The 142,899-nt window shown below is 44.4% G+C and overlaps 4 protein-coding genes and 1 long non-coding RNA gene across 22 annotated transcripts in view; 2 read left to right on the top strand and 3 right to left on the bottom strand.

Moving 5' to 3' along the window:
* The window catches only part of PFKFB3 (6-phosphofructo-2-kinase/fructose-2,6-biphosphatase 3), a 37,160-nt gene extending 224 nt beyond the window's left edge, over positions 1 to 36,936 (bottom strand). Inside the window, exons 1-19 of one of the 12 annotated variants that reach the window (XM_072334707.1) lie at positions 36,775 to 36,876; positions 28,611 to 28,774; positions 19,847 to 19,964; positions 14,936 to 15,061; positions 14,569 to 14,665; positions 14,308 to 14,374; positions 13,927 to 14,001; positions 13,572 to 13,628; positions 12,239 to 12,363; positions 11,218 to 11,425; positions 10,414 to 10,560; positions 9,972 to 10,076; positions 8,955 to 9,084; positions 8,693 to 8,755; positions 8,467 to 8,531; positions 6,883 to 7,053; positions 5,427 to 5,449; positions 3,584 to 3,634; positions 1 to 2,666 (exon numbers count right to left, since the gene is read on the bottom strand). The exon at positions 1 to 2,666 is cut by the window's left edge and continues 224 nt beyond it. In XM_072334707.1, coding sequence (XP_072190808.1) covers positions 2,660 to 2,666; positions 3,584 to 3,634; positions 5,427 to 5,449; positions 6,883 to 7,053; positions 8,467 to 8,531; positions 8,693 to 8,755; positions 8,955 to 9,084; positions 9,972 to 10,076; positions 10,414 to 10,560; positions 11,218 to 11,425; positions 12,239 to 12,363; positions 13,572 to 13,628; positions 13,927 to 14,001; positions 14,308 to 14,374; positions 14,569 to 14,665; positions 14,936 to 15,061; positions 19,847 to 19,925 — 1,596 coding nt within the window. In that variant the 5' untranslated portion in view covers positions 19,926 to 19,964; positions 28,611 to 28,774; positions 36,775 to 36,876 and the 3' untranslated portion in view covers positions 1 to 2,659. Of the gene's footprint in view, positions 2,667 to 3,583; positions 3,635 to 5,426; positions 5,450 to 6,882; positions 7,054 to 8,466; positions 8,532 to 8,692; positions 8,756 to 8,954; positions 9,085 to 9,971; positions 10,077 to 10,413; positions 10,561 to 11,217; positions 11,426 to 12,238; positions 12,364 to 13,571; positions 13,629 to 13,926; positions 14,002 to 14,307; positions 14,375 to 14,568; positions 14,666 to 14,935; positions 15,062 to 19,477; positions 19,623 to 19,846; positions 20,266 to 28,610; positions 28,775 to 36,774 lie in introns of those variants that run through there. The other 11 variants (XM_072334692.1, XM_072334733.1, XM_072334743.1 and 8 more) reach the window with 11 other exon arrangements.
* Positions 36,937 to 46,398: 9,462 nt separating this feature from the next.
* RBM17 (RNA binding motif protein 17) lies at positions 46,399 to 60,705 on the bottom strand. Of its 5 annotated transcripts, none has more exons than XM_072361439.1 (12): positions 60,647 to 60,705; positions 59,233 to 59,373; positions 57,860 to 57,976; positions 57,201 to 57,367; positions 56,075 to 56,172; positions 55,322 to 55,378; positions 53,183 to 53,324; positions 51,498 to 51,649; positions 50,541 to 50,614; positions 50,049 to 50,147; positions 49,486 to 49,558; positions 46,399 to 49,345 (listed from the first exon to the last, which is right to left on the bottom strand). In XM_072361439.1, the coding sequence occupies exons 2-12, from the start codon at positions 59,353 to 59,355 to the stop codon at positions 49,242 to 49,244; spliced, it is 1,206 nt and encodes a 401-aa protein (XP_072217540.1). In that variant the 5' UTR covers positions 59,356 to 59,373; positions 60,647 to 60,705; the 3' UTR covers positions 46,399 to 49,241. The 5 variants fall into 5 exon arrangements, with proteins under 5 accessions (XP_072217540.1, XP_072217542.1, XP_072217538.1 ...); XM_072361441.1 differs by having other exon boundaries at positions 47,854 to 49,345; positions 60,558 to 60,695; XM_072361437.1 differs by having other exon boundaries at positions 47,861 to 49,345; positions 50,541 to 50,617.
* Positions 60,706 to 66,942: 6,237 nt separating this feature from the next.
* On the top strand, positions 66,943 to 71,652 carry LOC140248135 (uncharacterized). Its single transcript, XR_011902808.1, has 2 exons — positions 66,943 to 67,025; positions 71,592 to 71,652. It is a non-coding gene; the product is annotated as an uncharacterized lncRNA (long non-coding RNA).
* Positions 71,653 to 77,323: 5,671 nt separating this feature from the next.
* On the top strand, positions 77,324 to 94,100 carry IL15RA (interleukin 15 receptor subunit alpha). The gene is made up of 5 exons (XM_072357035.1): positions 77,324 to 77,567; positions 88,842 to 89,027; positions 89,246 to 89,353; positions 89,942 to 90,178; positions 91,650 to 94,100. The coding sequence occupies exons 1-5, from the start codon at positions 77,507 to 77,509 to the stop codon at positions 91,691 to 91,693; spliced, it is 636 nt and encodes a 211-aa protein (XP_072213136.1). The 5' UTR covers positions 77,324 to 77,506; the 3' UTR covers positions 91,694 to 94,100.
* Positions 94,101 to 96,272: 2,172 nt separating this feature from the next.
* LOC140253459 (endonuclease domain-containing 1 protein-like) lies at positions 96,273 to 142,051 on the bottom strand. 3 transcript variants are annotated; one of them, XM_072339064.1, is made up of 5 exons: positions 141,997 to 142,051; positions 108,112 to 108,319; positions 102,629 to 102,681; positions 98,460 to 98,770; positions 96,273 to 97,781 (listed from the first exon to the last, which is right to left on the bottom strand). In XM_072339064.1, exons 2-5 carry the CDS (start codon positions 108,183 to 108,185, stop codon positions 97,236 to 97,238), a joined length of 984 nt encoding a protein of 327 aa, XP_072195165.1. In that variant the 5' UTR covers positions 108,186 to 108,319; positions 141,997 to 142,051; the 3' UTR covers positions 96,273 to 97,235. The 3 variants fall into 3 exon arrangements, with proteins under 3 accessions (XP_072195165.1, XP_072195170.1, XP_072195175.1); XM_072339069.1 differs by lacking the exons at positions 108,112 to 108,319; positions 141,997 to 142,051 and adding an exon at positions 102,777 to 102,883; XM_072339074.1 differs by lacking the exons at positions 102,629 to 102,681; positions 108,112 to 108,319; positions 141,997 to 142,051 and adding an exon at positions 101,148 to 101,279.
* Between the last annotated feature and the right edge of the window lie 848 nt (positions 142,052 to 142,899).

The following is a 142,899-nucleotide window of genomic DNA, read 5'->3' as shown; positions in this document are numbered from 1 at the left end:
TATTAAAAAAAAAAAAAAAAAATCATAAAAAAAAATAAATTCAAGTATCACAAAAAAAATATACAGGAAGAAATAAAGGAAAAGGGGAAAAAAAAAAAGACTGGTGTGGTTCAACAAATCCATCTTTGCACCTTCCCTCCCTTTGCAGCTGCGGCATCATTGCCTGGGCTTGCCAAAACATAACGGGAAGCATGATGGGATGGGATGGAGATGACATCCTGCCACCCACTCCCAGCATGAGGACCTCTTTGCTACTCATGGGCCAACTTCCCCCTCTTGAAGAAGGGGGGGAAAAAGATAAAAATAAAAGCCGACCAACTTCAAAATTTCATCTTCTTATAGGACCAAGTCTTCTATTTCCAGAAGCTTAAGGTTTGGGTTTATTTCTTGCTTGCAGACTTGTATATATTTGTACGTATGTACGCATCGACACGCACTCAAACACACACCGAACATCTTGTTTACAGGATTGATCACAGGCAGCCAGACATCATGTTTGCGTGTGCCGGCTTATCTTTGGGTAGCAGGAGGAGACAGATCAGCTCCCCAGGAAACGGGCTGAGAAGGCAGCCAAGTCACCTTCCCCCAGCATCTCTCCTTCTCAAAGGCAGAGAAACCAAAAGGGCTGATATGTCAACCGCACGCGCACGAGCCTGCGTTAATACAATTATTGCAAATTCAAGAAGAAAAAAAAAAAGGGGGGGGGGGGGGGGGGGGAAATAAGTGTTTTTTGTTTCATCTGTACAATATACACATATGGACACGCTCATACAGGGCACCACCGGGATGGTTGGATAGAGACCACTGTAGTCCCTGAGCCTTCCCTGCTGTCGGTACTGCTCCGAGCCTATGCAATGTGGTTTTTGTTGCATGGGACTGAAGCACTAGGCACTGTGGTTCACCTTTTCTCATAGGACAAAGGGACCAACCCTCCCCACCCACCCCCCCATCCCCAAAGAAGCCAAAATAAAATAGCAATTAAAAAAAAGCACACAAGAAAAACTCACAACAACAGGGAAAGAAAACAACACTTTCCCCACAAACCTCTCCACTCCCATCTGCAGGGACGTTGCTTCCTACCCCAGGGGAGGGGAGAAGGCCATAGAAAGGATTAAAAGCAAAGGGCTGCCCATCTCCAACCCTCCACTGTTGGTGGAGGACCCTGATGACTTGGCCTCCTACCTACAGTTCAGCTGTGGAAAGAGGGTTGGGGGGAAATGGGAATAGGGAGATGCTGAACACACAAAAGAGGGGGTTGGGGGGGGGGGGGGGGGGGGAAAAACCACAGAGTTTTGCACAATGCAGTAGTGGTTAATTGCCACAGTCAACTGCTGGCTCACAGCCTGCATTAAAAGGCTCTCATCTCCAACCTTCATAAATTGGCCAACAGAGCCCAAGCCAGGACTGTGTCCATTGCCCCCTGCACACGCGCACACACACCCCTTGGAAGCCATAACAACTGCTTTCATGCAGTCCCAGCTTCCTAGCACGCACAAGAAGTAATTAAAAAAAACACTGCCTGTATTCAAGCTTCCCCTGTTAAAGAGGCACAGGTTAAAAAAAAAACAACAAAAACCAAAAGAAATATAGTCATGCTCCTGCCACAAATAAAGTGCAAAAACCAAGCGGTTTCTAAGTATAGACATATACCCACACGCACACACACACCTGTGTGCATGTATATATATATTAAAGAAAAAGAACAGCAACAAAAAAATTCTCTTCTTAAGACCTTTTTGTCAATACCTGTCCTGCATCCTGGCCAGGACACCTGCGTGTCTGCAAAATACACCCAGTGCAGCTGCCCACCGATGGCCTGAAGTGATGTGGGGACCCAACCGCCCCATCTCCTCTTTCCTCCAACACAGAGCATCCACAGGATGCCAACATCAGTGTGGTTCCCCTTGATATTACAAGCAGCTTATAGCCAGCTTCACAGCAGCAGACTGATATTCTCTGCAACCTACCCCCTGCTTTGAGATGCATCTATTAACATGAGGGTTTTATTATTATTATTATTATTGGCTAAAAACAGCCGTTTTCATGTGTTTCAATGAGCTGGGCTGTGCACATGGCAGGCTGTAGCTGGCACAGGACTGCAGCACAGCACATAAAGGGCTTTCTTGCAAAAAAAAAAAATAGTAATACTTATAAAATAATAATAATAACAGGAAAAAAAATATCCAAATTCCCCCTCTGTTCCCTCCCTCCCTTCTTGTCCCCATTACTGCTAACCCCGCACCATTCACATATATACACACACTCCACCCAAAGATGGATGGGTACCATTAGTCTATACAAAAAGAGCTCAAAACCGCTTAGAGAAGGAAAAATTAGAACTTGGAAACTCCTGTGCGCTACAAGCGCTTCCCAGCTTCCTACACACTAGCAGGACACCGGAGAGGAGAGTAATGCTGCAGCCTGAAGACCTGGGAGCTCGTCTCCCTCCTCTCCATCGCTCTCCCACTTCTCTCCCCCCTCCAGCAGAGCAGTTTGCAGATGAACAGGCGTGGGTAGAAACAGCCGAGGGTCGACCTCGCCACAAACGGAGGAGACCTGTTTTACAAGCAAGCTTCAGAAATGACGATGGGATGGGAGCTGGTGTCGCTGGTGGCCTCGCGACAGCACTAAGGGACTCACGACGGCTTCTGCGAGTTGTTCATGTTCTGCAATGAGAGGGGAAGGAACACGGTTGGAGTCATGCTTGGAGTATCTTTGCACAGTGAGAAAGGGGGGGGGGGGGCACAACACTATGACAAGGGTCACCACTAAGAAAGCGTCTATCTACTACAGAGGGAGAAGACATCATCCACTCAAGGAGAGAGACATGTTGACTTGCTGCCTGAATCCTTCCCTTGAGCATCACCCATCCAAAGGATGGGAATCTGGCAGGCCTGAAAACCAAGCTGCTCTTTGTCCATGCAATACAAGGAGACAGGACACCATAAGAGCCCAACTAAGCATCTCTCTTGCTTGCCTCAAAGGTGGACAGTGTCCCCACATCTGCTGAGTGGAAGTCACTGTTTGCCCATCCTCAACACTGCCCTGCTGCAGAACCACCTCCAGCCAGGGCAGTGATGGCCTGGAGGATCTGGCATGGAAACCAACCACCCTCAGTGGTGCTGCTGAAGCCAACGTTCACCTTTATCATTTCAAGGGTTTTAGAATGGCTTCAAGCACAGCCCTGGTGCCACCACAGTGTCAAGAGACATCTGCTAATGCACAGCGAGCAGCAAGGACAACAAATCCAGGGACAACCAGCTGAACACCAGCAGGAACAGCTCCCACAAGTGATGACTATAGGAGATCATCAGAGAAACCCAAGGAGAGATGACCACAACAAGGACATTTCTCACATCACAAAACTACACAAAAAAAGGCTGGGGGGGAGGGAGGAAGGAGAGTAGAAGGGACTAAGAAACAGCTAGGAAGGCTTTTCAACCTATTTTAATCTTTTACAACCTAAACTGGTCTTTTACAAGCACCAGGAGCCATGGCCATGCTACAAGACAGCACCGTTCTGCAGTAGCTAAAGAGACAGGACAAGGGTTAGGAAAAGCCACGTGCACCCACAGCTATTTACCTTGGAAATATTAGTAAAGAGAAAACTTTGAGAAAGTGACAAACAGGTCGTCTTTAAGCATGAAAAAGTGAAAGGGGAGAAGAAGGGAGGGGAGAGGAGAAGCTTTTCAGTCGGGTTGTTGTTACAAAGTGCACTTTGGATCACAAACCAAGCAAAAAAGGAAACCACATCAGTTCATCCTGCAAACCAAAACCAGTCCAGGAGCACACAGCTATATCCCTGGGCTCTCCAGGTATCCTTTGGATGGGATCAAGCCCCCACTGGGATGGTTGACTTAGCAATACTGCTGCTGCCAAACACCTCCAGCAGTGCAAACAGAGGAGGGAACCTCCACCTCCCCTGACCCCATATGGGTTGTAGTGGGAGACAGTGAGGATGCACAAACAAGGTGACAGAAGTGACAGAGGTGAAGGTCCCTCACAAACCAAATGCTTAGTGACATCATTTTGGCTCCCTCAAAAGCAAATCCTAATTCCCATAGTACTAGGTGGCAACAGACTTCCAGAACTGGAGAAACCTTAGCTTGCTGCATCCAGCCTACACCTGGGATGGGAAGCCACCAGCACCTGCTCCAAGAGCTCTTAGTGTAGTGCAACCTGATGTAGACCTCTAAAATTTAACATAAGAGAGGGGTTTTTATTTTGGTGTCCCAGCCAGCACGCAATACTTCCTATTGTAACGTAGTTGTGAAGAAGCTGGATGGAGGGATGTACAAAAAGAAAGTCACTCTCTAAGCAACCAGACCAGGAACTTCATCAAGGCAAGAAAATGAGCATAGGCGTGCATGCCATGGCAGGCAGCTCAACACTCACGCAGGAGCATCAGCAAGCTCTTCCCAAGCACACCCATCAGCAAAGCCAAAGTCTGACTTTTCTACCACCCATTTTTGGGGAGAATGGGAATAAATATGAAGTCCCTCAGCTGTTACACAGAAGCAAAGCCAATTTATAGCAGCTCTTCCCATCTTGATATCACAGAATGAACCAGGACAAGGATGGAGGTGGGCTGATTGCTCTATAAAGGACAGAGACATGTAGGCACTATGCCAGTGGAACTCCCAAATCTCCCTAGTTTTTTGAGAAGACATTTGAGTACTCCTTGTCTAATGACTGATACTCTCTTTACTCAGTGAGGTAACATGAAACAAGTCCAAACAGCTTCAATTTATCCAGAACCATATTGTCCCTATTATACAGTAATTTAACAGCACTGTCAAAACCTCAGTCAATTCTAAGTAATGCATTAAAGGCTCAAGGCATCTTGCCTACTAGAGCTATGTCAAGACATCCTTGTTTCTGATCTGCCTAAGAAAAATGGGCAGGTTAGTCCCAAAATTAACATTTGCAGAACAAATGCAGTAATGCATTTCAGCTTCCATACAGGCAATAAAACCCTGCTAGAAGCTGAGGTCAGAATCTTATCTGGAAATCATCAGTGGCATCACTCAGGCGTAACTCGAGCCCCCGTGACAGGCAGACCACCTGGGTCCATCACCTATGAAGTGCTACCATGGAAAATGTCAAGGAAAACCCAAGGGTATCTTATCTCCAACTACTCAGTGAGAAAGCAGAACTTCAGACAGCATCCTGAAGTAGAAATCTGCTGTTTCCCAGCAGAATTTGGGCACTTAATCAAGATAGGGTACTTAAGGGTTGGACAAAGCAACATTCATAGCCTCCTCTTTGTAATTCTTAAGACGCACCCAATTCCCACCCCAACACACAAATATTCAGTCCAAGAAAACCATGCCCCAGCAAGGTTTCACAGCAACAAAACAACCAGTGGGACAGTGAGAAACAAGGGAAGAGGGAAGGAAAAGAATAAGACCCAAGAAGGTACTTACAGGCATGCCTTTCCTAGTAAAGGCTGTAGAGAGACAGAGAGAAGGGAAAGAGAGGTGTCAGTAATGCTGCGCAAGACAGGGCAGGGGACATAAGATATCAGCAAGGGGCACCTGGACACCAAACACTTCCAGACCCTAAAGCCAGGACAGGGTTTGTTGTTAGACTTGAGCAGCTCAAAGCAAAGCCCCAAAAGCCAAGACACTGAGCAACTGACCTGCTCAGTGCTGTATGGGGTGGAAAGGTTCATGCAAAGCCATGAAGCAGTGCAGTTAGAGGGAAGCCAGGGGGCACATCACACTAATCCTGGGATTACGGATTGGGGACAACACAGACAAGGCAAAGAAGGAGCAGACAAGACAACAAGACCCAACAAGCAGCACAATATGAGGCTCATGTACCATATACGGCTGCTTCTCTGGTTCCACCCAAGCTCCTTCACTAAGGGATGGGGTCTCCATCTTTTCACAAGCAGGTTAAAGAAGAGATAACATACAAGCAATATAGCATGAGAGGATCAGGTTGGATATTAGGAAACCCTTCTTCTCAGAAAGAATGGTGAGGTATTGGAACAGCCTGCCCAGGGAAGTGGTATAGTCACCATCCCTGGAGGCTTCCAAGAAAAGGGCAGATGTTGTATTGAGTAACATGTATAGAGCAGTCACAGGAACAGGTTCATGGTTGGACTAGCTGATCTTAGTGGTCTTTCCAACTTTAATGATTCTATGAATCCTTGGGTTTTCACCCGGGGCTGCAGAAGGCAACTGATGTACAGGGCATGAGTGAACACCAAAATTGGCTTCTACTCAGTTTTGGTTCATTTTGTTTATTCCTCTGGGAATAGAGAACTGCAGGCAGAAATGGGTCCTGACAGTCATTTTCTAAGTGGAAGCCCAAGAACATGTGTGTTATCGCAATGCCCAGATCTACAGTGGAACAAATGCCTTGGGGGAGGGAAGGGTGAGGTAGGCATGAGCCCTTTGGTTTTGCCTGCTTAGCCAACTGGCTCTCACATGGACATGGTTGTGGAGACTCTGCACTAGATGATGCTGGCTTGACGAGGGGTTAGACCAGCTGGACCCAAAGGTCCTTTCTAACCCAAACCACAGTTCTGTGACACAGCAATGTCAGATGGGGGACACCAAGGCAAATTCCTAGATCAACTGCTTGATTAAACCCACAGCTTTCGGGCTGACCAAAGGACTTAACAGCCACCTATTACTGGCTGCTCCCAAACACCAACCCAACATGGATAGGGGGACACAGCACCCATGGGAGAAGCGCAGACAGAGCATCTCAGAGCCAGCAGCAGCACAAGATGCGACAAGTGCAAGCCGTTCTCAGCTTCAGGAGCGACAGCAGGAAGACAACAAACAAACAACAAAGAATGACAACCAAAAATAAAAATAAATTAAAAAAAAAATTAAAAATAAATTAAAATTAAAGAGTTCAACTAACTTGTCCCGGCAGCTGCGTGGGCACTTCCTGAGGAACACAGCCTGGCAGGGTGGAAGAAACAGCCACATGCTCCTCAAAGCTGTTGATGCGAGGCTTTTTGATGGGCTCTGGGCTTGCTAGAGGGGTAACGCTATTACGTCTCATGAGCGGGTTAGGTCCCTTCTTTGCTTCCTGAATTAGAGTGAGACAAAGAAAAAAAAAAAATGTAAATAAAAAGAAATAAAATAAAAATGAAAAGGGAAGAAGGCGACAGTTATAAAAGGGGAAAAAAAAAAAAAAAGCAAGTTGTTTCTTTCCTTAAAGCAGCCTCCTCTTTTTCCCCCACAATTGCTTTCCATGTGCAAAAGGATAAGTTGGATGCAATGAAATGCTCTGGACACCAAAAAGAGAAACTGATGCAAAATGTTGGAGAACTTAAATATGATTTGCCAAGAAAGGTAGGAAAAAATAAATAAAGAAAGAAAGCCCTGAGCTCAGAAACAAGATGGCTTTTGTCCACACCTGAGCCTTCAATCATGAAAGTAAAACGTGCATTACTACAAAGTATAGCAGTAACCAACAGCAACCACTTGGCACAAGCACCCAAGAGAGGTGCCCATTGCTCTGCTCCTCAAAGCTGGTCCCTCTGATTGCGAGAGCAAGAAGAGGAACGACAAGTGAGCTCGAGTAGATAAGAAAGGATGGGGAAGTGGGACAGAGCAGCCAGCGAGGGTCAGCACAGCACCAAGCTTCAACTCAAGGCATGTGGGATGGAGGGCAGCACCTTTGTAGCTGAGCAGAGGAACCCAAGCGCTTTGCACATGCCTCGCTCCATCCTAACTGAGCCCCATAGCCAATCCTGGCAACGGTGACGCAAGGGCATCAACGACCCTGATGTTATGGGAAAGTGACCAGCTTTTCCTATGCATTGAGGTCAAGGAGCAAAGAAAATATGTAGTCCAAAAGGAGATGGATGAGACCATCCAAATCCCAGACAGGACCCACCACAAGCTGGAAAGGTTGGAATGCAGGGCTTTCCTTAAGTGACCATCCAGCCCCACCACCAAGCTGGCATCCCCTTGCTCTGATGTCTCCTACTTTTGGCCTCTGAACTCCTGGTGGAGCACACAGACCTGACTTTATGGAGTTTCTCCCCTAGTAATCCACCACCCTACATAACAGCGCTCTAATAGACTCATAGACACAAAGGCACACTAGGAAAAACTACACAGGCGGGTGCTGGCCAAGCCACCAAGCATGGATTCTGCCAGCCAGCTGGGAAACCTGGGAGAAGTCACCTTCTCCATCCACAGCTGTATTTCCCTGTTGGGAAAATGGATGACCACAAAGGCAAAAGTCAGAGACCGACTGACTTTTCCCTGGGTCAGCTTTAAACTAGGTAGCAGGCACATGCATGAGGGTTTCCCAAGGGAAAAGAACTCTATCAGCCACATCTACGCAGAGCAAGAGCCCAACTGATGCACCCAGTCCTCCAATGGCACTTTGAGCACTAGGTTGAGCAATCTTCCCAGGCATCCTCCCTGATACCATAGGGCAAAGGAAGGGAACACCCAAAGGATGTCTCAGAGGGAAAAATACACTTACCTCTGGCCGCTCCCTGTGAGTGTTAACAGCTTCAATATTCAGGGAGATGGATTCCACGCGGCAGCCTGCAGAAGGAAGCACAGAGACAGAGGCTGTCAGCAAACCAAGGGAAGGTGTTACAAGGTGCTCCATCCCCAGACCTCTGTCTGTGTCCCAGAAGCTTGGATTTGTGAGGAGCTGCAAGTTGAACACCTCAGCACATTGATTAAGTAGCATTCCCACTTACCATAAGCCACTGGGGTCAACTTCAATACCGTGTGAAGAGGACATTTCAGGTAGGGCATTTCATCTGCAGAGAAAGCAAAGCAAGATTAACCCCACCCTTCTCTAAAAACTGGTTCAGACATCTTCCTCAGCACCTAAACCGATCCCATACCAAAGAGATGCCATACTCCAGGCCCTGCACAAACACAAGCACATCTCACCTCCTACACGTTGCATCCCTCCTCCAACAGGATCCACCTCCTGCCCAGGCACAGAGAGCTCACCTGCACTCTTGTCCAGGAAATAAGCAAGGAGACAACGCATGACAGCCTGGTGACAGATCACAAGGACATTTTCTTGTCTCTCCAGCTCCATGATGACTGGCTCCAGACGCTGCACCAGGTCTTGGTAGGACTGAAACAGAAGAGCAGGGAGATGAGCATAGAGTCAGGAAGTCAAGGACCTCAAAAGAAACAATTATCATTGTCTTGGTCTAAGTATTTGATTTCATACCTCTGATTGAACTAAACCAACTAAATTACTGATAAAGATGAGTAAATTTGACAGTGCTTCAACTTGGCTACTCTATAACATAGCTACTGATCAGAGGAAGGAAAAAAAACCATTTATGCTTCAATCACAGCCCTGAAGAGTTTACTGAGGTAACCTACAACTGCACAGAGGCTTTCAGATTACTGCCTCCGTTGTCTCAGAACTTGCTTTTCTGCGAGTTTTTAAGCTCTGAAGTATGAATCACCCTGAATACCTCTCAGGTTTTGATAAGTTTCAAGATCAACCATTTCATATTGAACCATGACAGATATCCAGAAGGAACCCAGGCACCTAGAGTCAACGTCAATCACTCACAGATACTCTCCTTTAGACCTGCTTCTATTAGACTGAAGATTTATTGTTCCCAAGTGTCTATGGACATGATCTTTAATTTGGGACTAAAAAGGTCAGTTCACAACCAAAATTACCATCCAGAACTGATGTAGATTCCCAATTCCATATGTCACACCTTGAAAACAGATAGTGTTCCTCAAGTCAGGGACAAACAGAGATATCAACAGCAACTCACAGCAAATGATGCAAAGAGCAGAGGATGAAATCACTACTTTAAAAATGAAACAAAGGGAAAAACCTGGGCAGCACAAGGCTGAGTGAACCTAATGGAAAGGATGGAGTAGGAAAAAATGGGAACACTTGCTTTTCTTCTACTCTCCTACTTTGGGTGTAGAGAAGAACCATGAAAACAAGGCCATATTCAAGTAACAGACACATCTCCAAAGGTCTCCTACCTCTCCAGAAGGATAGCGGTAGTAATATTTATCCTGATCACGTAAAGCAAATTCCTCTGGATGCTGGTCCCTGATTTCTTCATAAGTCATTTCTTCACACACACCCTAAGAGAAGAGGATAACCATGAGGTTACTGGCCATGCTATACGGAATTGGCCCACCTAACCCACACACCCTTCTCCAAGGCAACTGTCTTTAATGTGCTGAAGGATTGGATATAGAACAGTTTCATGATAAAGTCACCTTAATCTACTTATTCAAGCCAACATCTTGAACATTTTGTTTAAGGTAGAAGTAAAATCACAAGCCAGATTTGGAGTGCCAGAGCAGGAAAAGTATACAATTCCCCATAGAAGGGAAAACTCCCTACAGGAGATGAGACTTAGGCAAGACTGAAAAAAAGCCAGCACGATCATCTCCTCCTGCATTCAAAGCTACTTACAGCATCTATTTCATTGAGGGCCTTCCACTGCTCATAGGGCAGCTGGAGCGCTTCTGCTGTTTGGATTGTTCTCTTAAGTTGGCTGGTCCAGACTTTGAGGTCCTTCAGGTTCTGCTCCTCAACAAACTTGTTCAGTGCCAGTGCAAACTGTAGGACAGAGAAGAGGTTGAGTCCTGACCCAAGTGGGATCCCATTCAGCTTCCCAATGAGTTTTCCTCCCTGCTTCCTAGTAAACATTCCCTTCTCCAGATCCTTTCTGTCTTCCATGGCAGATGTACTGGCCTTCTGTTCTAAGGTGGAGTCCCAAAAAGCTATAAAGGAGTATGGGAACAAAGAATGGAAGAGGAGAAAGCTGCAACCTAATGTAATCAAGGAACAGCAGCAGCATCCAAGAAGCCGTGCCACAACCTGGACTCTCCTATGATGTGAAATATCCCAGAGCATCCTTAACCAACGCTCTGTTTATTTGTCAGAGAGCTAACTGATGTTTCATGTAGTCCTCGACAAATCACACCTCAAGTGAGCAGGTCCATTTGAACTTCAAAATGTTAATGGAAAACTAAAATAGATATTAGCCCTCCATGAACCAGCTCTCTTGACCAGTCCTTGAAGAATCAATTACTGAGCAAACTGAGCTCTTAACTATTATCTAAGAGAGTTTTTTGAGGCCATGCTTAAGCCAAAATTTGACAAGCCCTATAGATGGATCTTCAGATCATCCCAGCTGGCACTGATTAAACATTCAGCCCAATAGATGGCATCTCCTACAGCTAAATCCCAGAGAAATATTTCTCTCCTCCTTACCTTCTTGCCCCTGTTGGAGAGGCCTGAGTCACCTCCAATCTTCCCCTTGAGGTTGAACTCGCTCTCACCGTGCCGACAAAGATAAATGGTGCGGGGCTGAACATGGATGTTCATTAAGTAGTAAACAATCCTGCTTTGGATGTGATCCTGAACCCTGTTGACCAGGAACCGCCGGCCAACATCGATGACTTTGATGAGAGAAAGCTCCCTAGGGAAAACACAGCAAGGATGAGGAGTGAGGTGGGTGTCAGTGGGGGAAAGTAGAAAGGAAAACCATCACTCCACAAAACGGCCTTGTGAGGTATCTCAGTCAATATAATCACTCAGCTAAAAGGATTTCCTGCAGGCTATTTTCAACAGGAAGTTGGTAGGTTGCAGCAATTCATGGAGAGCTAAGTAACATGAGTGTAATTAGCTTCCCTCCTTGCAGCAATAAAGAGGATTAAGCCTAGCAAGAAGCACATCCCACCCCAGGACAGCACTGAGCTGGACAAGGATTATCCACACAGAGCACATGGATGTGTCTGTGAGCAGTGGAAAGGCTGAGAGGTGAAACATTACTGACTGGTTACCCACGTGGCTATACAGGACAGCAAAGGTTAAGCAAGCCTTAGTTGCATGCCCTGGGTTAACCTTGAGCTTGCCTAAACAACCCCTTCTTTTCACTGGCACCATGACAAAAGCATCCCAGAAACACTCCAGCCCACCCACCCATCCCTTTGTTTTCTATGTATTTATGCCTAAACTAGATAATCTACAAGGTCTCTTCCAGTACAAGACATCTGTGTTCCTATGAACGTGGTCAAAACCAGTACACGCTCTTTAACACAAGGCTAGAGAAGACAGCATTACACTTTAAAGGAACAAGCATGATTTACAGCAAGCCTTGACCACACACTATGCAAGCACAGTCACGTGTTTGAACACCAAGTGAAATACAGCTCCATACTTCATTACTCCGCTCCCAGGAAACAAAAGACATTCAAAGACAGGCTCTTTGTAAGTCAGGAAAGTTTCTTACCGGTCATAGTCATCAGGGTCAAGAGGCTGGTAGCTGGCTTGGTAACAATTGATTCTTTTCATGAAGTCCTCCATGGCATCGGTAGAATTACAGTCCCGGTAATCAGGACTGGAGAGTTTTACTTCCTACAACAGGGGAGAGAACACACCGAAAAGAGATGTTAGGAAGGTTCCCAAGGAGGTAGAGAAGGCTGCTACCCCACCTGGGGTAACAGGCAGAGTAGGGCTCATATAGTCAGAGCATGCTAATCTCAAAATCCTGTCATGACCAACCGCTGTCTGGCCGAGCCATTAAACATCCATCAATTATAACATAGGAGTGAACAAGACCAAAAGTTAAAGACAAGGAAAACAGATTTGCTATAAACCATTGTGTTACTACACACTAGAATACACTAGATGTAGACTAGAAGGACACATAGGGACTAAGTTCTGTCTAACTTGCTTTAATACAATGTCTTTCCTGCTTTAATACAAAGTCTTTCCTTGGCTTTGAGCAGAAGTATTACACATCAGTAACCCCCCAACCAATCCTGACACCAATGGGATAACATCATAGGGCAGCAGCTCCCAGCAGGAACAAATGCCCCTAGACTGGTGCCTATTGTGAAGCCAGTCTAGGGAATGGGGCAAAGGCCCATGAAAAAAACCCTGATAGACTCTGGATATCCTGTGACACATTCCCAGACACCGTAAAACAACTTACAAAAGGTAGGCTGGAGATAAGGCTGAAACATAGCCCAAGGGGGGGAAAGGACACTTCCATTGAAGTTAATCATGCCCAGGTAGGCCAATTAGCATCTACTCACCCTAGCCAAGCCTAACAGGCAAAAGCTCATTTCTGCTGATGAGAAATCAAAGATCTAGCAGCTCCCAAAAGAGCAGATAAGTAATGTTTTATGTCACTCCCCCACTCAAGCTGCCAGCTAGTGGCAGGAAGCCTCTGAGCAGATCTGCTTTTCCCCTCAAAACAGACCTTAATAGATACTGTGAAACTGGATGTGGCTGAAGTCACCAAATTTAACTGGAATTTAAACCACACCCACCAAACAATCTGATGGGATTTAAGCCCTCAACCACACCTACCGCTTCGAAAGGGTGTTTGGGGTCACTAAAGTATCCTGAATACTTTATACACCTCTCCTTGATACCATTAGACATCAACAGAATGCAAGGGCTCCTTTCTCATCCCAGGACAAATATATTATAAAAAGACAAAACTCCTAATATCCTCAGCTGAGCCTGGAAAGATGCCTTTTGAAAAGAAACCAATTGGACACAGGTGAAAAATCCTACAACAGGAGAAAACAAAAGCAAGTGGCTTTCACTCTTACCATGACATTGGTGGCAACAACATTGGGATCGTTGCAGACAGATTCAATGAAGAACACCTGCAAAGCACAGCAAAACTCAGCTGAAAGCCAGCAGTAATGTTTAGATCACTCAGCCAGCTCTTGCTCAACCCAGCCTTCCCCCCTGCTTCACCCAAGAAGCATTTCCTCCACCTCACTTCTATCCTTTCAATCCCCAGTACTTAGAACCAGGAAAGGCCTCCCATTCCAGCAGCAAAATCCCCCCCTTAAAACAGAGCATCATGAGGATAGCCCAGCAGTGATAAACTACACATTATTAATAACATATAACATTATGTGGTCTATGCAAGGTGGGCAGCAGCAGGACAGTACCAACCTTGAACCCATTTTCTTTGGCAAAATTTAGGATCATCCCTCTCCTCTCCCGCGTGGTATTTGTGGCATCAAAAACCTGTAAAGCAAAGACTTTGGTTAGCCCCAGGGATGCCTGGTTTCTCACTGAGCCCTTCAAACTACATCCAAGGTGGAACTGTGGCTATATCATAAAAGCTGAGCTCACACTAAGCCACGTACTTTTCTCTCTCATTAAGGGCATTTTATAACATCCTATCCCCATCTGCCTCATTTTTGGGAGCGTTTAGGAACTTTCTCCCAGTTTCTGAGCATATAGCCCCTCTTCCTGCAGGTAACATTGCTCTGAGCTGCACAGGGCTCAGCACTTTCATTAGTGCCAAGAACCACAGAGAGCATCTCTTACCGCAATCTGGCCAGCCTCCTCCGTCAGGTACAGCTTGACATCCCTCAGGGCAGCCAGAGCACACTGCCTGCAAAAGAGACCAGGATGCATTGGTGATCTTGACCTACCAAGCCCCAACAGCTTCAATTTGTGCCTCGACATCAGGGAAATCTCAAGATCCAGCCCAGTCCTTCTGTCCATCACACCACAGCAATAGAGTAACCCCCCTGTATGCTTCACAACCCATTTGGGACACCAATGGTAGATGGGGTGCATACTCACCTCCTGACTTTCATAGCCTCTTCATTGTCGGGGCGAAAGAAGTCATAGGAGCTGTAATGCTTCACTGCCTCACGGCGATATTCCCCCACATTGAAAACTGCAGGAGAAAGGTAAAAATCATAAAAAAACTGGAGAAAACATCAGCTCAAATCAGCATGCAGCCCCCAGGAATAACACTTTTTAGCAACAGACTGAGAAAAGACATCTTTAGAGTAAAAGGCTCCGGATCATCTCTTTGTTTCAAAGGGATGGGAAAAATGGGGCATCTCCCATCCCATGTAGGACAACGTCCCACCAGCAATAGGACTGAGGTCCTGTAGCACTTTCTGAGGACTGAAGCTGGTCCTTTCCCCTGTAAACACCTCACCTTTCGTTGGGACGCCGATCCAGTTGAGATAACGAGTCAGCTTCTTGGAGATGTAAGTCTTTCCCCGGGCCGGGAGGCCAACCATCACTATCACAGTAGGGGAATTGGCAAGCTGCGGCCCACAGGCTATGAGAAAGAAGAGAAAGCAAAACACAAGCAGCTTTTAATCCATCAGCTCATCTTCCTTGTTGTTAAGCCTGCCTCCTCCAGGTCCTTTCGAAGTTACAGAAAGCCCAAAGTCTCTACACCATCTCCCCTGCATCCTCCACCCATGAGCCTCAATGACCAAAACCTCAAGCAGGGAAATCCACCGACTCAGTTTCAGAATGGAATCTGCTGAATGAGGACATCAGAGCCATCCACCAAATGCTCCAGCTCTGTGAATCACATGTGAGATGACTGCCCCAGTTAAGCCACGATGACCCAAATTCAGACCCAGCAGGATAAAGGATAAAGCAGGATACATATTGATGGCTGTAGAGGTGCAGCTGCCTTCCCAAAGCATCTTGCAGGATCCTCTGTTTCCCCATCAAGGGGAATATAACCCCTCATCAGCATGTAAAAGCAGATACATGGGAATTATTCATCTCCTAGACCTAAGCTGGTTATTTTGTTTGTTATAAAGTGGGTCCTGTATCAAAAAGGTGGAAGTAAACCCAGAGTGATGACTGGAAAGTTGAAGACTACTCCAATTCAATAGAACTGCATGACCAAAATGCAGGCAGAATGATGACAAAAGTAGCCATTTTCTCCATAAATCCTTTAGAAAGTAAATGCTGGGGCAATGGATTGGTTTGTAGGAAAGCACACATGGCAGCATCCCTCTGCCCTCCCACATCACGAACGTTCACATGGCTTCTACACATCAAGAGGCCAAGGCAGCAAGCCAAGCACTTTACAGGCAGGAAGGGAAGATCTTAACGATGCCTAATGGAATTTGGATTAGGCAGGCACCTTTCATACCACTCAGCATCACGTGCTGAGCCCTCCCGGCAAGGAGCAAGCCCCTCCAACGGGATTTCTCATCCAACCCTTCAATCCTGGAAACCTCATGGGAAAGGAATGCGGGGAGTGAATGGCTGATGGCAGAGCCATAAAAATGTGCCTTAATTATGGGCTGTGAGCTGAGGCTGCTCGCCTCGCTATGGGGCAGGTGGGATCCTGGGAGGCAGCACAATTGGTGGCTGAAAGAGGATGGAGGTAGTGGGGAGGGATTGGTCTCAGGGATAGGCACATAAACCAAGAGGTATGCACAGAGTATGCGAAGTACGTGGCATTTCCCTCCCAACAAACAAACAATCAAAAAAAATCCTACAGCCAAATTAAAGCCACACGTTAAAAAAAAAATGCCAGAACTGCTGCAAAGAGCCACTCAGCATCTGCATGGCTGTCTCAATAAAGCAGAAAGGAGATGAGAAAACTATCAAAAGGTTTCTCCCTTCCCCCCCAACCCCCTTTAAGTATTCTGCTTTCCTCAGGACAGTGCACTGGGTTCCTTTGTGCATCCTGTCCCCTTGGGTGCCATATTTCAAAAGCCCAGGGCAGATCAGGGCAGCTCACAATGACCTCAGTAGCAGGCACTGACTTTGCACACTGGGGTACCCAGGGGGCTGCCAGACATCCAATGGAAAAGGGCTTTTGCTCTCTGAGTGTGAAGTCCAGATAGAGAAAACATGTCTCACGTGCTCTAATAACTTGAGAGGGAAAAGAATTACACCTGAATTGATCCGCTCCTCCTTTCTCTATCTGCTAGCAGACACAAGATATCAAAGACTGGGGCCAGGAGGGTCTGAGCAATTAAAATAATGGTGCATAACGACGGACAGGGACAATGCTGGGTACTGTTCATGCCCCCTTCAGCTCCAAACAAGTAGAACAGAGGTGGTCCCAAAGCTCCTGCCCCCATGCAGGGGGCAACAAAACCAAAGGGAACAGCTGGAGGAATCTCTCCCCAGATCAGTCTGCTGGCAAATGGAAGACCCAGGTTCCCCCATAATAATGTGGAAAAAGCATCCGGTTAGGAACCTAGAGACATTTCCCAGAGCTCCAGGTCAGTGGTGGGCTCATCACATGCACCTACTTATCAGAAACCTGAGCCCAAATTCAGCAATATCACAAAAGCCAGCCCTGAGCTCTAGGAAACCTTGCAGCAGGGATGAAACAGAACCCGTGTTTTTGCTCCCAGTGCTTCACAAAGACCCAATTCATCATTCCTTTTCACCACACTGGAAAGCTATCACAGGGTTTTCAATGCATATTCATTACTTATTATGGACAGCGGTTCAGGTAAGTCAAGGTCAGGGATGACTTCCAAAAGGCTCCAGCAGTGTATTTCATTGAATGGCTTTGGTCAGAAGGCACCTTAAAGCCCATCCAGTTCCAACCCTACTGCCATGGGCTGTTGTCACTCATCAGATCAGGCTGCCCAGGGCCCCATCCAACCTGGCATTAAGAACCTTCATGGATGGGGCACACACAGCTTCTTTGATCAACCCATCACAGCACCTCACCATCCTCTGAGTAAATAATTCCTTCTGAACATCTAAGCTAAATTTCCCCTTATCCTGTCACCATTAACTTGTGCTCCTTCTCCTGCTTACAACTTTCCTTCTAGTACTGGAAGGTCACAATGAGGTCTCCCCAGGACCTTCTCCAAGCTCAACAAACCCAACTGCTATGAGAAAATATCACAGGACCTCGTATCTGGGAGCTGCTGAGAGCTCCCTGGAGCGCAGAAGGAAAAAGAATAGAGACAAAAAAGGAAACTTTTCTTCTATAAATGGTTGAATAAAAAAGAGCCACCTCCCAAATCCATGTGCTTTTTACTGCCTCTTTGTATGTAGGCAGCACTCCCACGTGCCTCTCCCTCCTAAAAACCCACTCCGCATCTTCCACTCCATTCTCAGATTCCCTTTTTCCAGCTTTTGGTTTCCCCCCCCCCCCTCTTCCATTCTGCTGACACCTCCAAGGGACACATTCCTACACCACGCATCACCCCAAGGAGCCCACAGAACCCACATCCATGCGATCTCTGCATCCCACGTGTGTGCAGCGATGCTATGGAGTCCGGACCCTCTGCCTTCTCTCTCCCCTACATCCCCCTGCCCGGCCCCTTCCCAGCCCCTACGTGTGCGACGTGCAGCCGGACCCCCATTGAATGGATCGCCGTCAGAGGGCCGGATGAAGGCATCGCCGCATCCATTCGAGCTGCCATGAGGACGGGAACAATCGGGCCAATTATTCCACGCTCAGAGCATCCACTCGGCGCTTCCCCGTTGATGCTCTGCGAGTTCCTCCTGCTTTCAAACCCCCCCACCCCTCCCACCGCGACCTCAACAGCCTCACATCGGAGTCTTTTTGTCTCCGGTTCTTTGTTGCAGCCGAGGAATGGATTCTGCCTACGGGAAACCGCTTAGTTTCCGAAAGCCCAGTGGGGTTCTTTCCATAGATTGTAACAAACGATGCCCAAATGTGTCTCGTTCCTCCCTCCCAAAGAAACATTAGAAGCCAAGTTAATAACGAGCCGCTTTAATACATGACAACGCTAAGAAAACTGCCCTGTCAGAAGCCAGCAAGAAAAAGAAAGCCAAACCAGCTTAGGAATTTCTTTCAGAGGTGTCAGCCCTAGAGAAAAAAATCACATCGCCGCACTCCAGCTGCAAAGTATTACACCGTTTCCCCCCCCCCCCCCCCCCCCATCAGTCCCACTAAAAGCAAAGCCCTGCGGCCATCCAGATGTTGCAGAGCTCCCTCGGAGCTGCTCCCACAGACGTGCACGGGGCACAGCATCCCCTCAAGGCACAGCCACGGGGCAACCGCTCCGTGCAAATGAATGCCGCTCTGAATCTGTTGCTTTGTTTTCCTTCAAACGGGCCAACTTTCCAAACCGAGCGAAAATGCAAAACGGCTCGGATGAAAACCTCGAGAAAAACCATCGGAAACACTGATTCACCCCAAGCGCTTCCATCCTCTTCCAGGGCTGCAAAGTGCCACCTCTCTTCTCTCCCTCCCCCCTCGCGGCCCTATGGATTCCCACAGCCGCCCACTGGGGAATCCTACGGAGCTGCCCTAGCGGCCAGCTGTCAATTGAGGGAGAGCGAAGAGCCGTGCTGCCATCCGTGCCACACAGGCACCCACGCGATCGTTTTTATTCATAACCATAAAACATTCTATTTTATTCTAAGCACGGCGTTCACTTTTGAACAGCCACATTCATTCCGAGCTTTGGCGCAGGGCTCGGAAATGCCATTTTTGCCCCTCACCCCCCCAAAATCACTTTAAAAGATTAACCTCCTCTAACCCTCCTATCTGACCCTTAGCACAACAAGGGGACGAACAATCCTCCTTTTCCTAAACCCGCTGCTCTAACCTCCCTCCTACAAGCTCTGAATTCATTGCTAAATGCTCCGAGTTGATCACCAGGTACACAAGCAAAGAAAAAAAACCCCAAACCTCACACATGGTGCATAAATGCCGTCGGATTTAAACAGGGTGCCCATCTTAGCGACCTGCCCCGTAGCCTTATAATCCCATCGGTATTACCGGGCGGAGGAAGAAGGGAATGAGGCCACGCGTATCCAGAGGAGCCGCATCCCAAAGAGCTGCGCCTTCCTCCGACCGCCGGGGCTGGAAATGAGTCACGGACCGGCGGAGAGAGGAGGCGGGGACACATCGACACCGCACGGGTAACGTACAGCACATCGCACGCCGCGTTACATAGCAGAGATGATAGAGACGCTACCGCATATCGCACGCTGTATGTGAATACAAAGGGAACGTGCCGACATCGCAAAGGCTCGACCCAGCAGGCAGCATCGCGCAGGAGGGATGCGGGGCTGCTCCCATCCCATCGCTGCGATGCTACGACCATCCCCCAAGCATTTCTCCCTCTATCCCCGTGCCGGTACTCACAGCGGCGGGGTAACGCCGGGCGGTTGTCATTGGGCAGCCAGATCTTCTGGATGCGGCTCTGCGTCAGCTCCATGGGCATGGTTAAAACAAAGGTCTTTTTGCGCTGCTCTGCGGCCACCTTGGGGCGTTTGTACGGGATGGAAAGGGAGAAAAAAAAATAAACAAATAAATAAAAAAGCGAGAGGGGGGAAAAAAAAGGTAAAATAAAAGCGATTCGCTGCTTGGAGGGTGAAAGGATGGAGGTGCGGGCACCGCGTGCACAGGAGGAGGAGGACGAAGCGCTGACCTTAATAGCGAAACGGAAAATAACTATAATAAATTAAAAAGATGAGCTTTTCTCTTTCCGCTTTAAAAGCCAAACCCCTCCAGCCTGTAGCAAGAATGGGGTCGGAAGGAACACAGAGCAGCAGCTCTTCTCTTCTCCCCTCCTCGCACTGAAGCCGGCCCGGCTTCGGCGCCGCCTATTTGTAGCCCGAGAAGGGGGGGGGGGGGAAGGGGGAGGAGGGGGAGACACACCGGCAGCGGCTCCACGCCCCCGGGGGCGGTTCTTGAAGGGGGGGGGGGGGGAAGCGGAGCTGCGCTGCTGCGGAGGGCGGAGCGGAGCTGCCGCCTGGTGAGCGTCGGCCGCACTGCAGCGCGGACAAAGGCGGTGCCGATGGGATCTCCCTCCCCCCCCACAGCCACCCCGGCAGGCTTTGTTCGGAGTTGGGTGGGGTGCAGGTGGTTGGGAAGGGATGGGAGCGAAGAGTGAAGGTGGGGGTGTCGGAATAATAGAGTGGAAGCGGGACGTTGGAGAGAGAGCGAAGGAAAGATGTGGATGGGGAAGGCAACAGCTGAGACGGAGCGGCAATAAGGCAAAGTGTGTGGGGGGGAAGGAAGCAGGGGAAAATGCGATGAAGCAGAAGCGAAATGCAAGTGAATAAAGGAGGGATAAAGTGCAAATAAAAGGCAGGAATTGAACTGAAAAGCAGAAATAAAATGCAACGGGATAAAACTGGACTCTAAAAAAGGCGAAAGCAAAGAAAAAACGCAGAAAACGGGGGGGGGGGGGGGAGCAGAAAGTTGCACAAAAAAGGGAAGAAAAAATGCAAAAAAAATGAAAAAAAATTGGAAAAAAATATGAAGAAAAATGATATAGGAAAAATGGAAAAGAAATAAAGCAGAATTAAATTGGGGGGGGAGGGGGGGAGCAGGAATTGAATGTGTAAAGCAGAAGTAAAATGCAAACTGAAGGAGGAAAATGCAAATGAAGTCAAGAAAATGACGGGAATGAAGCAGAGATAAAATGCAAATGAAGCAGGAAGAAAAAGTATGAAGAATAATATTTTTTTTTTTAAAAAGCCCTAAAATAAGAAATGAGAATTAAAACGTGAAAATGAGCAAAGCTAAAAAGAAAAGGGGGAGGAGACTGAAGCAGAAATTGAATGAATATATATATATATAATAATAAAGTGAAATATATATCTATAATAAAGTGAAAATAACGCGAAGAAAACGGGTTGCGAATAACTTGAGGCGCAACGGTGGGATGGGACGCGCATCCTACGCCGGGGGGGGAAGTTGGGAAGGGGAGGTGGGGGGGGGGTTGAGGGAGCCGCACGTCGCTCACGTCGCACATGGCTGAGCCGGGCAGGGCCGCCTCCTCCCCCCGCGGGGATCCCCGCGCCGCTCCGCCTCTTCCCTGCCTCGTTCCGCGCAGCGCAGCCGGTCCCGGATTGCAAGAGAACGATGCGCTGTACGCCCTGCGCTGCGCACGGTTGTTGTCTACCCAACGCATCGCCGCGTCCTTATAGACGAGCGTTACCCATCTGCTGTGTTACCGCGGGTTGACCTGTCCGCCTTATCAAGGAGCATAGTATGAAGTTGCATGGACAACATGAATAAATGCTTTAATGCCCCCCCCCCTCCATTAAATGTGTTGTGTCACCCCCAAAAAGTATCTTTGGGGGGATATGTAGCCCCCGTGCAATGAGGGGGACCTAAGAGGGGTCCTGGGTGGCCAATATATAAGTCCTATTTCATGGCTAGAAATGCTACACTTCTGCTTGTATAGGTATTAACAGTGCAAATATTGGATGGAGATTGAAATGCCAAGAAGTAGCATCTGGAGTTCTATCCTGTTCTTTATATACTCAAGCTGCCCAAGGAGGCTGTGGATGTCCCATCCCTGGAGGCATTCAAGGCCAGGCTGGATGTGGCTCTGGGCAGCCTGGCTGGTGACCGTGCACACAGAAGGGGGATGGAACTGGATGATCATTGTGATCCTTTTGGACCCAGGTCATTCTATGATTCTATTTTATATATTATATATATATTCCTCTCTATATAATGCTCTATGTTATTCTACACACATTCAATATTCTCATATTTTCATGCCCTCTGTATATTCACCTCTATATAATCCCCTGTATTATTCTATATATACCAGATATTGTGCTATTTCCCTCCTCTCTCTATATATATAATCCTCTATATATTGTATTTGATATTATTACGTTTTCCTCCCCTAGAAGCAAAGCTGGTGTATATTTTCGTAACAAACCCAGAAGGAATATATTTTTAGCTGCCTCCCTATATGGAACTGAGATGGATGGGGCAAAACAACACACAGGGTGCCTCCCCCTGCTATGTAGGGTAAGTATATTTGTGGGCAAAAAGAGAGGGGGGAGGGAAGCTGCTGTGAGAGAACTGGAGAGGATGCTGAGATTTGGGATGTGGGAAGGTATGAGGGTAGGGATGGGGGGGGGGGGGAGGTTGGGGGATGGCTTTTCACAGCTGGTCCTAAAATCACCACCCTGGGAACATGGAGAGGAGTGGGAAGAGAGCAAACCTCCGCCTAAGCAGAAATCACCGTCGCTTCAAATTAGATCCACCTTGTAATTCTTGGCTAAAGATGGCTGGATAACTGGAGCGGAAAGCCAGACCATCCTTAAACTCCTAAATAAGTGGCCTGGTTTTCAAAGGCATGAGCAGGCAGCTGCTGCCAGGGAGGTCAGCTGGAAGGAGCATCATTACTATTTATAAATGCAAGCTGATTTGTAAGGGTGGGGCAGCACGAGGTGTAAAAAGGGAATGACTTGAGATCTGCAGGTGTTGGATGGGCTGCAATGACCTTGAGGGTCTACAGGCATTGGGGGCAGAGGAAGGAGTGTGAAATCTCAATTCTGGGAGAGCAGAACCTATGGTGATGATAGGTTGTTAACATTTCCCTGCTGATCATCCCAATGTGATGTGACCCAAAATCAAAACCTCGAGTCCCCCCCATTCCTTTAGGGATGGCAACCAGCCACCCTGGCACTGCATCCATGCCATCAAAATGCAAGGAACGGCAGCCCCAACTCTGACTAAGCTGTGATTCATCACCCTTTCCCTTTCTTTTTCTTTTATTTTCTTTTTTTTTCTCCTTTAATGGAAGCTTGAAAGGAAAGCGTGAGAGCTATTCATGCCTACACTCAGTGCAGCACATCTCCTTGTGATGTGGCATCGAGGCAGCGGGGTGCAGTTTGTGTGATGCTCAGGGGGTCCGGGAAGACAGATGGAATCCTATAATCATTAAGGCTGGAAAACGCCACTAAGATCATCTCATCCAACCATCGGTTGGAATTAACATCAGATGGAGATACCCGTGAAGTTACAAGTCCCAATATCCAACCTGATCCTATGATTCTATGACTCTGCACGGTTAATATTTGGAGGCGGTGGGTCAGAGTTTGGTTGCTGTCATCTCAAGGATGCAGCTCTGTGTGAGCTGGGCAGCAATTCCCAGCGAGGCCTTGGTTTACCAATCTGTGATTTGGGCACAGTTCTCTCTGGTTGCAAAATTCAACCAGCAGCTGCCCCAAACCTTGCTATTGCCTTAAAGACACCACGTTGCAACAGAGAAAATTACTCATCTGGGATAGCGGAGGGGCATTTATAACCAAGAGCTGTAAACAGACTCTTTTGCTTCCAAAAACTGGCAGCAGGACCTTGGAGGAGCCAAGGAAATTGTGCTTGCAATGTATTGAGGGAGGTGGGGACTTTCACAAAGTGTCCCCCACTTGCTGCTGGCAGTGCTTTTTGGGGGGAACCCTGCAAGCATTTGCAAAAGGCGTGCAGAGTGGAAGGGTTTGCATTGGAACATTGCATGCTTGGGGCTGAGCTCCGGTCTCCCAGCCATATGCAAACACCCAATGAACCCATTCCCCTATCCAGGGACAGGCTGTCCGGGTTTTAACCTATTGCACTCTGCAATTGGACTTGGTGTGCTAAGAGAACATCATCCTTCCCCAACAGTAAGCAATCTCCAAGCAATGAAATACGCTCTGGGCTGCTCAGCGTACATCCGCTGCTGCAAGCAGTGGCTTTTCTTAAAATAGCTGCAAGCAGAGAAGGGAAAATAATTCAGATGGGTTCAGGCTTGAGGAACAAGTGCTGATATGGAGTGGGGGAAATCCCCATAGAGAAACAAGCATTGCCCAACCCCGGTGTACCAACACCAGCTCAGCGCTGTGCTGGGAGCTGCTCTTACCTTGGAGCTGCAAAAAGTAGAATCACAGAATCATAGAATGGACTGGGTTAGAAGGAACCTTAAGGATTATGAAGCTTCAGTACCTCAGCTGCAGGCAGGGCTGCCAGCCTCCACATTTAATAGCAGACCAGGTTGCCCTGTGCCCCATCCAACCTGGCCTTGAACACCACCAGGGATGGGGCATCCACAACTTCTCTGGGCAGGCTGTGCCAGCACCTCACCACTCTCATAGTAAAGAACTTCCCCTGAATATCCAACCTAAATCTTCCCCTTCGACTTAAAACCATTTAAAACGAAATACAGCTTTTAGCAATGTCCTGCTCTGAGCTCTCTGCGTGCAGTTGCCATTGCACTGGGTAGGATGCAGAAACTATTTCAGGATGGTAAATTCTGCCTGAAGACAACAACTTCCAAAGTCTTGGAAGGCTTTTCTTTGTTTTGTTTTTCAGCCAAAAGGATGAGGGTTCAAACCTCGTTAGCACCTGGTTTACAGCAGAGGGCTTTGCAAAGGGAGGACAGCAGTGCTGTGGGTGGGGTGCTGGTGATAACTGGGTGAGTTAAAGGCAGATAGTTTGGGAAACGGGAGTTGCAAACACGTTGTCTGACCATGATGAATGGTGAAGGAAGGATGAGAACCTGGTTTAAACCCAGTTCTCCAAGCTAGGAGCAAAACCCTTCTGACAGGGAGTGACCGGTCCCTGGGAAGTCCCATAGGGCCAGATGAAGGTGTAAGATGGACAGCAAAGGAGCCTTCCACCCTGATGATCATGTTCAAAACCTCACAAGTGACATTTCCTTCCTGGGCCCATCTTGCCTAAACCAAAGAATCAGATACAACTGCATCTCTTCTTTCAAGCTACTATAATGTTTTCCCATGGAAAGCACCAGGAGGAGGTTCCTATGGCTCACCTTAATCGAGGTGAGAAAAATTACAGTCTGAACCTCTCCTGGAATTCTCAAGAAAGAAAACTAAGTTCAACATAACATTCTGAACCTGCAGTGTCTACCAAAGCAGGAACATTTCTCAATGCTGCCTGAAAGTCTGCTCAGAAATGGATCCAAGGGGTTTGAGCAACGTCCTGTGAAAGTTCCTGACCTCACCAGGCAAGAACAAAACAGATCTCACCCCATAAACTGCTCAATCAGACAGATAGCTGACTTCCCTGGGCTGCAGAGACAGACATGGGGCTTTCAAATGGTTAGAGGGCAATTGCATGGCAAGCAGTTGGGATATTCCAATCTTGGGAATCTGATATCGTTACTTCTTGGCATGAAATCTGTCTGTAGAACTTCAGGCTTGGTCCCAGCAGAATAGGTCAAAGGGTGCAGACACACCAGAGCCAAACTCCAGGTGGTGGCATTGCCACTGACTCCACAATATTCACATTAGCCTGGCACTGGGCTCTACCTCCTCTTCCCAGATACTTCCAGTTATATCAAACCAACATCTCCTAGTTTGTCCCGGTGCTTTTCCCAATGGGAAATCCCTCATTGAAGCCCTGGGGTTGATTTAGTGCGTGATGCCAGAAGGAGGTATGACTGACTTCAGGTGACCCAGTCCCTTACCAGGATGCTACAGTCCCCTCAGACAAAGCATCCTGCACAGAATCCTGCTAGTTGGCAAGAAAAGTGTTTACAGGATTACTGTATCCCAGGTGAGCCAGATCAGACAGCACCTGCCCTGCTGCCAGCATAACCCTGCCATATGCTACCACAATGTCTTCTCCAGGCCCATCAGCAGAAATGGGGTCATACCACATCCACACCTAATCCCAGGTGATACAGCAAGTCAAAGATCCAGCCATAACCCCACTTTTTTGGGGCAGGTTGTGTTAATTAGGAGCTTAATCATCAGCCCAGTAGTGCATGAGGGATGCAGCCCTCCAGTTGCATAGGGAACACCCTACGGAGCAGCCCATTCAACCCATTTAAAGTGCAAGATGGTCACCCTCCGGAAATCACAGCCTCTCATTATCCCGTGGATTCTGCTATCGAGTTATTTCCTAACGTCTTATTTGCACCTGCCTTTCATTAAGGGCCTGGATTGTTATCTCATCATTGCAGATTATTAAATCCAACAATGGCAAAAGCTGCGGCCTTTCATTCTGGAACTGACTCACCTTGTGATGTAAGAGGGACAAGCTCAGCATCGCCATGGCAACCACTGGGCTTCTCAAAGAGTACTGATGTCATGAAGCCAGATGCTGGGGGGACCGTGTGGAATCTCTCAAAGAAGTGGGAGAAACTACAACACAGTCACAGGACTGCAAACATTAATAGTTAGCCCCAGGGTAGCTGGGGTTAGGGAGAAAGCAGAGAGGAGGGAAATTGAGTGGCCGGCATTCCTGAAGCTTGAGGAGCTACTTGTAGGTGCAGATTAATCGCAGTCTGGGTAAAAGGATATTCTTTTAATCTCTGCCATCAACCCCTGCTGATATCAGTATGGGTCCCAGTGTCAGTTCTGTTATCAGTAGGTGATAAAACACCATTCTACTGATATAGGTTGGTTTGTTTACTACCAGGTAACATCCCAGGAGGATCTGCTCCCTTTGGAGCATGGCTTCTGCCCACTGGCACATCCACAGATTGCGCATTTGGAAAGGATTTATGTATTTATTTATGGGTGGCTGCAAGAATCTCGGTACATTTCTACCTCCCATGGAGAGAAAGAGACACTCCAAGAGCAATTCACTTGCCCTGCTGTGGATATTGGTTGTAAATCAGGCCAAGCTGTGTCCTAAGGGGTGTCTGCAGCCTGTGAGCATAGAGGTAGAGACATTAGTGCTGTCTACTGCCAAAGCTATCATATGCAAAACTCGGTGGGCTCCAGAATGAGGTGATCCAAAACACAATTCCTCATTCCTCAAGGCACAATTCAGTCAGGGAGTCAGGAAGAAGCTCTGATGAGGAGTTGTATTTCGAAACTGCGTACGTGCTGGTGATCTTTCCACGCCCTTGTGAGCACATCTGCCATATCGACAACTCACTTGTCCCCGCTTCCTTGCAGAGCTGGAGTGATACAGGTGATTGTTGCCCAACAGCATCCCACACATCTCAGCTCCAAAAGCCGTGTTTGGGACCAACACCACTGCTTGGGTTGAGCTGTTCCTTGGGTCAGCCTCCCTAAAGGTTCACTTCTCCATTTGACTACTCTATTGACCATGAGTTGTTCCCACTAAAATATGATGGAAAAGGGTGGAAAATGCATTCTCATTATAACTGCTTCAATGTTTCTGGTCACATTACCCATCAGGAAAGCAGAGCAAAACTCCTTGCCATAAGGAGGCTGCAATTCTGCCCTCCTCCTCCTCAAAACACAAACAAGAGACTATAGGAGATGTGCGTTTATCTCACACGTTCATCCACACCGTGTCAGTGGGCTCAGAACGTCTCTGTTGGAGTCTTCAGAGACAGGAAGGTCAGAGCAAGGGTTTCACATTTCCCATCCCGGCTGTTTACTCAGTGTTCAGGCGGCATTAAAACAACTGCTAGAGCACAGCCTGAGTCAACACAAGCTCCGACAGCCGCCCAGGGATGCTCTCCTGCCAACTTCCCAATAAAGAAAGTGAGCGGTGCTCAGGCTGAAGGCACAACCTTCCTTTGCTTCCTGTCATGCTTTTGTCGCCTGGGCTTGCATAATCCAGGGCACCAAAGTGATGGGCTCTTGTGGATGCCCTGTGTGTTGAACAGACCTTTGGGTTGCACAGACTCTTGGGTCAGACAGACTTTTGGGTCAGACAGACTCTTGGGTTGCCCAGTCCATGCACTGAATCAGTGGGAACCCCAGTTTCCTGCACCCATTGCAATGCTGACACTCACAGAGCCCAGACCATTTCCCAAAGCTGCCAACTATGCAAGATAAAGTTTGTCACCACTGAGGACCCCACTGGTGTGAGATGAAGGCAGACCAAAAGACCTGAAAGCCCACCTTCATGCAACCCACCAAACCCAGACGAGCATAGCTCCCTTGGTTGCAGAACACATGCTGGGTCACATGCGATAGCCTTCTGATGCTACTTAAAAATCTGGTCCTTTTGCATTCAGACAGGCTCAAGTCATCGATGAAGAGGGGTGACTAAGTCCTGGCACTGGCGCACACCAACCACATCCCACATTGCTTTGTTTTGTCTTGTTTGCTGCTAGCCACCATGGCCACGGCACCAACCCAACCCCAAGGCTGCAATCCACAGCCCAAACCAGAAAAGGTAATCACAGGTTCTCCAAAATTCAGCACTCAGACAGTAAAATCCCTACCTAGAAAAGGCCAGTTTCCACCCACGTGTCCTCAACCAGGAAGTTACGAAAACTGCTGTCATTGCAACAACAACTTGTTGAGCATTTTTTTAGTGTTTTATAAAATCACGTTCAGATTCATCATGCTGATGGGTTTGACTTGGGTTGGTTTCCGAGCAGCTCCACTGCACCCAAAAATTAGCAAAAAAAAAGAAAAAAAAAAAGAAACACAGCAGCAATTAGAGGCAATTTCATGCTTAATAGAACCAAAGACTTTGCAGACCGTGATCCCCTGTGCACGTGTTATTCCCAGTTGCTGAGGTGGAAACCTATTGCCTGCTTTTGGCAAAGAAACCTCAACGAAACAAACAAACAAATCACTGCTGACAGGTGACTCTTCCACCTCGACTCATCCTTCTCAGGGCACGGTTCTACAACACAGGGATTTCAGTGGCAAAGCTGCTTCGGAGTTCCTCTTCCCACCCCAAAGCCTTGTCATTAGCTGTCAACTGCACCCAGCATTTCAGTTGGGAAATTGACAGAGACTGAAAATAACTAACAGCTTTTTTGTTTGTCTGTTTTTCTCTTTTATATTAGGAAAAAGAATTATTCTCAGAAGGAGTGGTGATGCATTGGCACAGGCTGCCCAGGGAGGTGGTGGAGTCACTGTCCATGGAGGTGTTCAAGGAAAGGGATGATGTGGCACTGAGGGACGTTGTTAATGGCCACGGTGGGGATGGGTCAGCAGTTGGACTGGATGACCTCAGTGGGTTTTTTCCAACCTGGGTGATTCTATGATCCCTCAGTACTGGGGCTCCCTTGGGCTGTCAAAGCCCAAGTCTCAGCCCCAGCCACATCCTGCTGCTCCCATTAGAAATCCTTCATTAATTAGAGGGTTTTCTAAGAAAACCTTAAAACCAACAACTCAGATCTCCGCCATGGGCAGGTTAGGCTCTCCTGTTGGCATCAGGATTGGACACTCCTCTGGCTCATACCTTGTAAAGGGACAAGTTTCTCCTAGATAAATACACATCAATGACTTAGGATCTTTTATTCTCCACTCACAAAGCAGTGCCCATTTGTACTTCAAGGGGCAGAATAATTCAGTTTCCTGGGGCTGCTTGCAAACAAACACCCTGCACTGCAGTTTCTCCCTGTTGTTTACTAAGCCATCCTCAAGCCTTCCTAGAATTCCCTCCTTGGCAGAGGAAACCCAAGCACCAGCAAGCAGTTGCTGTTCATGCTCCCTTCGCGTGCTGGCAGCTGGAGGGACTCGAGGTTGGGAAGCAGAATTTCCTCCCAGAGCACACGCGAGCGGGGCGTGCACAACCCATGCAGCTCTGCAGGCTCACGCGTGCTTGGGAGTGTAGCACTGGGCTGTCCTCTGCATGGCAGTGAGCTCTGCCTGGCCAAAAAAAGAACGTGTAAACAAGTTTACCCTTCTGCCCTGCTGAAGTGCTCTCCCCAGGTCAGTTTGGGTAAGCCAGCTGCTAAGTGGAGTGCTCTGGGTTTTGGCTCAGGGAGGGGAATCAATCATTTCGGCTATAAGGGGTTTTGTGTGTCAGCTGGTTAACTTGAGCCCTGCTGTGACCCTGCCCAAAATCCTGGTGCTGAGGGCAGTGCCTCCTTTTTCATTGCCTATTCTCTGTCCCCAAAAGAGCTCCATTCCTAACCCAGCTCGTTTTGCAAGGAGAAGTCTGTCCATCTCACACTCTACACTCAAGATTTCAAATAATCTGGGTCTAGATGAACAAAACTCTCCCTGAAATCCAGCCCCAAACTCTTCAGGTGGAGTTTTAACCCCTTGCTGCTATCCGAAAAGGTAAAAGCTCTGTGTCACGCTGCTGTAAGGCACAGAGCAGCAATGCACACCAGGATGTCCCTGCCCTGTGACAGGGGACACAGTGCCACATGCTCCAGCAGGGACAGGCTTGATGCAAAGAGCGCTGGATCTGTAGATAAGATAAGGTAAGATAAGATAAAGGATTTGGACTGCTGCCACACTGCTGTTGGAAAGGAGCTGGCAGCGTGACTGCAAGCACTGCTAGGTGCATGTGATGCTGAGCAGCCAGTATTGCATGCACCTCTTAAAATTCACTGCAGATGTGCCAGGTTTCAGAGGGGGATTTCTTACCAGCTCAGTTGCCCTGTGTTTAACAATCACAGTTTCCCTTTGAAGAAGCAGCATCTTAAAGGGAAAAGGGCTAGGAATTGTGGCTGAGAACCAAGCAGCTCATTGCGTGAATGCACACACCAGGTTGCATCCGTGTGTGGCAGTGCTCTGATCGGGATGGGATGCAGCCAGACCCATGCACAGCATTAACCCTGGAGCTGAGCCACCAGCAGAATCCCCCATTGTTGTCCCATCAATCCCCCTGACGAAGCCCCACGTCACTGTGGGGCTGGGGACAGGCTGTTCGGGTACAGTAGCACTGCTGTGGGCACACACACGGTACAGTGCGCAGGACTTGCCATCTCATGGTATCAAATTGCTGTCTCTGCAAGAAATAGCACAGGCTCATAGCAGCCCTGTGCCTCTGCTCAGGTCTCCAAAGAGCAGATAAAGCCACAGCCACTAGCACATTGCTGCACCCTCCCACGCCTCACTTTCCCCTGCCACACGTCATATATGTGGTCACCCTCAGATGAGGATTGACATGCTGGGGAAAAAGGGAAAGAAAAAATAATCTCAGCAGCCAAATATGAATCAATAGAATGATTTCCTTGAGGTAAAAAATAAATATATAAAATCATGAAAAAATCCAAGAGAAAAAATACTGATGGGAAGGTGGCAGAGTGTCACCATGCCTGGAGGTGTTCAAGAAAAGGGCAGATGTGGCACTGATGGGACATGGTTAGTGGGTATGGTGGGGATGGGTTGATGGTTGGCCTGGGTGATCTCAGAGGTCTTTTCCAACCTTAGTGATTCTATGATTCACTTTCTGCTTTTGGGAAGAGGTTGAATCAGGAAGAACAACACCAAGGAGATGTTTCCTAACTTGGATTTGTGGGAGAGCACGAAGAGAATGGGTTTGTGCTCTGGGAAGGAGACATCTTAGAGGGAGAAGCATGGGAAGAGCTTCCAGATTGAAAACAAAAAAGAAGTGTTATAAGAAAATGTATCCATTCCCAATAGAGAGGAAGATTAAAGGTAGGTATATGAGAAGTTGCCCAGCTATAGAGGAAAATATGGGGAAAGGTTATCATGGGAGAACAAGGAGTTGGTTGGAGCTTGATGATCCATGAGGTCCCTTCCAACTCAAGCCATTCTATGATTCCATGAGTCCCCCAGGAGGAAAGTATAAGAGAAACTGAAAATTGCTCACCCGGGGACCATCCTTGATTGCCTTTTTTCAGCCTTCCTGCTGCTAAAATCTGTCCGTGTTTTAAAAAAAGCCTGTAGCCCTACAGAGACCAAAGGCAGCTCTCGTGTGCGTGTGTGCACGCACGCAGCAGGCAAGCAGCGATCACGCCTTGCTTGCTGGCTGCTGGTTTTGAAATCCTCCCACGTTCCTCTGCTAAAAGCCCGTGGTCATCTGATTTTATGCGAACACCTCCAGAGCTTTGCCTTCGTAAGAAGGGATCTCAGCAGGTTCCTGCCACGGGCGAAGATACGGGGATGAAACTGTGAGGCGGCTGCCGTGACAGCATGGAGAAGATGTGAAGGAGGTGGAGGGCAGGTAATCAGAAAGCCTTCAAAGGTTGGTTGTTTTTTATGGCAAGATAGATTTTTTTTTCATAATGAGGGTGTGTTAGAATGGAGTTGGGCATATCCAGGTAGGTTTTTTCTACCTTGGGTGACCACTGAGATTGGTCTTCTCTAGGTAGATTGGTCTTCTCTAGGTAGATTGGGCTTCTCATGCTGGTGGCACAGGTGAAAAGCACTTAGGTTGTATTAACACCTGTTCATCGTGTAAATTAAGAACAATTTCTTCTCAGAAAGAGTGATCAAGCAATGGAGCGGGCTGCACAGGGAGGTGGTGGAGTCATTGTCCTTGGGGGTGTTCAGTAAGAGCATAGACATGGCACTGAGGGACATGGTTAGTGGGCATGGTGGGGATGGGCTGATAGTTGGAAGAGATTATTGTAGAAGTATTTTCCAACCTTAATAATTCTATGATTCTAAATATGGCACAGGACATTCTTCTGTCCCTGCAGGAGGAAGGCAGGAGAGCAAGAGGAGAGTTCTTCCACCAGCTCCAAGTGGCTTGGTGGCTGCCTGGTCCTGGGAAGGCAGGCTGCAGACATGCCTGTGTGCTCCCAGGCCAGGAAACTAAAGGATGCTATCAGGAGCTGCATCTTAACCTGGTTTCAGTTCCCAGACTTGGGAAGTCTGAGAGGCTGTAAAAACCCATCTCTCCCCATCAGTTGGTTTCTGTGAGCTGGGTCTCCAAAAGCACCCATAACAATACATAGCCTGTTGTAAGCCTCCGATTTTGAGCAATTTCAAGTGGGTTTTGCTGCATGTCTTGCCCTGGTGGTGCTTACTGCACAGCCCCACAAAAGCTGCGCCAGCACCAGTAGGAACACAACCACTGGGCACGGTGCATCCTTCAACCCATTAAAAGCTCTTAACAAATGCTAGGAAAAGCTATAGAAAATGTAACGTCACAGTGGAGAGGTGATGCTCATCGAGTGCTTTCTTGGAGAGCAGGGATATATTAGAATGGGTGTTATTTGTGGATGGACACCTGCGCATTTGAGTTGTTTGCTCATGTTTTGCCCAAGGGGCTGAAGTGAAACTAAGAGCCACAAGGAGCACGCTCTGTTGAGAAGCACAGGCCATGGGGAAAGAGGGACACGAGGGTGTTTCCAGTCTTCCAGGAAAGGTGAATGATGAAAACAAGGTGACACTTTAATTAAAGCATGAGCCAGTGAGTCAGGAGAGCTGGAGAAAGCTCAGCCACACATTTCCTCCCTGCCCTTTGAGCAGATGGCTTTGAGCAGACCCACATGGTTGCAGACACCAGGACAGACCCCACAGTGACACCCAGACCCCACCCAAGCAGCTCCTGACAACTGCTCTGCTTCTCTTCAGCTGTGTCACTAGGAGATGTAATTCATCTGTGCCCATAAATTCCCCTTTGACATGAAGTGCTCAACACATGCACAGCACTGCCAGGAAAGCACAGAAGCAAGGAGTAATGGATGACGTGACCAGCAAGCACAGCATTTGCAAGCCAGAGTGATGAAAGGTGACAAAGTTAGCTGTGTAAGTACCAAATATCTGTAGAAAAGCACATCTCCAACCTTTGCTGTAATCACTCTGGAGGAGTAGACAGGTCTGTGGCAGGGTGTGTTATAATGTGAATAGATGCATACAGGAGCTGTGATTTCATAGAATCATAATCATAGAATGGCTTGGTTTGGAAGGGACCTTAAAACCCATCCAGTTCCAACCCCACTGCACAGGGCTGGCTGCCACCCTCTAGATCGAGTTGCCCAGGGCCATATCCAATGTGGTGTTGAATGCCATCAGGGATGGGACATCCACAACATCTCTGGGCACCTATACCCATTGTGCTGTGTGCAAGGATGCCCTCCATATTGCTTTCAGACTAAGGAGAGATGTTTAATTCAACTCGTGTGCACAGACCACAAGGCACTGCTTCCCTTCCCATCGCCAGCACAGCAGGGCTGAAGTTTCAGACAGATCCCTCAGGAACTCCTGTGTGTCCCTCCTTTCTCTCCCCCCATTTTAGTTGAGACATCCCAATACTCCCATCAGCAGAACTGCAGCATGGCCAGCATTTGTGGAGGTAAGAAATGAGATTTTCTCCAGTGCTCCCAGTCGATGTGATAGTGTCTAAGAAATCAACCCCTTCTCTGAGCCCATTGCTTCTAACTGTCCTTGAGCATCCCTGCTAGAAATACCTTTCTTTATCATCTGAAACTGTCAAATGCCTTGAGGTTAGTTGAATGGCAACTGTAGTGCAGGCATGAACCACAGATCCTGAGGTGATGCCACCTGCTGCAGTGCCTGGAGAGAAAGGAAGCAGAACAGAGCCTACATGTGCAAGATTCATCATAGAAAATGAAGGGAAACCCAGGAAAGCGATGCCAAAACTGTAAGACTGAGAAGCCAACAGAACCAGGAAGAAATCTGCATTTTACTCCCAGGATACCCTGTTTCCACATGAAAAGATGGCTCGAGACCTCCAACATGAAAGCCCCAGTCTCCACATGCCTCAGGCTACTTGGGGTTTGCAGAACCTCCTCTGTGTGGCTCTCAGTTGCCCTGAGCAAGCTCTAAGGTAAGGTGCTGCTCCCAGAAGGCTCCCAAAGGCTCAGCCTTCTTGCCAAGCTGGCTGGAGGCCCCATTTTCCATTGGGAGGGTTAGCTTTACATCCTGACTCCAACTCCTCTGGGGCCACCACCTTCAGCTTTTCTAGTCTCAGCATGAAGGGTTTCTTGCTGTGGGGCCCTCTGGAATGACTCATGAGCAAAACCCATCTGCACTGCCCTCTGAGCTGTGTTGGACCTTCCCAAGGTCTTTTTAGAGGAGATGCAAGTTGATGAGGAAGCTGCTGGCAGCTGCTCTGGCATTTCAAGGTTGACCTCTAGAGGTTTCTAAAGGAGCTGTGACTGGGATAGCAACCAAGAGTTGCAGAGCTGAATTCTCCATAGCAAGGTGACAAGGACATGCAGGGTAGTTGTGCCACAACATGGCACCATGGCCACACTTTGCTCCCTGTCCTCACCAACCAGGATTTTGCATTTTCAAAGCCTGATGCATTCTTCTCTCCTCCCACTCCCTGCCACCCGCTATCTCTCCTTCTGCTCTAAATGAATCCGTTTATTGCCTAAAATTAAACCAAGACCTGCAGCCTGCTGTGCTGTCAGGATGCGAGGGTGTGAACCACATCACTTCTCATTAAGCCTTAAATGGCAACATCAATCTCTGTGCCTGAGATCGTGGGCGCTGTGAACATGACTACGGGAAAACTGCCTCACACCCCAAACATCCTCCCCACAGCTGGGAGAGGTGAGAAAACCCAATCCAGCCACCCCTTCACAGTCCATCCCTGCTGCTCTTTCACACCACACCAGCCTCAGCGTGCAGCATCCCTGCAGTGATACCTTGTGCCCCTTCCCCAGCTGCACACCAGCAAGGAGATACTGCTCTGCTTCAGCAAAGATGGGTTAGAGGCTGAGCAGCATCCTCTCCTTATGTCCTTCCATGCCTTAACTTACCCCTGCCTTTTTATCTAGGCTTTTCCTCACCTAGTTTCTCCACTCAATAGAGCTCCTGGGACAAGAAGCCACCATGAGCATCCCTCCCATGCCAACATCACTATACCCTGATGTGACTCATGATGATAAGGAGGAGGTGATGTGAAGGCCTCCATTTTTCAGCAGCTCAGGGGAAGATGGAAAGCTCATCCACCCACCTGCAGGGCAGCAAGCAAGTACTATCAGAGCTGAGAATCATTAAGGTTGGAACAGACCACTGAGACCCTCCGGCCCAACCATCAGTCCATCACTATCATTCCCACTAAGTCATATCCCTCAATGCCACACCTGCCCTTTTCTTTAACACCTCCAGGGACGATGACTCCATCACCTCCCTGGAGAGCCTGTTCCTGTTCCTCACCACTGTTCATGGGAAGAAATTTTTCCTAATATGCAGCCTGAGCTGGGTCCTCTTTGCCCCATGCTGCCAAGCTGGGTGACAGCATGAATGCTCTCCGTGTAACGGAGTTACATGGGAAGGAGAGATTGTGGGGGATGAGAGAGCATGAAAAAGGGCTGTGAGGTGGAATACCCCACTCAGAAGCCTTTTTCCTCCCGGGATTCAGGCAGCACAGTTCCTCCAGCTGAGCATCTCCCAAGGACAGACACAAATGCATGCAGGTCGCCAGTTGTCAGCCTGCGTCACCCCAAAACCCTCTCCAGCACCCCATACACTGGCACAGAAAGCTCCTGCTAGCCTATCCTCCTTCCTTCTTACACCACCCAGAGCAGATTTACACCAAAAAGCAGAGAGAAACTAAAAACCCACAGCCAAGGGCTCACATTTCTGCAGCCCCCCCACCCCAGCATCATCGCGTCTCTGTGTCCTGGACACACAGCCAAGCTTGGTGCTTGCACCCCTATAGAAGGGTTTGTGGGACACCTCAGTCCCCTCCCCAACACCCCCAAGCCCATCTGGGAGTGTTGCCCACCCCAAAGCCTCGGTCTCTACCTTTGCGGAACGGCATGGATGGGCGGGATGCAGGGCTGCGCTATCGGTGGCAACGTCCAGCTCCGTGTCTTAATTTTATCTTCCTCCTTCCTCTCTTTTTTCTTTCTCTTCAGGAGGAAATGGGCATATTTGGGCAAAGCCTGGCAGAAACCGACGTCATTTGGAGGCAGGCGTTGCTGAAAGGAGGAAGTTCTTTGGGTTTTGCAGCTCTTAACCCCTTGCATCCCAGAGACAGCAGGGCTGCTGAGCTGAAAGCAACAGAGCATCAATCTCGTCTTTGTTTTGCAGTGCTATGGGGCCAAACTGAGAAAAACACTGCTTCTCCCAACACCAGGAACCCTGGCATTCTATTTAGCATCCTCTGGCCACCCTTGTACAAACAAGTTGATCTGAGGCTCACTCATGGTGCTCCCCAGAGCTCAGTACTGGGGCCAGCCCTGTTTAATACTTTTATTGATGATGAGGAGATAAGAGTTCATCTTCAGTAAGATGGCAGATTACACCAGGTTGAGAGGGAGTGTCAATCTGCCTGAGGGTAGGAAGGCCCTACAGAGAGATCTGCATAGGCTGGACTGATGGGCTGAGACTAATGGGATGCACTCCAACAAGACCAAGTGCTGACTCCTGAACTTTGGTCGTAGCCATCCCATGCATTGCTACAGGCTTGGGGTAGAGTATCTAGAAAGCTCTGTGGAGGAAAAGGATTTGGAGGTGCTGGATGATGCTCCACTAACATGAGCCAGCAGTGTGCCCAAGTGGCCCAGCAGGCCAATGGTAACCTGGCTTGTATCAGAAATACAGGAGTAGGGAAGTGATCAGCCTTCTGTATTTGGCACCAGTGAGGCTGCACCTCAAGTACTGTGCTCAGCTTTGGGCCCCTCAGTACAAGAAAGACATCAAGACCCTGGAACTTATCTAGAGAAAGGCAACAAGGCTGGTGAAGAGTCTAGAGCACAGTCGTATGGGATTGTTTATTCTGGAGAAGAAGAGGCTCAGGGGAGACCTTATCTCTCTCTAGTACTCCATGAAAGGAGGTTGCAGCAACAAGGGTTTTTCTTAGAGGGTCCTTCTTGACTCCATGCATCCCAACACCCGTGTGCAGCAGGGATTCCCCAGCTGTGCCCAAGGCCGGGATGCCATGACAGCAACCCGTCTTCTGTGGGATTCTCTAGCAGAAGTAGTCATTTTTTTACAGTAAAAGTTCTTTTTTCCCCACTCCATTTGTTGGATTTATTTCCTCTGTTTACCATGTAGCAGCTCTGCTGATCCATCCCTAGCAGGACTAGGAGCTTGACTCAACGTCAGTGCCGTACTCTGTATAATCAGTATAAACAGTATAATCAGGTTTAGACCCAGTGATTGGACATTACGGTCATCAAAATCCATGTTTGGATGCTTACGTTCAGACCTTTTGTCCATAATATCCTGCTCATGCTTGCATAGTCTGTAAAGTGCATAAATCCTCAGTTGTTTTTGTTCTGCAACCTTGATCTTTCTTGGTTGCTCCAAAAACATCTCAGTAGGAACATCTCAAAGGTGATCAGGATCTATATTAGAGGATGGTGGTTAAGGTTGCTGGGAGGACCTTGCTTCCATCAGTTAGGCAAAGAGGCTTTACTCCATCCCCTTTGCAGTTGGAGTGGTGCAAAGGCTTAAATATCCCAAGCACAAAAGGGGTGGCAAATAAGTAAAACACCTGGTTGATAACTGGGATTTGCTCCAGTTGCTCTCTGTGTCGGGCCAGAAAGTTCCTGAACAGAACCATATCTCCATGTGTCTATTCTGCTTTTCCATGTTTTCCTCGTAGGCGATCTCTAGAAAGCAAATTGCGAGCTCCAGCCAAGGCCATCACAGGAATCGAAGCATCTTCTTGCCTCATTCTCTGTATTACATCCTACTGTTTTTCGCCCACAGAAAGCACCTCGGGCATCTCTACGTGGTGCCAAACAGTTTAAATAAACAGGAAAGTCTCCAAACATAGTCTGGGGATTTGTGGTATGCTAGGATTTTCATCCCACAGCCAGTATTCAACAGAAGAATGGCAAAATGTTGAGAATATTAAAAAAATAAATAAATATCTGGAAGCTGATGTCAAGATGGGATTTAGATGGAATCAAAACAACATATGGTTTGGGTTGGGGAAGCAAGGATGGCTCTTCTCTTGGTGGAGCGCAAACACCAGACTGCACGGGCAGAGAAAGCAGCTTGGCATCACTCAGGCTTTTAGGAACAGGTTGGGCAAACATGCTGGGAGTGGTCCTAGCCAACACTGATCCTGCCTCAGGGCTGAGGGATGGTGTAGATGGATTCTCAAGATCTTCCCAAGGCTTCCATGCTGGGAGAGGCACCAACAGCAGCGGTGTTTGCCAGCACCTTTCCCAGCCATGGCCTGTAGGAAGCTGTCTCCAAAGTAAACAAAAGCATGATTTAATGGCTATTGAAATGTTGGGGGAGTTGGTTAGTTGAAATTAATCCAGTGTCTTTCACCTTTATACCAGGTTTTAAGCCCACGTTTGGCTGAGATGCTGACTGCAGCCAGGTAGGCAGTGTTTGCACAGCCCAGACTCCTGACAAACTCCAGCTAAAAACCAAAACTGATCATTTTCATCAATATCTGCACATTTCAAGGGGCATGGGAGATGGGGTGCTCTGCCATGCTAAGATGCTCAACATTTCTGCACATACCTAAGGGAAGTGGAGACATATTAACCTATACATGGAGAAATTGATATTTCCATCAGTGATTGCCCAGCCAGGAAATCACTATTGAATTGACCTGCCTTTCCCATCAGCAGCATGGCAAGATGATACACAGGAACTGTCTGCAAGCCAGAGATGTCAGTGCTGTTCTTGGGCTGGAGCCATGCAGTCTTTTCATGCTGAGAATCAGACACAAGGATCCACTTTGCAAAGAGGCTTGTGCACTACGAACAAAAAATGATGTGAGCAGCTCATTTAAAATATTTATATCATCTCAAACTACTTGTGTGGCAGAAGCCCAAGAAAGACAAGGGTGCTCATAATAGCTGGCACTGAATGCATGGTGGGTCATGCTTACATGATCAGTCAGGCTTGCATAATTCTATTTCATCCTTTTGTAAGATGCTGGATTCCATGGACACAGGCTCTTAGCCCCTGGCCTCAGCCCCTGGATTACACCATGACTGAAGGTGTTGCTGCCCCAGACCTTATCCCCCTGCTCAGCTGTTCTTCTGCTGTTGTTCTCCTAAGCCAGTCTTTCTTAGCTCCCAAAATTGCACATCAGTGACCAGCCACTGGCCAACCTGTGTGTTGTTTATAGCCCCGAGTCTTCGGTTTTCAGTCCGCATCCTCACTTCTTCCAAGGCTATTCCCAATCATCCTGTGCTCCAGGTAGCAGAGACACCTGATTCCAAGCTCTGTTTTGCAGCTGCTGATAACAAGTTTGATGCTTCAGCCTTGAAAATTTAGCAGAAGGGAAAGTTGCAGAGAGGCCTATGGCTTCTTACTATGTCAACGGCAGTAACAATAGTGTTTGTGCTGGGAGAGCAGACAGCACACAACCAGGCTGTCAGAGTTTAAGGTGCAGCACAGGTTAGAAACAAGCAGCTCTTGGAGACTCTCCAGTCAGGCTCCACATGCACTGCAACCTGACCTAGACAGATTATTTTTGCTAGCCTGGTATTAGAGCTGGCATCCTCATATCACAAAGATTAGGTGCTCTATAAAGGTGTCATGAGAAGATTGGATTAGAGAGATGCGGGTCAAAGACTTAGGTAAAGGTGCTCTTGGTCCCTTGCACAGCTCTGGGCCCCAGTCTCATGTTCTGACTGCAGTAATCGGCTTTTGGGTTTGAGAAAGAAAGGCCCAAGAGTGCTGTAAGGAACTGGACAGCATTTCCCATGAGTGATCTGCATGCAGTAATTACTGCAACTGTACCACCCGCTGCCAGATACATACCTTAGCGGCTTTCTTGCAGATGCCTGCTCAAGCAGGTTCCTAGATGTGATTGTGCTCTTTCGATGCAAACCCAGCCTCTCTTCTCCAGGGATATTTCCATTGATTTCCATGGCTTTGAACTGCTGCAACACTCCTCCCCAGCACGGAGAGAAACACCTACATCCTTCTTCTGATGCATCCAGACTGACAACTAATCAATTCCTTCTCACCAAGTCCCCCTGAGAGGTGAATCCAGGCTTTACGTTTTTTCTTTCTGATTGATGTATGCATTGGTTTTATCAACGCCAATGTCACGATGTTCATAATACAAAAAGCCTCAGCCTTCTTGTGTTTTTATTTAATATTTCTTGAGCTTTGCCTAAAAAAAAAATGCTGGAGGAAAAACAAAGAACATCAGGCTATGTCCACAGATAAAGCAACTTGTTGGATAGAAATAAGACTAAGCCAGAACACTTTGGCAGAGCAAAGTGAGGGAGCAAATACATGAGCAGCACCGTGATAGATGGCCATATTTTCAGGACTTACTTTTTTTTTCTCTTTCTCAATCCTTAATTCCTGACTTCCTCTGAAGAGCTGAGACGTTGCAGGTGAATGTGATGCTCTGGGGACTTCATTTGCAAAAGCAGCCGCGTTGTGCTATATATGGTATGACGTGCAGAGCTTTAACTGGTGCATTGTATGGAGCTGGGCTGCATGCTCCTCTTTACGTTTATGTTTGAAGCAAATACCTGAATCCTGGCTTGAGTGCATTTCATTTCCATAAAGTTTCTTCCCTATCAAGCTCTTTATATGCCTCGCACATGCACAAAGAAGGAAGAAGAGTCACTGGGAACAGTTCCAACTCATATCCTCTCCCAGTGATGACAGTGAACCTCTGCAACTGCATAACCCCACTGTTCTCCTGAAGTGCCTCCAACAGCTCAAAATCCATCCATTTTCCCCTTCCCATCCTTGCAAGAGGAGCAGGTGCTGCTGGAGGAGCATGGGCTTGTTTTGCTAGAGTATCATTTGAGTTTTGGTTCACAGTTGCTATACAAGTTTTACAAGTTTGAAGCAGCAAAGTCCAAAAACACTACCCAGCTTTCTGCCCGCAGCAAGAGGTGGAGAGATCTGTGAAGAGCTGAAGACCTTTGCCTTGGCAGGACCACATGGATTCCTGAGCTGTCTCGGATGGAAGCAGGAGATCACGTCTTAGAGACTGAAAAACAAGAAAAGGGCTGTGAGGTGATGCTTAAAAACTGCTTTGGGAAAAACATGTTCTTCCTACAGGAGGAATGAGAGGTAGAAGAGAAACAAGAAAAGGGTCGGTTGTCTTCCTGTGAGATACCTTGTTTTCTTTATAGCTCAGGTTCTCTTGTGCTTTATCAGCTAGTAAAGCATGTATTGCTTAAAGCATCCTTGTAAAACCTCTGGCACCTGCTTTATCTGGTTTATGTTGTGAACAAAATTTAGTACTGGAGATGCTACTCTTGCTAGAAGATATAGGGGAATACCAGCCTTCATGCCTGCCAAAGAGGGGTTCTGCACAGGGAGCACAGCTGAAGGGGAGCACAGCTTCTGTCCCCCACCTATTGAGCTTAGGTTGCATTAATGCTGCATGGTGACCAGCAGCAGATGTATGGCTGAACTCTTGCATTCCTAAACTAACACAATAGGAACAAGGAACCAAGCTTTGTGCTTTGGGATTAACCTACTTTCTGTTACTTAAAAAGAAACACCATACACATTTGTGTGGTACAGAAACTGGAGAAAGCAGATGTGAGAGGAGAAATCTGCACAAGTGTGCGTGCTATCCCTTCTCCAATTAACTGCTTTGTTTCCTTTGGGTCTCATCTGCTCTGATCTTCCTCAGTGTCCATTTCCCACCCCATGTCTGGCATACAGATGGGCTTTGTCATATTCCTCTCTCCTGAGGAACACAGGAGTGGACATGGTAGGTCTGTACAACCTTTTCCAGCAGTTAAAAGCCCTGCAGACTTGAATCTGTTTTCTCCTCCTTACCACTAATTTGGTGCACTGCAACTCGAGTAACACTAAACTTGTAGCAATAAATAGCATGTAAAATCACTCTGGATATTGAAGGCATATAGCACATATACCTGCTGGCTTGTAGAAAGAGAAAGGCAATCATACCAACACAAGCAGTCATTATAAGAATGTTTCAGAGTTCACAGGTCCTTTGGTGAGGAGGAGAAAGAAGCAGCTGCCCATTTGTTGCTCCTGACACATACTGATGAGTAAGCATGGAGCTGCACAGGAGTTAAGGCTTCTGTGCTCTGGAGCTGGCTGACATTATAAACAAATCAGCCAATTCTTGCAAACTTGAACAATTCTATCATCCTCTAGGATGCATAAAACATCACTGCAGTCCTCTAAGGTAAAGTTTCATTTTCAAACTCACTGTGCAAATGGATAACAGGGAGATATGAGACCTCCCTTGAGATTCACCTCCTCTCTCACAGACCAGTTATTCACAGCACCTCAAAACATCCACATATATATCTCATTCATTACCGTAAGCACCAGTGCTGTCTCCTTTGTCAGCCCAGTTATTCCTCCAGAGCACCACAGCAAGCCAATGTTTAGAAAAAGAAAGGGTATCACGTTTCCTTCTAGGAGCTGCCTGCCCATCTTCAGCTGGGCTGTGCACAAGTCCTGTAACAACCAATGATCAGATGTTAGTGGTGCTGTGCAAACAATATGCTGCAGAGACCGTCTTTGTGGATTGCTTTTTGTTGTTGTTCCATCTACAAGGGTCAGTCTGATCTTCTTATGTGTTGTGTCTCCTTTCTACTTACAGTAACATGCTGGGGAGGTGGGGAAAGGTGAGGTGGGGAAGAGATCAGATCATCACCTCTTTGTTCTGAGGTCCATATGTTGAGCTAGAACTGAAATCTCAGTCTTTAGGAAAGTATATAAAGCTGGCTTTATATACTTTATATACTTTTACTTTATATAAAGACATAAAGCTGGCTGCCAGAGTGACCAGAGTAGTGCAAACAATATTTCCATTCACAGAGGGCAGGCCTTGAAGCAGTGACAAAATAATGACCACTCACATAACCCAAACTGGTTGGGATGTGACTGTTCTTTAGCTTCCATGCATCTAGAATGAAGTCTTCACAGAATGGCCTGGGTTGAAAAGGACCACAATGATCACCCATTTTCAACATCCCTGCTATGTGTAGGGTTGCCAACCACCAGACCAGGCTGCCCAGAGCCACATCCAGCCTGGCCTTGAATGCCTGCAGGGATGGGGCATCCACAACCTCCTTGGGCAACATGTTCCAGTGTGTCACCACCCTCCAAGAGAAAAACATCTGAGGGTGAAAAGTCATTTAATGGAAGCCTTGCCTGTAGGACAAATACAATTCTGAAGCTCAGAGGGTCTCCTCCTACATGCAAATGCACGTTAAAAAATGTAGACAGACGAACAGGAGAGTTTTCAAAGCAGCAGTTCCTGAGAGACTGTATATTCTCATTTCTCTGCTGGCAGCAAATTAACAAACTGAGTGCAGTGCTAATGCAATCAAATCTCTATTCCTCTTCTAAGGACAAGTGTCTCATCAATTAAAGGTATGAATTCACCCAGAGCCCAGTCATTACCACACAGTACTGCAGTTATTGGAACAGAGAGTGCTTGTAATCAACACGATTGGTTCTCTGCAACCGTAAGCAGCTCTTGATTTATTAGGGAAAGAAGCAAGGTTACAGTCAGGAAAACGTTATCAACACTTGGTACATCTGTTAGCAGCCCTCAGCTCTATGGATGCTCTTATTCTTTTCCAAAATTCTTCAGAGAATTTTCATTTATATTTTAAGATTCTGGAGCAGCAAATTCTAGAAAAAAATCACGAGCATCTGAGCAACAAGAAAATCATTAACAGCATTCAGCATGAGGTCACCAAGGGAAAGGACGCTTGACCAACTTAATTAACGTGTATGGTGAAGTGGAATGGTAAACAAAGGGAGAGCAGTGGATAATTGTCTACCAAGACTTCAGGAAGGCCTTTGAAATCATCTTCCCTATGATTCTCAGTGTGTTGTTGATGCCAAAAAGGTGGAGGAATGTGACCAGCAGGTGGTCACATATGGTTTACTCAGCACTGGTGAAGAACCTGGAGTACTGGGTCCGGTTCTGGACTCCACAGTATAGTCCAGGATGGACATAATGGAGAGTATCCAATAAAGGACAATGAAGATGAAATAGCTCTCTCCTTTGAGAAAAGGCTGAAACAGCTCTCAGCCTAGAGAACAGAAGGCTCAGGGGGAATCTCATCACTGCCTAAAACTATTTGAAGGGAATGTTGTAGAATGGGGATAAGCTCTTGTCAGTGGTGCCCAGCTCTAAGACAAGGAGCAGTGAGCACAAATCAGAGCACAAGAGATTTCTCTGAACATCAGGAAGTACATTCTATGCTCTATGGGTGACAGAGCACTGGCCTGGGCTGTCCAGAGTGGTCGTATTCCCCCCCCCTGCAGACCTTTGAAAGCTGCTTGGATATGGTCTTAGGCACCCTGCTCTGGGTGTCCCTATTTAAACAGAGGCTGGACCAGATGGACATTGATAGTCCAATAACACTGATTTCTGATGAGATCCAGAAGACAAATACAAGCACTTCCTGGATGTTGGTGCTGTATGACTTTTCACTAGCAGCTCTAGCTGGCCATGCCTGTTTGTTGGTACTTCTCAAACTGGGAAAAAGAAAACAAACAAACAAACAAATAATAATTAGAAGTTATTTTGAGTGCTATATTCTTACTGCTGCATCTGCTGGCAGAAGTGGAAGAGGCCATAATAATTTTCTTTCGCCTTCTAAAAAGATGTAATTTGCAACATGAGGTAAACTGCAACGTACCTGTGCATGGATCAGCATAGCATACAAGCAGAATCACCTGTAGAATTAACAACTTCAAGCTGATTCAGCAGGGCCTGGAATTTCAGCCTCTTGTTCCTGTGGTTGACATTCCTGTTGCTGCTGCACGGCTCATCTCAAATTTTCTTCTCTATAAAATCAACGACTGTTTACTATTTTACTACATCACAGTTCTGCCTCACAGAAAAGAGCATCAGAAGTACAAAGCGTGTTATTTTGATGAATGCTGGGCAATTAAGGAAAAAGGTCATTATAAAGTCTAAGTTTAAGGCTAGGAGCACTTACCATTTTCTGCCTTTAAATAAAAAGCAACTCCTCCTGAAGGAATTTGGGTTTTAGTTGCATAGTTGCAAATATAGGGCTATAGGGTATAATCTCACCTCTGCAACCAACCTTTTGCATGACCTTGGGCAAGACACATTTTAGCTGCCTCCTTCCTTCTTTGCACGGCTGTTTAGATAACATTTTGAGGCAACAACTCTCATCCTTCATATAATATTAGCACGTCGGGCTTACATTTGACAACAGTAATTTAAAACTTCACATTCCCTTTGAGCGCAAGGCTCATCAGATTTCTTCAGTCTGACACTAAGTGGGCAAGTGATGAACTGACAGATGAAATTCAGCATAAGCTAAATACAGAACAGCGCACGTAAGAAAATACAGTCATAACCGATGTTCATAATGATGGGCTCTGAAATAGCTGTTACCGCTCAGAAAGGAAACCTGGAGGTTATAAAAACTAAAAACTACAAAGGCATCAAAGTCAGTGCTTCCCTGCTTTTAAAATAGCAATCAGGCAAAATGTAACAGGCCGTCATTCTATTTGTTTTCTGTAATCATGGTTTTTTAAGGCATCACACAGAATGAAACAAAAATGTTATTGCTCTAGACAACAGTTGTGAAGTTACATTTACAATATACCTTACAGAAGAAAAAGTCAGCGCACAGCTTCAAGTACAGAAAGACAAAGAAATGAGTGCAAGTAAAAGTTCATAGGCGTAACAGAACTCCAAATTAAGTGCTGTGCTGCTTTTGGAAAAGGTGCTGACAAATTATGGAAGGAAAAAAGGATGCATAAGCAGAAAGAGCTGAAAGTGTTAAATGAAATGGAATTTGAGAACCTGAAAATCAATAACAACAGCTTCCAGAGGAGTTAGGAAGTAGAGAATTCACTAACTACATTTTTAAAGGCCATGCAAGTCATATCTGACAAAGCCTGAGCCAACACATCAACGCAGATAAAGTGGAAGAATATGCATTTGTAAAAAAGAGAATGCTTTTCTGCTAACTACCTGACTTATATCAAGTTACCTGTAAGGCCTTAGACTAAGGACCATGGTCAGTATGTCTGACCCTTTTCAGGTTTCCACTTGGGCTCTGTGTTTGTGTTTCCTGTAGCAGCACCTAGAGGCCAACAGCTCACAAACCATGCTCCAACATCACTAAACTCTGCTGCACCCAGCAAAATTACTACCTATAATGAACGAAGCTTGAAATGCAACTAAGACAACGTATATCTGCTCACACCACAGAAGGAGGTGAGCTGTCTTAGTGACCCCATGGTACAGATAAATAAATATTTATTTATGCATCTCCCCTATGCGGATCACTAAACCAACAAGCTGCTTTCTCTGTATTTACAGAGATAAGTGCAAGGCCTTAGTCTTAAACACTGACAATGATCTTCATAACTGAATGGCATAGAGCTCGCCAGTAAAGCAATTATCAGCAAACAGAAGACTTTGAACGCATTAAACTGGAAGCTCAGAAGTTGGTGCGACAGATTAAAAAGGCAGAAAAGCCAGTTAGAAGAAAAAGTCTGTAAACTCAGGAAGTGCTAACAGCTACTCATTCAGAACAGCGGTATTTGCTGAAATAAAAGCCTATTTTCCTGTTTCAAGTTATGTTCACATCACAATAAATGGATTACCAGCATGTAACTTTCTGCAGCATGACATTCAAATTGTTTAACTCCTGTAAGCAAATATATGCTAACGGCTATTAGGCTAATTTCTTTATTTTACTACATAGTAGAAAGAGCTTTAAAGTATATTGCTCAAGGTCAAACAGAAAACTAACAGCAGAGCTAATAGAATCTGAATTCTGTTATGGCCCCGAGACCTGTGGTTTTAGCATTAGTCAGGTTGGTTCTTCACCTTTGCTGCATTGAGGATCTTCTAATGGTGGATTACAGCCACTGCCAACACCTTGGAGGGAAGGCCTTGTGTAACAGAAGAGGACAGTAAGGAAGCTGACACACGGTAGGTAAAATACAAGTTGTTATTTTTTAAAAAAAAAATTGTTTTCTCTTTTACAGGCAAATGTTTGTACAGGGGTTGTTGGAACACAAGCAGACAAGATAAGCAAGAAACAAGACGAAGGGTCTGTCGTATGGATCTGCAGCCAAAACTTAATAAAAAGGCAAGAACTGGAGATACTCACAGCATTGATCAACTACAGATCTACATCCCCTCCCCCAAATACATGTGTATAACAGGAAAAAAGACATCCAGCATCAGCTTCTGAACAGCTAAAATGCCCTCAAAGCTCCCTTCCATTTTAATACCCACACAGCTTCAGTGGGAATTGTAAATGCAATGGAGCACACAGCCACCATCACTGCACAGCCTTCCCTTGCCACCTTTGTCACATACTGCTCCCAAACAAAAGGTGAACACGAAACCAGGAGCAGAATGCTACATACTATTTTACACCAGACTGCAAAGAGCTGCAGTGTTTAGAAGTTTAGTTTGTCATTTCTTCATACTTTTCTATGAACATCTTCTTCCACTCCATTCTTCTTAGGCATGAATCAATTAGAAGTTAGTTACCTACATTAGAAGAATTGAGAACATGATAGGTGGCCAGATGAAAGAATGAATTTCTCTCAGTTATATAAACAGCATTTCATTAAGTACCTGCAATCAGTTAAGGTTGGCTTTCTAGCAAAGACTGCCTGACAGTGTAGAGCATCTGCTAACAGTCCACTCATTCTGATTCAAATGCCTAAGCCTTTTTTATTTCCTTTCTCTTTCAATTTCCCTCTATTTAAATGTGTTTTCTTTGGACTTGGGAAGAAACAAAAACTCACTCCCTGTTACTTTAGTCTCCATTCTGGCATAGAAAATATTGTGCTAAAGTCAGGAAAGAACAAACTAGCTGCCAACTGTCCAACGACCCCAAATCACTCTGGTGTGCAGAGATGGAGGACTGACCAGCAAGAGTAATATCAGGAAAGAGAAGCATAATAGCACACAGTCCTTTTCCAAAGCTTCCCACTTACAGTGGATGCTGCACAGGAAAACTGTGAAGAAGCACCAGAACAAGGAAAACAGGAATACAGACAAAAGCATTTCCTCAGCAGTGGGTTTGCAAAATAATTGAAGTCAAGGGATGAAAAGTTCAAAACACCAAGGATTCCCAGAGCAATAAGCAGAATTGTGCAATTCAAAAACACAACAGACGTGAATCTTAATTTCAAAGGGCTTTATATTACAAAAAAATGAAGTCACAACGAATGCGAAAAATCCATTCAATGAGGCTTGTTTCCAGTCTGCTAGGAAAGCTACTTTCTCTTCTTTTTTTTCCCAGCCTACTGCTGAAAACATGATTGCCAAAACAGTGACACCTCGAGCTAGATTTTTAAAATCAAACTTGCTCTGCCAGATCCAGTACTCTGAACTTGTCCAGGTTGTAGAAACAAGCCTTCACCACTCGGCCGCCAAAGTATCTTCCATTTAGATCCACAACAGCTAGAATTGCAACAACAAAAAAAAAGAGGTCAGCAAGCAGCAATTCAGCAACTAAAAATCTGAGTCCAATGAGCGAGACTGTTTTAATCTCTTTGAAGAGGTGAACTCTGAAATTCATATGACACAGTTTAATAACCTACCTTTAATTGCAGACTCAACCCGTTCAAACTCCAAAAATATTCTTACAGCTTCATCATCAGGGGCACCAGGAATCTGAAAGAAAACCCAAAAACAAAACAAATGAAACCCCAACAGATCTGATTAGAACAGTAACAAAACCATTGCACTGCACTTCTTCACAAAAGCAGAATGTAAAATTAAGCCAATGTAATTCAATTCTTCAGTTGCCAAAGGGAGGTTGAAGACTGCCGAACTTGAGTCCTGTTTCTCTATGGAAACCTTTTGAATCAGCTCGGGTGAAAAGTTTCAGTAATCGAAACTTAGAAGCATCTCAAAGTGAAAGATTAATTTAGCAGGAGGAACTAGAAAAAGTTCCAAAACACTCCACAATTTTGCTATTTCTGACATTCAGAGCTCACACTTCACAAATATTGGAAACATTGGAATCACAACACAACAAAGGACCCTTTGATATCCTCTAATCTATGCTGCTCCTTCACAGCAGTAGTGTGCCAGTCATGAAAGACAAATGGCCAGTTCAACTTTTGGAGTAACCAGAACAAGAGAAAAGATTCTGTCTTACCTCAAAGATGACACATTTCCCAACCTTGCCATATTTTTCACATTCTTCCTTAGTTTCAACTTCCAGATCTTCATCCACCTCACCAGCACCCACCATATTCTGAAAGTTTAAACAATAAATGTAAGTCATTGGATGCAGCCTGAATAGACAATTATGTAGATAAATCACGGATGCATGCGACTGTGACTATGAATAACTTAAGCTATTGTTTACCAGGTCAAGAACCATTTGGTCACATTCCAGAGCCCAGACAGTTCCCTAATACTAAGACACTGTGACACGGTCCCTGTATAATCTAAACCAAAGTTGATATACAGTCACAAATTGTATGTTTTCCTGTGATACATTTTCTCCACAACACACAGAGCATCATGTAGGTGCAGTTCAGAATTGTCCAAACTGTACAGTCACTGTAACAGGAATGCAGGTTTTAGCAATTGAATCAGTTGTGCGTGCTGGAAACACCAAGACACAGCTTCAATCACAACTTACCCTTAGTAGGACCACTTTAGTTGGGCATTTCAGTATCTCAGTCAGTGGATTAGAATCTGCCTTCTTGGTTGCATCTGCTAGGAAGAGAAAAAAAGTTAATCATGGAATCATTTTAGACTAATGCTCATATGAAGGCTTTAATCAGAATCTTACTGTTAGCAAACAGTGAAATAAAAACCATTAAGCATAGTTTTGTACTGGTGAGGAAGAGTACTTCAGATCCTGTAGCTACTTGGAAGGTCAATATGCAAAAGAATCACTGCTTCAAAGATCATAGACAATGTCCTATTTCCTTGAGGGAAATCATTTGTGAGTTTAAAACTGCATCAGATCCACTAAGAATTAAAAAACAGATCTCCTGATTTCCAACACTTGTGTTCAGATTTGTGGTGTTCTAGTAAGTGGAGATGTTGTTTCTAGATCAAACAACAGCAGGGAAATGAGGGCATTATCTAACACACATGATAGGGGAAAAAAGCCAGCAGGAGTGCAGCAGGATCACTCACTGAAGTGAATGTACGAATGTACAGATAGAAGGTTTCTAGAACACCCCTAGGGTCAGTGACTCCACCACCTCCCTGGGCAGTCCATTCCAGTGCCTGACCACCCTTTCTGAGAAGTAATACTTCCTAATGTCCACCCCGAATCTCCCCTGCCGTAGCTTGAAACCATTCCCTCTGGTCCTATCACTAAGGACACGAAAAAGAGGCCAACCCCTCTACACTAAAGAAGAACAGCTTCACAGGGAGGATGAGTTAAAATAATTAATAGAAGACCACTTCAATAAAATGTTGTGAAGGTAAGTTCCCACAAGAAGGAGCACAAGGCATTGTTCCAACTAAGTAGTATTTTCTGCTAGAACCAAGGGCTAACAGAAATCCAGGAGGTCACACTGACCACAAACTGTTATTTCCCACAATCATTTTTCACAAAGTTATTGGTGCAGGACAAGATTACCTTTCTCTGTAGCATCACCAACAATGATCTTGCCACCCCTCTTGCTTGTTTTCTCTACAGAGAGTGCTGTGCTCAGCCCCTGTTCATGCTTTCCCAGCCCCTGGCCCTCTCTGAAACCATACTTCTGCATGATTTTATGAGCTACTGTCCCTCTGCAAAAAGAACAAAACCATGAGTTAGTAAAGGTTTCTTATAATAACATCATCATTGCATTTCTCCAGAGTGTGCAAGTACTCAAAAGTTGTTCACACTTTTCCAAACACATTCAAAGTTCTAGTAGCAGAGCAAGTCACACATCATGCAAAGTCCATTTAGTCCAGTTTCTAACCTTTTGTCAGTGGCTGGCATCAAAAGACTGAGAGAAAAGGCAGGTGTGGAACCATCTGCTTCCCCCATTAGATCACATTAAACTACCTACTGCTTTGAAGTCTGCATAGATCCAAAGAATGTGGTTTTGTTAGCGCTTCCTATGACAAACCTGGATATTCTCAGTATTAATTAACACAGCTCTTCTTTCTGGATTTTCAAGAGCTTACTAATGTAATAATTCTCTAATCTACTAAAAGTACCATCTTTGTTGGCATTTCTTTGGAGCACATAGCTGGATAGACCAAGGCATAAAAGAAATGTCATGGTACAGTAATTTACACCACAGTAAATAATGTACACTAAGTCACTTCCATTCTACCAAGAGGCATTTAAGATAACACAGAAAACACTGGATCAGTGACTACATGACACATACAAAGGCCTGACTTTGTAATGCTTGAAATCTGAAACACTAAGCCACAGAATAAACAGTAGTCAATTGTATAAGCAAAATATAACAGCAACTCCTTCAATGAAGTGAAGGTCCCAGCGTAGTGCTAAATAGAGGAGGTAGCAACACATAAATGGGTTCACCAGTACTACTTCAGTTGCACGGGTCTTTTTGTTTTGTTTTTTTACATTGCCCAGAAAAATGATGTTTCTACTGAAAAACTGATTGAAAAACTGTCTCCAAAAATAAATGTAGTGTAACAGTGTAATAAACTATGCTTTTATGGTTGTGTTTGTCCTGCATGCAGTTAGGATCATATCGAGTCTGCACTTCTGCAACACCTTGTATGACTGAAAAGAGAGCACACAGCTAACCATTACACCTTTCAAATGAGGTCTCGGGGCTATTTTTAACCATACATTTGACTTCATTTTGCCACCCACTGTAGAAACACAAGCATCACACACAACACAAACCCCAAGCAGAAAAGTAAACGGACAGATTTGCAACCACAGCTGTTCCCACACTCATGCAAATATGCTTTGAATTTCTGAAGAAACAAACTGGAGTTGAAATAGGCACATAACAGAATTAGGACAAAGCTGGAAAAGAAACCTAGTGGAACTAACAAGCCACCTCTGCTTTCCTGCAGACTACATTAGCTTGGACTGTACAACCCATAAACACTTCATGCTGGAATGTGGCTTCAGAACTTGTCTTAAAAACACAGACACCTCAAATGCATTTCTCTCATTCAAATAAATCCACTGCTTTTTCTGTATCCTGTCAGTTATGTCTACACGCACTCAGACTAACCATATACATACAATGTGTTATTTACTTCTACTGACAACTATTTTAACTTTTCATTCCTGTCACCTTCTAATGCTTTTTTCCACCATATGTGAATATGTCAAACATTTACCCCATGTTAGCAAGGAATGAGTTGCTAGGTCCTGTGGGGGAACGAGGTCTGTCTGGCTCATCGTACACTGGAGGAGGAATGGCTGCCTTGGAAGATGGTGCCCGAGGTCTTGACTCATCTTCATATGGGAATGATGCTACAGCTGAAGAAAAAGAGACATTTGCTTTGTCACTAAAATATGTTGCATGTTAGGAATGCCAGCATGCGATGCTTTCAGTCTCAGCTCATTTAGAGAAAGATCCCTATCTGCAAGTTGTACCTTATCTGCTTTACACAAAAACATCTTTCACATAAATCCAGACAAACGTTTCCTATGCACGCAGAGCTTTAACATCCCCTTATCTTCTTCCTCTTGCCACAGGATTTAAACTTAAAGAGTTATTCTGGATTTTCGTCATAGAACAAATGATGAGTTTATATGTATATATCATACATGTGTAAGTCTGTAACATATCCATTAACTTCTTACTTATCAAACTGAGAAAAACATTAAGCAGCCATGTGCACTACAGTGCGCCTATCCAGACAGAGGACAAACAAACTTAACGCTCCATTCATCAGGAACACAATTATGACATTATATCAATACACACATCTTAGGCCTAAAGGACTGTAAAGAAAGCACACAGAGGAGAAATCAGTGTTCCAAAAAGAATCAGCACAACCCAAAATATTTATACAGATCCCTCTGATAAGAGACACAGCACAGGGAAGAGATACGTATCATACAGATTACATTAGATTACTATCTTCTACTGAGAAGTCAAATTGAAAAATATAAAATAAAATGAAAAAAAAACCTACAACATAAGCCTACAGTGCACTGAAGAAAATATGCACAACACACTCTTGAATGTATTTATGGCCTTTTAAACTGAATTTGTTTTGAATTACCTTATTGTGAACTACTGTTTATATCTTTCCCCCTATGTCATATGTGAAGTTTAAGAACAGTGAGGAAAAAGAAAACACTATTTCAAATCAGAGCACCTTGAGTTGGAAAGGACCCACATTGAATCCACCCCCTGGCTCCACTCAGGACCACCCAAAATCTAAACCCATGTCTGAGGGCATTGTCCAAATGCCTCTTGAACTTTGGCAGCTCAGTGCCACCCTCTGGTATGGAGCTTTCCCTAACAGCCCCTGCCCCTCCTGACATGGCTCCATGCTGTTTCCTCTGGCCCTGTAGCTGTCACAGACAGCAGAGCTCAGAGCTTCCCCTCCGCTCCCTGTGCAGAGCTGTGGGCTACCATGAGATGGACTGAACTGCTGCACTTCTGCTACAGTGCTATTTTCTGAGGTTTTTCCAGTCTAGCTTTGGGTATCAAGTAACAAGCAGCACAAAGATTTCTTTGTATGCTCATCTCACAGAGCTCTCCCCTCAGGATATTTCTAACATTTCCAGCCTATATTTATTTTTCCCTGACTCTACTCAATTGCTCCTAATTATTTACTCAAAACATTTTCTGTTGCTAATGTTTACACACTTCAAATGCTTTCACTATTATATCATTCACTTACACCGCCAAACTTCCATTATTTTATTTTAATCTTCTTTCAAATAAAATCTGGCAGGTCCTTTATGTGCACTATTATCTTTAAGGGCATAAAACAATGAGCAGCACATCGTGTCATTTATAAACTTGACCAGATATACAAAGAGAACCCTTAGCATTCTGTTCTTACAGCACGATTCTGCCACCTAGTGGAATACTGCGATATTCAACCCAAACTCATTGAGGACAACCCTTTCATTGTGGACAACCTCATTCATAAGGCACCTCTGAAAGCAAAGGGCAATGGGAGAATTCTCTCTTCATACCACTGATGTTTTTCATCCTCCTGTCTTCAACATCACTTTTTTTACACCACAAATGAGTAACCAGGCACGGTTACAACAGAGCAGCCTGCTAAACCACTTCTCCAGCTATACAGAAAGAATCCTTTATAACAGAGACAGGAAACAGTAATATTATAGGTTCCCCACAGCCTCCCTGCAGTCAACAAACAACTAGAACAGGTCACCAGACAAGAAAGAACCACATGGAAAGAACAACAGGATGACTTCACTAAATAGAAAGCTGAGTGAGAATTAAGCAATATTACTGCTCTCAGAGAACAGGATTTTGGTGTACTTACGTTCTTTGTCCTTCTCAACCAGAGAAGTGGGTGGTGCAATTGCAGCTCCTCCCATACCTGTGAGTAAAACGGAAGAGAACATGTTTGTGTGATTAGGTTCTGCTGCTTGGAATAGCTGCACTGAGGTTTAACACAGCTGCTGGCTCCAAAAGCAGCAGCAAGAGTGAACGATCCGCATGAAAAGCTTACCAAAGAAGTTCATATTGCAATCATGCACCACATGTTGTTTCTAGAGTCAACATATTGCATAGAATTGCAAAGTTAAAGGCTACAAGGGAATCAAACCTTCAGTTCTAAAACAGTTCAATTAAGCCAATACTCCGCTCAAGCTTAACTACATAATAAGAGTACAGTACAAAGCCCCCTCCCCATTTTAATACGCAGCATTTTAAGGTAGTCACCAAATTGGTAAAGCACCAATAGTGAAAGCTCAATGGTGACTCTCATGGCTTCATTTTATCCCATGCTTCCCTTTTCTCCTGGAATCCACACCAGGTGTAAAGTTAAAATAGGTATTGACAAACCAGTGGAAAGGCACAAATAATCAAGATGACAGCTTCCACCACAGGAAAAAACACTGTATTAAAATAGCTACAATGTAATAAAACAACAGGTTTATTCTAGTGGCTCCAATGTTAACAGTATGCTTCCCAACTGAAGAAAAAGAGAAACACAAAATACATCAAACCAGGACTGTGACCACATCATCCTTGTCCCTTGTTTCTTCCTCCTACTAATAAATAGCTCCCTTACTTCTTTTTCTTCTCTCTCTTTCATAATCTTCATCTTCATCAGAATCCGGATCCGGTCTTCTTGAAAACCCACTGGCTTCATGCCTGTCCTTACGTCTTCTAGGAGACACAGCAAGTCAGGATAAGAAACAATCCAAGTCAACTCTGCTTTAACTCATGACACTACCTTTGCCATACGAATTATGTGGCATTTGGACAATTGAATTAGCAATTTATCATGTGCTTTCTATGAAAATGTAAGTAAACACCCTTACTTTTAGTGTTGTTTTTGTTGTTGTTGTTGTTTGTTTTTATCCTATTTTTAACAGGAAATGAATTCAAAACAAGATCATTTTCCATTTGCAAATCAATCAAGGATAAAGTATGGAAATGAGGAAGCCTATGAATAAATCTAGCCCAAACTGATGACACTGAAAGAAAGACTACAATGGAAGAGGTGCTGGATGCAAGCAACAGGATGGCAGTAGAGCTGTTAATGAATCATCCTGCATTGTAGAGATTCCCTTTCAAATTCCCCACCAAAGGCTATCTGAAGCAGCGATTATCAGTTTTAAAAGGAAAAAGTCTTCATGCTTAAACAGTGTAACTCCACAGACTTCATGATCTGTACTACAGTGAAACTGCTTATCAGTTTCACTTAGAATAACCAAATGTAATCTTGTTGCCTGGCTAATGTTTTACCAGCTATTTCAATAGGAAGTTGAATCTGCATTCAAAACCTTTAATAAGATTAAAGGGATTTCTTATTCCATAGACAAAGCACTGAAGTACTTAAAAATTAATATTCTTTTGTCCACAGGTAAGAGAAATAAATACATAATGTACTTAAACTGAATGCAAAACATGAAGGAAGTAATAGGCAACTATGCTTTGTAAAGGCAGCGCTCGTTATGCTTTAAAACTGAAATGAATTCAAAGGCCAGTGTGAAGTATGTAAAAAGGGAAAAGATTTATCTTTGAGTGTTGATAGGCATTTCTGATGTCAGGCTATATTGACAACAAACACTCTAAAATAATATTATTTGCTAAACCCAAAGAAATTCCCTGAAACTCTTCAGAGATGTACGTTTAACTGCCTATTCTTTACCTCACTGCCAATATGCCATATGTTAAAACAAAAGCCTTACTTTTCTCTCTCTTCAATTTCCTTTTGCCTCTCCAGCTCACGCTGCCTCTGTCGTTCCTCTCTTTGCCGCTTCACCACTTTTTCATAATCATTTGGAAACATAGGATCATATTCATCTGCCAAAGGAATCAATACATCTCCTGCAGAAAAACCACTAGGTACGGGATCCTTGAAAGAGAAAAAGGAGAACAGTGATGTTTGTCAGCTGAGATCATAGAATCACGGTCCTGGGCAACCTGTTTTGTGTATCCCTGCTTGAGTAGTGCTGTTGGACCAGACGACCTCCAAAGGTTCCACAACTGTATCACTGTGATAATTATTCATATCATTATACACTGGTGCATTGCAATTACCTTTGTTATTTACCTGTCCATTTTGCAAAGTATTCTGAAGCTGTCTAGAAGAAATGTGTTAGGAGCAATGTTTTATTTTAATTGCACATTCATCAGGATGCTTCCAAGTCGTATCACATGGAAGTGTGTAAAAAGCTGAAATGCTCATTAATTAAAGAACCTCTGAGCTGAGGTTCCAATTCTGGAAAACAAATCAGTTCTTTTAGCACTTGGAAAGACCATTTAAAAATAAAGTAGAGATGGTTGTCAAAGTATTCCAATTCAGAAACATCTGTTAACAGATGGAGCCCATCTGTTTTGTTCTTACCTTTAACCCAGCTGCTACATGAGGCGGTGTGTCCACGATCTGTCTCTCATCAGAAGAACTACCTCGTTTCAGGTCAATCACTGGAGCAAGTACTGTTGTTTGTTTGGTTCTCTGACTCTGAAAAACAGCCAACACATAAAGTACCTAAAATAGCACACTTTCTTCTTTTTAAGGAAGAGAGATCAGACTTTGCTTGTGCATGCATTGAAACACACAGCGATAGGTGAATGCTGTGCACTAGGATGAAAAGCACACATTAAAAGCACAGGGGACCTCTTTAGGTTGAACCTAGCAGATTTTTTCCCAAGAAGGGTCTTAAACCTATTCTAAAGACATGTTTTACCATCTAGCAAAATGTTATTGGTCCATTTTTCAAACTTATTCTATTCTTCTATTACCGGTACTCTATTTCACAGAACCATAGAATATCCTGGATTGAAAAGGACCCACAATGATCATCCAGCTTCAACTCCCCTGCTACGTGCAGGGTCACCAACTACCAGATGAAGCTGCCCAGCATCACATCCAGCCCGGGTATTTGTACACATGCAGACAAAGAAAATACCTAACACAGCAGCCATTTCCAATTTCATTCATGCACAATGCTCCAGCCAACAGCAAAAAACCCTGCTGTCAATTTTAGCAGTGTAAATCAGCGCCAATTCCAATGAATAAATGCCATGTCTCAGTATTCATCTGTATCAGTATTTAAGTAATCTCACTCTAGACCTTACAGATCACAAAGAACATACACTGCAAGAATCAAAACAGAATAACAGTACTGTGTAAAGGCACGAGGTGAAATACTGTCACAATAAATAGAGGAGAAAATGGCTTACAGCTTAAATTCAAGGAATTGGCTTACACTCCTTTTCCCTTCCATGTACACACAGTTTCTCTGAGTATTTCTAATGCACAATGATTTGTAATCTAGCACCTAAGGCCCTTTAAACAGAAAGCATAAAATGATGCAGATGTATAAGTAACAACTATATAATAAATGACCGGTAAGCAGCACTGGCAACTCTCAAGTGCAGCACAACCTTTAATTACACTTTAAACAAGAAAAAAAATAACTACCCTCATTATTTTCAATGCTAAATGTGAAGATCAGCTTTTGGCTCAAGCAGTACCAAGATTTGAGGCTCACAGCACACACCAATTCTTTGTTCAATTTTCATCTTGCCAGACTTCCAAGAACAGAGCTGAAGACCATCTTGTGCCCCCATCTGTTTTGTGAGGCCCTTTGCTACAAACCCACAGACAAATCCTAACAAAATCACCTCAAATCTGTATTACAAGGTCACGAACTCTCAATGATCTGAGTATGAAAGAATCTTTAATAACAAGAAGCAAAGTTAGGAAGTCGATACCTTCGCTTGAGTGAGAGCTGCCTTCTTCACCTGCAGTTGAGACTGCAGTAGTTTGAAGTTTTTAGACCAGCCTTCTGTTTTGGAATCGCTGGTCTCAACTCCCAAGTCGTCGTAAAGTGACATTTTCTCTTCAATTTAAAACTAGAAAACAACAACAATAACAAATAAATCAGACGAGGTCACAAATATACACCCAGTGCCCAGCTGCTGCTATTTAAGGTATGTCTGGTTATCATGTTTTTAAATAGCCTTTTTTCTTTTTCAAGCCAGAGAGAATTCCAAGCAATAACACTGGGCTTTTTGCTGCATAGTAGCAGACTATGCATACAGGACTACAGGTAAGACTGTGTAAAAATAACCACTCCAAAGGTAACGAATACTCTTCATAGGTGTTAAAAACATCCTAAACTTACACCTTTAGCACTACGTATCAATCATTTCAAGTCCTGAAGTTGCACTGGACCCCAGACCAATATTTGGAGGTTTACAATCAAGTTCAACATCAAGTGCAACATGATCCTCAGAACTTCAAGATCCAGGCAGAATTACTCTCTGCTGACATTAAAAGTGATCTGCACAAACATATCCACACTTCATTCACCTTCTTCAATATTACTGCTTTTTGCCTCCCTGTAGGTTTAAAAGGAATATCTCGTTGTAACTGTATTTGCCAGACGTTTAAAGGCCTTGCAAATACACAGACGTGCACGTATATAAAATTAGCAAAACAACACCAGCAGCAAGGTGAAATGAAATCTATCACCTTGAGCGTTACTTTGTCTAGCATGAAAGGTAGAAGGGAAAATGTGAATATAAACAGATCTCTGATAGAGAGAACAATGTGTGTAAGGCCATTATTTAGTCTGTATGAGGCCTGGACTATAGTCTCTCCTGCTTTAATAAGTTTCTCAACTTATTGCAATATTATGATGAACAGTCTACAGTGAAATCCTATAGTTTCATCGACAAGATCATGCTCTCACCGATCTGACAGGGAACTCAGGTGTTTGCTGCTAAAGATACACCTGAGATGCATTTAAAGCTATGGGAAAAGTCTCAGGTACAGCTGACAGCAAGCCCTAAAGGGGGCCACGTTCAGCAAAAACAAAAGACAAATAAATGAGGTGGAATTCCAGTGGAATAGGGCTCCATCCAACCTGGCCTTGAACTCCAAGGATGGAACACCCACAGACTCTCTAAGCTGCGAGCGGGCAGATACCGAGGCCGTGAGACATACAGGCCGCGCAGCGGGACTGAGGGGCCCGACCCCCCCCCACCCTATAGGCCTAAAACCCTCTGACGGGACCTTCTCTCACCCCACCCACCTCTACGCCTTCCCTCCCCGCACCCTCAGGACACGAAGCGGGCTTCCCGAGCGGGGTGTGCCGGTCGGGGCCCACCGCCCGCTGCTCACCCGTCACCGCGCCGCCGCCATGAGCCGGCCGCTAAGCCAGCCGGGAACCAATTCCCCTCACGGCCTCTGCGCCTGCGCGCTGCCGTCCGTCCTGCTGTTATAGTGCCCCCTAGCGGCTGGAGGTGGGAGAAGCATCCCCCGCCTCCATCTTTTCCCCTCCCAGTTTCGGCCCAGCGTACACCAGTATGATGTTGGAGAGGGACCCCTCCGGAGACAACAATAGTCCTGCCTCTTCCCATCGCTGCGGCCTCGGGGAGGTTGTTTTTGATGCGGGAGGAGTCGCTTTTATTTCCTGACATCCCTCTTGCAACCGGAGGCCTGACCGTGGAGCCCATTCCCACAAACAGGAGAGCCCCCAATGCAAAATCCTACACAGACAGAAATCAAACGATGTTGTTGGAGTTTCTGGCATGGTCGGGGCACTTGGTTAGGATTGCAGTGCGATCTGTTTCCTTATGGTTAGATGAAAAAGTCATAATATAGATAGTTCATAGATAGTAAAGCTGCTGCTTTGAGAAGAGCTGTTTCCAAGTTCTGGACTCTTCTCCTCCTATTTCTGCTGGCCCCTGCTAAGCAAACCTTTCTAGGCAGTGCGTTTCCAGATGGATCTATTTTAATAATAGCAGTGAAAGTGAGAAAGAAAATGCTCTTTGGTTTATTTATGGAGCATTTGCCAAGCGTTTTTTAGGAGTTGGACTAGATGGTTTTCAGAGGTTCCTTCCAACTCTAAGGGTTCTATGATTCTATGATTGAGGAGAAAAGTTTACACGCAGAGGGTGGTGATGCACTGGAACATGTTGCCCAAGGAGGTTGTGGATGCCCCATCCCTGGAGGCATTCAAGGCCAGGCTGGATGTGGCTCTGGGCAGCCTGGTCTGATGGTTGGCAACCCTGCACATAGCAGGGGGGTTGAAACCAGATGATCATTGTGATCCTTTTCAACCCAGCTCATTCTGTGATTCTATGATTTTCCCCTTGCCCTAGAAATGCCTGCAATCTTAAAGGAAGGAAATGATACGACGCACATTTCTGTAGCTCCGTGAAAGGAAGAAAATCAGCAGGATACATGAATGCTGATTTTACGGTGATAGAATCCCGCTGAGAAAAGACTGGTATCTTCTGTTAAAGGAAGGAATCAAATGGTTAATTGCATCAAAAGGTACTGAGAAAAATCACTGTGGATTGAAAGGCTGCAACTAAACAGCACAGCGCAATATCGCAGTGTGAAAGTCATTGGGAAGAGATTAGAGCGTGCAAAGGTAGAAAATGCAATCATAATGGGAAAATTCAATCCATGCTAGGCAGACTGGGAACAAGTCACAACAGGGAGGGTAATGACTGAGTTATTAGACCTATAAATAACTGCCTACTAAAGCAATGAATCGGGTAAATTGCTAGAGAAACAAGTCTTGCTTAAGTAAGTCTGCAAAGTGCATCTGATGTGGATCAAAATGTATCCGTCCCTTTTGGCAGGAGATACTTGTATGCACCTGCATAGGAGATGGGCAGATGACAAAATCTGCCTTGTTGATTTCAGGGAAGCACGGAGCAGCTGCAGGCAGGTAAAGGAATCTCAGCATGCTGCAAAGCATAGAGGTCCCCATGTAGAGAGGAGCAAAAAGTGATGGAGAGACAGTGGAATCAACCAGAAGCTGAAAGCACAAAGTTACAGAAGGATGGCATAGAGCTGGCTGGGTGATGAGATGGCAGATGGGACCCAATGTTAATGAATGCAAAGCAATGCACGCAAGAGAAAATAGCACTGACAAAACACACACAGCGGCAGGCTCTAAATCAGCTGCTGCCTTTGAAGGGATGCTGCATTCATTGCGGGTAATTTGCTAGAAATGCCAACTCAGTGCTCTGAGGGAAGCAAGAAAGCAAACAGGCTGCTGGAAATACTAAATAAAAAGAAGAAGAAAGCAAAATATAAATGCAGGACGCATGTGTACTTTGAACGGCCATCTGCAACCTTGGGCGTCAGTCACCCCTAAGAAGGAACAACACGATGTATAAACTTAAAGGCATCGGATGGCAGTGGAAAAGAGGCAGCTGGGGGTGGACCCAGAAAGCATCGAACATCCAAAATGGTACCAAAGAAAAGCGGGGAGGTGGGGAAAGGGGGAAATAATGCAATCTCCTTTATTCACCCTGATGGTGGTCTCTAAGGTGGAGGAAAAGAAAGAGAGATCGAGGATCTGTGCGCTGTGGGACGCTCTGGAGGATAAGTGGCATTGAAGAGGGATGAGAGGAGGTCCTGGAGGAGGGGATCTGATCTCTTGCGTTGTTTATTAGGTATCCTCGGAGGATGTGGGCTGCTCATATGCCAAAATGACATTAGGGGGCAGTGCGTCTCAAGCTTTGGGGTTAACGTGGTTGGGTGGGAGCGCGGGGACGGCAGCAGGGCGCAGAAACACCAGGGCTGCTCCGAGAGGGGTCTATAGGGTTCGGAAGGTGGGTGAAGCCTGTGGGATGGAGCTGTGGTTTCCAGCCGAGGGTTTCACTGCCAGCTGACCCCACTGCACGTTGTGCTGTTTGCTTTGGCTCAGGCAGAGCCTTCAACCCGTTCTGCACGCTTTGCTTATTTATTTCTTTAGGAAAGGGCTGTTTGATTGTCAATGTCATCTTCCCAGTGGCATTCAGCATTGTGTGGGTGGCAAAACAAAATGTGAGAAGGGCAGTGCCTATGGGAATTTAATACTGGCTCAGGAAGATCAGTTCAGGTTTGGGAAATCTCCAAGGAGGAATGATCTGTAAGAACTGAGAACAGGGACACAAAACACTTGACATATTCTTCCTTCTGCTGAGGGAACAGGTGAGAAACACCTACAAAAGAACCATAAAAAAACCATATATTTTGCTGTATAGAAAAATGACCCAAACTACGGAAAGATTTGTATCTAATATTTACTGTTTTTTACCTAATTTCACATTTTTTGGCTCAGTTCCACCATGAGAATGAATAAGAAATGCCCCAGAAGATAAATATTTCATCACAGATTAACGTGTCTGATAGACTAATTTCAATGTTTTGTTTTCTTTTCTATCACAGCTATAGAAAGCTGTGTTGCTATTGGCACTGCGCAGCGAAGTGTTTCTGTTTGGCTGGTGATGGGGAAGAGTACAATAAATGACGACACGACCGTTTTGTTCTAGCATCGCTGTCTCGAGCTTGAAGAGCTCAGAAAACATGTTGAAAATATAACAGTGAAAATATTACACATGACCAGACTCAGTGCAGATGGGACGTCTGCCGTCATTGAAAGGAAAAGAATAAATGGTTGTGCTGCTCTGCTAGGGAAAGGTTTTGGGTGGGAAGTTATTCAGATCCTCCCCCTATGTCAGCCATAAAGGGACTCTGGGTGCCAGAGATGCAGGTTTCTTCTGTGCTTAAAATCCCACTGGAGCATCAAGGAAATTGGAGGCATTCCAGGAGAGTTGTGTTTGTTCTTGTGAAAATAAAGAGGGATTTAAAAAAAAACACAAACATATATAGATATATCTATTAAACCTTTGCTGGATTGTTCGTGGTCTTTAAAATTAGAAGCTTTCAGAAAGATTTCAGAAGCCAAGAGAAACAGCGCGGGAGGGTTTGGAAGGGAAAGAAAGGATTAGCTTTGCAAGCTGCTTGCCTGCCTTCCCAGCCATGGCTGAGCGTGACTGTAGTGAAAGCTTTCTCTTTGGTCTTGCTGTCTTTCTGTGCTCCTACAATCAAACAAACGTTGGCTGAACCATTATATCTATAAGAAATTTCAAGAGCTTCCACTCCATTTTAAAGGTCAAACAATGATAAGTACTACAGTGGAGATCCTTCGCTATTAGACTTGTAGACTTGTCTCCACATTAGAAGATCTTATGCCACGAAAAGCCACTGTTTAAACTGAGTGAACCTCTTACCACATGAAAGTGCTGATTTCCTTCTAAAAGCACACAATTCCTTTGATTTTCCATCCTAAAACAGTACTTGAATATACTGTAGGTTCAATAATGACACTAATTCATCTCCTTTTGTTTTGAGATTCTGCCTGGAAACCATTTGAAGCATTCCGAGCATCAGTTCTCTGCAAATGAATGGATCTCAAGTTGAGTCCTCAAAAAATGGAAGGAGTCTCAAACTTTAACATTCAATATCGACTGAAACACCTGCATGAAAGCTCCATCCAAATCTACAGGTGCTGTTTCTTCTTTAACTACACTATAATTCTGGATTTGAGGTTAAATTCTAAGAAAACTGGGCCGGTAATGGGTGATATGACATTGCTCTGGAAATGCATCTGTACCGATGATTTACACATAGGTAAGTTTGCCCTTCCTCTTGCTGAGAGATTTGTATCAACTTCTTATGAACAGTCATTTTCAGTCCAAAACAGCTAAATCCAAGAAGTTAAGGTTCAGAGAGAATACTCTGAAGCCCCTGAAGACATCCATCATGACGCTCTCTGTGTAAACAGGATTACTTGGGGTTAATATCGCGTTGATGAGCACTAAGATGGTCATGGATTGTCATACGTTGTCCAGAAAAGTTGTACAGTCTTCATCCTTTGAGGTTTTCAAGACCCAACTGGATGAAACTCTAAATGGGGGATCTGTTAACTGACCTTACATTAAACAGAAGATTTAATAGACACTCCATCACAGTCTGAATGATTCTGTGCATCTGTGATTATTTCCTTGTCTTTTTTACTGCAATAGTTCTCCACAGAAGTGAGACCAAGGAGAGGACTTAGCGTCAGTGCTTGCCATGCATGACTTACCCAGTGTTCTGATCATGGAGAAAATGTGCAAAAAGGATTCCCCCTCCTCCTTCCCGCTTAATTATTTAGAAATAGCTTGGGAATTGTAAAGCACAAGTGGATTGTGGCACCTGCTGTGTTCCCTGAATAAGCCACTTCTTCAACCTCATCCCAGTGTATTTCCTACTGCCTGATTCCAGGTGATGCCTTTCCAATAGAAGAGCAGCATGCCAGGTGTTCAGATCACTCCTCCTAGGTCAATTTATGGAGTTGGATATTTCCCCTGAATCAAAGTCTCACCTGGAATGTGCAAAGGATTACCAGTTTTTAAACAGAAATGCAACTTCTTTCCCATATGTAGAGCCTTTTTCTGCTGGGACATGTTTTTGCTTATTTTTAATATGGCTCTTTCTTCCTGTGTGAAGGATGTGGTGTATCCTTGGCCCCGGTATCCAATTGAATAACACTGATACTCTCAGTGAATTTTTGAAGCTAAGATGAAGGTGTTGTATTGAGAATCTGTTGAGTGAAGGACAGCTGGCTTGGATCAGCCCTTGAGGTCTTGGAGTGTCCTAGAGGACTTACATGCAAACCCTTCCAGATTGCCTCCACCGTGGAAATTCTCTGTCCAGACAGTAACAGGTATACTAAAACATCCTCATCCTTGACACTGGGAATGGACCAGTCTGGTTGAAATGGTAATGCTTTGGGGTTTTGACCTACGGCAAGCTCCAGGCAGCATTTCCCAGCTGTATAGCAATGATATATCCCACACTCCCTTCAGAGTAGGACTATATTGGATATATGGACATCTAAGATCTGGTAAGAAGCCTTATACAATTCCAGTGTATTTCATCTCATCCAATTGTAGTTGTCTAAAAGTAAGATATCCAGTAAGTTTTCAAGCATGAGCTACGGACAGGAAACAAATCATCTCCAGGAGACATTCCATGAAAGAACACTTTCTACTTTTACTGGGAAAGTTTCCATATCCCATTTTATGTCCCAGCAGTTATTGCTCATAGCTGTAATTTTGTGAAGAGGTTTGTGTGCCCTGGGGTTTGTGGTAACTCTGCAGTTCACAACGTACTGCTGTAATGAAGTGCAAAGTGCTATGTGTTTATTCAGAGGATGCCAGCCCGTGCAAGAGAGAAAAACTTGAATTCTCTGTGTTATAAAATACCCTGATGTCTGGAAATTAAGACATACTTAATGGCAAGAGCAGAGTATCCAGCATTTTAGGTGAGGTTTCTTGCTTCTTCCTTTGGAGATATCCTGATTATTGAAAAAAGACCCGATACTGAGTTACATTAATGGGGAATCTAGACCAACCTAGCAATTCCTGTGTTTCTTAAGAAATAACATTGCAGCCATAGATAGGGCTCCCTGAAGACCCTAATAATCTGGTCCCATGGCATCACGCGTGGCAACATGAGGAAAACTGGATGTTGAACTTTCATATTTTTGAAGGAAATATTCACCACATTTCTCGTTTTTCTCCCTTTTTCCAGTTTATAGAAAACCAAAACCTTAGCCATAAATGATCCACAGCCAGGTGTGAACATCATCTATCCTTCTGTTCCTGAAAAACAAGGAAGACATCAACCAAAGGAAGACAACCAAAACATAAAACCCCACACTCTTTGGGTAAGAACCTTGTAAACATCATTATCTCCACCGTCAGAGCAGACCACATGCACGTAAAAAGGATGTGTTATCAAAAATATCTATAATGGTGACCTTAAAACAGTACAAGAAGTGCTAATGAATTTCTTGTTATTTTAGAAAGGGACTTTCTTCTCCGTTGGTGCGGAGAGCTTCCTGAAGCAAAAACAAATGAAGCTCTTCTCTCTCTTTCTTTTTTAAACATAAGTTAGAAAACCTTTTCAGCCAAGTTTCTGCTTAGTTGTTTTCTAGCTATTCAGAATTAGAACTGCTCTGAACAAAGACTTCTACTGAACTGTCTTTGCTCAAAGACTGCATGACACTAAACAGGAGAACACAGAGACATCCCTGTACTTACAGTCACAGTTTTTATTAGAAATGTGTTGTTATCAATGCTTTATTGTGTTTGGGCAGAGGGAAGACAGAGAAGTGCTTTCCCCAGGCCATATTCAGAGCTAGGGAGACCAAAATTAGTATGTGACACTCTTAGCCATCTCCTTGGGCTTATCTTTTGACATTTATTCCCTTCAGTGGCAGGCCATTCTCAACAAGCTGTCTCTTTCTTAGCTCATCTGTTTTCTCAGTTATTTGAGCCATGTTGAGAAGGTATGCAGAGCCAAAGCAATCAACATCCTTGGTACTTGCCCAGTTCCACCATGTTCTATCTTCTCTCTCAACTAGCAAATCTCTGGGGAAGCGCCCATTGAAGACAGCAGAAAATACTCCAAGTCTTAGCTCTGTCTCTAGAAAGATTTGTGTTTTTCTCAATAAAGTGAGAAAAAGTTCAGGTTATGCGTGCTGATGACTGGACCAAGAACTGGAAAGGAAATCTTTCTATTTTAGTGTATTCATGCACATGTAAATTCCACTTAAGAGTGATGATACAGATATGCACTTTTTGGTGGACATGGTACAAATACCACATAGCCAAGCAGGCAGACACCATCATTTTATTATCCTTTATATTTTTGTGTTGTTCTATATCTGTTCTTCCTGCGGTATCTGAGCTGCATGTATCTGATGTGGCATCTAGAGTACCTTCCTTTTCTAACTTTAAATAAGTTGGCAAAACACTCTGAATCAAGTCTTCTCTGTGGCTTTTTTTATTAGTCTTATGAATTGTTTTGGGTTTTCCATTGTTCTTCATAAAAACAGTTAATGATTTATTATTTTATATATATATATATATTAATGCTACTGTTTTCATCATGCAGATAACAGGTGTGATGAGGATGGTCATGAGGGAAGCTGAGCAAACACAAGTTAGGATCTGATGGATACAAACTAAAGCAGTCCTGGGAAACCTTGTCTTCTTTTCACTGCTTCAACTCAAGTAGCATCAGCCTCAGTGTAGCATCAGAACAAGTGAATCCTTGTCCAATCCCCTTGCCAAAGCAAGCTGCCCACAGTCCAGATGCTGCCTTCTTAAAACTCAGTTCTCAATAGGACTACCTGTGATTAGCATAATGAAATGATCAAAATAGGTTGAACTGTGAAAATTAAAGGTGCCAGCAGAGAGTTTATGTACATCCAAAGGAGAAGTGAAGGAGCCCACATGTTTTTTCCATTTGATCCCTTGCTTTCTCTAAGTTGCTGTACCCTTTTGAAGCGTGAAACCATTTGAGATGTGATGGGATGTTGCCGAGGAAAAGTGGTCTTCAGCAAAGTTTGCATATTTCTTGTCCAGTTGGGAAATGCAACTAGTTTTGAAGCTGATTGCATGCTCTGTTTCTGCTCAGAGAGAGTCCTGGGGCATGGACCCTTATTTGGGACCAAATACTCTACAGTTACAATGAGCTCTGTCCTGGTGCAGGGGAGAACGTGTGAGGCCATTTGCTATGCATGAGCAAGTACTCTATAACCTCCAAAGCCAGGCTGGCCCTTCTGTGGTCACATGAGCAGGGTAATAGGTCTGGCTATAAAGTGTGCAAACTTTTATTTATGAAGGTCATGCTTCCTCAGGGTAAGTGGAGTTTTGTTGGCTTCGTTGACTTTGTTTAGCAGACTAATACATAACTGTTTTGTTGTTTTGGTTTTTTTTTGCTTTTTTTTTTTCTTCAAGGAACAGCTACAGGGCATGAGATAAAATTTGTTTCATGGAAATATCTCCTGCACTTCATTAGCATGTATCTCATTCAGCTCCATCCTGTCTTGTTCATGTTTCTCCTTCCTTGTCCTCCCAAGCCCCAGAGGGGACGACCATTAGAGGCCTGAACAGCACAACTACCAAGACATTTTTTTACTACTAATTGCAGCAGGTGGAGTTTGTTTGCATCAACCAAAAGCTGAGAGTTAAGGTTTGGTGGGTATCCTCAGACCAAATGTGCTAATCCCACAGTAGCTGTCCCAACCCCACACCTTCTCTACTCCACAGATAGCGCTTGGTCCATGAAAACAATATTACGGTAACAGCAATAAAGTAAGGTCACAGAAATCTAACCCAACAGAAAGGAAACCAGCCAACTATTTAGTATTTCACACATAATTGTCTCTTTTCAGACTTATAGCTCTGTTTACTAGCATCAGTTCTCCCTCATTAGCCAGAGCAACACTTAATTGCCTTGTTTTAGATCGTCTTTGTCTACACGCCCTTGAATGCTGGTGTCATTGCAGTATTTGAGAACAGCTAAATCTGCAGCATAAATACACTCCAAAGAGAAAATCCTGAAGCACCCATAGGAAAGGAGTGCTTTAAAATGATGTCCCCAGACATGAGGTCTGACTTTTGCAACATTTTCTCAGCCTGGGTTACTCTGGCAATAATTTGAAGGATTGCTCTTGATGCTGTAAGAAGAAGCTTGGGGACTCTTGGAAAGGATGTTATAAAAGAATGCTGGGCCTCATTAGGAGCAAAAACAAAGTCACGACTCCTTAATCTGCAGTGAATAATAGGCCAGCTTTAATAATTTATGCTCACAAAGGACCAAGTCATATTATTTTCTATTTCTTTAGCCTTGCTGATGCAAATCGTATCATGGCCTTTCTACATTCACTCTACTTCCTTCCTCAGGACCACACTGATTTTCTCACTCTTACACGAACATTTCTTGGTTAGCGGTTAGATTTAGAAACCTCCAACTTAGCCTAGCTGAAAAACTTTTCTAAACATTTCCCACCTCCGGTATTTGCATTTAAAAGTTCTTTTTTTTTTACATTTCTGTAAGGAATCCTCAAAATCTGTGCAGTCCAGATTTTTATTTTTTTTTTCACCCTCTGGATTAAGAATAACTAGGAACTGAGATGCCTCCACTCACATTTATTTCTATGGCGTAATATTTAACCCCAGTTTTTGGGACATCTGTAACAGCTTAACTTCAGGGCTGACTCAACAAAATTCATCCTGCTGAGATTATATCTGCCTTAACTGAACTGCCTCCTAAGGAGAAGCGCTTGCCCCACTTCTAAAACTGAAGAATTAGAAAGCTGCCTTATGATGAGCAGAAGAAAGATTTCTAATGGTGGTCTTCGATTATGGTAGGTTCTCTTATGGTTGTGGCAGTGTGAGTGCCCAGTGGTAGAATAGAAGTAGATGCCTAAGATATAGGGTATTTATGTCTAAGTTTATCATCTAGATCCTCTTTATTTTCAACATGGGAAAGCAGATATTTAGAGGGCATGTTTCACCTGACCTATTTAAAACATTTTCTGAGATACAGTCATGCCCTAGTTGAGTCTATATGTCTTAGCTGACAGTAAAGGGAGTCTAGACAGACAGCCCAGGTATAGACATTTCCTCTGTGCAATTCTAGAAGCGTTGAGAGTTTCATCTTTGGTGTCTAGGGAGGAAAGCCTTCTTTTTCTTGGTTAGATAATGGCAAGCATTGCATATCCAGCATCCAAGACAGATATTACACAAAGTTTTGGCCTGAATTCTACTTCAGCAAACAACATGATTATGTTGTACACCTGTATAGACCCAGCGCAAACAAAAAAACTCGTGTAAAAAGGAAGTTAAGCAATTTATCTGGGCTAAAGAATGGTTGGTGCAAAAATCAGCTGGTCTCTGAGACTGTCCAGAGAGGTAGGTTAGATCATAGTATCATAGGATGATAGATGGCAAATAAGAGTTAATGATAATGCAGAAGGACTTTCTCTGAGTAAAAATTATAGGTTGAGAGCATTGATTGTAGCTGTGGACACAGCAACTGATTGTTGCTGTGTCCAGAAATGGAGGACTATCCTTAACAGACCATAGAATCTAGTCCAGAAAAAAATGGAGGGGTCACTTATGCTGTGCCCAGGCAGAATCAGCTCCACCTCAAGCATTACCAACCATTGACAAGGTCCCTTTTTTCCCCTTCTCCATCATCATTGAGAGCTGACTCTCAAGTTATCCAGTCTTTGCTTTGAGGTCACGTTTTCCAGACCTTTTTGTCATCCTCCTTGCTTTCCTCTTAGCTGTCTTCTGCTGCTCCATGTTTACACAGCATCCTATCCATGGCTGTACTGTCACAGCATCAAACAAAGAGTTGCTTGTATGTTTTCCATACTTCAGAATTACATTTACATTTTTTTTTTAATGTTTGATTTGATCTTTTTACATGCCAGCCCTGATTTGTTTTCAGAAGAAGAGCTACCTAATCAGCGGTGCAGCTGTTCAGTTTTGCAGGTAGGATGTTTTATCCTGTCTGCATGGACTACTCACACCTGTTCTCTAATTTGCAGCCAGGTGTTTGCTTTTTTTGTCCAGTAGATTGTGGTCATTCTGAATTCCCTTCCTGCTTTTTAATATACTCACGTGCTCTCCTGGCTTTGTATCTTGTGCGGATGCAGCAAGTTTTGTCTATATTCATGGTCCAGATCTGCTCATTAGATGTTGTGATATTTTAATAAGAATGTGCCTGGTGTTGGATTCCTGCAAGGAAATAATAGAATGCTGGACACTAATCTGATGATTTTAGACAACACCACCAACAGCTAAAAAAGGCCAACAGAATGTCAGGTTCCATCACTGGGAATGGGCTGGGAACAATGTTTTGCTGCTATCTAAAACCTTGCTGGGACCACATGTAGGGTAGGCTGTGCTATTGTGATCGCTGCATCTCAAAATTGACTTAGTGGAATTAGAGAAGGTCCAGAGAAAGACGATTAAATGATCACAGGGATGGAACAGTTGCCTTACAAAGAATGACAGCACAGATCTGGGACTTTAGACATGAAGAGAGGGAAAACATGGAGCTGATGGGTTAGGTTAACTGCATTATGGAGGTGAGAGCATACGAGCCACCAAATCCTAGAGTAACAGAAGGGAAAAGACACAGTAGATCCATTTAGAACAGAAAAAACTGGAAGCTGTTTTTTGGTATAGAATACTCCTTCAGTTTGCTGCCAGAAGAGGTTGTGGAGGACAGTGGTTCTGACAGACTGAAACGGGGATTACACAGTTGATGGCTGTCCAAAAATAGATCCAAAATGCAGCCATGGATGCTAGTGGCAAATGGCCTGATCCAGCTAGGTTGTGCTTATGCTTTATGTATGAAACTGCATGAACCTTTTGGGTTTAGGATCTTGTACACACTGACCTGAGAGGGAAGAGGGTAGCTTTTAAAAAACATATTATTATTATTATTTCACATGAAGGATCTTCAGGGATACTATGTGACCCTGGTCTCTTTGTCCTGGCCTGGTTTTATATGGGCAGCTTAAAGCTGTTTGTCCAACAGTGAGCATTCTCTGTTTCAGAAAAAGAGAATTTCCTGTATCTCAGTGGATGTGAAGAAAAAGCCCATATTCTCAAATTGCTGGCACTGAGCCACAGTATTATAAATATTCATAGAGACAGCTATGGTGAGAAGTGTTCAAAACACTGAGAAAGAGAGAGATGCTGATTCTTGGATTTGTTCTGGAGGATGAAACCCTCCTGATACCTACTGACAGAAGCAGGAACACACCAGGTCCCTTTCAATACACACATACACTCCAACTTTTGAACTGAAGCATAATCAGTTTGTAAAGGACATTGAGTGAGTTAGTTGATGGACTTTATCCAGCACTGAGTATCAGACCCCAGAGGTTCCCTTCAGTTTTATGGTCCTCATCACAGAGCTTGGCATCTGTGAAATAGTTAATGAGAGTATGATGAAAAATGCCAGGATGGTTGACAGGTGAGACTGTTCATAGTTGATAAATAATCAATTCAAGCTCACTTTTGAAGTTCAGTGTGGATTTTTGGGATGGATCCATATCACCCAACTGTGTCCACGTAAAAGGCTCATGGTTGGCTTAAGTTGATTATGCTGGTTGAGTGGTCTGCAGATGGGGGGATGGAGGGAAGTTTGGATGGGTGATTCATCATGTAGATGTCAATGTCCAGAAGAGGTGAATCACCCTGTAATTGCACTTATTGACTTTCTCTGCTGACTCAAAAAAGAACTTCAACAACTATCTGGACCATGCAGTTCTCTCTTGACTGTAACCAGAGTCCTTGTTGACCTTGTCAAATATGATCTACTTAAGGTACAAGATCTGTGTGCCACATGTTGGCTCTTCCTCATTTTTATGGGAAATAAGAAGCAGATTAAAAAAAATCTGGCCACCATAATGAGGTCTTGGGGAAACATTTCTGATGATCATTTCTAATATGTGGCATAACCAGGATTTCTCCATATTTTCACACTGATGAGTTGATAGTTGGACTAGATGATCTTAAGTGGTCCTTTCCAACTTTAATGATTCCGTGATTCTGCTTTGCAGCAGAGCTGGATGTTGTTGCGGAGGACAGGAAGGGTTTTTTGTGCCAAACGTAATTTTTGTCATCTCTGTGAACACGTTCCCACATTTGGCTTAATTCTGAAATTCTGAAAGCTGACAGCAGATGCTTCTTTTTTAGATCCTTCCTTTCCTAAAGCTTCTCTCTGCACTGAGCATCCTCCAGATTTAGAGAAAACTTTCATACCTCGAGGTGGTGGTAGAGCAAAAAATATTGTGTTTGTGTGTATCTTTTCCACTGCAGAAAATCTCTGGGCTAGAAAATAAAGAGTGTCTGAAAGAAAGAAAGTAGAGCTGATCTGGATATCACTGTGGGGCAAAAGCCTGTTTTATCATGTCATTGCAATGACTTTTCTTGAAAATACTAATCAGTAAGTAATCTGTAAAAGAATCCAAGAGTGATTTAAGTGCAAAGACTACCCGAGCTGCATCTGTTTGTTATAGGGTATAGCACTGCTTCCCATGCTTAAGGTGAGGTTCCCCATAGATTTCTTCCTAAGAAAAAAACAAAACAAACAAAACCAATTTTTGGTTATTAAGCACCCTCACCATACTTTCAAGGATATATAAGGAAGATACAGGTTAATGACATTTAGTTAGCTATTCGTGCCCCCCCCCCCACCCTTCGCCATGTCCTGGCAAGGTTTATATGAATGGTTACCCCCTTCAACAGAGGGTTTAGGTAAGAATGAGTCACAGAGGAACAGCTGAATTAAAGAAATAAAGCACAAAGCTTGCTTTTTCTAGTGAGTTCTGTGGATGTTTACCGCTGTTTTAAAATGGACCCTGTTGCAAAAACATCATAGCACTTCTTTAAGTGGACTTTGCTTACAACACCATAGGTTTTATTAAAAAACAATGCCCAGCTGAAAACTAAATGCTAATCTGTTTTATTTGAGATGCTGAAATAAAGGAAATGTGTCTCCTGGTAGATCTTGATACAGGGCTCGATGAATTTCTGCTTTCTCTCCAGTTTCTGAATGATTCTGCTATTTTCCAACAGATAAAGCTGCATCAGGTGCAGGGTAGGTGAACTTCAAGCCCCCACTGATCAGAGCTCCAAATCGAAGGCCTCCCAACAGTAAGATTTTTAAGAGCATTTCTGAGGGATTTTAATTACTGCTCATTAAACATAGACCTAAGGAAGTCTGGAATTGAGTCTGCATCTGCTCTCTGGCAACTCGTTTTCTGCATCTTACAATCACAGAATCATTAAGGTCAGAAAAGACCAATTAGATGAGACTAAGCTCATCTAATCCAACTCTCAACCCATCCCCACCGCGCCCACTCACCCAATGTTCCCCAGTGCCACATCTCCATGAACACATCCAGGGATGGTGACTCCACCATTCCCCTGAGCAGCCTGTGCCACTGCTTTACTGCTCTTTCTGAGAGCAATTTTTGCCTTACATCCAACTTCAGTCTCCCCTGGTGCAATTGAAGGCCATTGCCTCTCATCTCTCTTGGTCTTTTCGGTATTGTTTTAAAATCATAATAGTTTGCAACACCTTGTTTTGCCATCTCCATTTGTCTCTGAGACTGAGACCATGTGGTGGTCTCTTTTCCTCCCATCCCTCTGCTGAAAGACAGCACTTTCTGAGCAGCCAAACCCTGGAGACCATTTTGAGAACCCTCAACTACCAGCACAGACACCAGCATCTTCTTTTACCAACTCCACCTTCCTCAGGGCTCAAGAAATTCCAAGTTCTCTCCATCATTATCCAGGTTTCATAGAAACAGAGAATTGATTGAGTTGGAAAAGACCCTTAAAATCATCTGGTCCAACTCCAACTCAATGGACAGGTTTCCACCACTTATTTTTTCATCACTTACCCTCCTTTTTTTTTTTTTTTTGCCGCACATTTCTGTTACAAATCATCTAAATTTTAAGACCAATTGTAATTTTTCTCTTATAAAACCCTGTGGTTTTTTTTTTCTGTACACACATCTTTCCTCTGCTCTTGCTCCTTTCTGCACCCAGCTCTGCTTTAGGACACCTGAACACCTTTTGCTGGCAGAAGCAGTGCTGTTTTTTCCAGGAATCACTCAGCACGCTGACCTATATCACAGAGCTGACCTAACTAATTGCTCTCACAAGCAGCAACCGTTTTTCTGACCTTTAAAAGGCCTAAATGTTGAATTACGGGTCTTTCTCATGCAAACTGTGCTTGTAGCAATTAACCACCTGGGGTCACCGTTCCTTCCATCTGAGTGTACGCAGTGTGCTCTTGCTTGGAGAAAAACTCACCATTTCTAATAAAATCTTAGCGGCTATTATCCGCCTACACTGAGATTTGCTGCTTGAAAGTAAATGGTTGCATGAAAGCTCTTGCAGCTTACCTTCCAAAAAAGACCTTGACCAGCAAGAGAACAAAATATATAGCTAATGAAGGATCTGCATCTGCTGCCCTTCTCTCAGAGTTTGCACTCATTTACTAACTGCCAGAATTCAGAATAGCTGGGGGGGGATGCAAATTGGCATGAGGGGGCTGCAGGAACGGTTCCCATCTCGCAAATTCAGGTTGGATTTTAGCAAAAATTTATTATCTGAAAGAGTGGTGAGACACTGGAACAGGCTGCTCAGGAAGGAGGGGGAGTCACCAGCCCTGGAGGCATTTGAGAAAAGGGCAGAGGTGGCACTGAGGGACATGGTTTAGTGATATGGTGGTAGAGGGTCAACGGTTGGACTAGATGACCTCACTGGACTTTTCCAACCACAATGATTCATCTATGAAAGTCGATAGTTCAACCAGGCAAGAAACAGAAGAAACAACTGGAAGTGAACTCCTCTACCCCCAAAGGTCAGATCACATTTCCAGTAGTGGAAGAACGAACTGTGAGAAAAAAATCTGGGATTTCTCTCAGTGCTATACACCAAACACATTTTCCTAACCCAGATGACCCATATGCAGTTGCATATCTTTGAGCACCTTGGAAAAAGGTGATAAATTAGGACCTATGACTGTCAGACAGATGTTCAAAGACCAAATCTCTCCAGGTCTTTCGGACTACATGGAGATAAAGCACAATATTTCCTTCCCCGTTTTCAGTTTTCCCTTTGTAGGAATCTGTTTTGCTGAAGCTGAAACCTGGACAATTCATGAACAAGAGAAGCCATTTCCAAACCTGCCAGCCTCATTCTTATAGGTTTTTATGGGTCAAATGTCCTTCCTTCAGAAGTTCAGCTGCCTCAGAGAAGCTGCGTACATCAAAACATATTGGAGTGGGGTTTCACTACAAGCAGATAAACTTCCAAAAAGCCAAAGCAATATCCCTTGGGACTTTGTTGGCAGAGCACACAGCTTGTGCCTAATACCCACGCTCTTACACCAGACAGCTATGCTATGGTGATGATCCTTCTCAAATGCTTGTTCAGCCGCACATTTGGAGTTGAGTGGTTGCACAGACCTGCTAATATTTTGCCCCTTCTACTGCCCTCAGCTGCAGGAACATCTCTGGAGTCAGCAGCTCTGATGTGTCAAACCACTTCCTCCACATGACGGCACGCACTGCGGTGCTGTGCATTAGGTTTGATTTCCTGGATAAAAGCTACTAATACCTAAAGAGCCTTTAATCTCTCCGCGGAGCCAGTCAGTGAAACAACCATTTGCTGACCACAGAGTGCTTGCTCGTCATTGGTAATTCTAGGGCTAACCATGCAGTAGATAGCTTGTAGGGTCAGCCAACACCAGCCCATCGCTTCTCAGAAACTTCACCATCCTTGGCGTTACGGAGGAAGGATGTAATCAAGTCCCATGGAGCTCAAGCGCCTTTTGATGTGGCTCTTGCTTGGATCCATCATGGGAACAAGGGCAGGTAAATGACTCTTTCTGCTTTTTCGGGAGGGAAAATATGATTTGCATTTTCATGGTGGCTGCTGGAGGATGTTCGCAACATCCTGACTCCTTTCAGGTAAGGAAAGACGTTAAGCACTTACTTAAGGAATTTTTATTCTAAGAAAATGAGAGGAATGGGTTTTGTGCCCACAAAGCATCAGTCAGAGACAATCCAGAGCAGCGCGGGATACTTTTGTCTGAGTAATGTATGTATCCTCCAACCCATCACTGGAACAGTGGGCAGATCAAAGCAACTTCGGGCTTCTCAGGCAGCTTCTGAGTTTGTTTTTCCATTTTCTGTGTAACATTAGGAAATATAAAAATAGGCACCGAAATGTCATTGCTTCTGTAGGTAAAACTGATAGCCCTGCTATAAGCTAAAATGTGCCGTCCAAGTTTGCTATGGTTACTAAAGGTACCAAATATCCTTTCAGCTACACCTCCCAAACAGCAGCACCTATAAAATATATATGGAGGCAGCTAATTCATTCAGCACAGTTTTATATGTGTATACATTGTAAAACTGCTTATATTTGGCTCATATATTGTGACAGTTGTGTGCACTAAGGAATGGTTTGGTGATATACCAGTGTGTTTGCTTTTAAACTGGTGATGCCCAGGTTCAGAGGTGTGAGCAGACACAGCCTAAAGTAGAGTCTTGGATAACCTCATATTTTAACTGCTAATGGATCATCTCCAGCACGGCTACAGCTTTCATTAAGGTCAGGGCATCTCAAGGAAAGGCTGGGATGCTTATAACCAAATAGTTCTACCCATTAATGCAGAAGTACTTTAACAAATATTTCACTCTCAGCTGATTTCATTCTGGTTAAATAATTTTGACTGTAAAGGCTGAACCTTTTCCTATGTGGGGTATATTTGTGCTGTTCAAGTGCTGCATGTGAGAGCAACAGAGTGAGACTTTCAGCCAGAGATATGTAAATGGATGGGATCGCTTCTGGGATGAGTCAGATCCCTATATCTTGCTTTCTGTATTACTGTGCCTAGGAGACATTGTGAGAGTTCTTGCTGACAAGTCTCGTTTATCAGAAATCTTTCTGGGTTTTGGAAAAGAAAAATAAAATGGTGAGGTGTTAAGTAGTTGCATTTTATGCAATTTTACATGATCTAGTTCTTTGATGAATAAATAAATGCATAGCGTTGCATTCTTTGCTGTACCTCTAAGCTTCTCTTCCCTCCCTCAGCTCTCTGTATTTATTTTGAATGTCTCTCCCAGTGCTCATACATAATAATTCCTATCTATATAAATGTCTCCCTGCAAATAACACAAATGGGTAGAAATACTGCCCTTTGTACCAGCTTAGAACTTCTTATCATATGGATGCCTAAAGTACTGTGGTTGCAAGACCTGCTGTATTTATTCCTTATGGGGATCGACAAGGAGAGTGTTTATTCCTTATGGTCTTCAACGGGGAGAACTGGGAATAGGCACAAGCAAAGGAAAGGGAAAGAAGCTACGTCAAAGAGGTGAAAAAAGAGCCACATCTTTCTAATCCCAACACACACCATGCTATTGGTGTTACTTTGCCTTATTCTTTTCAGCTCTGCCCAATACTTCAGGTTCAGTTCAGTAAACAGATCTTGCCACAGTTGTTGTTTGCAAGAGTTTCAGCCAAAAAAAAAACCACCAAACCCACCAAAAAAGAACTATTGGCAATAAACATCATTGGGGAAAAAGAAAATAAAGTCTATTATTTTAAAGAACGGTTTCACCGATGGTTCTCAAAGTGCTTTGGAGAGGGCAGAGTTCTCTGATATTAAACGGGGAAACCAAGGGTTGTTAATTTAAACTACACTTTAGTGCTGAAAATGGAGAGGAGAAATTGAGATATTTCTCCTGAAGAACATCACTTTTACCTCATTTACCCTGCACAGCAGCAGTGCCTAGGAGCTGTAAGCACGGACAGGACGTATGCTAGGTGAGGGTCAAATACAAGATGAAAGCTGGACTGTGCTCCTACAGTCTTTCCACCTTGGTATTCATTTTACAGGAATACATTGAATATATTTGCAAGTCAAACCTGGAAGGGATTAAAACTCACAAAAAGAAGAATTTCATTCAGCTGAATTTCATCCACACAAGATGGGTAGCAGATCTCAGTCATTTAAATGAGAGGAATTTCTTTCCCATTATACTTGCATATTAGCACTTGCTTCCATGGATTTGAAATGCAATGCAGAATAAATTACGGTTGTCAACCACATACAAGTGCTTCTTCTAAGGTCAAATAGAGAGCAAATATGTTTATAGAACTTGCAGATACAGTGATCCGCAGCAGCAAAGTGCCCATCATAGAGTTACAATCAAAAACTAATTTTTTAATTGCTAAAATTGTGATCCTGAAAAGAAAAAAAAAACAACATTGTGGAGAGAAATCCTGCTTATGAGATAGAGAGATCTCCTCCCTGCATATGTCCCCATATGTCTCTCATTTCCAGTTTGATCTTAAGGGTCTTTTACAACTTAAATGATGCCATGATTCTGTATGATTCTATAATTACCTCTTATTATGATATAAAATCCTCTCTAGCTACTACTGGAAAGAAACTACCTTTGACTTTGCTCACTAGAGCATCACTTGCTCCCTGTAGTATCATGTTTTTGGCCCCACTTCCTGATGTCCAGATGAGTACCTTTGTCTCTCCTGTTACACCAGCTGCATCTTCAGATCCAAGCTTTTGGATGTTAACTATGGTGTTTTACCACCAGACCTTTATCTTGAATCTTGGAATGATTTTTCAACCTGAATTACTTACTCTTCTTTCCATCTTCTCCAATGCTTCTCCAAAATCACATTTCCAAAGTCCTCTCATGACTTTCTTTGCTCAAATCCCCATTCCTCATCCCACCACTTTATCATCTGCTGCCCTTTTTCTTGATGTTCTCTCTTTTTAAAGTGCAAGCACTCAGAAAAAGGATACATGTTCTTCTTTAGTTGGCAAAATGTTCCATGCATCACAAGGTCAGAGAAAGAAATCAAATAATTTCCATCCCACTCTTAAGAGCTCCAACAAAGATCTCAATGACCAGTTCTACACTAAGGTCATAAGTGAAATGAAATTGAGTTCTAAATTCCAAAAGTCAAGATTCCCACCAGGCCTTTTTTCAATGTTGTCCAAGACTGGGACACTTGCTCAACATCCAGTACCACTATCTGAGAAGATCTTCTCCATAGCAAAAAAAAGGAGAGGCTGAGAAAGTTCCAGCCAATAGAGTCTGAATGTCCATCACTGCATAAAAGGCCAAATTTCCTTCTCAGTAATGTTACTTCCATTTAGATACCTAATAGCCAAGTGTAACTGAAGCCACAGATTTAAGCAAAAAAACTGATAAATCTATTTAAAAACCAAATGCCACACACCAAAGCAAGGCTTTCACATACAATATCTACAAAATCAGACACTGTGTTCTCCTATCATTTTGTATACAGGGCTTTCCTTTAAGGAAACTGAGCTCTGTGAATTCACCACAGAACCAAGAAGGCTATAAACACAGAGAAAAAAAAAGAAAAAGAACAGAATAAGAAAAACAAATGTTTCCTGTTCTCCACTTCATACACTTCCTATTCACTGAGCTGTATTTGAGCTAGTTTCGTTTACCTACCATTCACTCCCTTATGAAGCACTCCCCCTCTCTCTTAACATTCCCTCTTTCAAATCCACATTTGCAGTGCAAGTCTCCTGCCCAGTCCCTACCAGGTGTGAAATTTCATCTTCTTTAACTTAACTTTAGTGATTTGCACCATTGATATGTCCATCAAGATGGGTGAGTAGACCCCTTTCCTACTCAGAGTTGATAAAGAAATGCTTTTAGGGTGCAGATCATCTACTAGACTGCAGATAAGGGAGTGATGAGTCACTGCCAGCAAGTCCATTTCTAGTGATTACAGAGGGATTTAAAATGTCTGCTATTTGTCTGCTGGGTGGCACTCATTAGTTTGTGCTTTAAAAAAGGCATGAATCTATTTTAATGGGGATAGATGTGTTTATGGAAGAGGGGAAACAAATCACTGGATCATAGAATGATTATAGAATGATAAAATCAGTTGGCTTGGAAGGGATCCTTAAAGGTCATTTAGTCCAGCTGCTCTGCACTGAATATGGACATCCACATCTCGATCAGGTTCCTCAGAGCCCTGTTCAGACTGGCCTTGGATGTCTTCAGGGATGGGGCAATCACCACCTCTCTGGGCTTCCTGTACCAGTGCCTCACCACCCTTAACATAAAACCTTTTTCCTTATCTTGGAAAAAATTCTTCCTAGTTGTAATCTCCCCTCTTTTAGTCTGAAACCATTTCCCCTTGTCCTGACACAACAGATCCTCCTGATAAGTATGTCCTCTTCCTTCTTATAGCCCCCTTTAGGATGGCTGCTCTCCAGCTTCCCCACAGCCTTCTCTGTGCTGAACAGCCCCAGCTCTCTCAGCCTGTCCTCATATGAGAGCAGTTCCATCCCTTGGATCCTTTCTGTGGCCCTCCCCTGGATGTGCTCCAACAGGTCAAGGACTCCCCATCTGAACACAGAACTCCAGGGGAGGTCTCGTAGCACAGAGCAGAGGGGCAGGATCAGGTCCCTTGCCCTGCTGGCCACACTTTTGTTTGAGTCCAGGATACAGTGGGCTTTCTGTTTTGCAAGAGCAAGCTTCCGGCTCACATCCAAGTTTCCATCCACCAATTACCCCCAAAATTATCAGTGAAGGAGCATCTACGTCATAAGAAGACACAACTCTTCAGGCTGCTTTGTTGGGAGCTCACAGCACTGGAGATTTAAGATTTAAACGAAATCAGTGTACTGTCTACACCGTATTAATTCCCATTGCAAACACTGAGTGCTCACCCACCACTGCAGCTGATAAAAAGAGAAGCACCTGTAGGCATTGTATTGAAGAATGTAATTTAGATGCCTACTGTCCTCCAGAAATGCCAGCTTAGCTCCACTCCTTATGGAGGGAGCTAAGAAAGCAGCTAAAAGGCTAAACTATGCTTGTGAATTATCCCTGGGCATAAGAAAGGTTCTCCCATTGTAACAAATTCCAGTCTTGTTTATGGAAATATTTAGATTAAGAACACTTTCATCCTTTTTAACAAAGTGTTAACAGAGAAATCCCCAACTCGTATTCCAACTTATTTTATGCTATCTTTTCAATAGAAACATGTTCTAGAATAACACGCTCAGCAGACATTAAATTATCTATTCCTTAGAATAAAATAGGAATATGGAAACCAATCTCCTGTCCTGTAGGGTTGGTGTCATTCCCATTGCTCATCAAAACTCGTGGCTGGCAATTTCATTTACAGTGCATTTCTGTCACTTAAATTGCAGACTCGTGACATACCAAGATGAATTCATAAAATAATCTGTGTTTAATCTGCAGTAAAGACAACCAAAATCTCACAGGCAAATTATCGTCAACATCAGGTCTGCAGCTCAGCATCACAGCTTCCATCTATTGCCAGCTCACAAACCCACATAGACTTAGATGGCCTTAATCAGATGGGATAGAAGCAGGCAGAGCTACAACTACCTCGTTATTGGGCCCTTTGGGAATAAAAAAGTTCTGAAGTTAGAAAAAGTTCATTACCATTTCAGTCCAGTTGCTGGTATCAATTCCTTCTGTTCACCCATATCAGTTTCGTCTTCAGGAGGTATGCTCTATTTAGAGAGCACAGAGTTTCAGACAACATGAACCCCTTGGGCTGAATTAGCATTTCAGGAACAGCCCGGGGGAATCTCTTCATTTTGGCATGGTTTGATTTCTTGGCATCTCTAGGGAAAGGTTCTCTTCATCTCTGAACTGGCAGCTGTGTGAACTTCCTGGCTTCATCCCCTGCTCCTACCCAGATCTTCAAACAGCCAGTTTCCTACTGATCCCTTCCTATTGACTTTGTATTTAGGGGGAAAATGTTCTATGTCTGCATCTCACTGTTTTAACTTTACATCAGAATAATGTCAGCACCGGTGACACAACGTCACATGGCAGAGGAAATTCTGAGTTTAGGCTGCCATGGCATGACTCACTGCCTGTGTTTGACTAATCACTAAAAATACCTGCTAGGAATTTCCCCGTTCACTTATTCGGGACAAAAGGTGCTGTTCTGATTCCTTATCTAACACTTCTTTGCCAATTCAGACATGGAAGAGAAAAACACAGGTGAGTTTCAAAAATACTGATAGTGCACAGCTGCTGTGAGCAAAGTTTTCTACTGGGTCAATAATATATATGATTGGTTGGGAAATCTCAGGGAAGAAATACAAGCATTCAAGGAACTGTTGTGGTTTAGCTAATGGTTTTCTTTCCTCTGAGCCTAGAAGGGGGAGATTTAGACTGGATGTAAGAAAAAATAGATCTAGTTGTAGATGTCCTTATTCATTGCAGAGGAGTAGGACTAGATGAGCTTTAAAGGTCCCTTCCAACTCAAGCGATTCTATGATTCTATGACAATAGCATTAAATGTTGAGGAGAGCCTAACTTGTAGGGATAGAAAGTAGAGATAAAGTCAAGGAGATGAGGCTGGGAAAAATAGATCCACAGCAAGTAATTTATGGAATTTCTCAACTGGTCAGAGCATTGAAATAAAGACCTCCATCACTAGTTCTATGGGACCTTTGTGGCTATTTTATGTGTTATTGAAAAGCTCTTCAATCCTGCAGGGTAGAGTAAGGTTTATCTTGCCTAATTTCTAATTAAGGACCCAGTCTCACCCTGATGCCTGTGTTCCGTGCTTAATCACTGAATTACAGTGATTTAATTGTTAGGTATGCATCAGTTATGAAAGGCAGTTAAGCTTCATTTAGCACAGGATGATAAACTTATGATATGGCATGGTTTGTAGGCCAAAACACAAACACATTAATGAATTCTGCCTAGCGTTGGCCTCTGATAACACCTATATGGTATCTGAGTGCTTATATGGGTGTCCCAGATGCCTTAAGATATCTGAAATGGCACTGGGGGATCTTTCCTTAAGTAGGAATAGCAGGAACCCACCTATCTTATGACACAGATGACAAGCAGTGGCTTGCAGGCCTTGGAAGACTTAACAACCTTAATTCTGGGGAACATGACAAAAGATGCTATGTTTTAAACTTTACATTTTGCAGATACTGATCATCTGAATTTGTAAGTCTCCATCTACTATATAGATAATACTCAAAAACTGTTCCAAGATTTCCAGGAATGCTGTAGGCACCAAAAATCATAGAATCATAGAATCATTAAGGTTGGTAGAGACCACTAGGATCATCTAGTCCAACCACCAACCCATCACCACTATGCCCACTAAACCATGTATCTCAGTGGCACATCTGCCCTTACTCTGTTGATACAGGGAGAAATGAGGAATAGAATAGTTAGATAGTTAATACCTCTAAATGTTAACTTAAAGTCATATGGTAGTTTTGGTGGGGAGGAGATGTAAAGGGTGACGGTTGATGAAGCTTTCAAGGGAAAGAAAGAAAGAGAGGAAAGAAAGAAAGAGAGGAAAGTGATCATCAGGTTTGAAGTAGAAGGCGATGAGGGTAAACAGCAACTTTGGGGATGGAGATATGAAGGATGTGCTGAAGGAAACCTGGGAGGCAAAATCCCCAGAGGAGATTTGAAGGTCATGTTAGGACACTGAAACAGAGACCCCTATTACTAGTGTTGTGAGATCTTAATGGTTTTTAAACTGATTGTTGGCATGAATGTAGCCCCAGAGTTGCTGTAGAATTATGAAGAAGTCAGAGGACAGCTGGTCTGTGGAAAGCTGGGCCACTAGAATCAATGAAGTAGATGTCTCCTGAGTGTGCTGGTCTTTTATCAGATCTGTATTTTCTTATCACAAGAATACAAACAGACTAACATTAATTGCCACCTAGGTGAAAAACCATGGAAAATTAAAATTAACCTTCCTTAAAAAACGTAAAAAGTCAGAAATCTAATCACAGAGTAGATCTGCACTGCTGTTCCCTAGATCCCTAGCTTTTTCCCATCTGTTGACTCTTCTATCACCCACACCGCAGGGATTTTGAGTCTTTTAGGGTCAAACCATCCAGTTGCCTTGGGCACAAAGAGTGACTGGGGTTCTGGGGTGATGGTAGAGCTTTGTGTCTGCAGTACAATCCAGATCTCTTCCAGACTCCTTCTTGGCACAGGTTTTCTATGTGATGTCTAGTGCCATGAAACATTCTTGCACACCTATATGCGACCACCTACAGCCCCTGCAGCTTTGGAGGATACTTACTATACCTCAAAGAGAGCATGAAGTAGTAAATAAGTTTGAGCCTGTGAAGCTTCTAGAAGTCAAAGCACTGGGAGCTCTTTTGGGTTTGGTGGCCAAATTATAGTTTCCAGTCTTAGATGGACTCCACTGGGTATGTTGTCATGATCAGTAATTACTAATACATCTACTGCCACAATTTCTGGAGTGCGGGATGACAGCTGAGGCTTGTTTGGGTTAGGCATGGTGCCACTAACTGTCAGACACAGAAAATTTAACATCCAAATATAAGACTTTAGAAATGCAGAAATAGAATTAATCAGCGTGCTGGGAACCTACTTATTCTTGAAAGGCAGGTAAAGGACCACTTAAAGAAAAGCATCTTTGAACACAGATAGGACACCTAGAGACAATGAAGAGGAATAATGTCAGTTGATGTCTTGGCACATCCATATTCATGCAAGGTTCCTCCCAGTGTGAGGACCGGTATAATGGTAATCCTGAAAGCTGATTGATTCTGTATCAAACAATGGGAGAAGAGGTCAAACATGACAAGACCAGAGGTTTTGAATGGATATGATTGTTGGTAAGGAGAAGGTTCTCTTCTGCTTGAGAACCCTTCGAACCTGGGCCATTCTGTGATTCTGAGAAAGCCAATGGAGAAAAGCAAAGAGAAGCTGACAATGGCCAAGGTAAGGCCTAGGAGAGTCATCTTTCTAAATTCTTTCTGGATCAAAGGTAGGAATGTGGTTTTAAAAGCCAAATAAGTTACATCAGTTGTTTAGATGAGAAAAGGTGAGGTGGATGAAATGAAAAGTCTAGATCCCAGGAATGTTGCATGAGATCCATCTGAATCTTGCACCTTTTGATCCAAGAGCACAGCTTAACTGGAAACGAGGTATTGCTCGCTGTTACCTCTGTGCACCATTTATACACAATCCTCATCTGATGCCTGCAGCTTCAGAAGAAACCTAGATTCATTTGATCACCGACTGAAAAAATGGTTGCCCTTCATGATGAATAGGGTAGATGCTGTGGCTTTTCTTAAGAAGAGACTAAAGAGTTGTAGGTTTGGGTACCTTGTGTTGAGATTCAGATCTGCAGTCTGCTTCAAAGAGGCGTTTGAAGTCTTGAGGGAAACATGCTTTTAGCTTATAGGGAAAGTGAGAGTACGTGCTCTCAACTTGCTGCTCATCTGATAACTCTTTAATTTTAATCACCCTGACAGTCTGTGGTAAACCATGTGGTTAACTATTTCGAGTGCTGTGTGCTTCACTTGAAGCCACAGTCTGATGTAGTTTGTGAGGTGAGTTCTTTGATAACACAAAGACACGGGGGCATGAAAACAGTCCTTGTGTGGCTTGGCTGTTGAGCCATTCACAGTGCTCTTCATTGTATCCTTCTTTGAACTTACTGACTTTTACCGAGTGGCAGGATAATGAAAAGCAAAACAGGCAGAGAATATCAAAGTGAGAAAATGATGAGTGGCTCTAATAGAGCTTTACAGGACTGGGCTTGGGGATTGCTGGCTGGTTTGCTGTAGGCATGGCTTTGTTTCAGGGAGAAGTCTTTTTAGGAAGTCAAGGGCAGATGCCAAATGAACAGCTATCAGGAATTCAAGGCTCTTTCACAGTCTTTCTTGCTAGTTCCAAGGCTGCATTAACTATGACTGTAGAAAATGTGAAGAAAGTAATTAAATATTTTACTCATAATAGCTGCTACTATTATGCATAGGCTTAAGGGGCCGCAGAGCATGAACCCAAATATACTGAGTGCCTGCTCTGATGCAGCCAGTATATTTTATTTTCAAATTTCTCAGCCTTTAGACCTTAAGAAGTCATTAAGTAGTGCCTTTATTATATTCTGGGTCTACAGCTCAACTTTCAAGTGCACTGAAAATGATCTCAATTCATTCCAACTGATTGAGAAGCATATTTAGTTGCAATTTGCTGATGACACAGCACTTAACATCCTTGTTTGGGGACAAGTTATATATAGGCTTGAAAATACATTTCCCAGTAAGCTGCTTGTTGGTGTGCCCAGATAGAACTGAGTCTACTCCCCTTTTACAGATGACTGTAACTTTTAATACTTTTTGGTAAGTGTAGATAAATGCAAGTTTCACATTAAATAGTGGAGATTCCCAAAGTTGGAATTTTTTTGCATTTTGCCCAAATCTATGCTTGTAAAATCAATGGTAACGACTAATTCCAATGTGAATAAAGATAGTTAACAATAACAATAATAATAATAAAAAAAGTAATAAATACATTTTAAAGCATGTAAAATAACTACTAATAATAACCAGATGTGGGGACAATCAATCAAAGAAGCAAAGCTTCTTCCATTCCCTTCATGCCATCCAGTTTCATCCCTTAGCCCTCCAACAATGGACCAGTCCTCTGTTAGGAGGAAGAGGAGGAAGCTGGAGTGGCACCTTCACAGAATCACAGAATCACAGAATCACCTTGACTTAGATGACTCTGAATTTACTTCCAGGACAGCCAAACAGAGCTTCAGACAGACCTGGATGTTTGCAACATGTGGTGCCATCACCTCACGGTCATGCACCCAGGTTGCACTTGGGTGACTTCTGAACCTCCCATGAGGTCTGTTTCTTCTACAGGAGCACCACCCTGTCACAAGAAGCAACTCCAGGAGCTCTGTACTTGGAGATCACTTTCTAAGAAAATTTGTGCAAGGGAGCTTTGCCCATCTAACATCAATGCCACAGCCACCAATGCCATAGGCACCCCAGGCATAAATGCAATAATGCAGAGCTCACTCTGGTTGACAGCCTGAATTGTGTTTCACCCAGGTGATGTTCTTATCAAGCCGAATTCAGTTTCCCTTAGCCAGCTCCAAAACCCTTTCTTCTAACCTCTATAACTTCCAACTTCTTACTGGGAGCAGAGTTAGGCCCAGATACTTAACTGAGCACAGTCTGGCACTGATAATTCAGAAAGACACTGGAAGCCTTTGGCAAGTAAGGTGGGTGCACAGGCTGCTCTGATTCATAGGTTTTCTGATTGCAGAAAAATGCCCACGTCTTTCAACTACTGAATTTGCTGATTTGGCTGCTGAAGCATATCCAGTGAAGACCAAACTGCGTTATGAATGTGACAGTGGCTACAGGAGAAGAAGTGGGAACTCCTTGACGATTCGGTGCCAGAATATATCAGGGACTGCTTCTTGGGTCTACGATGAACTTGTATGTATTGGTAAGTGATTTCCAACGTTTTTTTTTGGCACTTGTGGTGCTTTCCCAAAGTGTAGTGTAAGATGTAACAGGGCACTTCTGTGACAAATGATCTTTTGTGCTTATCTTTGCAAGTTAAAACTTCTAACAAGTCTGTTCTGTCTGTAAAAGCTTGATTGCTCAGGCTTAGCTCTGCTCTCCATCTTGCTTTCATGCAGTAAATACATCTTCCTTTCACAGATGAGAAACTTTTGTTCTCAAGGAATCACACAGCTAAGTTAAATTCTATAGAAGAGCCAGCAGGAGAAACCCAGAGCCCAGCACCTCCGAAGCAAGTAAACAATTCAAGTAAGTTAGAGCCTAATCAGCACTATAACACTTCTCCCATTCATTTCCATGGAAGCAGTACAGGAGTGATAATGAGTAATTCTTAATTATTTTAGTAGTCGGGGATAATAAATTTGCTAGAATACCTGTTTGTCTGAGCAAGTGAAAACGTGCAAGCAAATGATTTCTTTAGATGTTCGAGAGGTGGGAAAGCTTGGTATATCTTACTTGTCTGTATTTTACATGAATACAAATCACGTAGTTTCTTCCCAGGTAACAGTGATAGGATGAGAGGTGGTGACCTCAAGTTGCATCAGGGGAGGTTCAGGCTGGATATTAGGAAAAATTTATCCTCAGAAAGAATGGAGAGGCACTGACACGTGCTGCCCAGGGAGGTGGTGGAGTCACCATCCCAGGAAGTGTTAAGAAAAGGGAAGACATGGCACTGAAGAACATGGGTCGATAGGCATGTTGGGGTTGGGTTGATGGCTGGTCTGGATGAGAGCTTAGAGGTCTTTTCCAACCTTAATGATTCTTTGATTCTATGAAAAACAAACACAGTAAGTCAAATATATCTGCCTAACAATGTGCTGCTTTGTGAATTCCCAGGTTTTTGTGATGTGCCCAAAACTGTCCCACATACCTCTCTAAGTGCAAACCAACAATATTCTGTGGGGCAAGTATTACATTTCAAATGCCCGACTGTCTACAACAAGCAGCTTCAATTCTCTGGCACCATCACGTGCAAGAATGTGGATGGAAATATCAAGTGGACACCCCTGGATAAGCCCTGTACCAATGACGGCTACCCTACAAACAAGCATCTGTCACGTCTTATTGAGGCAGGTAAGATTTTTCTTTGGCATCACAACAGTGTCATGACCTGTTCATAGAGGGTCTACACTCAGCCAATGCGGGAACAACCTAAGAAGAAACCTGCTTGGGGTTCAGGATGGAGAGATCAGTGACCACAGGACTCTGACAGTGGTGGACATGATACGCATGGGAAGGACAGTCACATCCTACTTGGGAGATTTCATACTAAAAAGGGAGAAGAATCTGGGAGCAGATAGAGCCACTCTGTCACATATTAGGATGAAAACAGTAGAATTTTTTCTCTTTTCTCCTCACTCCTGACAGATGAGGCCAATGCAGCCTCAATTCAAACTCCTAAATTGCACCAGCATTTCTCAGGGTGAATAGTTTTAGATGAATCGTACAACAGAAAGACTTACTTCTTCCCAGTGACTATAACAGAGCCCAGATGACTACCTCAGAGGCCACACCTGCATAATGACAGGTGAGAGATGCTGCCATGCAGTGGAGCAGGGACATTTGGACAGGAGAGCAAATCAATAAAGAATCAAGATTTTCTCTCTTTGTATGTTCAACTCATCCATCCATCCTGATACAGCCAGCGACAAGTATGTCATTTTTTAATTGGGCTCAGTCTTCACCTCATCCTGTAGATAATTACTTTGAATTTGCTTTTCTATTGAAGAGATCCATCTCTGTTCTAAAGGCCAATAAGCGTGCTGCAGGACGCATCCATGCCCACGGATGAGATGAAAAGTCGGTAAAGAAAGTGTACAGACGGTTTAAGCACTTCAGCTGTGGTTTCCAAAGGCATATCAGGGGTGTAAAGGAAAATAAATAAAAATAAAAAAATAAAAAAATCTGTTTTTTAAATGCAGTAATTTTCAAATTCTTCCTCTGAAACTTTCAGTGAATTCAGTGCGTATCTCCCACTGAAGGAAGGGAGGAAAATGTAAATATTTAAATGATGTGTTTCTTACACATTTCCAAAGGGCTGAAAGAGGACGGGAAAATAAAATATTTGCTCACAGCTAAAACCGATGCATTTAGATCAGTCTGAAATGATTTTCTCCTCCCCCTTTCCCCATCTCCCATTCAATCATTAGCTGCTAAAATAGAAATCAGCTCTTACTGTGCATATGCTCAAGACTTCGTACAAGGGCTCTTGATTCCAGCTGGAGTCTGCTGGCAGCCGTAGCACATAATAATGAAGAGGAATAATGTAGAGTGATAAAGGAAGGGAAGGAAGGATATTGCTAACTATGCCAGAGGATGCAACACTAGGATCTCCTGCTTATTTGGCCATGGTTGCCCTCTTGTTTCACAGATCCCCTCTGGTTGGGCCTGTTTGCCCCCATGAGCAAAGCAACGGGGTTGTGTGGGGGAATTATTGTCCCTGGGCATAGGGACAGGTTAAGCTGCTCTCCTTTTTCTCCTGGTTGGGGTAACTGTAGATAACTCCAGGTGCTGATTTTGTGCTGATTTTGTCTTTTTTTTACAGTCATTTTTTTCATTCTGCCTCTCCATTCTGTTGTCTTTTTGTGAGTCACCGAGCAGAGACGATAAAAGGGAAGGAACCAGGAAAACATGAAGTCTAAAAAACATCCCTGGGAGAGCTCTCAGTCGGATCTGCCACCTCATTATTGCACCGCTTGGATTTCTGAATACCTTCTCTGGTATTAAATAAATGACCCCGGATTTTGAGTTGTCTGGTTCAGCTGTTAAAAACTGGCAGAAGAAAAGCAGGAATCAGAGCTTCTGAATTCAAACAAGTGTGCATAAAACCGTTTTGTCTCAGCCATTGTGGAACTGAGAGTGACAGTTCAAATAACGGGTGGAAAATGAATCCTGTGAGGAAATTAAGGTTAATTATGCAAATATGTTGGTTTCAGATAGATTGCGCAATCAGTCTTTTTCTCTCTGGCTGGTCTGTGGGAAGCCTGGTGGAGCATCTGCCACCATTACCATGTAATTCTTTGTCCTTCGTCCCCCTGATTTCTCAGACGTGCCATGACAACTTTGTACTGCAGACTTATTTTAGCCTGGCCTCCTCACTGCTTCTATTACTACGCTGAGACATAACTTGTTCCTGTTCTGAGGCTCCTCCGCCTACGTAATCCAAAGTGTCCCTATTTCACACTTGGAAGTTTTCCTTTTCTTCTCTTTCTCTGCAAGTGCTCATTCCAGTTTCTTGTTATGTTCTTTACTAATTACTAATGGGCTCTGCCTCTCTGCTGAATGGGAATCTTCCTCTACAAGGTGGGAGGAATCTAGAATAGAGTCATAGAATCATAGAATGGCTTAGGTTGGAAGGGATCTCAAAGATAATCTAGATCTCACTACCATCCTGTGACACAGGAAAGAACTTGGTTAGCCGTGCTGCCCCCCGGAAACACTTCTACAGTATAACAATTATAATATTCTGACATAACAACAACCTCATTCCATTCCATCCTATTCCACTCCAGTATAGCTCCAGATCAGGGGAGGCACAAGATTAATTTGGCAGTTCCTGTTATACTTGCAGAGCATCAAAAAGTCTATTGCAAAGGCATCTGAGGACAGATTCAAGCATGACTTCAGCATGTGCAGTATTTGATATATACTTAGTGTACTGGGAATTTATGAGGTTTGAATAGACTTTTGCCTCTTCTTTAGCTATATTCTGCCTGGTATGATAGAGTTCAAATGAGAAAATATAAACAACATCTGAGACAGACAATGGGAAGGAACAAGTCCCTTAGAGAAACATGTTTATCTGAACCTATTGCCTGTATGTACATGTATGCTTGTACATAGCTGTACATATAGATATACACATGTATGCCTATATATAGATCAAATCCCTCAGTGTCTAAAGGCACTTGTTTCTCTTCTCTAAATGATGCCCACACTGACCAGATTACCTGCAGATGCTTACATGGAATGTCAAAAACCAAACAGGATTAATCCCTTCTAATTCAGTAGGCATGACATGTTAGTTTAGTTTTCTACTTTGTAACAGAGTGCATGTCATTACTTTTCTGAGCTGAATTCCTCTTGAGTTTTTCTCACTCCATAGCTTTAATGTTTATACTTTCCATAGCTTTTCTTTATTCCTGTTGGAGCAGGACTAATTTGTAATATGTATCTTTATAAAGATAGATATATGATGGTCTATTACACACTGGTATATTGTATGGGAGAAAACAGCAATCCGTATTTATACAATAGATGAGATGTTTTCAAACCTGCCAACTGCTCTAAAGTGTGCAAGCAGTGGTACTGAGCTCTTCCACTTCATTTGTTTAATGAACATTAGTTACTGTTAACATAACTCTGTTAAGCACTGCAATTAGGATGGCATGATTTGTTCTACTCACGGAGGTTGACTGAAGAAGGCTAATATTTTTCCTGCTTCTAGCATGCACATTTTTAGCCAGTTATGCAGATAATGAGTCATGTCTCCCATTGCCCTGATGACTTATTCTACTTTCCCTAGCCAGGCTGGCTCACGGGCCCTCTCTCCATATTTTGTCTTTGTTTCCTGGCAATCAAGGGAGACACACTGTTGGTTTGGTACCTGTAAGTAATACATACTGGAGAAATATTATAGGATTCAATTTTCTTAGCCATTGATGTCTACACAGGGTCAGAACCCAGGTGATCTCTAGCATGGGAGCTGTATATGTACTGTATCAGAAAGCCGTAAGTCTCAGATGTGCTGTACTTCACCTCCTGGTAGGGCCTGTTGGCTCAGTCCTTCAATGCAACACACAGAGAGTGTGGAAATCAGAAAGATGCAGCCTGGAAGCAAAAATCCGCCACTGAAGGAAGCTGTGGCCAAACACGTACTGTCCCTGTCCTGCTTTCTGCATGGCCACTCTTTGTATTACATGAGATGTGGTGTTTGATACTTTTATTTTGTAAACCTGATTTTCTCAGCACGGGATGATCAATAAATTGTAATGATAAATAATTCTGGATGTTTGAACGCAGGTGGTCCTTCTTGTTATGTCTACCAACCCCATGATTCTCTGGTTCTGTAATTCTGTGTGAGCCAAGATTTGTTTTCCATTACTCTGCTGGCAGCCGTAGCCCACATGATGATGAGGAGGAATAATGTAGTGTGATAAAGGAAGGGAAGGACGGATATTGCTAACTATGCCAGAGGCTGCAACATCAAGATGCAGCACAACTCAGCTCATCCTGCAGAATTACTCCCACATGTGGATGCCTACTTTAAGATGCCCAAGCACTGAGCTCAGACCCAGCCCCAGAAGTCACCGAGACTTTCAGGATGTGTCATTCACCTCTCCAAAGGCATTGCTGAAAGCATTTCCTACCACACAAAGACAAAATAATTTCTCAAGCATAAATTGAAGCACGATTCTTTTGGTTGCAGTGACAAATGAAAGAAAAACAAGAGGTGGTGACCTTATGCACAGGTACCGTTCAGCAGACAAAAAGGGTCCATATCTCAGACAACTTAAAAGATGTAATCTGAGTGCATGAAAGCAGTGAGCAGTACAGGCCCTCTCAGTCACATTCTTAACATTTTAGTTACCCACTCTTTCTAGATTCATTTTTTCTCCTCCTGTAGGAATAAATGTTTGGCAGGGCCAATATATGCTCGTCTGGGGACTATGAAAGCATGTGAGCAAAGAACTCAGGACTTCAGCAACACCAGCTCTATCAGTCATTTCCAGGTTGCTAATTCTCTATTTTCTTCTTTGGTTTTTATGTAGAAGAAATTCAGGGGAGATATTTCCCAGATAGATTTTATTTTTAAAGCTGCAACATTTATATCCATGCTAAATATTATCCTGGAGAAGCTCCAATGATTTTGCCCCAACCATACATAGGTCCATATAGGAGAAGGGTGAAGTCTGTGGATGCGGGGCAGAGTAATGCCACTACAGGGCTCTAAGAACACTTCTGCATAAATGATTTCACCCATTTGCAAGACCTGAAATTGAGTCTTCTATCCTGCCAACAGTTTACATCTTCCCTCACCTTCCTGACACCACTCCTTCAATCACTTGGCTGCATGCTCCAGTTGCAAACCAGCTGTGCAGTGCCTGAACAGTCCATCTGGGATGAGGGCTGCTAAAGTAATGCTCAGAGCCTAGTGACCCTTGGAGATGGGTAGATGTCATTGTAGATGTCTCCAGAAAGCCTTTTGCATCCTCAGGGAAGCAGGTCGTGGTGCTGTCGCAAGCTGATGAGAAAGTCACTTTCTTTTAGCAAGTCTAAGGCAGGAGGAGGTATCAGAAACACCCTGTTTCAGCATTTCCAGGCCCAAACTCTCAGAATTTCCATTTCAAGGGGAATTTGGAAACTTTTGGGGTTTTGTTGTGATTCAGATTGAAACCACATTTTGAAATGACAAAATTTCCTGCGCATGGGCAGTCCTGTTTTCCAGCTCCCTTTGCTCAAAACCAAAGGCTTCTCTCTCCTCTTATTTTTATTGTTTCTATACTGCTGAAACTCCCCCCCGATCCTCAGAAAATACCTGTTTTAGTTCAGTGGATGAGGAAAACAGTAAAACTGAAAGCTGTTGTACTGTCTGTTTCAGTAAAATGAAAATAATACTGTTTTCATTTTGTGGATTGGAAACTTCATAAAGCAGTCTCAGTCCCAGTGCAGTGCTCCAGAAGCCTGAAAAAGCTCTTGACAGTTTGAAACGTTAGGGCAGGAGGACTGAGTCCACATGGGTCTATCAAAGAAAGGGGGATATGAGTGGTGCCCCTAATTTTGTACTCTAGAAATAGTCACAATTCTGCAGTGAGCAATGGAGCAGGTGGCAAAGATGCCAGAAGACTATGGACACAGGGAGGGACAGCTCTGGAGTCACAACCAGCCCAATAGCACTGGAGCTGAAAAATTCAGTGTCAAGCTGCTGTCTTAGTAGTTGAGGCAGATCGTGCATGAAGTCTGCACCATTATCTTCTTAGTAGAGGAAAGTTAATAGAAAAAGTAGTGACAGTCTGATGATAGCACTTCTCATAGGTGTCATGGTATTTTCAGATTGGCTTTGGACAGCCTACCTCTGGCAAAGAAGCCTTACAAACTAAGGCATTACTAAGAGTGGAAATTTCAAAGGAAAGAAACTCTAGGATCCAACATTGGAGCAAATAATTTATATCATAAACGACTCAGGAACAAAATTGTAAGGCATATATTGAACTTTTATACCCACCGAATACATTTTACAATGGAAAAAATAAAATAAATCAATCGTATGTAAATCTGCAGAAAAGGTTCAGAAGTTGGGCAGAAAATGAAGTTATTCCACGAGGGCATCACAGAAATTTATCTTGGGCTGGTCAAAGTCTGCTGTATATCTAATCCCTGAGCCTGGCTGCCTGATAGCTCAGCTCTTGCTTTCAAGGTACACGATCCAGAACCAAGCAAACAGAAACGTGCTAATAAATTTACATAAGCATGGCCTTCATGTAAACTCTGAGTTAAGGAGCTTAGAGATTAGATGCAGGTTATCTCCTTCCTTCTTATTTTACTTATTTATGGAGCTCAACAGAGTTGTGATGTTCCTCCTATGCTTACTAGCCTTCCTCCTTTCCACTTTCCTCTTTCTGTCTACCCTTTACTTTTGCCCTTGGCTGTGTCAGGCAGGTCAGCCAGAGCAGGTTGTCCACTACAAAGTCCAGATGGATTTTGAGTATCTCCAAGGAGGAATCTGGATAATCCATGGATTATATGAGCCAACCTTGCCTGGGAACTTTACTGAGAAGGCAATGGATAAGTCACCAGTATGTTAACAGTGATGCTGAATGAAAGAGGGTAAGGATCAGCAGTCTGTACATGGGCATGGAGAAATAGGAAGGCACAAAAAGCAATACATCTCTAGTCTTAAGGACAAACTGATTCCTTTTCCATGGACTGGTATTCAGACTGATATCCCAGAACCATCATTGCAAGGGTGGGCAGCACAGGAGGAAAGCAAATGAGCCAGAGGCCTTACTGGCCTCTTTCTTCCTTTTATTTTCAAAGAAGGGGCTCTGAGAAACAGATAGAAAACCCCTAGAGAGGGAAGCAGGACAAATGCTGGTGGGTATGGTAGGATACCTAAGATATGAAACAGGGCTTATTCCCTGGGACAGTCACTATCAAACAGATAAACCTGATCCCGCCCATAAAGGTGGGTCAACACCTCCTCCAGCTCCCCCAGTGTGAGGAGCTGTACCTCATTCTTGTCATTCTCAGCAATGACCCCCCAAGCCTCTCTGTGGTTTTTGTCCACCTCACAGCAAGCACTCGACCAGATGTGGCTGGGCTTATTCACCCTGCCCTTGGCGATATAGTTGTTCCCAGGCACAGCACCCACCACGACATAGGTCTTGTTACAGCCCACCGTCCTCCTCATCATGGTTTGCTGCTCGTAGTTGTTCCAGGCACCACCATTGAGTTTCTCATCTTGAGGAATGATGTTGGTGAGGCTGAATGTTGCTGTCCTGCTGCTGGAGTCAGAGTGATGTCCACTGGGGTTCAAATGGCCACGGTTCAAACCCGTCAAGTTCTTGTAATCCTGGAGGATAGCCTGGCTCTTGCCAAGCTGCTCTGAAGTGACGTTGAAATATTTTGAGAGTGTCCATTCTCTTTCCATTGTTTTGGGGTAACTCAGACCCATCAGCTTGACAGGTAAAGAGGAAAAAGCGTTAGTACTGAGGATGGGAGCAGTGGAGCATATTTTCATGGAACAAAAGTCTCTGAGTTCCGAGCACTCGTTTTTTTTTCTGCTTTTTCAATGCAAGGAAAACATACCAGAGAGAAATCATAAAGCTGTCCCTCCTTGACAGGAGATTAAAATAAAACAAAGCTCAAAATATGACAGCACTTCATCTGGCTTGTGATCTTTGAGACCTAGCCTGCAGCAGGAGTGTGGGTGGATACATGCAATGTATTTTCCGTTCTCCCAGGTCTGAGAGGTGACTTTGGAGAGACACAAGTGTGACACATCTGGTTCCCTTTCCTTCCACCTCCACATCCCACACCTGCACAAGACTCTCCTCAGTTCCTGCTGCCCCTATTAATCACATCCAACCTTCATCACCTACATCTCATCACACTGTCACCAGCCCTGCTCATTTCTCCGTTCAGACCCATATCCACAAATAGCTCTCTCTGTGTTTTTCATGCTTTAGTTCAATCTGTCAACACGCTACTGCTTGGGGAAAACAAGAGCACAGACATCCTCTTTGAAGCTTAGATCACTTAGGGGGTCTTTACAGGTGGACAGAATGGGAAGAGGATGTGGATAAGAGACATGGAGCCCACAGGGCTCCCAGAAGTAGATGAGGTGAACACTCACCTGGGGTTCCACCAGCCAGGTTTTAGGTCTTGTGCCAGGTCCAGGTTGGTACAGGTAAGCAGAGTACACGGGAATACGCCTGCTCCTGTCATACAGGGTGGCAAAATAATACTGATTCTTGTAACGCTGGCAGATCCAGGCTGGGTTCTCTGGCTCCAGGGCTTCATTTGGGGGGGTTTCCCGGAAGAAAAACTGAGGGCATGAACTTTCAAAGGATGTCACCACCTCACCACGTCCCAGCCAGAGGCAGCTCAGTGAGATCTGCAGCAGCAGCAGCAGCATCGCAGGGAGGACTTTGAGCTCTTGCTCACCTGGAGATCAAATACAGACACCAAGCTCAGAGAAATCTCATCAAACCTTGACTCATTTTTGTCCTTGTGCAGCATGGCTGGCAGAGGGGACTTTGAAAGAGCAAGAAAGGAGATATTAATCCCTCTTGGATACTGAAAAAAACAACAGCAGAATAAGGATGAACTCTAAAATAGGTTTTAGAATCATAAAATCACAGAATCATTAAGGTTGGAAATGACCACTAAGCTCATCCAGTCCAACCATAACCCATCCCCACCATGCCCACTAACCATGGCCCTTGGTGCTCCATCTGCCCTCTTCTTGAACACCTCCAGAGACGGTGACTCCACTACCTCCCTTGGCAGCCTTTGCCAATGCCTCACTGGCTGAACCCCAGATCAATACAACCTCCTTTCAGTCAGCTGTAGAGAGTGATAAGGTCTCCCTTGAGTCTCCTCCACAATGAGCAATCCCAATTCCCTCAGCTACTCCTCATAGGATGTGCCTAGAGGAGGCAGCAGTGGGAGTTCAACCCCTCTGAAGTGTGATCCAAACCCATCCCAGTTCTAATCAGACAACACAGAAAAGTTTTCTTAGCAAAACAAATGCTACTGTCTGGAAAAAGCTTTCGGACAAGCTGGTAACATAAACGTCTGCTGCTGCTGGAGGAGCCCAGCTGGATGATCAGGGCACCCATAGAGGTCCACTCCTGCACTGAAGCATATGGTTGGGTCATCCTTTCCAGCACTCTTTCCATCCTACCTATGCTGACCAAGAGCTCCTAGGAAGGCAGAGTCCTGAATCTCTGCACTTTTAGTTTCTTGTTTTTTTAGGGGTCTGGAAGACCTTATGTCACTATAACATCTTGCTCCCTTCTGCTCCAGGGACTTTTCCACAGAAGAAGACCTCATCTGGATTCACATTCTGTCCCAACAGCTTGGATGCTGAGCTGAGCATTAGTCTTGTGAGGCATTTAGAGGGAAAATCTCAGTGGTGCTAAGCTTGCCACATGTCTCTTGCCCCATTGAAGATCACACAGAAATGTGCTTCTCCCTAACTCATCTGTGCTCACAGCAGAATTCAAATCAGATACATGATCCCAAATGGTCCACCTTGGGGTCCTGGTGCTCAGACAACTGAGCAACGTGTGTTCTTCTTGCCTTTTTAGGGTGTCCAACCCAAAATCACAAACTTACAGAGAGAGACATGGATGAAGAGAAGGGATTGAGCAGATGCCAGCAACAAACACGAGGGATTCCTCCATCTCACTGGCAGCTGCTATAGCAATACAGATATTCATGGAATCATATAATCATTAAGATTGGAAAAGACCTCTAAGATCATCTCATCTTGCCAATCACCTACTACCAATACTGCCCACTGAACCACATCCCCAAGTACCACATCTCCATGTTTCTTGAACACCTCCCAGCATGGTGACTCCACCATCTCCCTGAGCAGCCTGTTCCAGTGCTCAACCCCTTTCTGGAGAAGAATACTGATATGTTGATGTATATTGATACATAATGATATAACTTTTCCCATGGTTGCAAAGAATTTCTACTGATCCACGTCTTCAGCTTTGCATGTTCCTTTTTCCTGTACAGTGAAAGGAGCGGACACAAGAATTTCTATTTCTGGTCCAGAAATAGATTCTATTTCATCTTTCTCAGGTGTTGACACGATTGTCAGCAGTCAGCAAGATCTTTCTGTTCGGAGAAAACTGTTCCTAATTTCATTGTGGTTCAGGATGCTTTATCTTCTTTCAGCTGCACTGCAGGCTTTGGGATAGCAGTGATATTTCCATTTTCATTGCTAGATGTTCAAATGAGTGATTTTTGAATAATTAGCATATGAAACCAGGCTGGTAGGAAAAGCAGCTGGAAGGATTCACAGGAGAGAAAGGCATTATGGTCTCTAAAACATAAATCCCACATTTGTCCGGGGAGGTGTCTGAGATTGCTCTTGGATTGGAAAATCTCCTTGCACATTGCCCTTTTGTATTCTGTTCCCTGACCCTCATATATTAATTCCCCTTGCATTTGGAATACTGAGACAGAGATATCATTTATATGACACAAGACATAGAACCACAGAGTCAAAGAATCACAGAATAGCTTGGGTTGGAAGGGTCCTTAAAAATCATCCAGTTCCACTCCCCCTGCTGTGGGCAGTTACCAACCATCCCATCAGGGCCTTTATCTCTTTACTAGTGCTGGATCAGGAACATGATGAGAAGCAAGCTGAAAACTGAGAATTAAAAGCTGCAGGAGGCGGTACTGTCATGCTCTGGAGAGCTGAACCACCTCAGGCAGAAAAGTTCCTTTCTTTGCACCACCCCCTCCACAAGCTTAATACATACATACAATTCCATTTCAGATACAGAAACCAACCTACCGTGTGAAAGAGTGGCACATAAATAAGTTTATTCACGTGATGCTGCTTGCAGCCCCAAAACTGTGGAGGATTTTTGAATGCCCCTGCTACAATCTGAAGCTGTGACTGTGGGGTGATTTATATATGGTCTCCAGGCAGGGAAAGTTGGCTGTTTTATTGGATTTCTCAAGCAAGAGCTCAAGTTGGGCTGTAAAGGGGTGGTGCCAGGATCTGTGTTGAAAATGGGTTTTTCCAGAGGTCCTTTGCAAGGTCATGGGTTGAGAAAGCTCCCTCCTTTATTCAAGAGTTTGGTGTGAATTTTCCAGGTGATTTGCCAGCTGAAACTCACAGGTTCATTATGCAAGGTGTTTTAATGGCATTTCTGATTAACCTTGAACCAAGTCTTTGCTATGGCTGTAAGCCAAATTCTATTCGTGGGCCAAAACAATATCTTAAATATACCTTATCCTCAGGTTGCATATGAAATAGGGTACAGACTCCAAGTCTACTCCCTACTGCTTGGTACACACTGTGGTTGGCTGGTAGTGGTGCAAAGATAAATGATGTTGCCAGATAAGGCATCAAGGAGTACCTGGTTGCTCCAGCCACCCAACACCTTCAATGCATCTCACACAACTTTGGTCCAGCATTGATGAGAAGCAGTTTTCCTGAAGTATCCCAGATCAGGTCCAACATTTTTCCAGGTCAGCAGGTGAGCAGCAAAGGCAGCACCACTTCAAAGCATCCTGTCAGGCTTTGGTGCCTTTTCTAGACAGGTGACACAGCACCAATGCAGCTGTGTGCTGCATCTCTAACAGGATCCAGGGGATCAGAGTCTCCTTGGAGACACTCAAGGGCAGGCTGGATGAGGCTCTGAGCAACCTGATTGAGCTGGAGGTGTCCCTGTTCATTGCAGAGGTGTTGGACCAAATGTCCTTCAAGGGTCCCTTCCAACTCAAACAATTCTACAGTTCCATTCTATGATTCTGGGAGTGATGGTTCAGAGGGCTGGCTTATCTCCATTGGGAATGATATTCTCTCTTTGAGGTTTTTATCTGAACATCACCAAAAGTGGTTTGTTCTTTTTTTTCCCGTATTCCATCTGATTCTGTGATTTTCTCAGAGAATAGTTCATATGGTCACAAGTTCCCAGCTTCCTCCAGTCTCTGCTGCCTCTAAGTACCTCTCCCGTGTTCTCCAGACCTTTACTTCTATATGCTTATACTTCTTTTCCAAGTCATTCCTTCTCCCTTTGCCCTCTGTAATACAAAATGTCAGAGCTCTGAAAAGTACATGCACGCAGAAAATATAGTTTTCTCCTACGGGGATGGTAAGATCTCAGCAATTGAAGCACACCCTTTATCTGCTGTATTTATTCCAAAGATTAAGGAAATGCTTTGAAATCACAGAATCATGAAGGTTGGAAAGACCACTAAGATCATCCAGTCCAACCATTAACCCATCAAATATGGGAGTCAGTGGAGAAAGGAGCAAGGACTTACCTTGAAGCCGGGTCTCAGAAGCAGCAGCTGAACTGTCAGTTTGTTTTTCCCCCCTGAGAAATGGACATATATTCAGAGCCCCACTGCAATACGCACCTGCACCAATATCAATCTGTAACTTCTAATAAAAAACAACAAAAAAAATTACATTAAAAAAAGAGAGATTTCTGTTATTACTCTGTGGAGATTTGCTCACATCTTCCTAGAAATGGGGGGCAACAGTTGCTATTTCCTCAGGATTTCACCCAGGTTTACTAGGGAGAACAACATGTCAGAAACAGATCGGAAACAGATAGCTTAGCTTGCTGATTTCTCTTTTAACTTCCTCATTTCCCATGGGGTGCTGAGTTTCTATTCCCAGCAGACAGCCTCGGTGGCATTAGGCGGTACATCCTGTCTCTGAGTACACACAGATGTTCATGGGCTGCTCTTCTACGGCCTCTCAAAATACAGTTAATAGAGTCAGAGCACACGTTTCCCCTTGCGTAATTGTAATGGTTTTGTAATAGCACGTGTTAATGACATTCTATATATATTTCATTTCTTTCTATTTTCTAGATACAGGAGGACCATTTTCAAGTTGTATCTCACTGAACAGGTCCTCTCTGATGTTTGCATCAATATATGAACCACGAGCACTCCCTTTTTCTATATGGTGCTTATCAACTCCAAAGCCCACGCTCATGAAATAGCCAATATTCCCCCTCCAGGGAATAAGCATATAGAGGATTGCAAACTGCTCTGTCTGCTGCTTTACAACAACTACTGAGCCCATGTCCAAACAGCATACAGGAGGTTTGGTGGAGACAGGGCTTCTTCCATTAGTACTGGATAAAGGGTTTGGAGGGAACACTCTCTTCTGATTTCCAAGGGAACAAAAAGAGTTCGCTCCTATGGTCTCCCAAAGGAAAGCTGTAGGAGAGATGCTGTTTTTCTACATCACAAGTGGGTTGGAAATGGCGTTAAAAATTGATAACGACGATGATAACAAATAACCACCTGTTATAACTAGGATGTATCAGAGTTTGGGACCTGGACCAGAAATATATTAGGCAAAAGTCATGGAGTCTAATGTTGTTATAGGCCCTGGAAGTGTCTCCACAGAATGATGGCTGAGGTTGGAAAGAACCTCTGTGTCTAATTGGTCAGCCTCAGGCAGGAACATCCAAAGCAAGGTGCAGCCTTGAGATGTTGGAGCAAAGGGATTCTGGGACTCAAGGTGAGAACAGCATTTGATGGACATTTCTGAATAAGAATAGCAAGATGCCGAGTTTGGTGTCCCAGCAGTACTCACTGGGCTTCTGCTTTTAACACAGTGAAGTTGCAGGCTATTATTAGAGTTCTGCTGCTCACAAGAAGTCACTGCATACAGAGAAACAAAGAACCAAAGAACTGTGTCGGTTCTTTTTTGTTTGTTTGGTTGGTTTGGGTTATTTTCAAAAAAGACTTATAATATCCACAGCAAAGCAGGAAGTAAGCAAAGCAGATATTAGCTAAGGTACTGAGTACTACAACCAGGACCCAGGTGTGATATCAAAAATGCTGTGCAAACATAGCTCAAGTTTTCCAAAGGCCCGATGGTGAAATCCCACACAGAGCAATTAGCAGCAAGTCTTGGTTGACAACAAGTTTTCCCACGTAGTTGGCATCAACAAAAGCTAATCAAGATCACCTTTAGGGGTGGACCAGTGTAAAATTCTCATATGGGCAGTCTGCATTTGGCAGGGGAGGAAAGTGAGTCCAGCTTAGCTACGAATGAGTGACCCGTGGGAATGAAACTGGACTCTTCCATAGTATGGAAGTGTGGACTTGCCCATAGTTTTAATTAATCTGCAAAAAGCTACATAATACATATATATAAAGAAAGAAAATGTGCTATGTCTAAAATACAGACAACAGTCAAGGACTACGGTAAGAGTGAGTTGGGGAAATAATGAGAAGAAGCCATGAACCTCACACTCAACTCCCAATGACTGTTAGGTCATGCTTTTTCATCTTGTTGATTTTTAATAAAAACTGTGTTTTTATGCTTCATTGCTGACACCATTCTGTCTTTCAAGTCAATGTAAGCAAAGGCTGCAGAGTGTCTGGAGCTGGGCACTTTCTGGATGGAGAAGTGCTGTGAGTAATGTTGAACATCCCTCTACTGCAGGCCAGCTCCCATGTGGTCTGCTTTGTAAGACAAGCCTTCATTTCTTCAACTGTTAAAGCTCAGAGATAGAAAAATCCTACCAAATCCTCCAGTCTTCTCCAAGTCATGTGGGAGATCAGACGTTTGTAGATGACATATTTCCAGTAATCTTCCTGCATCGTAGTAGAAAAGAAACAGGAAGGCGTGTTCAAGCCCAACCTTGGCATCTCCATTAGAATCTTCTCCTGACATTTACCCACCTTCCCTTTCTAACAGATGTTAGACTGATGCTGTAGAAGTCCAAATGAGGAGAGATACGCCTCTTGTGGCTGCAGAGTAGGAGGGAGAGGATTTGGAACCAGCAGTCAGAGGATGATACTGTTTCCATTGCAGAAGAAGAGATGCTACCAAAGTCTTTTTTTACCTTTCTGTCTCCATGGAAGAAGCAAATGAAGAGCCACAGAGCTGCAGTGTAGATCTTAAGGAAGGAATAAATCACAGAAGCCAAATGGGCACAAGAAAACGAAATGCAAGGGAGATAGATTGATGGCTGGAGCAGAGGATCTTAGCGGTCATTTCCAACCTTAATGATTCTATGATTCTATAAAATGTGGCTCTCATGTATGATACATGCTGTTCTGGACTGCTCTCCTTAGAGGGCGGCCAAGAGGAGGGCTTCAGGTGAGGGTTCTCAAAGGTTTGCCATGCAATGTCCATTAAGGAGCATAGCTATGCAAACAACACAACTCATGTTCACTGCAATGCAAGAAGTATCACATTTATGGAGAAAAGTGGGCAGAGAGTAGTTAAGGATGCAAGAGATAAGAGGTTGCCTACTCCAGCACCAAAACGAGTGCTGTATTTATAAACTATTGGTCTTGAGCAGCTGTTCCTGCGTTTTGGAGAGAAACACATCCCTGTAAGGATCAAGCAGTATTTTTAATGCTTTACAGTTTAGCAGGAAAAGCTTGCACATTGGGTTACCCAAATTTGGATTACTTGAGGTTACTTCAGGTGTATGAACTCGACCAGACTGTGTGCCATGGTCTGTGTGCATGCACAGCAGGTACAGCTCAGTGGCAGTGGGGTCTGGCGTCTGTCACCAATCGCTCTGCTACAAAAACTCATCAGCGGAGAGCTGGCAGATTTGCCTGTGGTTACTTTCACTCTTTCAGTTTTGTTCAGCTTTGGAGACCAAAAATCGATCGGTTGTTTTCATTTTCTGATTCCTGAACAGCAGCAGAGGTTCTGCAGGGGACAGCTAAGCAGTCAGCAAACTGCCATGATGCTATGGATGCTCACCAGTTGGGTGCTGCTGGATGAAGAGATGGAAACAAGAAAGAAGCAGGCTGTTTGCCTGGGAGCAGAGGTAAACCACAGACAGCAAACGTGACTCTACAGTATTGATGTAGAAGGAAAATAAGAATGCTTGTATCTATTTAATGTCACATGGAAATGTTAAAATAACCTTACACAAAAGAGTAAGAGATATTCATCTTCAAAATATCTCCATATGAGAGGACTATCCTAATTCAGGCATTTGGAAATCACATTTAGTGTCAATAGAGAGAAAAAGACCTGCAGGGAGATGTACATATTACCCACAATAAGGCAAATGTAAAACTAAGTATAAGTGCAGCCCGAGCTATTAGCTCCACAACAGATACCTGACTTTCACATACTTAAAGCCATGTGCAATAAACCCACCCACCCTCTTGGTGACTGTGGTTTTGGGGTACAATGCCCACATCCCACAAGACACTGCAGGGCATCATCACTGGGGACACATCTCTTGAGATTCAAGACAGCTCGGTCCCATATGCCCAAGAAGAAGCTCAGTTCTTTCACTATAATATGAAAACCAGCAGAGAACAGCTGTGCCTTAATACCTTTTGCAGACTAGAAGTGGTTGCCGAAGCAATTTCAGCTACGTCAGACCTATGGGATTCCCCACAGAAAAAGAACTGATTTGCTCCAAGTTCAAGAAACTCAGCTCTGTGACTCAGGGTGAGGAAGGCCGTCCCCCTGCTGATTTTATGGTGTGGCAATAAGAAAGGCAAACAATGAATCAATGGGGAAATCCTGCCAGTGATCACAACAGGTTGGAGTCAGCAGGCTTGGGGCCCTCCTTCCTCATGCTGCCTCCTTGCATGGCCCAGGTCATGAAAACTAGCACAAAAAGAGAATAGCAGACAGGTCTGGGATCTACCATCTTCTGGGCCTCAAGAAACTTCTTTCTTCCATCTCTCCATGTTGTTTCTTCCTCAAAGTGCTTGTTCTCATTCAGTCTCCCAGCACTGCGGCTTCACTCTGCCCAGAATAGTTAACCACAGCTTTCACTACAGCCTGTCAAGGTGATTAAAATTCAACAGCTGTCAAGTTTATCAAGCTTCAGGGAGCAAATGCCCTCACTTCCCTTCCAGCTAGGAGACCGTTCTGTTCCCCACTCCAGGCTTTGTTCACCTTGATGGGCAGCAGGTCACTCACCCCCAGCAAGGCACAAGCTTATCCAGGGGGAAACGCTGTGCTCTGGTTTCATGAACAGGTTGGTCCTTATAGAAACTAAACCACGCTGTGATTTCATACAGATGTGTTTCTAAGAGGCTAAAATAATCCTTTACTTATTAATACAGGCTGTTTATTAAGCCTTTGAGTTTTCCTCCTGGAAGACATTATATATTAGGGCCCAGATTTTAACATGTAGGTGGACTCCCAAGTCTTGTTGCCATGAAGCTGGATTGAAGCTGCTCTGAGATACTCCACCAAGAGCCCTGGGGCACACCTCTTAGGAGAGGCTGAGGGACTCAGGCTTGAAGGTCAAGGTGAAAGAGTGAAAAGGTGAAAAAGGGGAGGCTGACAGGCAGCCCAATTGCTGCCTATAGCTAATTGGAAAGGCAGCTGCAAAGTTAATGATAGAGATAGAGCCAGATGCTGTAATAAGGGGCAGCTGCCACAGGCTGTGGCTTGGGAGGTGCAGGCTGAACAACAGGATAGAAAGAATTGCCTCTAGAAAGGTACTACAGCACTGGAACAGGTTGTTGGGAAGTGATTAATGATGAAATGTAGAGGCGACTCAAGGCTCACCTGGATGAAACCATAGCTAAGCCGGTCTAGAGCTGACAGCATGCAAACACAAAGTTGAATTAGAGACCTCCAGCTAATGTTTCCACCTAATATCTCTGTGATCCTGTGTCAAACATAGCTATTGTTTTCTCCTACCCTTCCCCATCCTGACACATACATTTGAAAAACTGTGGCAATGCGATAGATGGCCAGATTCCCTGGTCTTGTATCTTCAGGTCTTTCTACATCCCCAAACCCATAAATACAAAACTAAATAGACATCACATACCTCAGAGAGCCAAGAGAAGGGCACATTTCCAGATACGGTGTTGAGAGTCCCCTGGGGGATAGATGAGGCTCCATCAGCTCATTTCCTCCCACGAGAGAATGATGATCTCCCACAGTCACTGCAGCCACCCAGTTCCTCTGGTAATCCTTCAAAATCACCTCCCCGTGGGAACTGTGCTTCCACCTTCTGGGAGCCCCAGGTTGGTTCTCTGTGCCATAAACAAACTGTGTTACTGCACATTAATTACGTGGAGGATAATTAGCAGTTGTGTCGACAAGTTCCAGTTTGGTGTCTGGCTCACTCTGTATGGAAATTAGGTTGTTGGTTGTGGGCGGAAATACGTCTGATCAAGCTCCAGAGGAAGAACTCCATTACTAATTAGAAAGAGCAAACCCTTTGCTCAGGGGTTGTGCCTTGGGTTGTCTCTGCTGGATTTGGGATACTCCATGGATGTGGCACAGCAAGAAGAAACAGCTGTCCACGGTGGGCAGTCCTGAACTTCACTTCACCTCTGAAGACGTCGACTCAAGTTGCTCATTGCTCTCTGCCCGGAGGCACAAAGGATGTGATAATGCTGCATGGTATGAGGGTGGCAGATCCTGCCACAGAGCCAGCATCATCTTCTGTTAAGAGATGGGAGCAGTGATCTGGAAAAAAAGCCCTTGGAGATGCTGAAGCTGCCAAGTGAGCTCTTGTTCCTGATCTTAATTGCGTGTTCTGTCGTTTTACATTTTTGTGACTTTCTTGCCATTACTCAAAATCCAGACTTCTAAATAAACAGACCCTTCATTCATAAATCTTGCTCGGTGCTCACATATATTGATTCCTATTTAACACTTAACTTATGGGAAGGTGATAAAACCAGCGGGCATTAAGTACTAAAATGCAATTAGGAGGTTGGTTTTAGGACTTCATTCAACACATTTATCAAGTTTAAGGTAGGATCTACGTTTAACAGTGAATGAGCAAACAGCCTGCTATTCCCAGCTGGGGCATGATGGTTTAATTATGGTAGACAGGGAGCATGAGCCAATCACTTAAGGTAGGTACATGTGGTGAGAAGTCAGCATAAGACTCCTTCATTTTGATTGACTGTGACATAAGTTGTTGATGTTTTCCAGCTGCAATTCTTGGTTTGTGACTACAGCAAAGTTTGTGACTACATTTCATATCCAGAAAATCTGTTCACTACTACCTGCTGTCTAAAATTTGAGCCCAGAATATAATCTGAGGACCAATGGGAAGACAGGGAGGCTCAGTGCTGCATCACAATGTGTGTATGAAGAAACCAGATAGGGATCAATCCTCACCAGGAACATTCCTCAATCACACTTAATTCACAACAAACTGTCCCTCAGCGCCAAGCTAAGAGAGGCAAACGATTGCAATAACCATCACAACAGCTGACCCTGCCCAAATGACACGGACTCCCAGGTTTGCTTCCAGACTGTTGATTGTTGGAAAGAATTTGTCTTGCTGAAGATATTATTGAAATATTAATGCATGTTTCCACAGCATAGCATCGTAGAATTGTTGGAGCTGGAAGGGATCATGAAAGGTCACCTAGCCCAACTCAACAGTGGTCACAGACACCCACAGCTCAATCAGCATGCTTAGAACCCCGTCCAGCCTGACCTTGGATATCTCCAGGTCATACCAGGCAGGTGGAACTGTGCTATGAAAACACTTATTTCTCTCCAATGGCTACAAGGAAACAGGGTGACAAGCTCTGATTTACACCTCTAAGGCTACATGAGATGAGCCTCATCTTTATACATGTGACACCTATTTTGTATTACTTAACTTGCCAAAGCATAATAAAAAATACAAAAGTTACCCTTTGCCAAAGTTGCTTCCTCATGGACAGACCTCGACGCAAACAGCCCCTCCTCATTAATTCTTATGACATAGGCATGTCAATACAACAGGAATTTCAGAGGAACCAGGAAATGGGAAAGTTTGCAACACACCAGGAGAACCTGTTACACTCACAGCATCTTTCCTGTGTCATCAGTCACAAGGATGTGACTTGAGAACACAGCAGGAAAATAATCCATGTGGTCTTTCCAACCATAATGATTCACAATTCTATGCTGTTCAGTCTTCATCTTCCTAGATCTAACTGCTTGAAAACCCTGTAGAGATTTATTTTTCTTATCTCTTGGCATGGTTGGCTGAGTTTAGAGTAGTGCTCTGCAGGTTATTTGAGTCCAAAATTGCTGTTAGCACCAAAAAAATCACCCAGCATGCAGGTGGCTTCATGATTGTCTAGCTATGGGCTGGATGCAAATTTGAGGTGCTTGGGAAGTGAAGTCAGGAGCTGTTTGTGCAAGTGACTCGTGCTGCTGCTCTGAGTTAGGCCTGCTGATAGGCACGAGAAGAGTGAGTCAAGAGCCAGCTAATGCTTGTGGCTGAATTTGCCCTTGTGATGCAGCCTTGCTTTGTAACACTCCGCTTTCAAACCAAATCGTTGGCCTCAGTGGGCTGAGCCCAAGACTTCCAGCAATGCTCCCTTTTTGCCCTGGGTATCTGCTTGAGGTGCCACCTCTCTGGATGTGGTCACTGCCAAAAGGATGCATAAGAAAACCCTGTGTTTCAGCTCCGTGGATGTAGAATTCAGTATCTATTTCCATTTTATGCATGCACAGAACAAGTTTACTATAAATACGAACCTGTGTCCATAATAGGCAAGTGGGGAAATTTGAAATGGGTATTTCCAAGAGTATGTCAACAAGATATGGTGAGTCACAAACTGCGGTAAGATAAACTCAGCATTTCCTTTGTTTTGTGGGTTTCTGCATTGACACAGTCTTGAAAGTGTTACACATGGGCAGCACCCATCTTTGCAAGTAGGAGAGAGGAATGGGAACACTGAAGGCTGACAGGTCTGCAAGTCTTACTTGAGCAGGGTGAGAAAGTGAGCCAGAACAGCAAGCAAATTCCTCAGGGGTGAATGGAGATTTTCCCCAAACATGAGTCCAGCAGGAAAACACATAAACCTGCAGGCAGCCAGACCAGGAGTTTCATCTCAGCTGGTTCTTTGATGACTTTTCTGAGATGAAGCTGCTTCCCTAGAACACAAAATCCACAACTTAGGGCTGAGCACCAGGGCCTGTATCTCAGTAGGGCATATTTGCAAGGGCAAAGAATAGTTGGAATGACCACTAAGATCATCCAATCCAACCATCAACCCATTCCCACCATGCCCACTAACCATGTCCCTCAGTGCCACATCTGCCCTTTTCTTCAAAGGCATGGTGACTTTATCACTTCCCTGGGTAGCCTGTTCCAACATCTCAACTTGAGGGTACTAAACCTGTGGGTATTGTTTTAGGTATTTCTGCATCTTTAGCCCTTGGAGCTGAACCATACCTTGTTGCCCTCCCTGGATCTCAGGGTCACCACAGTAGAAAACATGGATTCACCAGATTGAGTACAGAGTATCACATCTGGGCAAAGGAAGAATAAATGTCACCACCAGCTTCTGGGATTGATAAACCCTAAATCAGAAGGTCCTCAGCCTCACAGGGGAGGTATTGGAGGCAAAATGATGGGCCTGAATTGAGCAATGTCAGCACTCACAGACACTGTGAAGTCTGTGATGGAAATGGCTTCGAGCATCTTGATCTAACACCGATGTCAGACTTGCTGTGAGTAGAATTTTGGACTGTTCAGAGCTCCCTTCCAACCTCAGACTTCCCATGATAATCATTCTTCTTCTTGCCCTGGCTTTGCAAGACATTGTAGTACAAGTGTAGTTTCAGAGTATGGATGCTGACCCCAGAGGAGCAATGAAAGAGAAGGCTGATGTTGAATTTACCAACTACATCTCCTTTTTCCCCTCCTCTTTTTATTCATTTATTTATTCATCAACTCTGTATCTGTTTGCAAGGAAGTCTGTATTATAAAATTATTCATGGCCACAGAGTGCTGTAGCACCCAAATGAGGTAGGATGGAAGCAGTCAGCATGTCAAGCCCAATCTCGAATGGACTCGAGTAGGGATATGAGAAAGTCTTACTGAGAACAAAACCAAAATACAGGAAAACAAAGGTAAATCCGGAACAATCAGAACTAATACCACATTTAGAGCTCATCTTTGATAGCTTCATTCTTGTTTTGAAGACAGCTGCAGACCTAAATCATAGGAATCATCACAAGATGCACTGACTGATATTGTTTGGTTTTCTTGGTGGTAAGGTGGATTTCTGATAAATGCAGAGCTGTTACCATCAGCCCCCAATGTGCATCCTGGGAGGTTTGCCACAGGAAATACAACACCGAGTGTGACTTGTTCTTTCTGTACCGTTTTTATACTGATTCCTAAATCTTCTCCACAGACACTAATGGATGCATTACTGGGAAAACATGTTGTGGGTAGGAGCACAAACTTGTCATCAAAATCCATGCATTTGTTTGAGGTAAATCTTTCAAAACATAATTCTACCAAGGATTAAAACAGGTAACACCCCTCTTTATTGTTACCTAGGGCAACTGCTCAGCCTGATTTATTCCATTACAGAGTTGATCTTTGCTGCACATCACTGGTGCCCTGCAGCTATTTGGATATTATTTGTCAGTGCTTATAACATGAAGTCTTATGTTCGTACAAGATTCTTTATCCGTGTGTCATGCTCTATGTTGAACTTTTGTTTTGCTCTTGGAAACCACTCTAACATTCAGAAGAGCTAATAGGAGAATGGACTTAATGATATTATTTGCTCTCAATCTGCTCCTCCATGCTCTGAATTACACTGTCATCCAGCATCCATTCAGGCAGCTCATATAGGTAGCCTTTAAAAGGCTACACGTTATTTATTCTCGGTCATCCAAACAAACTGGCCTGCAGGAACAATTTGTCCCCAGAGATAAGAAAAGAACATTTACGAATGACAGGTAAAAACTGATAGCTTTCTGCTTTCTCCATCAATTACAAATTAACCTCCAGGTAGAAGATTATCTTCCATGCAAGTTACAAACATTGCAATTAGTGTTTTAGGTTTCGTTATGGCAATAAGGCTAGATATCACTATTGATAAAATCGGGAGGAAAAGTAATATGGAGGTTACCTTATCTGCCTCCTGCCCAGTGATGCTCAAGGAAATACACACACAGACTCCAGGCTTCCTTGTTTCCTGACAATGTTGTTGAACAGTCCAGGAGTTGGACTCGATGACCAGAAGTTGGACTCAATGATCCTTATGGTTTCCTTCCAACTTGGGATATCCAACGATTTTAACCAAAAGCCATCCTGGAAGCCCAGCCATCCCACCACCCCATCTAGAAAGCTGCCAGACCATCAACCATCTGTATCAGCAACCAAACACTGGGCAACGGGATTTTACATTAAAAAAAAAGTGACTGTTTTTTAACAGTGCATTTCACTCCATCCCATCCAGGGCACTCTGAGGATGTCAGCACGGAGGAGGGCATCCTGCCCTGTGCATGCTCTGCACAATGCTCAGACTATGCACCGCAGAAGGGGCTTTCCCTAGGAAGCGCGGTTTCTCTACCCCGCATTATAAGAGGGAAAGCAAGACAGGGAGGTTTTTTGGTCATCCTTTTAGGAGAAGGAAAGCTGTCCTGATCGGTGTCAGCAGCCCCAGTGCAGGAAGTGGGCTGTTTGCAGTGTGTGCTAGATCTGTTCTATCGCATGTAGGAAGTGGTGTAGCACTTCCCTGTGCACAGCAGTTACCAACACCGCAGCACCTCGGTTTCAAGTTGGGGACCAGCAAACTCGGCAGTTTGAAACCTTACCCCAAAGCTGAAAAGTTCTTTGAACTGAACTAGAGAAGTTGGTGAGAGCTGAACTGTAACTGAGGTTCTGCTGGCACAACACAATGGTGTTTGCTGAATTGCAAACACAGGGGAAATGCTTTATGAGAAATATCAGACCTGGTTCTTCTTTGGTTTGACTCCATTGTTTTGAAGAGCAGCCAGTTTATGGTTGCAGACTCCTTAATCCTCTGCCTTGGCCTCCCTACCTGGATACGACCAACACAAAGCACTGAGAGCTTCTGAGTGAACCAAAGAGCATAGCAGATGGACCTGGAAAGGACTCTTAGCCCATCACCAGCCTTCATAAACATTTAGCATAAAGTATGCCATTCCTGGCAGCTGCATGGCCCATCTCCTCATAACAATTTACTTAGTGTAGATTTTACTTTATTCCACTGCATGCCCAGGCAATGCATGCCTACCAGCATGACTGGCTGCCCTGACTGCTGGGAGTTTTACCTAATGTAAACCCTAAATACCCCTGCAGTGACAGTTGCTGAAAGGTTGATTTAATGCTCGGTGCACCAACAGGTTGGATAGAAGGAAAAACTTCTTCTCTGAAAGGGTGGTCAAGTACTGGCACAGGCTGCCCAGGGAGGTGGAGGAGCTGCCATCCTTGGAGGTGTTCAAGAAACATGGAGATGTGGCGCTGAGGGATGTGGTTAGTGGGCATGGTGGGGATGAGTTGACACTTGGACTGGATGATTTTAGAGGTCTTTTCCAACCTTAATGGTTCCATGATTCTATGGTTCTAACTCATAAAAGGGGAGTTTTTCATCTTCTCTGTGCCACAAGCTGCAATTCCAGACAACTCCACAGTTATATAGTTGAAAGTATCTCAGAGAATCATAGAATGGCCTGGGTTGAAAAGGACCACAGTGACCATTCAGTTTCAACCCCCCTGCTATGTGCAGGATTGCCAACCACCAGAGCCGCATCCATCCTGGCCTTGAATGCCTCCAGGGATGGGGCATCCACAACTTCCTTGAGCAACCTGTTCCAGTGTGTCACCACTTGAAATATATTTCACCACTGAAAATATATTTTACGTGAGACAGGAAACAGGGGAAAAATATACAATTTCCCTCTTTCTTTTAGGTCCCAAGCACTGTTTTTTCTCTTTATTAATAATTTATTAATAATCGTTATTCTTTAAGAAGTGTATTCTTTGGAAGAGCTTTGCAACTCAGATTTGCAGTTGCTTGTAGCTGAACACAAGTTAGCCTGTGTGCTTAACTTCTTTCTCAGTTTTAAATAAATGATAATGAGAGATCACAAGAACAGAGTGCCCCAAACTGAAGGAAAGAAAAATCATTACAGGCAGAGCGAATCTCAAATTCTTCATTGACCTCAGCCTCAGGAGGTGGCACGCAGAAAGTAGAAAATAGGTCAGCTTCAAAAATATGGGCCTCAGAGAATACACGGAGCATGCTGAGGCTAAATCAGAATGCCCAAATCATGCAACTAAACAGATCTGGGGCAATGGAAAATCCCTTCTTACGTGCACTGACCGTCATAATATGACCCAGAGGAACTTTAATCTGCTGCAAAGCGCAGAGGGGAGGTTACTGATGGATGACACCACAAAGCTGAAAGAACCCAGAAGCAGGAGGTGCCTTCAGTTTGGTTGAGTCCCAAGTACTTTTCTGGGATGTTTAAAAATGACACTACAAGTTATGTCGAGGAGCTTGAGCAGCATGGGAAGATGCTCTCAGGTAAATAAAAGGGAAAAGTCATGATCTTTTAAGAAAGGATTGGAAGGGCAAGATGAATCCTGGCAATTGTAGACTAGAACAAACCTCATTTCACTTCAGAACAACTTCTGTGACCAACTGTCTACAAGCATCTGTAGTGGGAGATAGGTGTTTGTTAAGACCATGTTTTCTCAAATCAGTCTGATTTCCTTGAGACTTGGTGACAGGCCTTGTGAGTAAAGGAGATGCAGGAAACTTCACATCTCTTCTCCTCATAAAGATTTCAGATCCTGCCTCCCTTGACATTGTCTGAGAGCCAGGAAGGTGGTGCAATGCATTAGGATAGGTGCTGCATTGCATCCTGCAATGTCAACCCCATCCCACGCCCACAGCCAACAACAATCTGGTAAGGGCAGTACAATGGATAGGGAGGTTTCTCTTGCTGTAAAGGGTATTAGAACAGGCTCCCTCAGGAGGTAACAAGGTCTCTATTATGAGACATCTTTCAGGTAAACCATAAGCATAATTGCTTCTGGGTTTTAATTGGGAAATACGTGGGCTAACCTTTGAGGCCACCCCAGTGTCTTTTCAGTTGCCATCCCAACCCTGTAGATTTGGTCTTCAGCAGAGGGAAATGGTGATATGTCCTCCCCCAAGTCCTTCAGCTCAGTTGCAGCCCTCACAACAGCAGCGATGAAGACATTTCTTGCTGTTCCTGAGCCACTTGTGGAAGGACCAAAGGACAACTCTGGGTCAGCTGTCCCTTCTTTCTTTTTATTCAGTCTTTTAGGCATCTGGATCTGCCAGAGACACTAGTTCCTCGGGTCACCTTCCTTCTCTCTTCCTTGAACACAAAAGACTCAAGATCACAGAGGGTGAGCAAAATGTGTAGATGCATTCCATTATAGTCTTCCTTCAATCACCAATTCAGATGCCATAATGATTTCACTAGGTCACCTAACAAAAGATGCACTTGCAACTGAAGGTAGTAGAGGTATCTAACAGAGGTATTTGCTGGGATACAAGAGGAAAATAAATAGGATCTAACAAAAAGGGGCTGGCTATTTTAAGGAAGCTGTCAGCCAAGTCACCTACTTCAGGAACTCTGGAAGTGGCAACTCCTATAGTCAAAATACATCCTGAAAAGGGAGAAACAGACCAAGAGAAAAGCACTGAACTCAGAAGTCCCACAGAGGGAGACTTTCAGATCTATGTGACAAGCAGAACATGGTGACTCCTCTTTGTCGTGGGCCAGCACAGGCAGACTTGGGATCCTGCTGTGTTTTTGAAGAGAAGCTTAACTGCACCGCTTTCATTTCTAAACCCTTCCTGAGTGCTTGTATCAACTAAACGTCATTTAAATGAAAAGCAGTGATAAGAAAGGTGAACAACAAAAGGGAGGGCATGCGTGGGAGAGGAAGGCAGATGCGTTCTTGGGAGAACTAGTGAGGAAGAAGATGGGAAAGTGTTTGTACTCCAATATTCTGAGGAAATATAGCAGCAATATGAGTGATGCAGGAGCCACAGGCAAGGCCCTCAAAAAGAAGCTTTTAGAGAAGAAAGGAGTAGATGGTATGAATGAAGATCATGAAGACCCAGCCATTGGGAGAGAAAGCTTGCCTCCAGTGTACAGGGAGAGCTCAGGAATTATGTTTAGACTCACACACGTTTTTCTCCCCCTTAGGTGAACCTACTGAACAATGAGAATGGTTTAAGAGTGGATTAAACAAAGGTTTAATCACAGCTTGGATGCCCAGGCAAGATAGCATGTAAAACCCGTAATGCCTGAATTACGCATGACTCAACTTGGATGATGAGCAACATAACACTGTAGGACACACTGCGAAGCACTTAAGTGTGACCAAACTCATGCATGTCTACTAATATTCAGCATTCAGTTCTGGAGAGGTTGCAAGAGGTGGCAGCTCCTGCTCATTAGCACTTGCTATACACCTCCTGGATTTGTGGTCTGTGCACTCCATGATGATTATAGCTCCCTGGAACAGGGATCAGTTCATGTGTGATGGAGGTGTGGTTGAGAAGATGCTGAGATTTGAAGTTCAAAGCCCCACAGAAGAGCAGAAAGGAGGGAACCCACACAGCTCTGCAGGGGCTGAAATATGTGAAAGGGAAACTACTGCATCTGTGTTAAGTGGTTTCTTGCTCAGAGTTGGGGGAAACGTATGGTTGCAAGTTGTTTGCTGGGCAGAGGGTATTAGTCATGTTCATAGGGGGTGTCCCAGAGTTACTCTAGTGCCTGGTAGGACTTTCCCAGATACTCCAGGATTTGGGCTGAGCTCCCACATCTGAAACAGGAATGGAAGAGACTGATTTCTTTTCTGATTCCTGGAAAGCAAAAGGGGAAATTATTTCTCTTCTTTCATAGAGATAGACACTGCCCACGCACATCTTCTTGAGGGAAGGAAGCTTCTTTCCACATGACCCACAAACTGTCCAGAGATGAGGAAAATGAGGCATGACTTGGAACTATCGTCCTCAAAGCACCACAAATAGTTTATAGCGGGAAGCCACAGTCACACAAATTAAACCTATCCTGGCAGAAGGACTTGCAACAAGGGGTTTGCTGTGGATAACCCATCCCTGGAGGTGCTGAAGGACAAATTGGATGAGGTGCTAGGCAGTCTGATCTGGTTGGGGGTAACCCTGCCTACAGCATGGGGGTTGGAAGTAGATGATCTTTAAGGTCTTTTCCAACCCAAGCCATTCTATGATTCTGATTCTGTGATTCTATGTAATTCTATGATTCTATGATTCTGATTCAATGGTTTTACAGTACTATAACAGAGAAATGGGTGAGTGACCAACCTCATTATAACTCAGCACCCAGGGGAATTTTCCACTGTGCGATGGGGGATGCTTCTCTGAAGAAGAAGATTGACTTAACACCCTATGTGCCCTTCTAGGTGGTGACAAAGGTCTGGGATACTTGAGCTTACTCAGCAGGTTCACTTGTGTGTGCAGGAAGATGAAATTAGGCAGAAAGTATTTTTCAAACAGGTGATCCCTCTCAGCATATAATATATATATAATATATAACAGGTGATCCCTCTCAGCATTATCTCAGAAGGATTCAGGCTCTGATTTCTTGACAGATTGTTGATGTCCAATGGCTAACAGAAATCCCAACAGAAAATATTAGCCTTGGCAGGGTAGAAGGGAAGGAATTTTCCCTCCAGTGTTCTAAGCTATGAAGAGCTTTAGTTATGCACAGGAAACTTGACGACTGAGAGCGTGTTGGGTTATCAGCATGGCTGCTTACAGTGAGAAAGTGAAAAGCAGAAGCTGAGAAGGTCACACAAACCATTTCTCACCCTCAAGAGTGAAAGGACAGCACATTCTTCTATTATATTGACATCCCTTTGCAGTCAGGGGTTGAGAGCACGTATCAAGCCCAGCCATGGTCCTGCCTGCTATAGGATGGTGGCTGGAGGCTGCCCCAAATCTGTAATCCCTCTCCATGGAGAACTGCAAAGAAATTCCTGTGTGGGAGATGTGGAGGGAAGTAGATGAAGACCCCCTATTTCCTGGAGGAAGAGGGTGAATCAGAAGGTGTGTATGAACCTCACAGTTACCAGCACAAACGAGTAGCGCTTGAAAAAGTAGCAACTGCAGCTCTTTATCTGAAAAGAAAAAAAGGAAAGGCCTGTTGGAATGACTCTCCTATCTTTTCCCCTGTGTAAAACTGATGTCTGAGCAGACATGGTGTCAAAGCGGAGCTATCAAGCACTTTGTAGCACAGTTCTGGCTAAGTGATGTATCTCCCCATCCCTTCACATCTTCTCAACTTTGTTCAGCCATGGTCAGCAGGAGGTGAGGGCAGGAACAAGATACAGGCATCCTGACACAGCAGAAAATATAAAAAGCCTTCATGTAGCTCTCGCAGCTGTCTGTAAAACAAACCTCATTTACATTTCATTGCTTGGATTAATGCATGCTCACATTTCAATTCAGAGCCGCTGCTGCAAGTCACAGTCCCAGCAGCGAAACAAAACAGCAGAGCCGAACATGCGAAGGCAGGATGTGTAGTTCTGCTGCTAAAAGGGAGTCCAAAAACCTAATGCAAAAGGGAAAAAAAAAAAAAGGAAAAAGAAATTAAAAAGAAAATAAGAAAAGATAAGAAAAAAGAGAGGAGAGGAGAGGAGAGGAGAGGAGAGGAGAGGAGAGGAGAGGAGAGGAGAGGAGAGGAGAGGAGAGGAGAGGAGAGGAGAGGAGAGGAGAGGAGAGGAGAGGAGAGGAGAGGAGAGGAGAGGAGAGGAGAGGAGAGGAGAGGAGAGGAGAGGAGAGGAGAGGAGAGGAGAGGAGAGGAGAGGAGAGGAGAGGAGAGGAGGAAAAGGAAAAGGAAAAGGAAAAAGGGAAAAGGGAAAAGGGAAAAGGGAAAGAGGAGGGGAGGGAAAAGAAGATCACTGTCCAAGTACTTGAACTCTGGTAGCTTGGGATTTTGTCCACTGCCTGGGGAACCTGTTCCATGCCGCCACCCTCTGGTGCAGAACCTCCAGCCATGCAGCTTGGAGAAATCTGCATGGGTGGGAATAAAGAAGGTGAGAATGAGGTGGTTTCAATTCATGATTCTTCTTCGGGACAAAACTGCAGCCCTTGGGCAGCCCTTGTGATCTGTCCCTCAGCATGGGACTCTGCAAAACCAGTTATTTAATCCGCTCATTCTCAAAGAGCAGAAGGATTCAGACACCTCTTTCCGGAAAAAAAAAAAAAAAAAAAAAAAAGTCTGAAAGAAAAAAAGGAAGAAGTAAAAAGAAAAAAAAATGGAGAAAAGAAAGAAGAAAAAAAAGAAAAAAAAAAAGAAAAAAAAAAAAAAGCAGTGCCACTTGTTTTTGCTGCAGGAAGTTCTCACTAACGAAGAGAAAACAAAGTTCCTTGTAAAAACAAAGCCTTCATTAGCACTTCTTGTTCTTAGATCACCATTGGAGCCATCTCACCATCTCATCCTTTTTTTCCTGCCTGTGAACTGCATTGGACAAAACTCCCCAGCTGCAAGGCCCTTCTCTGATAATAATAACGATGCGTTTTGCCTCTTCCTTGCCCTCCTGAGGTTGTTTTTTTCTCAAACAGGATCTCCCTCCACACTCAAATCACTTCTGCTGGCACTAATTCTAAGCTGTTTGAATTAACATTCTAACAACAGCCAATGTTTTATCTACTGATCCCAAAACACCATTTACTGGCAGACAAACAAACCCTATTTCCTCACCATAATGGTGTTCCACATGCCATGAACCTGCTCCATACCTTCTTTGCTGGTGATATTCCTTCTCTGTGCTCACAGTTTTACTGCTCTCCCAACTATTCCTTCTTTGTACAGTTACAAGTGCTACCAGAAGGATCCAATCTGGCTGTATTGATGCAAACTCACCACCACGGGCTAAAGGCGCTTGGGATCTCTCTAAGCTCTTCCCACCCATGGATCACTGCTGTCAGCCCAACAAATAAGCATCAAGCCCCAGCCACAGCACTGCATGGTTCTGCTTCATCCCAACGAGCTGAGCAAACATTGGTAGTGTGGCTCTGGCATTAAACAGCAAGAGTAAGACCTGGAGGTATAAAACTCCAAATTACTACTATTTATATAAGAGCACGACAGAATTAAGACATCTGTCAGTACAACACTTAACCCAGCAATACAGACATGGTGCACGGGAATAATTTCATCTGTGGCTTCCCACAGAGTCGCCCTCAGATGCATCTTGCCCTGAGGTTTGCACAGCCCTTTGCAAACCTTCTTCCCCATCCCCTGGTGAGGAATCATTGCAATTTCCCATGAGTGAGATCCTCTGGAATCACCTCACTAACAAAATGCCCTGAAATTTCTCTGCAGGAGAGACAGGATTGAGAAAAACAGCACATTCACCTCTATTCTATCAGGTTGGCAGAGAGCTACAGTCTTGTGCCGGCCAAAGCAGCAAGCCCTGGCATTTCTGATCTGCGCTACCTGCTAGGAAAGAATTGAGATGATTGAAGCTTGTACCGACATGGGCAGGGCTGTGGCAGCAAGATTTGTTATTGAACTAAACTCCTGGCAGCCGCTGGTAAGTTGATTTTGCATCAAAAAACCACTTGGAAGGAGGAAAGGCAACTGGAAAACATCATAGGATACACTTATTTTGAAGTGAAATGTCAGACTGGACCAGGCTCCAAGCAACCTGATCTAGCTGTAGATGCCCCCAGTCGCTGCAGGGGTTGGGCTAAATGACCTGTAAGGGTCCCTTCCAACTGTAAGGACTCTATGATTCCATGATCCTAGGAAATCATCCCAATCTGTAGCTGAATAACACTCAGCATTAGATTTCCCCAGAGATGTGGATGGGCCTAAAGGTGGGCCGCATCCAAGCCAGACCCAAGGAAGAACTCAGTATCTCAGTGGATACAAAGGAAGAGGAGAATCCTCTGAATATCCAGCATCCCACAAATCCACATCAAGGGTTAATACTCTGGAAAACAAACTGCCCCCAAAAGCATTGGGCATCTCCTCTGCAGAACCAGTGATGCCCAAAGACCCCATTCAACCCCAGCAGGCAGGATCTCCCACCACAAGGTGTCACAGACTCATAGAATCCCACTGGAGGACGTGGTCCAGCGTCATTTCAGCTGCACCATTTCCCCATGGCTTTCATTCAACACCCTTCACTGGAGCTCTGCCCAGTTCACAGTGAGAAACGTGATTCCTTATCTCAAAAGAAGGTGACATAGGTGGGTGCTTCTGCTCACCGTCACCACCACTGCCTGCCCTGGAGTAGTCACATTGATGCTGGAGCAGCTCTGTGCACACGGTTCTGCTTCCCTCTAGTGACAACATGGCCTCACATCAGCACAGGATGATGGCAGAGCTTCATCTGGTGAAAGGACTGCTTTCTCCTATGATCTGAGATGTGGACTCAGGGTAGGAGCCCTCTTTGCATGCACAAAGGACATGGGATGGAAGCATCTCCTTCCCCATTGAGATGTGTACGGCTTCATATGGGAGATTTTGTGTTCCCAGGTGTAATCTACATTTCTCTGTCCACGTCCTCTTCCCATGTCTGTTCATGCACGTTGCTGACATGCTCGTGTCCCTTGAGGAGGGCGATCCAGGAGGGAGGAGCTGTGCAGAAGACAGCTGGTGGGAGCTGTAACCCCCCTCACACATAACATATGACACACAAAGAGAGTCCTTTGACCATTTATGCTCATATTCATCACCTGCTTTTCCTACAACTGCATCGTGGAGTAGATGTAAGACGGGTTAGGATGAAGCACAGAAAGCTTGCCTGGTGGTCTGAGCACTCAGCTGGGAGAAGGCATTCTCCAATTCCTTCTTTTTTGGTAGAACACCCAAAACTCATTTCCAAATCACAGTTAATTGCTTTTTAAGCAATGCACACCTCCCCTAGGGTACCCCAGAGCAGTGAGGTCCCATTAGCAAACAACTCCACAATATACTTTCAGCAAGATGCAATCCCTGCAATGTCTCTCCCTAAGATTTCTACCCTAAAGCTTCTATGCATGACGTATTCTTCTAAAGAAACCTCTCCCTCCTTCATTTTCCTTGGCTATCCTCCTCACTTTACATTATGCGTCCACTGCTGTAGTATCAAGGCTGCCACTCAAGGAGATTTGAATGCAATTTCTATCAATTTTTGTCTTCCTCCAAGGCTCTTCACTAAAGTGCCAACCACGATCCAAGCGTACACTGGCTTTGCTCCCGATGCCTACACTGTGAGGCCCCCACCACGGATTGCTCACTGCTGACTTATCTGCTTGCTTAGATCTGCTCCCTGAGCATTTATCCAGCAGGAGTCAACTTCCCTTGGCCACAGAATTGAATGTTTCTGTCTCCACTGAGTTTTCTGCCTCATCACAGCCTTGTTTCGGGAAAAGGGGGCTTTTCAGGGAGGTGATTCACTGCTCTGTGGATTTTCCTGCATATTCAATCCCTTGGCTTGAATGCTGCTTTTTGTAGTCCAGGGCATGCTCTGTCCTCTCCTTGTGTTGCTGCTTCCCCGATTCACCCATCCCTCAGAGCAAACTGATTCACTGTAGAGGTTTATTTTTGGCTTCCAGCTGTTGCTCTCCTCACAGCTGTGCATCCCTCCCCATCCCCTGATGCCATCTCTCTCCTCCAGATTTTCCTCCTGATGCTTCTGACCACATCCCTCCATCCTCCTTCCCTACCTTCTCTGTGCAATGCTGACTATTTTAAGGAGCCCCACTTGCACATATTTACATGCTGGTTAGCTCTCAGTAGCCCTTCCTCTTTTTATTTTCTCTCTTGAGTTCTGTTTGCTTCATGTTTGGAAGGGATAAAAAAAAACAGTAGCCACGATTTAACAGATCTTTAAATCATATAACAACTTCAGCACTGTATGCATAAGGTTTCCAGAATGGCTTTTGACCATCCTGCTCAGGAAATAACCCCAGTGCAGCTAAAGGAGCTGATGTCTGCAAGGGGGTGAAATCAGTGCAGCTGCAGGGTTGGGGAGGGGGGGGGGGGGGGGGGAAGGGGGAAGAGGGGGAGGATTTCAGCAGCCTGATGTCAACAGCAGCTTCTACAGCCAAAACGTGGGTCTGAAAACCCCCAGTTCAGCTGTTATTTAATCCCAGAGGTATCTCAGTTCTGCAGATGCCATTAGTGTGATGGTGTTGCTCACTATGCTGAGGGCCATGCTATGGGCAATGCTGGGGAACTACTGAAACCTTCAGCTCCCGGCAAGTCAAGCCTTCCTGGATTCACAGATGCATGCAGTGTCTTCCCCCTTGTCTCAGCCTATGGGTTTAGGTAATGGAATGCCCACCACAAAGCACAGTCTGAGAGCCAAACCAGGACTGAGGTCCCCAGAGGAACCTGGGCACAGGACTTGTTTAATGGGCAGAGGTTAACTCCTGGCTAACACACAGAGCCTGGATTTCCCCCTCTGAGAGATATTTTTTCTGGTCTTTTCTTGCTCCTGGGGCTCTTCTTTGAAATTGTTCCAATTTTCTAGCCTCCTTTCTGCAGTGCAGACCCCAGACCTGGGCGCAGCATCCCTGTGTCTCTCACTATGCACTCCACCTGCTCCAGCTGACACCCACCTCTCCAAGGCACCCGTCCTTAGTTTGAGAGTTGCCTGGGTCCCCTATGCAGATGATCATTGGCTCGAACTCCATGTGCTTTGGGGATATTTCAGTTCCTGGGTCAGGATGTTCCAGCATCCCAGTCTGTGCCAATATGGAACTGGATGATTTTTGAGGTCCCTTCCAACCCAAGTCATTCACCCTGATAGTTTTGGCAAATCTCGGATAGGCATCACTTCCAAATACATGATTTTATTCTACATTCATTTTACTGCCCTGCAAAACACGGGTTTTCTAATCTGCACACACCAGGCATCTGCATCACCCACAGCAATGAACTTTTTTCCCCCCATCTCACTCTCTAACAGGCTCTCTCATGATTTCAGTTCCTTCTGGGGCTGCATTAGGAGCACAGAGTTGACCCAAGAGGACACTACTAAACATTCAGCATTCTGTAGATAGATTTGTGATAGGTTTAATACAGGCCACGATGTTCACAGCCTTTCCATGGGTATATTATGCAGGGCTAAGCAGAACATCCTTTTGGAAACCTGATTAGGTAACAGAATACGCTCTCTCTTTCAGGATCTCATAAAAACAAACTCCACCACCTTAGTTCGACAGAAGCAGTTTGGCTTCCAGCAGGCTTTGCCACAAGGCACTGATTACATCACCTTCCACTTTACTTGAATTAGCTCTGCTGAAAATCTTGCACGGCTGTTTTTTCTCCACTAGGTTGCAGCATTAACTTTTCTATTGTTGTCAAGCCTAGCAAGCAGGCCCTTTTTCAGTAGGCCACCCTCCCTCTGTGCCCGGTTGACCCACGAAAGGCTCTGAAGCCCTGAAGAATTAGATGAAGGACTACAACAACTTCCCCATCACACCCCTTCTTCCATACAGCTCTTTCCCTGGTGCCGGCAGTGATGACCGTCAGGTTGTTCCTGTTGATTTTCAGATTTATACTCAATTTTCCATCATGATGGTTCACTGATCTCATTATATTTAAGGTCATATCAAACAGTTTAAAGTCCACGGTGACACTAAGGATTTTAAGATGCATGTTACGTCACCACTGGGACACTAATGGGAAGCTAATTGTGGTCCATCACTGCTTGGCCACAAAGCCACTCACAGTTTGAAGCAGGGCTGGAGGATCATCAGTACCCCTGCAAAACTGCATGTGGACAAACTGGGCTGTAGGATGGTTTCTAGAAAGAACAATGTGAGTCATGTTTCCACCTCCTTCTCCTGGGCACCCTTAAGAGCTCTGCCCTGCTCCCTTGTGTTTTTACTTGCCTAAAGCTGCCTGAAGCAGGAGTCACAGCTGTGATGTGAATGCATGGTGGCACTTCCAGGCAGGATGTGATACAGAAACCAGGCATCCAGGTACCAACACTCACCATGGGCACAAGGGGAGGTGCTGAGGCACTGGCTCAGGCTGCTCAGAGAAGTTGTGGATGGCCCATCTCTGGAGATGTTCAAGGCCTGACTGGGTGTAGCTCTGACCTAATCTCATCCGGTGGATGGCAACCCTGCTCACAGCAGGGCATTGGAACTGGATGACCTTCAAGATTCCTTCCTACCCAAGTCATTCTATGACTCAGGATGTGGGCACCCTGATAATTTTGGCAACTACCTTGATAGGCACCATTCCCAAACACGTGCCTCCAAGATGGACTTTTTGAGAAGAGAAAGGGAATGCTTAGACCTGCATAGAGCCAGAAGGTGTCGACTGCAAACGATGGATGCTCCACCTGCGGCTCTGTTTTCAGTGGAGCTGAGCAGGGTTTGGAATGAAGGAGGAAGTTCTTGCTACGACCACGTGGTGCACACGGTGGGGAGAATCCAGGGGCAGCAGGGTGCAGATGGGATGGAGAGAATGGGGTGGTAGAGGGTAATTTCTTGAGATTAAAGCCAAGCAATTACAGGCAGCAATAGCTCTTCTGAAGCCATAGTTTCAGATGCAAACATGGAAGGATGGAGAGTGCAAGAGGTTTCCCAAGGGCTTTTAGGTGTATCTGCATATTCTGGCTTTATCTTTTTGCGTCTGGATGCTGAAAACACATGGCTGGTGAGGGGCATTCCACAGCTGCTTTGTGGGGTTTTGCCCGTGACAACCTCAATCCCACTGTAGGAAGCAGGGCTGTGCCGCACAGGGGAGGCGGTGATGAGCTAATTCCTGGCTGTGAACATTCCAAGGGTGGTTACAGATCTGCAGCCAAACTCCATTCCTCAGTGCCAGAGCACAGCAAAAGGCAGCAACTGCAAAATGGGGCACAGAAAGCTTAGCCTGGACATAGGGAAGAGCCTTGCTGCAAGGTAGTGATGCTCTGGGACAGACCCCTAGAACTGGCGACCCTCTCTCTCATCCTGAGGGCTTTAGGATCCAGCAGGACTAAGCTGTGGCTGACAGCCTGGCTGCAGTCCTGCTCTGAGAGGGAGGCTGGATTTGAAATGTCCCCCTCACCCAGCATTTCTATGGAGATTTGATTCTAATTAGCTCTTTTTTTTCCTGCTTTGGATCATCAACATACTTCTTATGTGTTGTCTCTGCAGATCAGGAGCTTTCCTTCTGCCTTAATGTTTATGGACATTATATATATGTTAATGTGAGAACAAGCATAGGAATCCCCCATGACCATGAGGAAAGCCCAAAGCCCAGACAGACATGTGCAAGCTCCCCCTCAAGCCATGCACTACTGCACATTGACTCACTTTCCCTCCTACCCTAAGTCCCTTTCAGCTGCCTCCCACTCAACCCCAAAGCTCAGAGCTCTTTTAAGACCCCAGCTACATGGCCATCAATGGTGTTTCATTTGCTTCTGCCCTGTGTGTGGGATATACCCCATGCATGTTCACTAGCCCCTGACTAATGCAGCCAAACAAACCCTCCTTGATGCCAGCCTGGAACATTATCTTTTCATTTGCAGAATCATAAAATGGTTTGGGCTGCAAAGGACCTCAAGGATCATCAAGTTCCAAATCCCCTGCCCCATCCACCCTGACCATAAACACCTCCATGGATGGGGCATCCACAATCTCTCTGGGCAACCTGTTCCAGTACCTCACCACTCCCTCAGTAAAGTACTTTCCCCTGACATCTACTCTGTACCTCCCTTCCTTCAGTTTAAAACCATTCCCCCTTGTTTGATCACCATCTACCCATGTAAAAAGTTGATTTCCTTCCCTCTCATTTATAAACTCCCTTTAAGAACTGGAATGCCTTCTTCTGCCACCAGTCTTGGACATCAACCTTCAACATGTGCCAAAGCCTGAGCCCAGAGGGTATTTCCAGACATGGAACACAGAATGCAGTTATTAGAAGGCTGTCCAGAAAGAGGATGCTGTGGGCAGAAGGGATGATGCTCCTGGAGGGTGCCCAGAAGATACTGTGTCCCAGTGTGGATGTGTATGGCCATGTTTGAACATAGATGTGCACTGCCTTTTCTCATCAAATGCAAATACAGCTGCCTGTATTGACAGAGCCAAACTTTGAGCACTGAGTCCACCATGGAGGTAAAAAAGCAGCTTTTTCCTATTTAAGATTCAGTCTCCTTGTGCTGTCCTTATTCTGCAGTGGGGTCCTTGGAAGTTGCAGAGGGTACGGAAGGTGAAGAGATCTCCTCATTGTCCCGCAAGCTCACGTGTGCTTCGCTTTTAACAATGTCTTGCAGCTTTTTACCTGCAGTGACCTTCCCTGACTCCTTGTTTACACTGCAGAAGCAAGCAATGCTTACTGCACAGAGTTCAGCTGGAGCCTTTCAGCCAGTGATCAAAACACTATCAAGAGCAACGTTTGTATTTTAAAATCATAATTAGAAAGTGCCTGACTGGCAAAAGTTGGAAGAGGGCAATAAACGAAGCAGGGGGTTGGAAGAAAACAAAGAACGGCATGAGAGGAATCCATGTTTTCAACAGAGTCCTAAATATTTTTGCACTGCCTGCCTCACATTCAGCACCCAAAATTAATAGATTGTTTGACCTTAATTTCTCCGTGCTCTGATTCCTTGTTTGTGAAGCAGAAATAATAACAGAGCCTCCAGAAAGGGCTGTCATCACAACAATTGCTTTGGCCAAGGCACTTGGACGCTGCAGGGATGAGCATGAAGAAGAAAAGAAGAACGCTGCACGGCCACTGATCACGTGAGCATCACCATCGTGTGGCCAAAACACCTCCTGGGTGACGGGCTGAAGCACACACAGGAGACATGAGGAACATTAAAAGCCACACGAGAGTGGGATGCCCTATTTGTGGAGCTTTGCTCCTTTAAACACATGTGGGAGGGAAGACTGGTAAATCCTTGGACAGTTTTTCATCTTGGCTCGACTGGGCTGGACTTCAGGCTCAATCTGTTGTCTGGTCCCCTGTCATAGCTGCTGTTATAGTGATTCATCCATCTGGTTTTCTGGGAAGAGAAAATGAGTGAGGGAAATGTTTTTCTTTTTTTTCTTTTCTTTTGGCTGCACCTCTCCTGCAGCGACTACGATTTTGCACCCACTGGAGTTGATGGGGGGGAAAGAAGTTTTGCACATCGCTTTTTGCTTGCTGGAGGAGATGGCACAGTGCTGAGAAGCCTGTTCTCTAAAGCCAGACCACAACAGTGACGTTCTCCGCTGTGCTTCAGGAAGAAAAAGGCTCTTAACAAAACCCTCAGCAGACCCTGGGACCACATTCAATTCACTCTCCAGAAATGATGCTGGATGACCAGTGAGAAGGAAACTTGGACAGAAATCCAGTTGGAAAGTATTGGCACGGGAGGTCTTCATGTTGGGACTGAATAGCATCTCTCACGAGAGGTCTGATTAACCGTAGATTAGGCACAGAAAAAAAAAAACTCCTATGAGATTTCACACTGGATGATCTTTAATACTACAACAGAAGAAGCCACGTTGCTCTTCTTTTGTTGGTATACATGGTAAGGACACTGCTCCTTTGGTAGAGACAGCAAACTCATCCAGCTGGTAACAGCAAGCATTCTGGGTTGGCTAAGCGGAGACGGTGCTTAAATACACTAGTATTAGCCAGCTTCAGGAGATCCTTCCTTCCTCCCCTTGTTCCCATCTTTGTCCCAGCTTGGCCATGGGTCAGATTGGGGAAGCAGCAGTTTGGGTGGGAGCAACCATTCCATCATTCGGAGACATTATTAATTCCTGCCAACTGGGTCACGTATCAAAGTTCAACTTTCATACTGCATTAAAGTAAACCTTCCTGGAGGAAATTCTTCCTTTTACACCAGCTTCATATCCGTTATCAGCCCTCCTATGAAAACCGGATCCTTTTTGAGCCCACCACACAGAAACAGCCCACCTTGCTGCCTTAACACCCTTCTTCTCTCTTGCCCCTTTCTCTGTCTCAGCAGCCTTCCCTTGGATTTGCCCATTCCATGATTTCACCCCAACTGGGTGGTGAACTCGCTTTCCCCACACGCAGCCTCTTCCCAGCGGCTCCCGGGACAGCTGCCAGCTCCTCTCCACCCACGGCCTCTCTCGTAGAAGTGAACCATGCAGCTCCTGCAGCTTCTCAGCCTGAAGGAGATGTTTCACATCTGGTTTGCTTGGGGAAGAGAAAGGGAAGCCGGAGTGTCCTTCAGTGTCACTATGGGCCCCATCAGTACCCTTGGCAGGGTAGCCCTGCTGTGGCAGAGCAGGACCAGATGAACCCAGAGGTCCCTTCCAAACTCAGCCATGCTGTGATTTCACCAGTCTAGCTTAGGAAATAGCTGTTCAGATTCAATACCAAATGGAACTTGGCCTTTTAAAACCACTTACTCTCCTTTGCCTGGATTTAAGCCTTCTCTAAACCATTTGAGATGTGGCTATATCAGCCCAGCAGCACCAAATGGAAAATGGTCCCAAGGGCTCAGAGCCTGTAGAACTCAACGCCACACCAAGAAGTGGATCTGACTCAGATTTTGAAACCTTTGTTAAGCCGAATAGAACGCAGGATGAGCATTCAGTGTTCTCAGGTTCTCCCCTCCACTCTTAAATGATGTTCTGGGGTTTGAATAAGAATCTTCTGACTATTTCTTCTCCCCATGCCGTATCCGTGCTGCCAACCCAGTTCCGACTCCGATGATTTATTTTCTTTGCCCAGAATGCAACGCGTAAGCACTTCACTTTGTAACTTGCTTTACTCAAACGTTTTCAGAGAACTGCTTCCTCAGATGTGTTTACACGTGGGAAATTAAAAGCTAAGCAACAGCTCCATTAGGAACAAAAAACATCATAAAAATTCCACGGTTGCCAGAAAACATCCCAATACAGTGACAAACGTGGCCATGCTTTGGTACTGCTGATCATTCGTGGGATGGTTCATCTATCAATTATTCATGACTGTCTTAAAAAAGTCCAGGCTAATCTCAAGTAGAAAGCACAGGTTTGGGTTTTTAAATCAGTATTTCACTCAGAAGTTCTCCAACTGGAAATCTGATTTGCACACCGAAATCTGCAAACCGCCTTGCACTGAATACAAGATATTTTCCTTTAGCCGTGACTTCAGTTCTCCTGCAGTGTGTGGAGAGTTGTTACACAACAGTGTATTTAATTGCCTAGGTATCTGTCATTATTTTTGTGAATTTTCATGTAAATTTAAGTCTTCCCAGATGAGATTTTGGGCAGGTCCTGATCTGCAAGGAGCCTGGCACCTTTTGGTACACAGTCCTATCGGCGCAAGATATTTCTGGTAACGGCAAATTATATCGGAGGCCAATCGTTCTCATTTGTTCCACAGTAAGGATGGGCAGGATGAAATAACGGTAATACCTAGCCAAGAAAATTCTGTGGTTCTCCAAAGGTTGTTAAGAGATCAGGCAACTTGGCTGCGCTAATGGCTTTTACAACAGGCAACCTGCTCTAGGTATCAGGCTGCGTGGACTGGGACCCCAACTGTGAGACACGTAGGACCTGAGCATTAATTCCTTTGGAAAACAAGGCTTGAACACATCTGTCCTGTGCAGCAATCAGATGAACGCTGCTATCACTTCAATTCCAAGGCTTACTGCTCCTTTTTATGACAGTGAATCATGAAATCCAAGGCTCATCTCTGTTTTTTATGCCAACAGATGATTACAAAACCCTCCTGCCACATGAAGAGAAACTGGCTTTATAGACCTAGGAACACTAGAGCCCAAGTTACCTTTTCCTCCATTTTGCCAGCTGGAGGAAAGAGTACAACCATAAATAGATGCATAATTCGTATCAACTCCTGGCTACGTGGCTGGTTCCAGTGCAGTGGTTTTGGTTTTTATGACAATGAGACCTTCTATGAGGATTATAACCTGTTAGGGAAGAATGGAATCCCTCTGCCTAGAAGATGCAGGTGAATCTCTGGCAACAGTCTGGTTAACTTAGTGATGCAGGCTTTATGCTGAAGGACTTGGGAGGCAGGGTATAAAATGACAATGCTCACATCACTGTAACCAACTGAGGAATGAGCCAGGCCAAGCAGAACAGGGTATCTTGGGGGTAATACTTGGGGGATTCCTACATATTAGAGCACTGGAAGGTAAAGGGGCCCAGGAGTTGATTAACATTCAAACAGCACTTCCTCCAAGCTCAAGTGCATTCTTATGAGTAAGAAATCAAGCAGAAGTGGCAGGACATCTGCATGGATGAACAAGGTGCCCATGGAAAAATTCAAATGGAAGAATAAAGTGGAAAAAGAGACTGGCCACTTAGAAGGAATGTATGAACTCTGTTAGAGAGCACCGGTACCCAACGAGGAAGGCTAAGGCCCAACTGGAACAAAATCATGCAAGGGAGGTCAAGGACAACAAGAAGGGCTTAAGTACATCCCTAGCAAACAGAAGACTAGAGAAAATGCAGACTTGCTGTTGAATGAGGTGGGTGCCCTGATAACAGAAGACGCTGAGAAAGAGCTACCAAATACCTTGTAGTCTTAACTGCTAAGATTGCCCCTCAGGAATGCAAGACCCTGGAACTAATGAGAGAGTCTGGGGAAACAAAGACTTCCCCCTGGTTGAGGAGAGAGGATGTGATCAGAGATTCCCTATTATGAGTTATTATCACTATTACCTATGAAAAGGTGAAGACTAGAGGACAACCCATGCAGCCTCAGCAAGTTCAGTGATGATATAAAGCTGGGAGGAGCGGCTGACACACCAAAAGGCTGTGCTGACATTCGTTAGGACTTGTGCAGGCTGAAAACTGGGCAAAAAGGAACTTGATGAGGTTCAATAAAATAATAGTCTTACACCTGACGAGGAGTAACTGCATGCACCAGTACAAGATAAGAGACTGACCTGCTGGAAAGGAGCTCTGCAAAGAAGAACCTGGTGTGCAACAGGTTGCCCATGAGCCAACAGTGCGAAGCTGTGGCAAAGAAAGTCAATGGTATTCTGGGCTGCATTCAAAAGAGCGTGGCCAGCAGGGCAAGTGATATTCTCTTTTCCCTCTACTCTAAGGGAGGCCACTTCTAGAGTACAACATTCATGGACTCCTCAGTTCAAGAAAGGCAGAGAAGAGAAACCAGCTGAGGGCTACAAAGATGATAAGGGGTCTGGAGGAGCATCTCTTTTATGAGGAAAGGCTGAGAGATCCGGTACTGCTCAGCCTGGAGAAAACTGAGTGGGGATCTTATCGGCACTTCTAAATATCTAAAGGGCAGATGTCAAAAGGAGGCAGCCAGGCTCTTTTTGGTGGTACCCAATGACAGCATAAGGGGCAAACTGGAACACAAGAGTTCCATACAAACATGGGGAAATCTTTATTTTGAGGGTAACAGAGCACTGGAACAGGCTGCCCAGAGAGGCTGTGGAGTAACTTCTGAGCAAACCACTATATTTACTGGTGGTATCCAGTTATGTCCTCATACCTGGTTAACAGCCGAGATAGGAGTGGATAACTAACCCAGATGTTATGCCTGGAACCCCAAATCTCTGAACCTTCTGAGGGGAGTTGCATCTACCCATCTGGTGGGAAGCATTAGAGAGCAGAAGCCATCTATTAGATGAACTCTGATATTAGGAGAGGTAGGCAAGCATGCGAGCAACCAAAAATTACTTCATGATCCTCTCTGGACATGATTTACCAGAAAATATATCTAGAAATTGTAACTCTATTTTTGCTAGTGTTACCAAAATGAGAATTTGCTCTCCTGGCACATTCAATTTGCTAAGCTTTAATGCTGTTTTATACAGCACAAGAAAACTCTGCCAACACAAACCTCTGCCGTTCCATACTTAGTGAACGTCCCAGCTGGAATCAGCCTGCAGCAAAACCAATGCTACCTGCATTGCTTCTGTTTGTATCCCTGAAGCCCATTACTACACTAGAAACGCGTGCTAAGGACATGACAGCTGCCTCACACAGGTTATTTTTAGCTATGAAGTCTCAAGCTGCTTTGAAAGCCTTGGGAACGACTTATCAGAAAAAATTACGGAAAATTACAGATCTGACCATGAATTCATCTGTCATGGACACAAAATCCTTGTCCACTTCCCCCTCCTGCCTCCCCCCCCCCCAAAAATTCTTACACATTAGGAAGTTATTTCCTCCCTAAACTTCCAATGCACGATGGAGTTTACAGAGCTTCTCTAATCAACGTACCAGTTTGGGTTGGAAGGGACCTTTAAGATCCCCTAGTTCCAACCCCCTGCTATAGGCAGGGATACCTCCCTCTAGACCATGTTACTCAAAGCCCCATCCAGCCTGGCCTTGATTGCTTCCATGGAGGAAGCAAATGTTTTTTTTTTGGCACAGTACCAGTTTTTTCTCCATTTCAACATCCAGAAAAGAAACTTCACGGACCATGAAGGAACATCCTTGCACTTTACAACTGATGCAAGGTACTCAAGAGTAGGATCATGACAGAAAAGACCTTAATGATCATCAAGTCCAACCGCAACCTAACCACACCACCCTAACTCTAAAAACCCTCCACTATACCATGTCCCTGAGCCAATGGATGGAGGATGGAGCAGACTCGCAAGCAAGCTGTTAGTTATGCACTGTGGGATCCGATGCACGTCCTAAGATTGCTGCAGTCTTCATAAGCCCTGCTTTACATCTACATTTAGCTGCACGACGAGGAAGCCTGTCTTCTAGTAGTAGCTTCACATTCAAAAAGTGCTGAGAGTAAAGAGATCAAAAATTAAAGTAGAAATAAATCTATTGTATATTTCTCCTCTCTCTCTACTTCACAGTGAATCTGATTTCACTTTGTATTTCTTTTCTTTCTTTCCTTCCTTGCAGCTGCAGGAAAGCTCTAACAGGCAATAGGACTCAGCCTTGTAAGCACACAGGCACACTTGCAGCATTACTCACATCAGAAAAGCCTTTCAGGGGATCCAAGTACTTGGCAGCTACCTTGTTCCTCACTATATGGTGCAAACAGAGACAATTACTACAGCTTAAAAACCTCTTACCTTTCAACTGAATGAATTAAACTTTAATAATATCCTTGAGGTATTTTTTGTTTTTCTCCTGTGACCACTTTTTATTAATCTGTAATTGATTCTCACCGTGAGATTAGTTTTTGTGATAGCAACTTTCCTTTAAGCATAAAAACTTCTTCATTTTCAGACCTCGCCTTGGCAAGCACAGTACAGGCCACTAAACTCTCAATACCTTGAACTCCTTGTTGGTGGACTCTGCACAAGAAATAACTTAGGCAAAGGTCTGTATGGGAGCTACTTCTGTGCTGAACAGACTCAAAAAATACCGATTACTTGTAATCCACATTTCAGGACTGCAGTGCTTTTTTCTTCTGTATAGCTTATAAGCCCTCTAAGAACATCTGCTAAACTCCCAAACCTACGTGCAAGTGTCAGCTCTTGGCATCACAGTGTGAAATACATGGCACTAGCTGCTCGACACCCTCTGTACTTTAATTGTTTTTATGGTAACTCGAGGGCTAACTAAACACAGCGCTACCCACCGCTGGGAGTTTAAACAAGGCAAATCATGGGAGTGGATTTCACAAAAGGACTGGAAACAAGAGACAAAAAAAGAGGCCGTGTGCCTTCCACACTGAGCCTCTTTTAGATTGTGATGACTTGAATCCTCCTTCATTAAACAAACAAACACAAGGGGAGGTGAAGGGTGAATGTGCTGCTCCCAACAAGTTACCAGCTTAGGAATGCTTATGAATACTCAACATCTGCTCCACTTGTTTGCAGTCTACAGCTGCTACTTTGTAGTTTCCCCATAGAAAAGAAGGAGGAAAAGCAGGGTACTCCTGCTTTAAGAAGTTAATCTAGGAAAACATCCCCTGCTAGAGTGATGTACTGCAGTCTGTGTTACTACCTCCCAGAGAGCATGATACTCTGGTTGAGGAATGCTTTTCAGAAATCATCTTCACAGCTAACGAGCTCCTGCTGTAACTGAGGATATGACCCACAGTCAGACTCTGCCATGTCTGGCCAGTTCTGCTTCCCTGAAGAGCACAATTCTTGGAGAAAACTTAGGTAAGTAACATCCTTGGGAACGTGACTCAGTTTTGTGGCTTACGCTGTTAGCAGTGTGAGAGTGGAGAAGGCAAAAAGCTCTTAGGTTAGCAAAGAAATCTTGCACAAGATCTGTCTTTCAGGATGACCAGAGCGCACTAACTGGAGACTGGAAAGGTTCCTGCTGCTGACCTTTTTATTTCCTTATACCCCCTGTCTAGATCATTAAACCAACAGTGTTTTTCAATATGTTTTTTCTTGATCTTGAGTCCATACTGGTAATACGCACTGGAAAAACAATCTCCCTTTATCTTCACATTCAGCACTGTTTGACCTTCCAAAGCATTCTGAATATAATTTTTACAGTCCTTCTTGTTGTTCTTTTTTTCCAGTCCTAGGTAACAACATTAAAGATTCTCTTTGGAGTCTCTTGTATAAAATTCACCAGGAGCAATTCCCCAATCACTATAACCGATTTCAAATGGTGCTAGAAAATATTATTGACTCTGAACACCAAAAGAAATCAGTCATCCTCTAAAGGGGTTACTGAGATCTTCAAGGATGAAGAGTTAGGTACTAAACAGTGTTTTACAATGGAGGATCCCCAAATGCTTGATAAACCTTCATTGGTTACCTCTATGGCGTTACTCCCTAGAAAAAATGGTGCATGATTGAAATACTTCAGATGAAGACTTAGAAGATGAGAACTTTCAAAATCATTAGTTACATACTCCTTTGGAATTGTACAGAGTAGCATCAGTCAATGTGCTCTACCACATGCGGTCCAGTTCTCAGATACTGATGCTGGTTGCTTCCATTGATTACACCAAGCGCGTCAGGCCACCAACCTGCCACCTGAATACTCAAAGACCTAAAAGATAAATAAGCCAATAGAAATCTGCCAAGCATGCCACATGAAAATGGAAACATGCAGCACCTGGCTGTGGACAGCATCTAGAACTATCAGTGTTATGTATGATACACACACTGTACGTACAGGCACTTACAGCGGCAGTAAAGAACTAGAACCCAAAAAAGCATCCACGATGGGCTGAAAGCAGAGCAAATGAGGCTCCCTTCCTCATTTCTCGCCATGCTGTAAGAATTTAATTCAACAGAGGCTGTTTTAACATCCATGTCTTCAACGCTGTGTTGCAATTCCATATTATGCTTTTCTGCAATGTTTATGTCTCATAAGTCCTTCTCTGTTTCCAAGTTCTGGTTGACCACCTACAAACACTACAAACATGCTGGTGGCTGGCACCATTACAACAGAATTTCTGCCTTTGAAATCACATATTGCAGTGCTCTCCCAACTGAGGTCACAGCCTACTTAAGGGAGTCTGTTCAGTGGTGAAGCTAAGTCTAGCAACAGAAGCACACAGTCTAGCAACAGAAGCACACAGAGATCTTGACCTTCTTTCTCCACCAAGGTTTCTGAGGATCCATTTCACTGATGAAAGCAGCAGGCATTCTTCCTCCAAGAACACTGATTTCAAATGGTGCTAGACAATAAATAGTTAAATCTAAACCACCATATGAAACCAGCTTCCTGAGGGAGCTTGTTTCTAGCCAAGATCATATTCCTGTAACAATAAATCAGAAGAGCATCTATCCATGGTGGTTTTTTCCATCTTTGTTTTTTTTCCTATTAAATAATCAATGTTTTTTTTTTTCTTACTTCCTGATTCTGCTTTGAGTCACCGAGTGCTCATTTGTTTTCTATTACAGCGCTACCAACAGAAAGAGAACTGCTTACAGCACTATTACCCTGAAGAATGCTATTAACCCAGATTGGGCAACACATACCGAGGTTTACCCAAAGAAGGACCCTCATCCCCTTTTCAGAACCGCCGTCATCTTTACATACACTGTGTCTGCTGAGGTCTCCCCACAGCACTGAGAACATGAGTAAGAGAAGCACTGCAGCAAACCCCCTCTAGTGACAGCAGAACGACATACGAAATGCCTCCTGCTAAATGCTGAGGCACATTATTTTTAGCAGCAGTAGCAGCAATAACAGCGTGTGACACAATCTATCAGTCCCTACATGCTGACTGGTCCCATTGATGGATCAGTCCACCCTTTGTGGGTATTTGTAACACACTAGAAGCGTGTGCCCAAACCTAATGTAAGGATTGCATTAATTAACTGCTCAGTGCTGGCACTTACCACCTGGTTCCACCACAGTTTCTAGGAAGTCTGACACAAGGATTTTTCTTGGAACTCTTATTACTCAAGTGTGTTCTAGACCATTTAATCTTTTCAAACAGATGTATTTTTTATAACCTGTCCTCAATGTCTCATCTCAGCTGGCAGAACAAACGTACCCCAGTCGCATCTACAGAATCAAGTCAAACAACCCCCAGTGTTTGCAAGGACGAGGGCACAGCCACGCTCACGGTGACGTTCTGCAAAGCACTCCACGCACACATCACAGAGCTTCAGCAAGAACAAATTACCCGAAGCAACAGCAGCACAACAGCACAGCGTGTTCTGATGACAGAAAGCAACCGCTGTGCCCCGTGTGGCTGTAAAATAACACTGTTCTGGCGGGTGCGTGAAATGCTGATGCTTTAACACTGCGGACAGGACTGAGCAATTTCCACAAGGCATGAAAAAGCCTCAAACTTTGCCCTGCTGCAGTATAATTCAAGGAGTTAAGGACTGTACTTGTTCCCTTTTGCAGTGTCATACCTGCACATTCTGTGCTTGCTGCTGGCAGCTCTGTGCAAGCTGATTTCAGCTGATTACAAACATCACCCGAGACGAACCCATCTGCGGTCTCCTGAGGACAGCCAAGTGGTGTTAAAATTGTTCTCTTCAGGCGGCAGGAAATCATGTCAGAAATGTAAATAATTACGTCTATTTCCATGCGTTAATTACCTCCAGAGGTGTGTAACTCTTCATCTACCACAGTGACGAGCTGAACAACCAGTTGAGCCTAAAAACTGAGCTTCTAGATGGCTGAAGATGGAAGAAATCTCAAATGAGCATGGACAGTTCCCAGGGAATATCTGTCGGCAAGGCAGTTTAAGCACTGCCCTCCCAGAAAATCAAGTCCAACAAATATGGCATCAACCTGTGAGACAAGGAAGACAATAAAGCTTCACAACTGTTATCTTCCCTGGTCAGAGGCAAGGCTGAACTGTTGCAGTGTGTTCCCAAGCACTTATACGTGCCATGTATAAGGGATCTGCAGTTGAGGTTCAGCATGTGTGTATCTGCATTTATTGCTACCCCCACAGCAGGTGCAGACCACAACATCTCAGAATGACTAACCAAAGGGCAGACTCTTCCACTGAACACATTTGTACTTTTGAAGAAAGCACCTTTCAAAACACGTAAGAACTCTGTGCTTTTCCAGAGCACAGATACCGAGAAGCACTCTTACATTAGGGCTGTAAACTGTACTTCTGAATTGGAAAAACAAATGAACTACGGATAGAAAACTAAGCTACGTCTTTGTGATGCCTCCTAACTAGGTCCTTCAGCTTTTAGGCTAATGAATCTTTAAATCCTGGACTTCACTGTCCCTTCCAGATTTGCTAGCAGTAATTTCTTTGTTTAACTGGAGAGGAATAGGAGGAGCAGAGAAGACAACACCTTCATGTTGATGACTCTATTCAGTAGAAAAGCAGGAACTTGGGGAACACACAGAGCAAACTCAGCATTGACGGGCTTGGATAAAAACTGGATGTGGACAAGCTTCCTATTTCATTGTTTCTGTAGTTACAAATTAATACTACTCTGTATCCTTTCAGAGGAAATAAACCATCAGCAGTTTGATCTTCAGTATTACAGAACTCACAAGGCCTTATCTGACATCTGTGAGATTACTTACACGAGCAAAGCTACGTCAGAGATTAAACCACTGCAAAGATGGAGTTTATTCTGGTTTTGTTTCGCTGTTGAATAATTCTAGTGATTTACGAGGGGTTTAGCTGCAGCCAAAGGCCTACGAGGTAACTCTCTGTCTTTAAGTGTCTTGCTTCCTTTCCATGTTGTGCCATCACAGGAGCTGCCCAAGTGGATTTTCTTCAAGCTTTTATGACAGCTTTATGATCCATCCACGACAGGCTGCAAGACCGAGTCAGCCTATAATTTGGAGACAATAGCCTTCAAGTTAGTTATGTCTGACAAATTGTTCGACTTACTGTAACTTCTCAAATTCCTTTTTTTTTTAATAAAATGTGAAGCCAAGGGAAGATGACAGATTGGTAACTTTGCAGAAAGCCTCTGTTCACAGAATGGCTACAGCATGGGAAGCAAGAGTGTGAACTTCCTACTCAACACTTGGCCGTGTATCTCATTTACGAGCTGCTGCAGATATCCCACGGCAATGAGACCGAGGAACCATAAAGGAATTGTTTGCCAGATGAAAAAACAATTAATACTTACTGCAGTGAGGAAGGGAAGAACTGCCTACCAAGACAGTAATTGAGAATGTGAAGTCAGCTACAGATGTCTTTAAAGGGTTTTTTCCCCAGTAATTTTCAATAAGAACTTAAACCACTGCTATTGGTGAAAAGCTGTTTCATCTTTTATTTTACTTTTCTGCGCCATAAATCCCCCAGCGTTTTCACCACCAGACTAACGAATTCCAACTATCAAGAGAGCTCATCTGCTGTGCAATTTGTCTTTTTTTGTTCCCTTCATAAAACAAGCAGGAGAAATGTTTCTAATTTGCAAAGGCTGAATAAATACCTATTGTGTTTGCCAAGACTTTATTGACATCCACTGGCTGTCCACAAAGCTGACTTATTTCTCAGATAGATGGTTTATCTCAAGCAGGAAAAAAAAGATCCAAACAACAAAAAAACCCCAAGATATTAATCTTTAAAACAAACAAACAAATGAAGAGCTCAATAAATATTCCTATAGCTAGTGAAATCCCTCCGACTACGATACGGTACCAGAGCAGGTTTTTGCTGACAGCAAGACCACTTAACATTGGGACACCCTCCAGTGCTTGCTGTGCCTCTGATGCTGCAGTTCATGTCACCTCCAGTTGTACTGATGCAGCTGTCCTTGGGCCACGCTGTAAACAAAACCACTCACATGATTCTGATTCAAAGAATAAAAGAAAAAAAAGAAAAAGCGTTTATTTGCATTTCTTTTCCTTACTAAGATATTTTCAGAGCCCTGGGTTTGCACACAGTGAGGAAAGAGATGGCACCACATTGCTGCTGAGCTGGAAATGAATGGCTGGGAGTAGGAAGAAGCTTATTAAGCTGGCACTAGCAAGAGACACGAACTGTGCAATCACACCTTGGATAACATCAAATCCCATCTCCCTTGCTCAGCTGGTCACAAGAAACAGAGATGAGAGTTTCAGTCTGCAATGAAACACTTCTTGAACTTACAGACAAAAATCAATTCATCAAACTTTGAGATTCTTACTAAAGTTTTTAGCAGGTCTTCATAAAAATGCCCAGCTTTCACTGCTGGCCTGCTGCCTGTACTGTTTTTTTCTCTGAGTAATTCTGTTATCTTAAAGCCGGCAATGTAAAAGAAACAACCTAAGCTTTTACAGCTACCATTTAATGACTACAAGGTCTGCGCTGGCTTGACATAAACAGGTAACAAGAAAAAGTGTTTAGTCACTTGGGGAAGGAAATTAATGACACCTCATTACTGTTGAAATTTCCTACACTGATGACAATACTTCACATACCTCGCTTTCCTTCCCGTCCTTTGTTTAGCTCTAATGAAAAGCAAGCAATTGGGGGAATTTCCTCTGGAATGGGCAAACAGCCCTTAAATGAAGACCAGTATCACCCACTAATCAAAATAACCAATTCATTTGTTCTGTATGAGTAACATGCTTATACTTTTCATTTCTGAAGCTTCTCAAAGCTTCTAACAGGACAGGACTAATGGCTAATGCTGCAAAGTATTTACAAGTGCCACCTGATACCAAAGAGGGACACAGATGTGTTATACCTTAGGAAATAAAACAGCTTCTACCACGTCCACTTGTCTTCTTTTCTGAACAATCCACTGTGAACAAGAAAGGGTTGTCCTCAACCTGGAAAAAAAAAACACAATAAAAAATGTCAGAAGCTGTTTGTGTTGCTCTTGAAAAAAGACGATTGAAAACGTAACCTCATAATCTTTCTTCTCTTCCCCCAGACTCCTCTGCAGGCTTTAAGCCCTTTTCTCAAGGTCTGAACTTTTGTGAGTGCTTTTACAGTCAAATCAATAAAACAGGCAACCGAGGTTTACTACTAAACTTAGAAAACAGACACCGTGTTCCCTGTCAAATGAGTCATTTTGGACTAGAGATCCAAAAATTACTGAATGATAAAAGTAAGATATAACCGATCTGTTTAATTTTGAGGCACTGAATCCCTGGCAGTGGCATAGCCCCAAACTACGGGTAGATAATTCCTTGCAGAAGGAGGACCTGTGAATAGTAGGAGCCAAAGAAATCACCTACTGTACAAAGCAACATCCTTGCTATGCAAGTCTTTGAAACCCCTTCAGGCTTATTTTCGGGATTAGTAGGGAAACAAAAATCCTAAAAATACAAAAGCAAGCTTAACAAGCTGGAGAAAATACAGTGAGTTGTTCACGTGACAAAAGCTGTAGTATATGAATTATGCATTACCAAAAACTACTGTAGAAAAACCTGACTTCAATTCTTACAGGGGGAGAGAGATTTCTGTGCACTGAAATCCCAGCACAACTAGTACTCGCTGCTCTGCAAGGAATGACATGCAGATCTATATGTATGTTATCATCACGCTTCTTTTTGCAGTACTTGTGAGAATGCGAGGCAGAGAACAGTGAAACAGCCCACTAACTCATTGGAATCAGCCACCACCAAGAGCTACTGAAACAATA

This window comes from Excalfactoria chinensis, chromosome 1 (assembly GCF_039878825.1).
Source record: "Excalfactoria chinensis isolate bCotChi1 chromosome 1, bCotChi1.hap2, whole genome shotgun sequence".
Classification (NCBI taxonomy): domain Eukaryota; kingdom Metazoa; phylum Chordata; class Aves; order Galliformes; family Phasianidae; genus Excalfactoria; species Excalfactoria chinensis.
The sequence above is the reverse complement of the archived record's forward strand: the minus strand, read 5'-3'. Positions and strand labels throughout refer to the sequence as shown.

Excerpts from the sequence above, each read along its gene's own strand:
- RBM17 (XM_072361437.1), bottom strand. The coding sequence starts at position 59,355 with ATGTCACTTTACGACGACTTGGGAGTTGAGACCAGCGATTCCAAAACA. Across the intron at positions 57,977-59,232 it reads CAGCTCTCACTCAAGCGAAG|AGTCAGAGAACCAAACAAAC; the intron begins GTATCGACTTCC and ends GCTGTTTTTCAG. Across the intron at positions 55,379-56,074 it reads AAGAGAGAGAAGAAAAAGAA|GTATGGGAGGAGCTGCAATT; the intron begins GTAAGGGAGCTA and ends TTTTACTCACAG.
- IL15RA (XM_072357035.1), top strand. The coding sequence starts at position 77,507 with ATGGAGCTCAAGCGCCTTTTGATGTGGCTCTTGCTTGGATCCATCATG. Across the intron at positions 77,568-88,841 it reads CATCATGGGAACAAGGGCAG|AAAAATGCCCACGTCTTTCA; the intron begins GTAAATGACTCT and ends TTCTGATTGCAG. Across the intron at positions 89,028-89,245 it reads CGATGAACTTGTATGTATTG|ATGAGAAACTTTTGTTCTCA; the intron begins GTAAGTGATTTC and ends TTCCTTTCACAG.
- LOC140253459 (XM_072339064.1), bottom strand. The coding sequence starts at position 108,185 with ATGGAGCCTCATCTATCCCCCAGGGGACTCTCAACACCGTATCTGGAA. Across the intron at positions 98,771-102,628 it reads TTCTGAGACCCGGCTTCAAG|GTGAGCAAGAGCTCAAAGTC; the intron begins GTAAGTCCTTGC and ends TTTGATCTCCAG. Across the intron at positions 97,782-98,459 it reads CCTGGCTGGTGGAACCCCAG|CTGATGGGTCTGAGTTACCC; the intron begins GTGAGTGTTCAC and ends TTACCTGTCAAG.